Raw genomic sequence first — 129,120 nt, 5'->3', positions numbered from 1 at the left:
TGGAAAAATCTTCTTCTAATACCCCAATTCTAGCAATCTTTTGACTACTTTAGGCCCTGTGTTCTGATTCAACCCTACTCAGACATCCTTCATCTCTTCATTTTCTTTACTAGCTTAGAGTCAATCATTACAATACTTCCTTTCATATATCCTTAAGTAACTTAGGTTACTCTTAGTTTGTAGAATCTCATGGCCAAGCAACTGTTATTACAAATAAATGGTGCCCTGAGGGATTGTGGAAAAAAATAAGGCATAAAGCTGGGTGTGTTTAAATGGCATGCTGCCTAGCAAAGCTTCGAGTCTGATCTCTGGTGTGGAAAAACAAAAGCATATGCCAGGTATCTTTGTTTTCCCTTTTATAATGCAGTTTTCCTCCCACATTTTAGGACCTGGGTATCTGACCTAAAATGATTCCATCAATGCTGCTCCTGTGCCCTCTGTCATCAGAAAGTAGAGGAGACGAGTTCTGCTTATTTGTTTTACTGGTTCCACCCTTGAACTTTCATTAAGGATCATCTGTGTCCCTAACTGAAGGAGTTCTCTGACTCACTATAATAGACTCATTTCAGACATAACTTCTTCACTTACTCAGACCCTTCCTGTCTGATGTTAGCAGCTGGGAGACTGAGATTCTGGTATGTTAAGGTCCAAAATATACCAGTATACCCAACAGTCTAAGGGATATAAGTGTGTGTGTGTACATGTGCATGTGCATGTGTGTGTGTGTGTGATTATACCCCTGTAGTGTGAGTCCATTTCCTCCAGAGCTTTTATTTTTTGCCTGTTTTCAGTTTTTGATAACTTGGATAACATAGTTTTTATTTTTTGTGTCTTGATTTTTGTTCTCAATGTCATGTCTGTGAGATTTATGGTACAGTACCTCTCAATACAATGTCTTCTTTTATAGCATATATATATATATATATATATATATATATATATATATATATATATATACTGTATTAAGTGAGCATAACACAAGTCTGTTCTTCAAAGCATATCTATTCTCCATCCTTTGGTCTTTATGTGATTTCTGGTTATTAGCTTTTATATATAATATGTTATATGTAACTTTCAAATCTTTTTATGGTAAAATATTTTAGTTTTTATGGGTAATTAAATAGTAATGGAATAGGTCATAGGGAAATGTAAATTTATTATAAGAAATAGGTAGTTTTCAAGGTAGTTTAAACAATGTATGATTGATCCAAGTATTCATATTTTTGTCACTATTTAAGGCTGTTAAATTGTCAACATAATTTTAGAGATTCTCTTGAATGTGTCATGGCTTCTTGTGGTATTACTTTGCATTTCTAACACTGGGGTTCTGCTCAAGTGCTTATTAACTGTTTGCTAAATCTTTGTGTGTGTGTGTGTGTGTGTGTGTGTGTGTGTGTGTGTGTGTGTGTGTGTTGTGTGTGTTCCCGTCTCTAGTCTGTCTTCTGATAATTAAATTATAAGAATGATCTTTATATTATAATGCAAAGCTTTTGCAGATATATGCTTCAGTATTCTCTTCCATCTGTCATTTGACTTTCCATATTCTGTGGATCAGACAATAGTATGATGCCAGTGTTCATTTCCTACTTGATCATTATAGTACATTTATCTGAGAGAAGATCTCTGTATTTAGGAGATATATTCTGAAGTAGGTAGAAACAAAGAAATAGAAAAATACCGAAAGAGAGAGACAAAGAAATACCAGATACAGTAACAGATTAACTCATAGGAATGTGAATGATACACAATAAGCAGGAATTCTTTATGTTAGCAACTTTTCTGCAGTGTGAAATTGTTTCAACATTTTATACATGTGTATCTTTTCATTTTGGTTTTGATCTGTTTGTTTTGTGTTTTGAGGGCAGGTTTCACCGTGAGACCTAGAATGGCATCAAACTTGCAGTTGACATATCTCAGGCTCCCTAGTTTAACATTTTTTTTTAAAGGAGAATACATGATATCAGATTAGTCATAGGAAGAAAACATTTATTTTTATTTGTTTTTTAAAAGTTTCTTTTTTAGTATTTTGTTTATTTATTTGAGGGGGGGAGACAGACAGAGAGAATGAGCACTCCAGGGCCTCTAGCCACTGCAAATGAACTCCATATGCATGTGCCATCTTATATATCTTGTTTATGTGGGTACTGGGGTGTCAAGCCTGGGTCCTTTGGCTTTGCAGGCAAGTGCCTTAGCTGCTAAACCTTCTCTCCATCCCAAGAAAACATTTAATCAAGGAAGGTATTGTGAACTTAGTTGTTTTTCCCCCAAAATGTGTATGTTGAAGTCCTAATGCACCAGTTTGATGTTGTTAGGAGGTAGAACCTTTAATAGGTAATTAAACTTCAATGATGTCATGAAGGTGAAGCTGTCATGATAGGATTAGTCCCCTTATAAAAGGAGAGAGAGCTAGCAGAGCTTCCTTTCTCTGCCCTGTGAAGACATGACAAGGAGGCAGCTGACTATACACTATGGAAAAAGTGAATCTGGTAACTTTATCTTAGACTTGCAAGGCTCCAGAACTATGAGGAGTGCCTGTTATTTAACTCATCCAAGCAATGGCATTTTATTATAGCAGCCTAGACCAAAATGGAGGGTTCATTAGATTTTATGTATGGTATGAAGTTAAATTGAGAGGGAAATTACCTCACACTCACTCTACTGTCTTCAACAGCTGCTACATAGCTGCAATTACACAGCAGTGTGCGTTCAAGTCCAGCCCCTTCCAGATGCTGCACTCAGGTGTACTGACATCTTCCAGATTCAGCCCGGACCCAAAATACAAAGCCTGGCTTTTGGTGGGCTTTTTCCTCTTTTCTGGCTCCTGGGCTGTTTGTCTCTCAGCATCTGAGGTTTTTACCAACTATTAAGGTTTTGTCCTTCCCAACTCTGGCTGCTTAGCTGCTACCAGGTTAGGAAAGGATTTACATAGGCCCTTAGACCACGTGCATGTTTCCACTCCTCACCCTTTGGTTCTCATATTTTTCCTCTCCCCATCTGACCTCCCCTGCCATTCCCCTTTCTTTGGTCTGTGAATTGTCCCTTACCCTTTCTGACTTCTGAATAAATATAATAATTTAATAATCATCCTTCTCAGTCTGGTTTATCTATTGCTTTGGTTAAAAGTAGACATGAACTTAGGTTTGGGGGGGTTGCATTTGATCCCAATAAAATAACATCCCATCACAGATATTATATTATTCAGTTTCCTACTGGGAAGGAAATGGGTTGCCAAACACATTTTCAAGTTGTGTGTAACAAAGACACAGCAGGATAAGACTCTCTGTGGCACATAGGCCCCACAGGACTACAGACCACATCATGGGATAGACTACCATTGCCAGACTCCACAGAGACCAAGTTGCTTAACACTTTGTGGTTAGTTTGATTAATTGTTAGAGACATTTGTTAGTGAGTAAATTCAGCATTTTCTGGTTTGTTTCTGGATTCAATGAAATAGATGCTATATATACATAATTTACAAATTTATATATATGTGTGTGTATATATATGTATACATATATGTGTGTGTGTGTGTGTGTGTGTGTGTGTGTGTATGCACAAGGTGGTTCATGCATCTGGAGTTTGTTTGCAGAGGCTGGGAGGCCCTGGAGCACCCATTGTCTCTCTCTGTCTGCCTCTGTCTTTCTCTCTTATAAATAAAAAATAAATATTTAAAAGTAAAAAAGTTTTAAAAATGCTTAATTCTAAACTGTTCTGCTAAGCATGTCTTGCTATAGGTTTCCAACACTGGAATGACTAAGTCATTAATACTACGTTACAACAAGGTGTTTGCCCCCCTTTCAACTAATAGCAAGATAAATCAATTAGATATGGTTTCTGTTAATAGTCTTATAAGTGAGATGGTTAATATAAGTTTGTAGACTATGAGATGAGATAGTGGAAAGTGAATACTGGAAAGGAAATTTTGAATGCTGAATAAGTGTGAGAAAGTCTGCATGAGTTGAATGGAGGAATAGTAGGAGAGATCTAAAGGAACCAAAACTTACCCAGAGTCAGTTTCCTTTCACAGCAAACTGAGTGAGTTTTGGGCTAAACAAAGATGAGCACCATGCCTAAGGGTTCTTGTCTACTTACATGCTCTTAAAGACAGAATTTTAATGGCAAACATTTTCTTTGCTCAGTCATTTCCTCTTTTTCTTGCTTCTAATTAATTGGTAGAAAATAATATCCTATTTAAAGTCATGGCAAGCTGGACTCTGGGAAAAGGGTTGGTGTCCCATTGATCTCATACCCTAAGCAGGTTTAAGCCATATGTCCTCCAGACCTTGTATGAAGACAAAATGGCTAATTGTCTCTGACGTGGAAAATAGTGTACAACTCTGGTTTACTTTATAGTTACTCTCTTCTAAACACCTAAAGTCCCCTATGTCAGATGGAATTCCTTGCTAGACAGTAAAGGACAAATGGGTAAACTGAATACTCAATCTGGTTATCAGATGATTAAATTCTTAAAAACATCAGAGGCTTAAACCCATCCTGACACATTCACAGACCAGAGTAAACCTAAGCCCCAGGCTTCCCAAAGAGGAGAGATGGGAAGGAGTCCCGGGAAATTGTGTTCAGGGCTCTGATAGGCAGGAGATGGTAAAAGCACAGTTTCTTCTCTCCAAAATCCAGTTCTGGAGGGATGCCCCCTCCAACTAAAAGATAAGGGACAGGATGGAGCATAGCCTGTCCCTAGACTATTTTATTCTTTGTCCTCCATTTTCTTTTAGCCAAGGTCATCACTATTCTATTGAAAAGGCCTCATAAAAATGGCTCTTTGGCCAGGCGTGGTGGCACACACCTTTAATCCCAACACTTGGGAGGCAAAGGTAGGAAGATCACCGTGAGCTCAAGGCCACCCTGAGACTCCATGGTGAATTCCAAGCCAGCCTGGACTAGAATGAGACCCTACCACGAAAAACAAAAAAACAAACAAACAAACAAAAAAAGGCTCTTTGATCTAAAATTTAGCTCTAACAGGAAAAATTTGCCATCAAAAATAGGGTAAAATAAGTATAAAATTCAGATAGATCATTTTTTTTAAATATAGACATGCTGAGTATGGATACATCATGAGTTGGTACCATTATTTCCATTGTCCCTGGTCCCACTCCACTGGGGGCCCTGCTCAGTGGGTAGATATTTTAAACTGGATTTAAGATACTATGCCAAGTTAGATATGTTTCTCATGTGTCAAATTTTTAACTATTGGGAAAATTGTATCTTAAGGTAAAGTTTCACTTATTAGCACTTAATTTCCTAAGATAAAGTCCTTATACCTAAAAACATTCTGGTTATAAAGATAGCTCCTGATTTGTTTGTGCTAATTCTATCAAATGTTTCATCATTAGGGTTACATCAGATTAATTTCTATCCAAGATTAAGATAAGAACGTTGTTTGTCCAAGAGTGTTTTCTCTTTCATGACATTCAAGGGTTATATTACAGCTCAGTCATTTTAGTTCAGCTATAACCAGGTTCTGTTCTATTTGTGTTCAATTTGTATGCATTACATGACTTTTCAGGTTCTCTTGTTCATAACTCTCAAGGCATATTCCCTAGTCCAGGATACAAAGTCATGTACAAGTGATCTTCATGTAAGACAAAAATGAACTCAAGCTCCAAGATTCTGCCTTTCCTGGGTAATTGGTATGATTTCAAACCCAAGTGCCAAGACTTCACGCTGTCTTTCTGTTTCTTCCTGACAATTTTTAGGTCAAATTAATTGGTTTAGATTTGTTGATTGGAATATTGTTTTCAGAACTGATAACATGCCTGCACTTGTATCTGTTATATATAAAATATGCCTACTTTCTGTGTTCTAGATACAGCCTACACAGTTACAAGAGAAGTATACTTACTTAGATATTAGACAAAGTTACTTTAAGCTGTTGTGGCATTGTTTAACTAGATATGTTTAACTAATCAGATATTATATATATATATATATATATATATATATATATATATATATAATAGATAGATCAGCTATTATATATATTATATATAATATGTATATATAAAATCTGATTAGTTCATTTATATATATATATATATATATATATATATATATATGAATGACTCAAGGTTGGTGTAACTTCCTAAGTGTTTTAATAACCTATGTAGAAGCCAAAGCTAATTGGAGTCACCAGAGCTAAAAAGGGCAATATTTTGTCCTTTCCTCCTGAATCATAGAGCCACAAGAGATGATGGAGCACTGCTAATGTGTTTTACACTGGCCCACTAGTAATTCTCCTGTCTTCCTGATCAGGGAGGATACGAATACCCAGAGACCAAAAAAAAAAAGATATACAATCTATAACAGAAGAATCATAACTGAGAAAAAGTGGTGCTACTAGCTTCCCAAGGGAGGAAAGGCCACTTACTCAGCTTGGCCTCGACTCATCCTAATGGATAATACCAGTACTGGAGAAGCCACGATGCTCCTCCCAGATCCCTAGAGTCTTTTGGAAAGCCATATTTGACCTCCAAAAGTACATCCTTGATTAAATTTTGGCTAAAAACTTAGTCTTAAAACACTCAGAGAAAAGTATAACCAAAATCAAAAGGAGCACAGCAAAGCTTAGAACAAGACACAGATAAGTTTGCTCTCTCATTATAATGCTTTATTTTCTATTTTTGCTGTTGTTCAGTTTTTCCATTCTACCTGCCTATATCCAGGATGAACATGCATTCCTTGCATGGGCACAAGAATATGCACAGTATAGTAAACAGACTAATTTCTGGGTTTTCAGGCTTTTGCCCACTTCCAGCACCTCAGGACTCCCACTGTGGGTATCTCCTCTTCAGGGAGATGACTGGAATCAATTGTAGATATGAATTAACCAGGAAAGAGCTAGATTTCCTACATTAACCTAGGTAACTAAATGGGACATTTCTCAATGGCCTGTCAACTTTAACAGGAACAAACAGAAAAACAAACAGCTTTTTAAGAGGAGACTGACAAGGCTCTACTAAGCCCTACAAAAACAGATTCAGATCATGTAAGACACTACTGTGCCATTTGGTGACAAGTTCTGGGAATGAATTTCAAGATTTTACATGATGGAAAAAGATTATACCTATTATAATCTTCATAGTTGCTTTGTTGGTTTTTGGATCTTGTATAGTCAATTACTGTTTTAACATTATTTCTGCTCATTATAGGTAGCTTACACTCCAATGGTCATGTATCAATCCAAATCAAACTACATGGGCCCCCTTGGTCAGCTGATCACTCACCACTTCTAACCAGACTATAAACCATCACTGCCTCTCAATGCTCAGATGGCAACAGAACAGGAAATTTGACTAACATATTTCTCTCCTGAACCTATAGATAGCCACCCTCTTGGAGAAACTACTTACAATTATTCTACAACCCTGTTCAGCAGGAAGTAGTTACAAAGACTGACCAGTCATCACCCACTTTCTTAGAGTATCTTATGAGAGGGAAGAAAGTAAGAGGGAAATTACCTCACAAATTCACTCTGCTATCTGTAATAACTGCCATTGCACCCAGGTGTGAGGATTTCTTACCAATTTAGTTCTGGACCGCAAATAAAATGCCTGGCTGCTCACAAGGCTTTTGGTGGGCCTTTTCCTCTTTTCTGGCTCCTTGGCTATTCATCACTCAGCACCTGAGGTTTTCACCAACTGGCAAGGTTTTTGTCCTCTCCCCCGCCCCCAAGCAGCTTAGCTGCTACCAAGATGGGAAAGGATATACATCGGCCCTTAGACCAGGTAGATGTTTCTACTCCTCACCCTTTGATTCAGACTTATTCTTTCCTCATCTGACACCCCTCCCCCAAAATTGCCCCTTCTTTGGTCTGTACACTCTCCCTCACCCCTCCTGACTTCTAAGTAAATATGACAATTTAATACTCATCCTCAATCTGGCTCATCAAATTCTTTGGTCAAAAACATTCATGAGAGCCGGGCATAGTGGCACACGCCTTTAATCCCAGCACTTGGGAGGCAGAGGTAGGAGGATCACCATGAGTTCAAGGCTACCCTGAGACTACAGAGTTAATGCCAGGTCAGCCTGGACCAGAGTGAGACCCTACCTCAAAAAACCAAAAAAAAAAAAAACCATTCATGAGCTTGTGTTTGGGGTTTGTGTTTGAGCCCCCAAAATATAACAATACCCCATCACAAAATGAGATAAGAGCTAAAGTACATTGGGAAAGTATACAGTGGCCCAGTGGAAGCACTTTTAGATTCTAGACTACAGATAGTTGATTGTCTTCTTCTGGGCAATAGAGATACATTAACAGTTACCAAACAACTGGGGCAATATGCATGTTGTGAAATTGGAAAGGTACTGTCACCAAATGGAATCATGAATGAAGAACCAGCCCCTGGACAGATGTGGTCAAAATGAACCAATTTGAAGCTTAAATGAAATGGGATATTAGCATAATAAATTATTAGTTTAATTATTATAAGAAAAGAAACATGACCAAAATGAAAATATGATATAATAAATTCAAGGAGAATGTAATGAACTGGACAACTATGTATTAACTAGAAATGGAACCAGAAGTTTGCATAAGGACTTTTCACCATTGCATTATACAAAGTATATTTATACTTTTATTAAGTTGCAATATATTTTAGATTTTCATAGATTTTTGAGGACAGTATTAATGAATAAAAATGTGTGATACAACACAAGCTGTATCTACTCCTGTTCCCTTTTTTCATCCCCTTATAATTCTGAGCTGTGAAAATCTCCCATACATGTTTCTTAACAAGTGTCACATGTCTTGCAAAAGCTCTTCCAATTATATGCTTTATCCTTTGCAGTTTTTAACCTTATGATCCTCCACAGAACAGCATAGAGAAATGCTTTGTGTTTGGGCATGAAACTGTGGTGGTCTGAATGTGAATGTATATCCCCTATAGCCTCAGGGATTTTTGATTAAGATTGAGCTTGCAAGGTAAATTTCCAGAGGGTGGAGCCCTGCTGGGGAAAGGGTTTGTCATTGAGGGCAGATCTTTAGTCCAGCTCAACTAAGGTGTGTGGAGAGCTAATTTAAGCTCCTTGTGTTCTTGTTTGCTGATTGTTGGTGGTGTCTCTGCTGTGCATCTATGTAAGTGAGCCAGGTTCCTCTGCCTTGATGGTGTTTCCCTTGGACTCTGTAAGCCTGAAATAAACCTTTTACTCTCATAAGCTGCTTCTGGTTGGGTGTTTATCCCAGCAATGAGAAAGAAACTTCAACAGAAATATCCTAAAGTAATATCACTTCTTAAAATAGCAGTCAAAAAATCACAGTGAGTAGCTTTGCAAAAAGATAAAATTTGCCTAATCCAGAAAATAAATACATAGTTAGATCATAGGATTAAATAAGTTACATCGATTACTTGTCATGTCAAACTGATCAGGTTCATGGCTATACGGCTCCATCTACCATTTGAGGAGGATAACCGAAAAAAAAGTCACAATTTTAAATTAAAATTAATTTTTATTTTGTATACAACATCTATTATTTTATCCAATAACAAATTCATTTCTACTCAATTCTATGTGGGAACAAAGTTTTTCTAGAAATGGTACATGAAGTATTATTATAGGAGAGAAAGAGAAGAAAAGAGAAAGAGAGGGAATGCAAAGAACTCTGGAAACTAAGTTGTCTTTTCCAATAATTCCACCCTTCAAAGCTACAAAGCAGTCCGTGACCTGTTCTTTAAAACATAAAGATGCCATGGGATGATGCATCATTTCCACATTTATGTCATTAAAGAAATAACCAGGTTTAGCTAAACTTCAAGGTAGAAAAGTTTATGGCAGAGGACAGAGATATGAGAGGATCTGTGGGGTGGCAGATTTCTAATACCCAAGGACAGCAAATATCTGAAGGTTAGGAGGAAATGGCAAGTGGCAGCAGGATTTCAGAAGAGAAATAAACAATAGCTAAGGGCAGATCAGAGAGCCATGGGTGCATGCCACTAATCTACATTGCCCTATTAAAATTATACTGTTAGGGCTGGAGAGATGGCTTAGCGGTTAAGCACTTGCCTGTGAAGCCTAAGGACTCTGGTTCGAGGCTCGGTTCCCCAGGTCCCACGTTAGCCAGATGCACAAGGGGGTGCACGTGTCTGGAGTTCGTTTGCAGAGGCTGGAAGCCCTGGCGCGCCCATTCCCTCTCTCTCCCTCTATCTGTCTTTCTCTCTGTGTCTGTCACTCTCAAATAAATAAATAAATAAATAATTTTTTAAAAAGTAGTTTTTAAAATTATACTGTTATAACAAATTTTAAAGACTGGTATTATGTGTCAAAATTATAAAATATAGGGCTGGAGAAATGGCTTAGCAGTTAAGGTGCTTGCCTGTCAAGCCTAAGGACCAAGGTTCAATTCCCCAGGTCCTACATAAGCCAGATGCTTAAGATGGCACATACATCTGGAGTTTGTTTGCAATGGCTAGAGGCCCTGGCATACCCATTCTCCCTTCCTCTCTCTCTCTTTCTCTCTCTCTCCCTCTAATAAATAAAAATTTCTATAAATATATAAAATAAGTTATCATGAATTATATAGCTTGCTGGAATTCTTATGAATCTCACAAACATAAAGCCAGATATGACAATAAGTATTTTTGAAACACAAAACATGTCTTGTTTCCAAGAGAGGCCCTGGCATTGGCAAAATGCAAACCTTGTCCTTGTCCTGGGCTTGGTTTTTTCAAGGTAGAGCATAGTGGACTTTCTAGTTAATTCATTGTCTTCCTGGACAAACCTGTGCCCTGTTACAGGAATAGATTGAAGAATGGAGGGATCTCAAATCTCATCCACACTGGGGTCCACAGCTCAGCACTACACTAACTTGTTACAGGACTGTCAGCACACGTCCTCATTAGTAAAGTACATGATATCTTAGTGGATTATCTATTGCTGCATACAAGGTCACCTCATAGCTTATCGGACAAAAATGGCATTTACTATGCTTGTAGTTTTAAGGTGAGGGTCTATTAGAGATAAGTCAGTCATCTCTGCTCCACTTAAAGACTAAGGGCAGTCATTTGAAGGTTCTACTACTCCTGCCTCTTGTCTGCGATCTTCACTGGTGCCCTCCAACACATCTACACTCACTCTTTCCCTATAACTTAAGGTTATTCACATTATCTGAATTTCAAAGGAAAGCACTCCAAGAGGGAGAGAAGTGTTTCTTCCTGTGACCTAACCTCTGGAGTCACATAGCTCCACTTTAGCAGGATACCCCTCTTTCAGTAGTGCAAAGCTGTACCTCATGCCAGAAAATGGGACATATGGTGGTTTGATTCGGGTGTCCCCCATAAACTTGGGTGTTCTGAATGCTAGGTTCCAGGCTGATACAGATTTGGAAATTAACACCTCTTGGGGGCAGGCTTGTGGGCATTGTAGACAGTGTTTGGCACACTCTCCTGTTGCTATTGCCCAGCTTATGTTGGCCAGGGAATGATGTCTACCCTCTGCTCATGCCATCATTTTCCCCTGCCATCATGGAGCTTCCCCCTTAAGTCTGTAAGCCAAAATAAACCTTTTTTTTTTTTTTCCAAAAGCTGTTCTTGGTCAGGTGATTTCTGCCAGCAATGTGAATCTGACTGCAACAGGACACTCACTTCATTAATGGGGAGTAGCAAGGTTCTAAAAGATCATTTGGCACCAGAAATGCCAATTAGCACCTTTTCCATATTCAAAATATTCTTGTCCTTTTACCCTAGGTCCCTTCCCAGGCTCACCAGGCTCAGGCTTGAGGTCCAGGATCTTGTCATCTAAATTACATCTAAAAAGCATGGTCCCTTGGGTTTATCACCCTGAGTGCCAATCCTGCTGATCTGAAGATCTGTGAACTAAGCAGATGGTCCTTCTATTCCACACATGCCCCACATATAATGATGCAGTAGATGGAGAAAACGAAAAGCATCCAATGTGCTCACACTCAAAGAGGAGAGAACAGATAAAACATAGCAGTCACTGATGTGCAGTGATTGTAATACACAGCCAGGTCTACTTGGCCAGTTCCTCAACAAGGACTCAGATAGACCTACCGTCCCTCCATGGCCTTTACTCTGCCTTCAGATTCAACTCTATCCACCCATTAGCATATCCTTCCTAGGCTATAAAATGTAGGTCATCTCTGCAGTCGAGGCACTTTTGTAGTCTGCTTCTTGCTTATGGGTATTTAGGTATCAAAAAGATGTAGTGCCTCTATTCTTTTCAGGTATAAGGTGATAAAATTCCTTCAATCACTTTGTGGGCTTTTTATGAATCAATTTATAATCTATTCCATTAGACAAAAGCCATACACCCTAGTCCTAGTGATATAAGCCTCTTCTGTTTTTTTAATCTAGGCTCTCTTTAAGAACACTGCTCTTAAGATTCTCAGAAATCTTTTGTTTTACAGAAGGAATCGTGAGACACACCCTAAGATCCTTATATGATCTTTCATCTGTTCAAAATGATATATAACACACTATCTCAAAACTTTTATGATGCCTTGACAAAAGGTATTTATCTTTAGTTCCTGTTTTCCTGACAGCACCCTGGATTTGATCTCTGCTCAGAGCCACATCTTAATTTAGCCTCATTTGCCATCTGGAGAAGCTGGGAATGAGATTCAGTTTTCTTTTCCAACCCAGCAAGTCCTGGAGACTTTATATATAACAGTTCTTTCTTTAGCTCATCTCTCTTCCTTGAATTTTACTACAGGCAGCTAGAAACAGGCAGAAGGCAGAGCACTTTCAATGTGCTTTCTGCAATACTCCTAGCTAGAAAATAGGTGTATTTCCTATTTTCACCTCCCTGCAGGAGATATTGTTGTTAAACTTTCTGCCAGTACATAAGGGGAGTTCCTTTTTCTCCTTCCAACAGCACTTTACAGTCTTTCCTCCAAGTCCTCACCAGCAGTCTTTTCAAGGTCCATTAGATTTCCTCTAAGTCTCCCTGAACTCCACCAGGCTTTGGCTAACACTGCCCTAAAGACACTTCCCACCCCCACCCACCTCTGATACTAGGCCTCCTAACAGGGACATAGATTGCCTTTTGGCTGCACTTCACTCCTCAGAACCAATAGGTATCTAACTGTCTATTACTGTCTGCAAGACTACCTAAAACTAAATGGGCTAAAAGAATTGATTTTGCTCCATGATCTGTGATTTCAGAAATATTCTGTTGGGACTGCTCCTCTCCACTCAATTCAACTGAACTGAGGAAACTCAAAAGCTGAGATTGGATTTACCTTTTGGGGAGAGGGGCGGGGGAGGGGGGTTCAAAGTAGGGTTTTGCTCTAGCCCAAACTGACAAACTGACCTGGAATTCACTGTGTGGTCTCGGGGTGGCTTCAAACTCACAGAGACCCTCCTATCTCTGTGAGTGCTGCCATTGAAGGCAGAGCTGGGATGAAAGGCGTGTGCCACCACGCCCAGTTTAGAACTCACATTTTGATCTCTGCTAACAGACTTAAACCACAGATAACTTGTTGGCTGGGCCTGGAATCCTCTGAAGGCTCGTTCAGGTTCACAATTGATGGTTATAGTGGACTGTAAATGGGATCTTTACTGGGGTGTGGCTGAACAGTGTAAACAGTGCTCTACATTGTAATAGGTCTCTGTACACCTCACAGCGTGGCAGCTGGGTTACCAGGGTAAAGAGTGGCCCTAGTGAGCCAGCAAGACATAAAGCCTTGATTCTAAAAATAAATTGATTCTGGGCTGGAGAGATGGCTTACCGGTTAAACGCTTGCCTGTGAAGCCTAAGGACCCCGGTTCGAGGTTCGGTTCCCCAGGTCCCATGTTAGCCAGATGCACAAGGGGGCACACGCGTCTGGAGTTCGTTTGCAGAGGCTGGAAGCCCTGGCGCGCCCATTCTCTCTCTCTCCCTGTATCTGTCCTTCTCTCTGTGTCTGTCACTCTCAAATAAAAAAAAAAAAAAAATTAAAAAGAAAAAAAAATAAATAAATTGATTCTAAGAAGCCATACTTGTCCACTTCAGCTGCATGTTTGCCATCAAGAAAGCCACAAACGCTCCACAAATTCAAGGGGCGAGAAATGGATTCTACAGGTGGGATTGTGCACAGTCTGGGATGTGAAACCAAAACTATTGTTGACACAACTCTGGGAAAATATACACCACCTCCGAAACACACGACCTTCCTCAAGCAAGATATGTTTCTTGCTGGGCATGGTGGCTCATGTCTTTAATCCCACCAGTTGGGAGGCAGAGGTAGGAGGATCGCTGTGAGTTCAAGGCCACCCTGAGACTACATAGTGAATTCCAGGTCAGCCATAGCTTGAGTGAGACCCTACCTGGAAAACAAACATAAAAATATGTTTCTTTTGGATCTTCTTTCAAAACAGCATGGGCATATCTATGCTATATGTATTTCTTTGTAATGTTAATTTCTTTGTAGTAATTTCCTTTGTAATGTTAAGAGAACCCATTCAGGGTGGCCTCAAACTCAGGGCAATCCTTTTATCTCTGCCTTCCAGTGCTGGGATTAAACTCATGTGCCTGGCTCCATTAAGTTTTTACAATATCAATGGCCAAGGTTAGTTATTGCTATGGTCTTGATCCTTGAGAACATTTTTTAAAATATATTTTTGGGGAAATTTCCTATGTTTTTAATGTTGAAAGTCCACATTATAGATGTTTGCTTCAGAGAAATTAGCAGGAGGGGGAAATGGGTGATTAATCCAAAAAAAGTTATCTTTTAAATTTTTTATGATCTAGTAGATACCCATCACATATATAAACAAACACATGTCTCTTTCCTCCATCCTGGCCTTAAAAAACCTTTCTCAACTGAAACTAAAATCAATTTGAAACTGTTTAGTATTCCTATTTCCTAACAGTGGATACCAGAAAGGGCACATTTACGGTAGAACTGAAACCCACTGGGGCTGTGTCAACCTGCGCCTAGCGTTGTTCTTACTCAAATTTCAGCAAACAAGCTCTGGTTTCATGAGTCTAGCCATGGAGAAGACTTAATGCTAGATTTCAAATGGGTAATGATTTAGAGATGGTTAATCATGGGAAGGAGGAAGTAAGGAAGCAAAACTCTTTTCCTCTCTAAATCAGTGCTAATGATTCTTCTCCCGAAATGCTTCTTCAGTAAGAAAGATTGGGAAAGAAGTACTCGACATTGCAAAGACACAGAAGAAAGGTGGGCGTAAGAACGGGAGTACAAATGTTGCGCTAGCAGGTAGGCCAGGCGCCCGCCACTGCCACCCCCAGCCTTCCAGAGAGGGAAAAGTTATCACTGTCAGAAGTAAGATAAAAGTGCCAAAAGTATATATAATTACCTATATTCATTTATAATACTAATCAATGTTTTCGTACTAGAGTTCTGTAAAGTTGGAAATTTCATAGAGAGCTAATGCTTAAAGATACAAGTAATATAGTCACAATACAAAATATTATCTTCCAGCTATGCCTACAGTGAGGTTTAACGTTGCAAGGAAAATTTGGTGATATTTGGCCTACTTATAAGTAGTCCCTCCTCAAAAGCTCTCCATCACACCTCCCATTGTCCTCTTCACACCCTAAGTAAGAACAAATGATTTTGAAGCTCTTGTGATCTTTTTTTCTCATTTTCAACTTCGCCATTTTACTTGTCTCTAAGTTATATAAATACATTTTAATGAATAGGATATGTTTCACATTGTATTTTAGTTACTTATCATTCTGTTCATTTGACTTGATTTAGTCTCAAAAGATCTACTCCATAAAAGGGCAAAGCATTTTAATAAATAATTGAAGAAACAAACATAGTGTGCTAAGAATTTTAAATATAAAAAAGGAGTTCAATTTCTACCCATGCAGACTATCTGGTACTATAATTGCCCTCCTGCCATGAAAATCTTAAAAATCAGGGAGGAAGATTTACATATATATATATATATATATATATATATATATATATATATATATATGGGCACACACACACATACATACATACATATATACACACATTTTATATTTGTATATATACATTTTATATATGTACATATGAATTAAACATATATGCAACATATGTGTGAAAAATACCAGTGTAAAGTATATAAATATATGTGAATATATATACATATCTATGTGTGCAGGCATACATATATCTGGCATAAAACCACTTCTGGCCTTCAACGACAGGTGGCAGCACAGGACTATACTCCCTACAGAAATGGACCACAGGAAGAAATGGAGAACCATGCTGAGCTTGGCAGTCTTGCTAAATTGAAAAGACAGACACTGAGAAGATGCAGATAACATATTTAAAGAACAAAGAATGCTTCCCGGCAAACACCTTCAGAGGTCTCCATTGTGGTACCCTTGAGTCTTTTTCTAACTGTTGTGTAGTAAGTATGGGATAGGAAAATTCTGGAGACATAATGGAGTCTAGAAATTTTCCAGAATTTAATAAAAATTATAAACATACAGCTCCAAGAAGCTTAAGGAAATAAAATTCATATTTTAAAAAATCTTTAAACCTCACTAAGCCCATAATAATTTCATCACTGTAAACTCATGAAAAAGAGAAAAATCAGATTGGAAAAGAATAAAGAACCAACATGTGATATAATGAAACATGTTTAAGCACTGATCCAATCTCCCCCCGCCCCTACGCACACCACCAACAACAAAAAAAAGTGCTAACAGAATTCTATGTCAGTAATCTTCAAAAGGCAAAGTACCTTCATATAAAGATGGCCCCTAAGGAATGATACAGAAAACTCATCTGAATGGAGAAAATAATATCAGATCAAAACTCAGAACTACATGAACAAGTCAAGGAAAAATGGTCCTTATCTTACTGTTTTTAATTATTTAATATATAATTGTTTAAAATAAAAAACTATTAACATATTATAAAGTCTATATTATCATAAAATTTATAATAACTAAAAGGTATGGTAACTGTTGCAGTCAGGTTTGCATTGTTGGTAGAAATCACCCAACCAAAAGCAGCTTGTGGGAAAAACAGAGGTTTATTTTGGCTTACAGGCTTCAGGGGGAAGCTCCACGGTGGCAGGGGAAAATGACGACATGAGCAGAGGGTGTACATAAGCTCATAAGCCCACCCCCAAAAGTACACTTCCTCCAAGAGGTGTTAATTCCCAAATCTCCATCAGCTTAGAACCTAGCATTCAGGACACTTAAGTTCATGGGGAACACCTGAATCAAACCCTGACCCTGACCCCCATAAACTGATAACCATATGTGCTATAAAATGCAATGCATTCATCCAACTTCAAAATTCCCCATAGTTTTTATCAATTCCAATGATGTTCATACATTCTCATAGTCTAAGGTCTTTTAACTGAACCATAATACCAAAAAATAACCTCAAAAAGACCCCATAATGGAACAGAATAAACATTCACACTGCAAAAGATGGCACTGGGCATAGTAAAGAAATATTCAATCAATACAGGATTTAAAACAACCAGGGCAAACATCAAACTCTGAGGCTTCAAGTCCAACAACTCTAGCCAGTGACAAATCTCCAAGATTGATAATTCTAACCAGCAACAAGTCTCTGGAGTTCTAATTCTGCTCCTCCAGCTGGGCTACTCACAGTCCTGGAAAACTTCATCCAGGGCCGGCAGCTTTCCTTAGCAGCCATCTCATGGTCCTGGCAGCTCTATTGGGTCTCCACTGCAGTTCACAGCTCATCCTCATGGACCCATTAGGTCTCCATGCAGGCATCCAGCAAACCTACTTCACACTGCCCATGGTTATTTCCAAAATACAAGATTATGTTATAAACGCAATGACACTCTCTTTCCTGTACTTTTTATACTCCATAATACCGGGTAGGGTGCCAATTTGTTAATCGGGGGCAGGGGGTGAGAATAAAGCAGACTTTGAGGAATAGGACACTCCTTGAACACTCAGGGCCCTTCAAAAGAGTCTACATTCTTCCTATTGCCCCAACTCAGGTCAGCTAGCCCAATCTCAAATGTTGTTATCTCTCAATTGCAGCTGAACAGGCAGCAGTCCACCCAAAGATTTTTCTTTCTGTGCCATATCCCTCTGCTCACACCAGTTCATTTCTATGCAAAGCACCCCTGCACAACTTCTCAGGACATGGGCCTAAGAGCAAGCTTCCCACACAAACTGCTAGCCCAGTCCAGGCAAAGCTCTTTCTCACCCTCATAAGCCAAACCTCACAGTCCATAGTTCTTATTGCATTCAGGTATTTCAACTCTGACCAGAATAGTCCATCAAGCTGTACTTACTGAGCACTGCAAGGCATCTCTTAGGCCAAGGTTTCAAATCCTTCCACAATCCTCTTGAAAATCTGCTCCAAAAGGCCAAAGTCACACAGTCAAATGTCTAGCAGCAACCCCACTGTCAGTACCACTTCACTGTTGCAGTCAGGTTCACATTGCTGGTAGAAATCACCCAACCAAGCGCAGCATGGGGGGGGGGGGTTATTTTGGCTAACAGGCTCAAGGGGAAGTTCCACAATGGCAGGGAAAATGACGACATGAGCAGAGAGTGGACATGACCACCTGGCCAACATAAAGTGGACCATAGCAACAAGAGAGTGTGCCAAACACTGGCAAAGGGAAACTGGCTATAACACTCATAAGTCTGCCCCCAACAATACACTGCCTCCAGGAGGCATTAATTCCCAAATCTCCATCAGCTGGGAACCTAGCATTCAGAACACCTAAGTTTATGGGGGACACCTGAATCAAACCACCACAGTAACAAAAACAAAAAGGATCATAATAAGAAAAAATATTTTTTTTCTAAGAATCGTGTGAACTGATTTGTTTATATTTCAGGTAGATTAAGCAAAGTTAAAGATGCATATTCTCATTCTTAGAACAACCCCTAAAAACTTAACAATTCTTGTGTGACTTTTGCCAGGGAGTTGTGAGTAATCATTTATTCATCCCACATAAGAACCTATCAAGGAAATTCAAGGCCAGCTTTGCTGAGCCCATGAGTTGGTTTGGGTTACTTCCAAGAGCATGGGTGATTCAAAGGCAGCTGTCTCACAGTAAGGGCCACCTCAGCATGGATGACAACCCACGGAAGCTGTGTCCCTGATGTTCTCTGTCCAGCTGGCAGGCAACGCCTCCCCAGCAATGATTTGCTTCTCATATAACCTTGGGGAGGGGCCTTGTGAGTCTTGTCACTTTCTGACCTTTCTGAATCTGGTAAATTTTGTAAACTTCTTGAACTTACCAGTTTGGGGAGCCTTAAAGCCTTCATCCTCCCTCCAATTCATAGAAAGAAATTACACAATAAAGACATATCACTTACTAGTTTTGAGAAACTAAATTGGAATACTAAAAATATGGAACTAATCTAAAATAAATACAAAATAAAATAAAGCAGATGAGAATTTTTTATAATAAGTATTATGGTAATATGGTGGAAGAAAATCATTGAAAATTACATTAAATATAAGTGAGCTACACATTTAATTTTGAACAAGAGAGCTTGTCAGAGTGCATAAAAGTACAAAACTCAACTATCCACTGTCTACAAGCTTGATATAGAAGTTTGGCATGTAAATAAAGGTGTAGGTAAGTTGCATTCAAATATTTGTCATGGGGTGGAAAGATGGCTTAGCAGTTAGGCTGTTTGCCTACAAAGCCTAAGGACCCTAGTTCAATTCTCCAGTATCCACATATGCCAGGTGCACAACGCTACACATGCATCTGGCATTCAATTTCAGTGTCTAGAGGCCCTGGTATACTTATTTTCCCTCTCTCTCTACCTACCTCTCTCTCTCAAAATAAAATAAAAAACACTAGAGTTTTTTAAAAAAATATTAATCATAAGAAAGCTTCAAGGGCTGTGTTAATATCAAAGTAGGCTTAAATCAAGAAAAATTATCAGATACCAAAAGGGATTATCTCAATAATAAAAGGAATCACTCATCAACAATGCCTAATAACCTCACCTGGGTTGTGGAGTAAGACCTTGCCTCAAAAAATGTTTAACAATAAAACTACGTATAGAGGTAAAAAAGCTTTCAAATACCAGAAACAAAAGCTGGCAAAATGCAAAAAGAAATCTACAGATCTATGATCATAGTTAAAGATTTTAGCACTATTTTTTTCAGTCATTGTGAGAATTAGGAGACAGGGGCCAGAGCAAACAAAAACCATTTAAGCAACATTACCAAGCATTTTATTTTATTTTTAATCATAGAACACTACACACAGAACTCTAGGATACATATATTTTCTTTAATTAATTAATTTATCTATTTGAGAGAGACAGAGAGAAAGAGAGGGAGAGAATGGGTCTACCAGGGCCTCACTGCCACACTCCAGACACGTGCCACCTTGGGCATCTCACTTACATAGGTACTAGGGAATCGAACCTAGGTCCTTAGCCTTTGCGGGCAAGTGCCATAACCACTGAGCCATGTCTCCAGCACAAGAGTACATATCTTTTCTAAGTGTACATAGAATACATACTGAAATCAACCATATTCTGGGACCTAAACAAATCTCAATCATTGGAAGTGTATGGCAACCATGCAAACTATGAGTGAGTCAGGGCAAAACTCCAAGTAAGAGAAACTAATCTGCCTCCAAAGATATTCTGTTCACTAGGCCCACTATCACAGGTTATTGGCAAAGGGAAACTAGTTCTAACTTCTGCAAAGATACTTTTTTATTTTCTGGGAATTTATAAAACTACATATAAAACAAAATCCAGATATCCTAATATTCCATGTTATAAGTTTTTCATATACTGCTTACTTATTCATGGATTACTTGTCCCTGTTTAGTAAGTAGAAGTGAAAAGAATGGGATTTTACCCATACCTACACCTATTTTCATCTATGCAAGTTTTCCAAGTGGAAGAGCTTCTCCCATCTTAAATTTCAGTCTTGGATTCCATTGCAATCTACAGTAAACAACCAGTTATGAAATTCATCCCATATCATGTCCCTTTCTTCATGTAACTCATCTTCTGTGACCACAGCTACCACTGTTAGTACACATGACCAGTTGTTTACTATGCAGCCTTCAGTGTTCTCACATGGAAAGGAAGGGCTGTTGCTAATTTCACTATTTCATTCCTCATCCAAAAAAGTCTTTTTAAAATTTGTGCAGATGTGACATTATGTAATTCATATGGACTAATACTTCAAGGCATCAACTGATTCAATTTAGATTTTAGCTAAAGTAATTCTCAAATACAAATCCATTCAATTCAACCTATATTTATGAATCTCTTGATATGTCTAAATGACTATTCTTGATATTGTGCAAATGACAGGCAGTTAAAGCCTTTGAGGAACTGATCTACTAGATGCAATTATATTTCCAAATATTAGCAGTAGAAAAACTAAGAAATGAATATTGTAAAAACCTTTTTGCAATGTTATCCTAAAATATGGAACAAATAGAAATAAATTAAGTGAAATATGAAGAAGACAAACACACAGAGATGAATGTCCTAAAACATTGCTGAAAGAAGTTAAGGTAGTCACAAGAAATGGAAAAATATATAGAATTGGAAGTTGTGATATTTTTAAGGAAATATGTCTCAAAAATAGGTGGAATTGGTTTCTGAGGAAAATACCCAAGGTTGTCATATGGCCTACACATTCACACATGCCCCCCCCACGCACACACACATCAAAGCAGAACAATAAAATTGAAGGACTTATGTTGCTTCATTTTAAGACTTACTATAAGGTGTAAGTAATACAAAAAATGTTTAATTGATATGATCACAGATATACAATCTGACAAATAAATGGAAAATCTAACTTTAACAAACATAGCAATATTTGAATGTGAAAATATCCTTTTTACAACAAAAAAATACTGAGTAATGGGACCTTCATATGAGCATGGCCCTTGCCTCACACCATGAAAACAGAAACTTGAAACTGAAATAGAAACCTGGAAAATGTCTTAAAAGTTTAGAATTCTTCATTCTTTTGGAGTACAGAGATTTTTTTTTTCTGATAGAACATAAAAGCACCTCGTACACATACCCAAATTAACAAATTGGTTTTAATCAATTTCATGAAGTTTTAATCTTCTAATTTTATCAAAGCACTTCAAGTAGAAAGCAAATCACTGAAAAATATTTTCAATTCATACAATTCCATTTTGCAGTACATGTAAAATTCCACTATGCATATAATTCCATTTATACTACACAGAGTTTTGCAGATATGTCTTATACTTTATGCCTTTGCTGAGTTAATGTAGTTAGTTCAAGTAGTTTTTTAATAGGTTTGCTAAGATTTTTGAATATACATAACCATTTTACATAACCATTTATTTCTTTCTTTTCAATGAATATTTCTTCTTGTTTTCATTTCATGGGTCATCTCCAATGTGAGGCTGAATAGAAATTAGGTTCACCACACTCATGGATTATGAAAATTAATGTCATGAAAATGGCCATCTGTGATAGTTAAGATGATGTCAATTTGATCTGTTTAGTAATCCACAGAAATCCCTTTCTGGTGGGTCTCGGAGGTTGCTTGCAGAATGATTAACTGAAGGAGGAAGTCCTTCCCCCAGAGTGAGCCCTTCCCCCAGAGTAGGTGGCCCCACTCAGAGGGGGACTTCATATAAGGAAGCTCTGGGTGAAAAGAGCCAATTCCTTCTTCCCACTTGACTGCTGGAGCTGCTTGCTGCCTTCCAACGTGGAGTGAAGACCAGAGTGGACTGAAGACCAGCGTCAACTGAAGACCTATGTGAATTGAAACACAGTGGCTCCTCAGGAAGTCTCCAGAACTTCCAGCACCATCTGCAGTGCCTGATCAGGATTGCTGAGGCATCTGGCCACATGGACTGAGCAGCTACCAGGTTCCATGATTCTCCAGTCTGCAACTGCTATAAGCTGTAAGCTACTCCAATAAGTTCCCTTTTTAAAATAATTCATTCTAGCATTCTGTTCCTCTAGAGAACCCTGACTCATAGACCATCCTTCCAGAAGCAATTTACAGACTCAATAAAATTCAAATAAAAATTCCAGTTACATTCTTCACAGAAATAGAAAAAAAATCTTAAAATTCATATGAAAAAATAGAAGACCTCAGTGTCCTTGGCCAAAAGAATACTGCTGGAAGTATCACCATAACCACTTTCAAGTTATACTGCAGAGCCAAAGTAATAAAAGCAGCATGGCCCTGGCACAAAAACAGACATGTGGAGAAAAGGAGGAGAGTAGAAGACGCAGGTATGCATTCATGTAACTACAACCACCTAATTTTTGATGAGGAGACCAAAAACATGCTGGAGAAAAGGCAGCATTTTCAAGAACTAGTGCTGGGGAAACTAGATAACCACATGTGGAAGAATAAATCTAGATCCTTAATTCTCACCATGCACAAAAATCAATTCCAAATACATCAATGTAAAACCTGAAATGGCTAGAGGAAGAAAGTTGGGTTGGGAGAATACTTGAAGAGATAGGCATAGCAAAGGTGTTTCTGCACAGGACTCCAGTGACCCAGTAAGTAAAAAAACCAATAAATAGGATATCATGAAACTAAAAAGCTTCTGTGCAGCTAAGAAAATATCAGCCAAGTCAACAGACAACCTACAGAGTGGGAGAAGACCCTCAGCAGCTATAAATCTAACAGAGGACTAATATCTAGAACACAAAGAACTCAAAACCAAGCAATGAAAAATCAAATGGTCTAATCAAAAAGTGAGGCAGGGAACTGAACAGAGAGCTCTCTAAAGAAGAAATACAAAGGGGAAGAAAGACACTTTTAAAATTGTTCATCATCCTTAGCCATCAGGGAAATGCAGATTACAACAACTTTGACAGTCCATCTAATCCCAGTCAGAATGGCTATCATCAACAAATCAAATGACAAAAAATGCTGGCAGGGTAGGGAAGAAAAGGAAACCTTATTCTCTGTTGGTGGGAGTGTAAATAGGTATGGCTGCTATGGAAATCAGTATGGAGGTTTCTCAAAACCCTAAAAATAGAGCTAGCATGTGACCCAGCTATACCACTCCTGGACATAAACCCTGAGTACTCTACAGTAAATACCAACCTTTTTCTCAACCATGTTTGTGGCTGCTCTATTCATAATATCTAGGGAATGAAATCAGCCCAGATGGCCATCAACTGATGAATGGATTAATGAAGATGTGATAAATATGCACAATGGAGTCTTATTCAAATTCACAGGAAAATGCATGAATTAGGAAAAAACCACCAATGTCACATGTTCTCTCTCATCTATCTACAAATCATAACATGGAATGTTTACATCTGTATATAAACTGGAATTACAGTCAGCAGTAGAGAACAAGAAGCTAAAATAAGACCTGGTGTGAAAGAATCAGGGAGGGATTAGGGAAAGGGATGGTAGATACCAAGGAAGAGAGACAAAATAACAGAATACAATGGGTGGAAAAGCCCAAGTGGGAGTGGTGAAAAGGAAGAGAGGAATGGAGGGATGGAGGGAGAAACAAAACTAAAGGTACTATTAATTAGTCATATATAGCCTAGTTTATTAATAAGTCACATAGAACCTAGTTTGTCATTTAATTAAATATATTTAATTTAAAAGAGAGGGACTAAATAGAAGTGACCATGCTGGCGTGGAGAAAGCTTTGCCCTAATATCATAGGTTGTTGCAAGTAAACTTCAGTGACAGTGATGGGCCAATGAGTTGTTGCTAGGCAGGCCTGTGAGGCTTCCCAAACAATAAACTTTTTGTCAAAGCTCTTGGATACCCACCAGAGCTAAATGGTCAGATTCTATCACTGAAGACACCACATGCTGCAGTTGCACAACACTGATAAATCCATAGTATTAGAAAATGTCTTATGGGCTGCTGAGGGAGAAAAGACATTAAGTGGCTTAAAAAGCAGTAGACCTCATAATAAACCAGCGGATGAGATGTGCTGGTGGAGGCAATATTGGCACATAAGTTATGGGGGTTACCAACAGCTCTATGATTGGATTTGAGGCCCACTCAATGGGAGGAAACTCATGCCTGCTACTGAAAAACAGCGCAAAAGCCTAAGGATTGGAAAGACATAAGCCACAAAGGGATGTTACCATGTATTCTTTGCCTAAATCGATAGAACCCAGAAAATTGCCTCCTAAATATTTTTTTCTGCCAAATGATTAATGCTGCTCCTACTTTTGGTTAGAGAAGCTTCTTTTTACAGATGCCAGTGAATATTGGGGAGACACAGACACCTCAAATGTAAGAGAAAAGAAATCCCAGTGCTTAGCCCTGGCTGAGCCATCTATGCCACATCTAGCAGGACTCAGGGAACATTGCAGAGGAGGTGGCAGAAAGAATATTAGTACTGCTTTCACTGCCAGACAGAGAAGTTTCTTTATGGAGATAGTGGTAGACACTAAGAAGATTCAAAACTCATCAAAGCAGAAAATAAGAGGCTGTTGAGAACTCAACATTAAAGCAAACATCTCCAGCTTGCCCTCCAAGGCTCAGGGAACATTGTGGAAGAAGGGGCAGGGAGAATGTAAGACCCATAGGATGGATAGAAGGACTTTGAGACATTGTTCTCTGGTCATGAATCTATTGGTACATTCATAACCATACAGAGGTTGTCATTGCCCCAACAAGATCTGCACAATTCTGAGCCCACTGATATTTTGACATATAAAACAGAGGAGAACAGCCAGGTGTGTTGGGGCACCCCTTTAATCCCAGCACTCAGGAGGCAGAGGTAGGAGGATTGCTGTGAGTTCGAGGCCAGCCTAGGACTACATAGTGAATTCCAGGTCAGCCTGAGCTAGAGTGAGACTCTACATTGAAAAACAAAACAAAACAAATAACAGAGGAGAACTAAAAGACTGAGACATTAGTACAAACAAAGGAATACTTACAAAGAGGAGGGGGCTCGGGGGTAGGGGTGCAGGCAAGGGGGAACAAAGAGAGTAATAGGATGGGGATATAATCAAATTACAGTATCATCATGTATTAAAACCCTCAATACAGATACTTTAAGGACTGGAGAGATTGCTCAGTGGTTAAAACATTTTCCTGCAAAGCCTGCAGACCCAGGTTCAATTCCCCAGGACCCACATAAGCCAGATGCAAATGTGGAACATGCATCTGGAGTTTGTTTGTAGTGGCTAGAGGCCCTGGTGTGCCTCTCTCAAATATATAAATTGATTAAATAATTTTAATTTATTAGTTATGTACATACTTAGTATGTAATCAGCACATGCTGGTAGCATCCTTTCCCTCATTCTTGCCCCTTCCCCCCCCCCCCTTTTTGTTTTAAAAATTATAAGACTTAACATTCTTAACTTATTCCTGATCTAGGGAAAAGGCATTCAATCTTACAGTTAAGTTGCACATTGTTTTGTTGTGTTTTAAATAAAGCAATGTAAAGATTCAAACACATACAAATGGATCTTAATTTTTCATTACCCTAGGAGTTAACCATTGTAAGTCCTCCTTTCAACTAATTGCATCAGCTTTATATCTTCAAAATAGAATATCAGTATCTAACTCCTTTCTTTGACTTTCTATTCTTAAACAAAACATGCACCATCTTAACAAAGCATGTGTAGGAAAATATCCAAAAAATATCTAAATTATATTTTAACTGAGTCTTATCAGGAAAACAGATACAAATCATTTGAGTTACACAGAGAAGTTCCAGAAAGATAAAAAAAATAATTACATGAAATCTCAAAATCATAGACTACCACTAGTGTTTATATCATTTCCAATAGATATGGTCAACAAATACATTGGAGAAAAAAAGTAAGAGATAAGCCTATGGAGGGAAAAAGAAAGAAAATGAGTTGTTATGAAACTCTAATGTCTTGACATAAATGGAAAGCTTTAAGATATGATTTTCAAAAAGCAGAGTATGGTCACACTTAGACTCATAATGCTCACTATTTAGTAGATGTATAGGAGTGGGAATGGACAGACTATATTATTTTTAAAAAAGCAGTTGACACCAAGGTAAAAACTGGTACAGAACTGAAGCAAAACAGCCGCAGTGGCCTATAGAGTAATAACAAAATGATGGATTGAGGGGCAGACAGACTGCAGAGTAGCAACAATACAACATGGTCATTGAGTGGAATGAGGGGACCATGGAAAAATTTGTCATGAAAGAAAATGAGCTCATTTTTGAGAAAGAAATCATATCCACACTATAAAAAATTATACTCACAATTAATAGAAATAAAGCAAATAACTAAAAAAGTGAGCAAAATATTTTAATGAGCTGAAAACTATATGAGTCAATACTTACCAAAAAAAGAAACTAAGTATAATTAGTGATTACAAAAAGTATAATTTTAAATAGCATTGAGATAGTACTACATTCTTAGCAGGGAAGCTAGAATAAAAGTCTGGATACACAGATAGACAAATAACAATAGAAAATGATAGAAAGACTTTGAGTAATAGTTTCCCCTGTATTTATATTTAGGTGCTTGTCCAATTAACTTCCCGCTGATTTATATGCAGGCAGTTATAAATATTTACCCAAGGGCAATGAAAACGTATCTTCTCAAATTTTATACATGAATGCACAGAGCAATTTCATTCATAATAGCTCCAAACTGGAGACAATCTAATCATTTAGCCAGTGTAGCAGTTGGCTTCTTGTTGCTAGGACATAGCAACTTGCCATAAGCAGATATGGAAGGAAAGGGTTTATTTCATGCTTACAGTTTCAAGAAAATAAACCAGCTCATATCACACACCAACAGCAGACAGAGAACAGCAAGAATGAGCTGGCTCTGAACACAGAATAGGGCTGAACTCTTCAGTGCCAAGGTCAGAGAGTCCAACCACACACCTCCCAGCATGGCTCCACCTCCCAAAGACTCCACCAGCTGGGGACTAAGTGGGGAGCTTCATCACAAACACCTGAGGCTGTGGAGGTCATTTTCATTCAAACCACCATAGCCAGTAAATGGAACAATGGAATGTGGTCTGTTCAAACTGTATCTCTAATATACTGAACACACTGCTGAAACCTCCACCAACATGGTTGAACCTGAAAAACATCTGCTAAGCACAAGAAGTTCATTTTAATGAAGATCTGAGGTAATAGTGTCACATTCAAGTAGGTCTATCAGGAAGCTGCTGGAGTGTGGACTGAGTTCAGGGAGCCACACTGATGTTAAAGATTCTATGAAGTGGGTGAGCTCATTAGAACTTCATGATTATGGAAAATTTGGATGTTGTAGATCCAGAGCCAAATTATCTTGGGCTAGCTTTAGTCTCTTTACAACCATTCATTGCCCACCTCTGTGTCTCTTTTAGCATCCTTATGACTGCAATATGAAACTGCTTGGGATGTATTGTCAGACCACAAACTTCCACCAACCAAAAAGCTAAGAATGTCATCAGATAGCATCTGAAACATACAGCAGCAATTTCAACACTAGTATAATTCACCTACCTTTAAAAAGTACCATGAGGTATGCCTTTCTTTTGTCCTGTAAATATAAAAAAACCTCATGAAACCATTAAAATATGATATTTGAAGTGGCCTGATTCTGTGTTCCTTGACTATAGTCATTCATATCTTGTTCCAGAATAAAGTACCTCTTGCTTCTTTTCTAGCAAGAGCTATGCTTTGCATTGACAATTTCTTGATCTTAGGAGGGAAGTCACCAACCTTGGCAAAGTCAAATAAATAGATGAAAACACCAAGAAGGATTGGCATGAAGAGGACCAAAGCCAGCATCTGGACCCAACATTAGCATATAGAGACACAAAGAAAAATATCTGGAGAACCCAGCAAAATAGGGAGTAAGGCAGAGAGATGCCAATTAGAGAAAGGTGTGATTTCAGAAGTGAAGGAAAATATTCTGGGAAAAAACATTCTGTCATGGAGTTCTGGGGAGGGCCAAGAGACGCTGAGCACAGAGAATGAATCCTTCTCATACAAAAACTTGCTTCAGAAAGAAAGAATTCATTCTATGCATTTTCCCACCTGATTATAAATTTTTGGTACTTAGTGCTTTGGGGCAACAGGATCCTCAGTGGGCTGTTTATGATGTCACTCATGTTTTTCTGGTAAAGGAAAAGCTGACATACAGAAAAGTGCATTTTATGAACTAGTTCATGCATTTTATAAAAGCAAAGATCTAGATTGCAGTATGGAATTGAAATGTGTTTTTGCAAAGCCTTGCTTTTGCTGTGTAGAAAACCTAAGACATATCCCTCCATCCCCCATTCCCATTCACTTCCATCCTCTATGATTGTGTCACCTTGTGTTTCTCCATTTAAAAATAAAAGGCAAGCTCAGCAATTCCTTTTTCTTACATTGCTTCAGTAACCAGCAGTCGTCACATTAAAAGCTTTAGCTGGAAGACCATAAAAATAGTCTAATGCTCCCTAGCAGGTAACTACATTGAGTCAATTCTCCTTTCAAGAATGCAGCAAGGTCAAATCAAATGACTGGGGAAGGAAAGAACTGAGAGCTGACATTCAAAGGGCAAAAGTGCCCAGAATGTTTTGTGTAAATGTTAAACAGTGCCTGCATTTAACCACCTGCTTCTAGTTTAGAAGGGTTCGAATGAACAATTTCAAGCACAATTGAGTAACACTCAAAAGAAAATCAAGTGTAATTTCCTAAGTTGCTGAAGCAAGGGTTCTTCTATGGAATAGCCATTAGTACTTCTAAATCCCATTTGATTATATTTGAAATTTAATGCACACAGTTCAGTGGCACCTGAAAATGTCTTCATGCAGAGAGAGAATTACAAGGTAGACCTTTTTCAATGTGTGTGTACGTATGTGTGTGTGTTTGTGTGTGTGTTGTGTGTATGCTTTTTAAAAATTACCTGGGTCATATTTGTTGTATAGTTAAATTATTAAATATAAAATCTTTCATTTCTTTCTTCTCTTCCTTATGACAATATAATGCTTGCTTCTAAGACCCATCACATGATCTTGGAATTCAGCACTAGTTTAACATCTCAAAACATTTACTACTTGGAGGAAACTGTATGGTGGAATCTTCATGTAACTTTGATAAACCTCTTAATAAAGCAGTTCTTTTATCTGCTGTTATGAAATACTAACTCCACATGGTTACTGCTGCTTTAAATCCTGCAGTCTCCTTCAGTGACAGGATCAAGTTTCAGCACCCTATCTGATCTTTAGCCAACCCTCCTGTATGTTCTCAGTGCCATGAACACCCTCTTGACTTTGTGTGAGACATCTTTCCTATCAAGGAACTCATCCTGATATTGCACTTATACAAATGCTTGCTGTCTTTTAAGCTGCCATTTGTCCGTTTTCTTGCTTATGCCTTCTGAATGGGCATTGACACTTGGTGCCTATACCCATACTAAGAATCTTTTTTTGCTTCTGGTATATCATATATTATTACCTTCTAAATTAGATAGCTTTCTGTGAACATGCCTTGTCATGCTAGATAATAACTTATCAAATGCAAAATCTTGTTTTGTTGACCTCACTGGAAATGACTATTATGCTAGACATATGGCAATAGCGTCTGATAAAGGTTTATTAACTAATATTTACAGAAAAGAAGATTAAAATATTTATAACATGGAAATGATTGTAATTATAACTTTGTTATATGTGGAATTTGACCAACACCAAAATAATACCTGAAACTCCTCTAAAGAAAAAGGCTTCTAATTAGATCTTAAAGAAATTATGCAATAATTTTCAGCATGTGTTTTTCCTCTGGAAGTTAGGTAGCACTTCCTGAAAAGTCTCACTTTCAAAACTCCCCATGAAATAGGATTTAGGGTTCCCCAATTTCTGGAAACTTATCCTGATAGAAAAAAGTAATCATCAAATTTTAAGTTTACACTACAGGTAAACTAATACATCGTGTGGATTTACACAAATTTTTGTTTAAAATTTAGGAGCTGAAATTGCAAAATGACAGTCAAACAAAGAAAAAAGTTACTGAACTTGTGGCTGGAATGGAAGCATTCGTCTTACTTTATGCATGTTTTACACTTGATACCAACGTTGCAGGATTTGGGAGCACAGGGAAGATCCCTATACCTATGAATCCCCGCTTTCAGGTTCTTGCCCATTTTAACAAAGAATTGAGAAAATGGACTCAGAAGGGTAAATTATGAATTATTAAGTTTATTTAGGGAGAAATCATGAGGTTTATTTAGGGGAAATTAAGATCCAGGGAAGAGGCTAGGGGAAAGATTCGCGCCAGTGGAGAATTCTCCTTGCCAAGCTGGAGAAGAGTGTCTCCACCACAGAGACATCTCTGAGGGTCAAAAGACTGTAGAGGCCAGGCGTGGTGAAGCACATCTTTAATCCCAACACTTGGGAGGCAGAGATAGGAAGATCACCATAAGTTCTAGGCCACCCTGAGACTACATAGTAAATTCCAGGTCACCCTGAGCTAGAGTGAGACCCTACCTCGAAAAAAAAAAAAAAAAAAAGGCTGTGGAGGAAGCACCTAAGAACCAAGCCTCCCTTCATGTAAAAGAGCTGAGAGGACTAAGAGACTCAAGATCAAAGATCATACATGTAGCAGAGCAAGAAAGCACCCAAGCAGGGTCCAGAAGAGCCCGAGGCCAGGAGAATGAATAGCCATGAGAGCCAAGAATTATTCCACATGAGGCAGATCCAGTGTTCAGAGGAAAATCATACATGCACCAAAGCCAGAAAGCCTCAGAAAACAAAACAAGTAGAAGAAGCCAGCAGAAAAATACCCAGGCAAGTAACAAGAGACTTTCCCTCTCCCAGAGTGGGGAAACTTACACACTGGTGTTCAGGCAAAAAAAGAAAAAGAAACGTAAATAAGTAAACACCAGACAAAGGGACAAAGGGAGAGAGAGCATACACGTAGCAGGCACCCTTTTATAACCCAGGGATCCATTTAGGATGGACCTTGCCACCAGATCCAGGTGTGTAAAGGAAGGACAGGATCTATTTGTCCATTCAAGGGGCTGATTCGGGAGGGGCCAGCGAGGTGTGCCAGGCTGAGGAAGAAACAGGAAATGCTATCAGGGAGTATTGCTTGCAGCCATCTTGGGTGAGAATGGATCAGAGGGGAATTCAAGGTAGGCTAAGTGTCATCTCTTGTTCTCCTTGGGCCTTGTCTGTATCTGACTGCATAGTTAAAAAACAACTTTTCTCCTGTTTCTCCTTCACTAACATAAAATGAATACTTGCCTTTTTCTTTAAAACCAAAAGAGGAAGCTGATGTTGAAGGTTGATGAAAAACAGACTTAATGATTGTCAATCAAAGCTATATGCCTGGTGCAATGGCTCATGGAGACCACACAAATGATTGTGACCTTTAAGGGTGCTAAGAGCTATTTTAGACTGGAGAACAGGTCAAGTCAGTAGAGTTCTTTAAAAAGAAAAATAACAATTCTCCTCAAATGCGTTATCCAGGAAAAACTTAAGAATCTATTGTTCTAACTATTGTGAAAGAAATAGGTGTAAAATAAGCACGTTTCTGGCCGTGAAACTGGGATTGTGACCTTCTTGGCAAGAAGAAAGGAAGTAAATGCCCAGTGTTAGTGGAGCCCCCATTTGATTTCCAGTGGCCTTTCCATGCTCTGCACACAAATACAAAATAGAATATGATTTAAAATGATAGGATACACAGAAAGTATCATATGACATGTTTTCTTTTATTTAAAATAGAGTTCTATATGCTTCACAGGAACAAGTGCAAGGAGTGCTTAATTCATTCTCTTTGCCACTTTACAAAACAGTACATTTTCAGAAAATGTATACATAAAAATATAACATTTAGGCAGATAAATATTCACATCTGGAGGCAGCTGAAAGTTATGCAATAATATTAAAAAGCTTTAAAATAAATACTTTTATGACTTGCTGTTGGTAGTTAAACATTTTGGTATGAAGGCTATCACTGAGCTCTTACTAAATTCTAAAACACCATTATTTGTAGAATAAAATAAATGTGTGTATATATATATTACTACAAAATGCATATTCTGACAGACTAAACATTAATGAAACCTATGAATACCATTCATATATCTTTGGAATGTGGACTTTACTTTTCCTTCAATAATTAAATTATAGCTACATACTAAAATCCCTATCTGCATGTTTTTGATACAATTTATTGTCCAGTTCTCATTTTAAAACCCAATTTATTTATTCATGTTCCTTATATACATTGAGCCTGTTTGTTGGAAGCAACATCTTTTTTTACATACTTAAGAATATCAGCTAGCTTACAAAAAGTCTTTTACAACAATTATTCTTTTCACAGCAGTTCAAGAGTTCAAGGCATGTTTTTGCAATGTCAAAATGCAATGGTTTTGACACTTGTAATATGTTCTTAGGTATAAGAAGAGTCACACTACCAGAAGAAAAGTATAATTAGTACTAATACTTTGAAAGTCAATCCAAAATTCCTTTTTTTAAAGATCTGAATCTAATTTTCTGTTTTTAGGGTATTTTAAAACCTGAAACACAGATCAAGGGTGAATAATCCTACCTAGTATTAGATCAAAAGTGTTCACAAGCTTGACACAAGTAGTTGTGGAAATAAACTAGTTCAATGTTTTACTCAGATAATGTTATATAACATGAAGGGCTGGATCTTTAAAATTGTTTAGTTACAGCCAGGCATGGAGGCATATACCTTTAATCCCAGCTCTTGGGAGGCCAAGGTAAGAAGATCACCATGAGTTCAAGGACACCTTGAAACTACCGAGTGAATTCCAGGTCAGCCTGGGCTCAACCAAGACCCTATCTCAAAAAAAAAAAAAAAAAAAAAAAAAAAAGGTTAGTTACTACTCCCTAGCCAAGTAATTAATCTCATTCAATGCTTGACTTTCTTAGAGGTTGGCATGCAAGCCTGTCTTCATAGGTAAAGCCAAGGAAGAGATTCATGAATAGATGAAAACTCAATGGACATGTCAAAATTGGGCACATGTATCTTGCTGCAAATTGTCTGGGTTGGAAACATTGACCAACAGGAAAAGTTACAACCTCACTCATTCTCTCAGAAATGATAGAGTGAAAAATCAAAGTATTTATTCTTTTAAGTTCTATGTTCAATTTGTAGAGGTCAAGAACTGTTCTGAATTTAACTCCCATTTCTAGATGAACTATAAGCAAAGCCACTTGTATGGGGAGATATATGTTAGTGTTCTTATCCACAAATTATAAAATTATGTGGTTGATAAAACCAATTGTAATTCTGATTTCAGTCCCTGCCTACCACAGCTGGGTGAGCTTGTGTGGAGCAAGACATTCCTAACCGATATGACAGTGGAAAGAAGGATGACTTCCTTCTACACTCAGATTCCTAGTGGCCACATTAATGATCGGATTCATAAAGCCTGAGGCAAACATCTTGCAATTAAAATTGTTATGTCTAGAGAGAAAAATGTCTTGAAGTACAACATGGATTAGTGGCTAGACATGGTTATATCTGGCATTATTAAACTTAGAATGAGGGCTGAAGAGGATGACTTAGTGATTTAAGGTGCTTGCCTGCAAAGCCAAAGGACCCAGGTTCAATTCCCCAGGACCCATGTAAGCCAGATGCACAAGATGGCACATGTGTCTGGAACTCATTTGCAGTGGTTGGAGGCCCTGAAGTGCCCATTCTCTCTATATATGCTTCTTTCTTTCTCTCTCTCAATCTTAATTTTCTTTCAAGTAAAAAAAAATTATAAGATGGAATTCATATTATCCCAAACGTTGCATTCATTCACAGCCAAAATGCAGAAGTATTGTAGAAATTCTTAATAATGAATTCTAAGTGGGATTATTACCTAATATCCATGTGCTATTTGAAATTATATGGCATAATGGCTTAGTTTTAAAAGATGGCAAAAGCAAAACAAAACAAAGATACAAAATATCACAGAAACAATTTTAGTAGTCACATTATAGGACAGGTATTTTATATTCTCTTTCCAAGTCACCAGCTTAAGCAGAATTTAGCATTGAAACAAAAGCAGACATTCTTTACTTATTAGCTAAAAGCTATAATGTAATCTGACAGTTAGTCTTTCCAAAGTTTAAAACAAAGTCATCTCAGCCATTAACAAAACCCCTTTTATAGTGTCAAGAGAATAATTACTGCTGAAGTTATGAGGCAAATCCTCTTATACATGGGTAGGGAAATTAAAATCTTGTAAAGAATTTTAGTGTGTAACAATGTGGACAGAGCTAGAACACAACAGAAGAAGGATAGGAGTATGGAGAGATGTGAGGTTAATAAAACATGACAAGGACACTTAATGCATGGACAGAAAAGGATGCTAGGGATAAAACTAATGAAAGAAAGATCTCAGATAACGTGCCACTAAACATAGTCCCAAATTCAAGTATCCAATCCTGAATAAAGAGAACGTGTAATCTGTACAGAAAGGGGCATAGGAAGTAGAGAAGTTGCTCCATTCCCTACTTGCACTAAAAACATTTGACTTTGTCAGTGCTGAGGATTGAACCTAGAGCTTTGCACATGCCAAGCAATCACGCTACTCCTGAGCTAATCTCTAGCTGCCCCTTTGAGCATTAATGTGCCTATCACTCTTAAATTGTATGTGTTCATTTCATCAGCACTTCAGCAGTTGTTTACCTAGCTTAGTAACTATTTTACAACTCCTGCTTTGCCTATTTTAATTTTTTCTTAATGATCTCAGCCTGAGCAAATTATTTTAGTAGAAATATGGAGAAAGATAGGCTTTCACCATCAGAGTTCACATTCTGTTAGCATATATACATGGTAAGTTTAGTTACATACTAACTAACTTTTAATCAATAAAAGTTGAAGAGGGTATACCAGCCCCCCGGGTTTCCACAATAAATCATAGCCATTTAATCTCTGATTTTTGGTTTCTTCATCTATAAAATATTGGAATAAAGTCTCAGAACATCTCTAATTTACTAATTCTGGTTTTCAATTTTGGCTGTGATATTAAGGGATTCCTTTTACATTAGAAGAATAAAATTCTCTAATGGTTAAATTAAACAATAGTTATGTTTTAAAATTAACAGCTAACTGTAATTTTGGAACAGGACTTTGGTAAGAGAATATTAAGAAAGAGACTTAAAAAATCATGAAGCAAAAAAGCTGAGGGATAAAAAGAAAGTCAAGCATCTGAAATTTGCATGAAAATTATCTGAAAAACTACCTATATAGTGGAAATCCTATTCATCTATACATTTTAATGACTTATTTTGCATTCCAGCTTTTCTGTTTCAAAGGATCCTGAAGGGGGAAAAACTTCCTCAAAGAAATTGCTGTCTTCACTAACATAGTGAATTAAATCCAAGTAGTAGCATATGGAACTAGAAAAAGTATTGTCAAACAGAAGTGTTATGTTTCACAAGTAAAAAGACGTATAGAATATCTCCACAAAATACAATGACACTATTTTAAGACACTAATACTTAGCATTTCTAAGTAGCTTATAATGTACTTATGCATTTAGTTAAATGCTTACTGAAGACCTCAACTACCAACTTTGATTGATTTGCTATTGTTACTTAGTTTCTTGGTGGGGACATAAAAATTTCCACATCTTAAATACATGTATTTAATTCAATACATTTTCATATGCATCTTCAATAATCCCAAACCCTTCCCTGCCAAGTAATGTTAAGTTGTTCACTTGATCTTCATCTGTTGACAAAGCCAGCTCCCTGCTTTCAGGCCATGTGCTTAGCAGTTCCCTGTACTCTTGCCCAGACTCCAAGATAGCCCTGAGTTTCTCTGCCCCAATAAATCACATGGTGCCCAAATTCTAAGTTAATAGAATTTTCTTTGGTTTGATGATTCTGCATTACTAGAAATATTAAAAATAATGAATTATTATGAAACTTCTCATCAAATGAACATGTACATATTTTCATTTTAATATAAAAGCTGATTTTGAATTCTTCAGACATTGCAATCAGCTTACTATTTTCATACAATTATGGAAATTTAAAATGCAAAGTTAATTGAAAGTATAAAGATGAAAAGCAAGTGCTATGCCTAAAATAGCACACGACAGTCATGTTTCACTTAACTCTCAAGTCAGAACATAAATTAAGAATTCTAGATGTGACATGCCAATTTTTTTAGACATAGAATAAAGCATACAACAGCACTGGTACCAATTACACACTTAAATGCATAACTTATAAAGCATAAAATCCATGCTTAAATATTGACAACAAATAATGGCTTTCATATTGTCAGAAAGTAATGCTGCATGAAAGCCCCATCACTTCTTTGTATAGTACTGAGAATTCCTCATGGCATTTCTCAAACTTTCTATTATACTCCCAAGCTAGAAGATCTGCAAGGAGCAAAAGAACACTGACACTCTGCATCTAACCTAAGAGAAATAATTTCTGCTCATAACAAACTTTAAAAGAAACAAATATTACACAATGGGATTTCATTAAAAACAAGTACTATAAAATCTAACAGCAAAGATATTTACAGAGAATCCGACTTATGCTCTACACTTTATCCTAGTTGCAGAGAGTTAAGAAAAAACTACAACTTATCGTTTTTCTTATATTTTTGTTGTTTTATCCCTTTCTTTTAAAATGCATTGAGTGACTTAAATATAAGATTATTCACTTAAGCATTGTACTTAGCCAACAGGAGAACATGCAAAATATCTTGAAGTGTACTAATGTGTAGACTTCCCTAACATGAATGCTGAGTTAATAAAATACGAATGATATTAGAAAGGCTCAAGTAAGGTAAAAAAACATGATGAAGAGATGTCAGAACACCCTCTCTTAAAATTCAATTAGTATATTCACCCAGCATAGGTGAATAAGATAGGACATATTATCCTTGTTTATTATGGCCATATAAATAAACAATTTTACCATCTTAAATGCAGAAGCAATGTGTGAGAAATAAGGTAACAAGATTACCCTTCACATGAGCTTTTCTAAAACATCCATTCACATAGGCACTTTTGAAAGTGGGATCATATTTAGACCGCAATATCCAAATAAAGATACTTTCTAAATGTGTTAGAAATTGAGATTTTTTTCAAATCTATTCTCGAAACCCATTGTCATGCAGAACTCAAGACATCATTGTCATGCAGAACTCGAGACATCCCACTGTGTATTTTATCTGTCAATTTACTTTCTTCCCCACCCTATAATATTCACATGCTTTTTCCCAAACCAAAATTAGACTTTAGAGTCCCTAAGGGCAGAGTTATCTTTTTATTCCCTCTTGCACCCAGTGTTGTGTCAAGCAAGATATGGGGTGCTCCATGATTATTTCATAAATGGATGAATGCATGAATGAGAATGAAAGTATATGCAAACCCCACAGCTGTCAGTTTTTTGTCTTTTTATATCAACCCAGTGAAATGAAGATGAATTCTGTAACATATTTTCAGTGAAATGAAGTACAATTACTGAATTCTACTCCATGTGGAAATTACATAGGTGTCTCCTTCTGAAAGCTGTTCTCTAACTTGTACTTTGTAGAACACACAGTAAACATTTTCCTCTACCCTTAGTAAAAGGGTTCCAGTATGATAAAAAGAAAAAAGAACCAGGTCTTGACTTATACTCTGAAGGACATGAAGGATCATTCTCTAAGACACCATCAAAGAATGCTTGTTCTGGGATCATCTAGGAAGAAGAATTTTCTAAGGAACAGAGTTTGAGAAATAGTGTTCACCAAAGGAGTATGGAGTACTTGAAGGAAATATTTACTGTCTGTTAAATAGTCACAATTCTATCAACACCAATAGTAGAATAGAGGCAAAGCTGTTACAAGTTTCTCCTCCACCCACTGACTCTTGTTAAAAGAATAGAGAAATGTGTGTTTCCTGGCCTGATACTCTGCATGTGTTAGTTTTGAGATGTTGGGTGTTTTTTTAAGAGCTTTCTTACTTTTTTTTCAAAATATTTCCTTGTTTCCTCTTCCTTTTCCATCCTTTACTTTCAAGATATATTCAAAATATATAAAAGTAATTGTATCAAGATATATCTATCTATCTTTAGACAATGGATATTGATGATTGCTTAATGTCTGACAGTATCTATAAAGCAGTAATACTCATTCACAAATGGAAACAACTATAACATTTCTATGAGGAAATAGATATGATTCTGAGATTACTTGGGGGGGGCCCATTATGATTTTACATAATAACTTAATACACTTTCCATATGACTAAATTTTGTATATGTATGTATGTATGTATGTATGTATGTATGTGTATACATACAAGATAATTTCCATAGGGAGAAAAGAACTATGGGAATTGAAGGGAAAGTAGGAAAACAGTGTTCACTGTCACAAGCTTCAGACTATTGCCACCTCTGACAGTCACTCTGTGACTCTAGATCATTTCATAGTATTTCAAGAAATCAGTTTTCTCTTTCATAAATCAGAAGTAGCAACTTTAGTCACCTTCATTATCTTTGCCTTAGTGATTGTACAGTGGTTTACAAAGGTAGAGAAATGAGGTGGAGAGAACATGTAAATGGGATCCTGTCCTCACTTCTACTACTGAGCAGCCCCATCTTTTCAGATGTTACATATTAAAATTCCAAGCAATATGTATTTTAAATGGCCCAGCTAATTTATAAAGTTCTGTTTAGCTATAGTATGCTCCAGCTCACATTTTTTCATGTTTTTATACCATTCATGTGCTCTTGGTTCAAGTAAAACATTTAAATAAACTTTATTATTTTATATTTATAATATCTTTCTCATTAAATAAAAAGCTGAGTTTTGTTACCTTTCAAATAAAATTAAAAGACAACATGGAGATTGGAGAAAGTCAAGTCCTGCTCATGCTTAATTTTAGTTATCTTTCATGCTGCCTTTGTGGCACTTAAATACTGTAGTAAATTATATCTTTGAGGTAGACCAAAACAAAACAAAATATGACAAATAAAAGAAGTAAAAACATTTACATACAGAGGGGAAATGGGAAAGAAAGCACAAGGTCACTTTTTGACTCTGTTGTGATCAGGCTTTGCAGTCTTCTTTGACACACAGTTGAGAAATGGTCTTCTTCACTCGGAGCGCTGTTAGGCGAGCCGCCCCGTTGGCATACCAGCATTCGCGCATTATCCTCCCCATGAGCCGGAGTGCCTGAGAGAGAAAGAAGCGTACCAAAGGCATGAGACACACAGAGCAGAGCGACAAGACCAAACTCATAAACCCAAGAAGTGATGCTAAGCTTTGCTGGAAAAAAAAATAGTAAACTTAAAACCATATGAGTCTGTGCCAAACTTCTTTTAAGTCCTCTCAAGACACAAATATTAGTCCCATAAAAGACTAACTGAAAATCAATTCAGGATTCCTGTTAAAATGGCAGAATACAGGACTGGAGAGATGGCTTAATGGTTAAGAGCTTCCCTGTGAAGCCTAAGGACACTGGTTCAAGGTTAGATTCCCCAGGATCCACATAAGCCAGATATATAAGATGGTGCATGGGTCTGGAGTTCATTTGCAGTGGCTAGAGACCCTAGCATGCCCATTTTCTCTATCTATCTGCCTCTTTCTCTCTCTGTCTGTCTGTCCCTCTCAAATAAATAAATTTTTAAAAAAAGAAGGCAGAATAGTAGCCACACTAGAACAATCTGGGGAAAAAGGAGATACTGAGGAAATCCAAGATGCATTAATGCTAGGAGAAAAGGCAGCCAACTGCACACCATGAGATGTGCCACCTCTACATTTATGGGAGCCCAGGAGGAACTGTAGAGGAAGCAAAATGAGCACTGCTTCCATTGCTAGCCTGACAGCCAGATCCAGGGGAAAGGTAACAGCACTGGGTGAATCAAAGCATATCGGAAACAGAAATACAGAGGCTACAGAAAGCTCAACAGCGATCCAAACTGCTAACAGACCTGCCAAGGCTTGGGGATCATTGAGGAAGAGGGGGCAGGAAGATTGTAAGAGCCACTGGTGAGGAGAAACATCCTGAGGCACAACCCCCCTCTCAGAGACTGACTGAAGTCCTAATTAGCCTACAGTGAATACCAATAATTCTACTGAGGAGAGCCTTCAGGGAAATGAGAACCAGGAGAGAGGGGATATAAGACCTATGTAAAAAAATAAGTACTGTTTAAAAAAGAAAATCCAGTGATTTCTGAAATGTATAAGGGATAGAAGCATGTCAGCTGAGCCAATAAGACCAGGACTTGGGAGGTGGAGCAGGAGGATCAGGAGGTCAAGGCCAGCTTCAGCTAGAAAGTAACTTCGAACAGTCTAGCTATATGTGACCCTGCCTCAAAAACACACCAAAACAAGCAAGCAAACAAAAAGACCCACTAAAGACTGGGAGAGAGGTAGAAAGAGTTTGTAATTCTTTATTATACTTAATCAGATATGTGCATATATATGAAAAAAATAGCCGTTATATATTAAAATTTGTACTTTTACCATCTTTAATTATATCATGATATAAACAATGATTCAAGTTTAAGAGTAAAAAAATAAGATTTGAATCTCAGCACCAGTGAATTGTCCAAAAAAAGAAAAAGATAAATACTTGGAGGAGAAATCAATGTACATGCATGAAACCAGACAGATGTAGGAAGCTGGTGAAACAGGGATAGGGTAGTTCCAATGGTACTGCTAATTTCCTTGTCTAGAGTGTCAGAGGTGATGCACCACATGTAAAAGACAGGAAACCCAGCTGAAAACACACAGAAAGTGTCAAAGATGCTAACAGTCTGTGAGTTTAAACATGGGTCTGTCCCAGAAAAGAAGCTCATATGGAAAATTGCTTGCTGTGACTTATGGTGAAGAAAATAATCAAAGTCTATGCTTCCAAATTTTGCAGTAAATTTGAACTCAGGATGAAAATCTGCACCTGTGTATACACACACACACACAAACACACACACACACACACACACACAGAGAGAGAGAGAGAGAAAACCACATGCACAGAAGCAAAGAGCATAAGAAAGAGTCAACTGAGACAACAACCAGTAGAATCAGATCCAAAAAATATCAGATGTTAGGATTCTGTGAAATGAAACACATTTTTAAAAAGAATTAAAATTCAAAATGAATAAAAAGAATATTTTAAGCACCAATAAAATCTCTTGATATGGAAAAATAACAAAATACAGAATCCAATAAGTAGATTTTTTTTGCCATATTAGACATAGATGCAGGTAGAAGTAAAGAACTGGAAGATAAATCTAAGCATTAAAGTGTGAAGATGCCAATAAGAAACACAGCAGTGAGCCAAAGAAGCAAAGAGGAATGAAAGGTACAAATCATATGTATCCAGTGAACTTCCCAAGACAAGCAATGGAGACAATGAGAAGGGAAATCCTTTGAAGACATAATATCTGAGAATTTTCCAGGACTGAGGAAAATCACAAATCCTTAGAAACAAATCCCAAGAAAGGTTAACCAAGAAAGCTGGATATGGCCACACACACCAGTAATCCTAGCATTCAGGAGGGTGAGGTAAGAGGATACTTATCAATTTGAACTACACAGTAAGAGCCTGTTTCAAAAAACAACAAACAAACAAAAGTGATTGACCAAGTGACACAGAGAAACCTCAGAACATAAAGACATAGAGAAGTTTTTAATCAGAAAAATAAAAAAAGACATTAATGTAGTGAGTAAGCGTTTATTAAAACCGAAGTTGGCTTTTTTGTTTTGTTTTGCTTTTTCATGACAGGGTCTCTCTCTAGCCTGGGCTGACCTGGAATTCACTCTGTAGTTTTATGATGTCCTAAAACTCACAATGATCCTCCAAAATGCTGGGATTAAAGGCCTGGCTCCAAAGTTGCTTTTTATTTAACTTTTTTTTTTTTTTTCAAAAAACTGTAGGGCATGTCATGCTCAAGGGTGAAAAAAGAAATTTTAAGGCAGAAGGATAGCCACTACCACTTTTGGGTGACATTATACAAGAGATCCTAAAAACTACAATGAGGAAGAATGAGTATGAGGACTAGACTTGTGACCATGTACACGGACACGTAAAAGCTTTATTCCCTAAATTTTTTTTCAACACACGCACACATACACACACACAAGTATCATTTTAAAATAAAAGTAACTATAAATCATATAAGAGGAAAATTAAAGCAATAATAAGGAAATTATTAAATATTAACCACTCAAAAGGGCAAAAATATCCTCAAAGGTATTTGCTGTGTTCCACTTTTCAAAGTTGGTATCACTAGCTTTCCTTTGAATTTTATATTTGCCAGTTCATCAATCTATATTATTTCACATATATATATATATAACTGCTAAAAAAGTCAGAAGACTTTAATTTGATTTCAGTTATGATATAAAGGCTTCAAAGTCTGCTAGTCAGATAAGCATCTAAATAAAGATAACTATACGAAGCATATGAATACTAAGACATGACTTAAATTTTTTCAAGAAAAGAAAATAGATGAAGCAAAAGGTAAATAATTCAGGGGCTAGAAAGATTGCCCAGTGGTTAAGGTACATGTGTACAAAACCTAAAATGCTTATTAATTATATTTAAATATAGCAGAAAATAAACATTAATGTTTAGAATGGGAGATTAAAGACCAGAATAGATTGGAATCAGTTTAAGCAGGAATCCCACCTTCACTGCCCTTAGTTGTAAGTACTGGAAAAATCTCTCTTTGTGTAGGAATGAATACACAGTCTCTGTCTATTGTGCACGTCTGTGTTTTAGTTCCATTCCTGAGTTGCTTAGGATGGCAAGACGAATAATAGTATCCAGCATGATACCTCTGGGATGAAGAAAACTGAACTTCCACTAGTTAGTGATTAGAAATACTTTATCAGTTATGGAGTTGTGAGAATTGAAATGTAACTACCCACTGAGTTTGCCCATGCTTCCCCCAGTACAGACACTGGCAGTGAGGTGGGAGCTTGTGGCTGGTTCTAGCATGACCATGTATAGGAACAATGTGTCCTCTGTGTCAAAGCAATAGACAGCCAGTGTGTGCTCCCACACCTCCTATCTTTGCCAGACCTAGAACCCTCCGAACCATGCTGGGACGACACAATCAGGGATCCATCATCGGAATTATCAAGTCACCTCAGTGCAAAAAGATGTGCTGGACAATTGCCTAACCTGTTGTGGGAATATATATATGTAAGACATAAAGCCTTATTGTACATAGTTACGAGGACTTCAAGTTTTTTTTTTTTTTGTCATGGATGAATACTAACATTGGGAATAATATTTTTTAACTTACAAAAAGATGGATTCCTATATATGTAGAGTAAATTAGGCCTCCAACTTAAGATAAAAAAACAAGTTCTCTGAAATACTTCCCTGATACCTGAAAATATGTGGGTTTTTTTTGTTTTGTTTTTGTGTTTTTTTTTTACAACTATCATACTATAATGCTAATAAAAGAAAAATCATTACCAAACATATATATGAAATTCAAAAGAACACAGCATGGTTTTGATGTTTGATCAATGGAGGATAAGGGGGAAAAGGAGGAAGACAAGAAGGGGGGAAGGAGGAGCAGGAGGAGAACAAAGGAAGAGGAGGAAGGAGGAGCAGGAGGAGGAAAGAGGATGAAGGAGGAGGAAGGAGGAGGAGGAAAGAGGAGTCAGAAGAACAAGAAGGAGGAAAGAGGAGGAGAAGCAAAAGAAGGATGGAGGAGCAGGAGGAGGAGGAAGGAGGAGCAGGAGGAGGAAGAAGGAGGATCAAGAGGAGGAAGAAGGAGCAGGAGGAGAAAAGAGGAGCAGGAGAAGGAAGCAGGAGGGGGGGGAGGGGAGGAGGAAGAAGGAGGAGGGGGAGGAGGAAGGAGGAAGGAGGAAGAGCAAGGTAGAATAGGAGGAGGAAGAAGGAGGAGCAGGAGGAGGAGGAAGGAGAAGCAGGAGGAGGAAGGATGAGGAGGGAGGGAGAGGAGGATGGAAGAGGAAGGAGGAGGGGCAGGAGGAAGAAGAAGGAGGAGGGATGAGGAGCAGGAGGAGGAAGAGAAGCAAAAGCAGGCTTACTTCACAGCTTTGCCACTGGTTGGGGATACTTGGTCGGAACTTCTGGTCACAAACAACCTTCCTCATTTCCTCTATTGAGGGATCAGATGGCACCATATCATAATAAGGCAACTGGTACTCCTCAACAATTCCTGTAAGAAAAGAACATAATAGACTTCCCCATATAAATAGTCAAAATTCAAATTAAGTTTTTATCACTCCATTGGATAATATTTAAAGAGAGAAGTATAAACATATAATTTATATAATCAGTTATCATATATAACAGAAAATATTGAATAAATTTTTATAAATTTATAATTAGATAAAGTTTATGTATTGTTTACAATGAAGATTTAGCAAGGCTTATTACATAAAATGCCATTATGCAATTCAAAGATAATGCCTAATATTAAGATCTTTGTCATCATATTGTTATTATAAATGTATTATGAATATATTTTATATATTTATTTATAATAAATATATATTATAAAGGTATTTCTCTATCAAATAAAAATTTAAAAAATAGTTTTCTTTCTTTAAAAATCTTTAGGCAACCTTTTAACAGTTTTGTTTTTTTATAGTTAGATTTTATAATTACTATTTAGAGTGAAAGCAGCCATATTTAGCTACAGATGTTGATGTTTAGACACTCTCAACCCCAAAGACGAAGGTGACCATAATTACCAGAATATTACCTGGGTTCCAAGAAGATCCTTCTAATGTCTTTTAACTAAGCTATCATACTTCAATTAAAATACTTAACAAAAAAAAAAACCTTATGAAAGTAAATCTATACATGCAAATGGAGATAAATGCCCATACAACATTTTTACAACAAAAGTGAGAAATCTCAGTATGCCCCAAACACTGTTCTTAGCCTTTTATACTCTTAACTAATTACTCCCTAAAACCCATGCACCACAGAAAGTTCCATATCATATCTAGCCTGCAGATGAGGAAGCAAAGAGGTACAGTGCTGTGAGTTTGCACAGAACACAGCACATGGGAGACGGCTCTGCAGTTCAAGCCATGCTTCAGGATTCAGTGCTTTTGTACCATACTCCTATAATTTGATTACTTCTATGAGGACTTTCACATTCCTGAATTTCTTACTGCTCCTTTATGGAAAAAAAAAGAGTTCGTTTTCTCATTTTAATATATATATATATTTTTATTTTTTTTGTTCATTTTTCATTTATTTATTTGAGAGCGACAGACACAGAGAGAAAGACAGATAGAGGGAGAGAGAGAGAATGGGCGTGCCAGGGCTTTCCAGCCTCTGCAAGTGAACACCAGACACGTGCGCCCCCTTGTGCATCTGGCTAACGTGGGACCTGGGGAACCGAGCCTCGAACCGGGGTCCTTAGGCTTCACAGGCAAGCGCTTAACCGCTAAGCCATCTCTCCAGCCCTCATTTTAATATATTTTAATCTTATGAGCTTCATAAAGTCTTCTAGGCTTTTCAAAATGACATTAATGCCAGGTATGGTGGCATATGCCTTTAATCCCAGCATTTGGTAGGCCAAGTTAGGAGGATCAATATGAGTTCAAGGTCACCCTGAGACTACATACTAAGTTCCAGTTCAGCCTGGACTAGAGCAAGATCCTACCTTGAAAAACCAAAAAAAATGGGAGTTCCCTGCTTGGTCATTGTATGGGCAGGCACTGCAGTCTGGACTGAGTAGGCTAGACCTATTTCTTCCCCTTCCCACCACCCAGGTCTGAATTTCCTACAAGGTCAGTGTGTGGGCAGGCACTGCAGTCTGGAATGAGTAGGCCGGACCCATATCTGGGTTCCTCCCACCTTCTCCAGGGTCTGAGTTCCTTGTGTGGTCAGTCTGTGGGCAGGTGCAGCAGTCTGGACTGAGTAGGCAGGACCCATTTCTGGTACCCTCCCATTCCCTGGGTCTGAGTTTCTTGCACATCAGTGTGTGGGAGGCCATGGCCCTCTGGAGTGAGTAGAACAGACTCCTGTATCTGGGATCCTCCCACCTCCCCAGTGTAGGCTGCTTGCACTGGTCCATGTCCTGGAGGGCTCAGCATGAAGTAGGCCTGATCCCTGTTCCCTTCCTCCTAGTACCCTGGTCCTAGTAGGTCCCATTGGGCTTGCTCAAGGAGGCCAGGCCCCTGGGTGAGCTGTGGAATCAGGGCTTTTGCTCTGTTATATAGACTGGACACTAAGTATCAACATCCTGGTTCACCTAAGTCAGAGAATGAACGGGTCAAAGGACACAAACTTGCTTCCTCCTCAACAAAGAGCCTTCCTAAAATGAATAGACAACAATGCAAAAAAGCCAGCAAAAGTTGGAAAACTGAGAGATCTCCACCAAGGATACCTACTCCTACTATGGAAGCCACCAATAAAATCATAGAGAAATCATGAGAAATTCATTCCCAAAATGAAAACACAAAAACCAATGAGACCCTGACAATAAAAATGGTTGAACTTGAAGTAAACCATGAAAGAACCAACAATGGTATCAACGAAATTGAACAGAATTGTCTCCTAGAGCATTAAGCTTTTGACAGTAGGCTTAACTTGATGGAAGAAAATATTAGAACCCTCCAAAGAGATATGAATAAATTGAAGGAAGTCAAGAAATGGAAGACCTGAACAACTGGTTGATTAAGCTTAATGAAGACTTGATAAAATGCAAGAATGAGCTACAAGAAACATCAAGAAAATCAGCATTCAAGTTGAAACCATACCTCAAAAGAGAGATGAACATTATACGAAACAACACAACAGAAAATAAAAACCAAACAGAATTTATGTAAACTTCTCTAGAACTGCTCACCAACAGAGGCACTCATGTGGAAGACAGAATCTCTGACCTGTAAGATAGGACAGAAGAAATTGATCAGGAGGCCAAAACTTTGCAAAGTTCAAAAAATCTAGTAAACAGAATACAAGAGAATTGTGGGGCACTCGATAATGATCAAATACCCAGATTATGGGCATACCAGAAGGAGAGGAAATCCAGACCAGAGGCACAGAAATATACTTTAAAAAATGATTGAAGAAAATTTTCTGAATCTTGAAAAAGAAAGGCCCATCCAGATACAAGAAGCCCACAGAACACCAAACAGGTAGGACCAAAGAAGAAACTCTCTGAGACACATCATAATTAAAACCCTTAACAATGAAAAAATGAGAGTGTTAAAAGTAGCAAGAGAGGGCTGGAGAGATGGCTTAGTGGTTAAGTGCTTGCCTCTGAAGCCTAAGGACCCCAGTTCAAAGCTCAACTCCCCAGGACCGGCATTAGCCTGATGCACAAGAGGCGCACATGCCTGGAGTCTTAACTCACCCATCAAAAGACACGGGCCTTTCTACCTGCTGTCTTCAAGAAACCCATCTCATCACTAAAGATAGACACCTCCTGAGGATGAAAGGTTGGAAAATGATATTCCAAGCAAATGGAAAGAAAAAAAACAAGCAGGTGTTGCTATATTAACATCTGATAAAATAGACTTCAAACCAAAAGTAATCAAAAAGGAAAAAGAAGGCCACTTCTTACTCATCAAGGGAATAATCCAACATGAGCACATCACAAATGTCCAAAACACAGGGGCACCACAGTTTATAAAACAAAACCTACAATAAAACAGAAATAAACACCAACATCATCATAGTTGGAGACTTCAATACTCTACTATCATCAATGGAAAGATCACAAGAAAATCAACAGGGAAGTAACAGAGCTCAACAACATCATAGATCAACTAGCCCTAGTGGATATCTACAGAACTTTCCACCCCAACTCTACAGAATACACATTCTTCTCAGCAGTCCATGGAACCTTCTCCAAAAATATATTCATTGGACCATAAAACATACCTTCATAAAGTCAAGATAATTGAAGTAATTCCAGCAGTATGTCAGATCACACTGCTTTAAAGGTAGAAATTAACAAAAAGAGACACATCAGGAATGCCATCAACCCATGGAGACTAAAGAACACAATTTTAAACAATGAATGGGTCATGAAAGACATCAAAAAAGTAATTATAAAATTCTTAGATTTGAATGATAATGAAAACACACCTACCAAAACTTATGGGACTCAATGAAGGCAGTAATAAAGGAAAAATTCATAGCCCTAAATGTCTTCATTACAAATACACAGAGATCACAAATCAATAATCTGAATTTCCTACTAAAAGTGCTGGAAAAACAAGAAGTATCCAATTTAAAGAGTTCCAGATGGAAAGAAATAATCAAGAATAGAGCAGAAATTCATGAATTGGAACTTAGGAAAATATTTTTAAAAAAATCAATGAAATGAAGAGCTGATTCTTTGAAAAAAAAAAAAAGAGAGAGAGAAAAACAAGATTGACAAACTCTTGGCCATTGTGATCAAGCACAAAAAAGAGAAGTCTAAAATTAGCAAAATCAGAAATGAAAAAGGAGAGATCACTACAGACATCAATGAAATTGGAGGAATCATCAGGGAATACTTCCAAAACCTCTACTCCACAAAATTAAATAATATGGAAGAAATGGATGAATTCCTAGACACATACCATCTAACAAAATTAAATTCAGAGCACATTAATCTCCTAAATAAACCTATCACATCCATGTAGATTGAAAAGGTAATCAAAAACCTCCCCAAAAAGAAAAGTCCAGGACTGGATGGCTTCTCAGCTAAATTCTATCAAACCTTCATAGAATAACTGAAACCAATTTCTCTCAAACTATTCTGAATAATCGGAAGCCAGGGAATCCTCCCTGGCTCTTTTTATGAAGCTAGCATCACCCTTATACCAAAACCAGACCGAGATGCAACAAAGAAATAAAATTATAGGCCTATATTCCCAGTAAACATAGATGCTAATATCCTACAGAAAATCCTTGTAAACCAAATTCAACAACACATCAAAAGCATTATCCACCTTGATCAAGTAGGCTTCATCCCAGGGATGCAGGGATGGTTTAACATATAGAAATCAGTCAATGTAATGCACCACATAAATAAAGTGAATCATAAGAACCACACAATCATCTCAATTGATGCACAGAACGTCTGTGACAAAATATAACACCAGTTCGTGATCAAAACAATGGAAAGTATAGGCATGGATTGTTTACATCTCAACACAATAAAGGCTATAGATAAAGCTCATAAAGCCCAGAAAATTCTTTTTTGTTTGTTTGGTTTGGTTTTTTGTTTGTTTGTTTGTTTTTCTTTTTTCGAGGTAAGGTGTCACTCTAGCTCAGGCTGACCTGGAATTCACTATGTAGTCTCAGGGTGGCCTTGAACTCATGGTAATCCTCCTACCTCTGCCTCCTGAGTGCTGGGATTAAAGGCATGTGCCCAAATAATTCTTTTTTTTTAATTTTTTTGTTTATTTTTGTTTATATATTTGAGGGCGACAGGCAGAGAGAGAAAGAGGCAGAGAGAGAGAGAGGAGAGTAGGCACACCAGGGCTTCCAGCCACTGCAAACGAACTCCAGATCCGTGCGCCCTCTTGTGCAGCTGGCTAACATGGGTCCTGGGAATCGAGCCTTGAACCAGTGTCTTTAAGCTTCACAGGCAAGCGCTTAACCACTAAGCCATCTCTCCAGCCCCCAAATAATTCTTAATAAGGAAAAACTCAAGGAGTTCTCACTGAGATTGGGAACAAGACAGGGGTGCCCACTCTCACCATTGCTCTTCAACATAGTACTAGAAGTACTAGCCCAAGCAACAAGACAGGAAAAAGAAATAAAAGGGATTCAAATTGGAAAGGAAGAAGTTAAGTTTACTCTATTTGCAGATGACATGATCCTATATATAAGTGACCTGAAAGTCTCCATCCCAAAACTTCTAAAGGTAATAAATTCCTTCAGCAAAGTGGCAGTATACAAAATCAATGCACAAGAATCAGTAGCTTTTATATATGCAATGGACAAATATACAGAGAAATAAATCAGAGAGACTATCCCATTTTCATTAAGAACAAAAAAATTAAATACCTTAGAATAACACTAACAAAGGACATAAAAGAACTATATAATGAAAACATAAAAACACTCAAGAAAGAAATAGAGGAGGACTTAAGAAGATGGAAGGACCTTCCATGTTCCTGGATAGATAAAATTAATATTGTGAAAAATGACAATTCTCCCAAAAGCAATAGACAGATTTAATACAATACCAATAAAAATACCAACATCATTCTTCACTGAGACTGAAAAAAATGATCTCAAAATTCATATGGAATGGCAGAAGGCCTCAGATATCCAAACATATCCTCAGCAAAAGAAACACCTCTTTTGGTATCACCACACCCAATCTAAAGCTATATTACAAAACCATAGTGACAGAAACAGCATGGTACTGGAATAAAAACAGAAACATAGACCAATGGAACAGAATTGAAGACCCAGACTTTAGGTCAAGCAACTACAGCTACTGGAACTCTGACAAAGGTGCCAATAATGTAGGCTGGAGAAATGACAGCGTCTTCAACAAATGGTGTTGGGCAAATTGGATGACCATATGTAGAAAGATGAAATTAGACCCACTCATTTTGCCATACATAAAAATCAAGTCCAAATGGATAAAAGACTTCAATATAAGCCCTGAAACACTTCAACTACTGGAAGAAAAAATAGGAAGAGCACTTCACAATACAGGACTAGGAAAGGACTTCCTGAACAAAACCTCAGTAGCCAAGGAAATTAAACAAGCACTCAATCAATGGGATCTCATGAAGCTAAAAAGCTTTTGCACAGACAAACATACCATAAGCAGAGCCAGTAGATTACCTACTGAATGGGAGAAAATATTTGCCAGCTATAATACTGAGAGAAGCCTAAAATCTAGAATCTAAAAAGAACTCAAAAAAACTAAACAATAAAAAAATCAAACCCACTCCATAAGTGGGGCAGAGAACTAAATAGGGAGTTCTCAGAGGAAGAATTACAAATGGCTAACACACACTTAAGAAAATGTTCAGGGCTGGAGAGATGGCTTAGCAGTTAAGCGCTTGCCTGTGAAGCCTAAGGACCCTGGTTCGAGACTCGGTTCCCCAGGTCCCACGTTAGCCAGATGCACAAGGGGGCACATGCATCTGGAGTTCATTTGCAGAGGCTGGAAGCTCTGGCATGCCCATTCTCTCTCTCTCCCTCTATCTGTCTTTCTCTCTGTGTAGGTCGCTCTCAAATAAATAAATAAAAAATTAAAAAAAAATAGTATAGATATATACCCAAACCTATTTGCTCTAATAATGTACTGAACATTTCTAAAAAAAAAGAAAGAAAGAAAATGTTCAACATCCGTAACCATTAAGGAAATGCAAATTAAAACAACTATGAGATTCAACCTTATCCCAGTAAGGATAGCAAACATTAAAAAATTAAATGAAAACAAATGTTGGTGAGGCTGTGGTGAAATAGAAACAATAATTCACTATTTCTGGGAATGTAAGCTGGTACAACCACTGTGGAAATCAATTTGGAGACTCCTGAAAAGAATGAATATAGAGTTACAAGCAGACCCTGTTATTCTCTTACTGGACACTTACCCTAAAAGCTCACATCTCAGTTCAGAAATATCTGCTCAACCATGTTTATAGCTGCTCAATTCATAATAGCTAAAAACTGGAATCAACCCAGGTGCTCATCATTGGATGAATGGATAGCCAAAATGTGATATATCTATACTATAGAATTCTACTCAGCAGTAAGAAAAAATGACACAAGGAAATTTGTAGAAAAATGGTCAAACTTGGAACAGATAATTTTAAGTGAACTTACATAATCACAGAAACACAATCATAGCATGATCTCACTCATCTGCAGTTCCTTACCTGGATTAGCCCAAGTTGCTGACATAACTAAATAGCAACTTGAGGCTTAGACAGTAGGGAGAGGGTAGGGCTTAGGCAAAGGAAAGGGTGGAGGAGACATAAAATCTGAATCCAAACTGAACTGTTGCCATAGAATTCTATATCCTGGAAATCAGACTAAAAGGTGGAACCCTCAAGCAAACATTAGTGAGACAAAACCTAACCTCAAATTTATCATATTTCTCTTTCTTCTCTGGCTTTTTATTTTCTCTTTTCCCCTGGCTTTGGCCTATAATTCCCTGTATCAAGATGTGGTCTACATCCACAATGGGCTGTTGATCACAGAGATCTTACTAGATCTCCCAAAATAAACAAGACAGACTTCTGCCAGAGCATTAAATACCCACCAGAGGTTAATGGTAAGACCCCACTGCTGAAGACACCAATCGCTGTGGGTACAGACCATGGAGAGATCTGTGTAGAATCTGGAGGAGAGTCAGTCCTGAGATAATTAGTCCATCTAGTGCTGGAAGGCACTACATGAGCAACCAGGAGAAAGTGGCCAACAATTTGTCCAAGCAAGTCAATGTCTAAGCGACTCAGAAGACATGATGCTTACACAAGTGCAATAGTGGTATGGCACACAGCCATGGTGTGTAACCAACTGCTCTTGGATTGGATAACAGATCTGCTCAGTGGAAAGGAAACCATATCTGGAACTTGGAAACAAGTCAGAATCATATCCAAATAATGATTCTTTCCATTGTCAAGTTCCCACTAACCTTAGACTATAAAAGTGTTTCAACCCTTTTAATTCATTCTAAATGAATATGGACATCCCATTTAACTGGCACTGACTTCACTCTCTGTTGGAGAATCTGCTTTTCCTTTTCAGATGGGAAATGGACTTGAGGAGATAAACTTCCCACCCTGGCCTCAGCTGAAACCACAGAGGAACTGGGGAAATGAGCAAGAATGCTATGGTCTCAGTTAAGCTGTATCAGTACAAGGGTGGTGGAGAAAGATACTGAGGACACTCAACACCTACCAAACAAGACATACAGATGCTCCTAAGTGCCCACCACTGAAGTAGAGTTAACATGCTTCCAACACGGCTTAAGAAATTTTGTGGAAGAGGGGGTGGAAAGATTGTTAGAGCCAGAAAGTGGGACATTTTGCACAGACATTGCCTGTCTCCCATAACTGACTGCTGCCCCACATGCATGTCCCACAATTCCCGTAGGGTTGACCTGCATCCCCAAAGAGGAAGGCCTCTTCAGAAAAGAGGCAAGGAGAAGGGAAAGGATTGTACCTACATGTGATGTTTACATAAAAATATGTCCACACCTAATAATAATTTTTTAAAAAAATAGTAATACCATTAATAACAATACATATTTTCATCATGACAAAGTTAAAAAATAGCAATAGGTTGAATTAATTCATTAAATCCTCAAAATGCAAGGGATGAGTTTCATTATCATCTTCATTCCAGGAATGAAGTAAGTGAAACTAAGCAACATATCTGCATTCTGCTCCATGAAGTCTGTCCCACTTGAAAAGATTTCAACAATCATTTTTACCAGCATTTAACTTATTGCCAATGATACTACGGTTTTATCAGATTGCATGAGTCGGGCTCCATGCACTGTTTCTTTCTCTCACTACTGATATCTAAACTGCTGGGAACAGCAGTGGCATGAACCTTGTTGATGTCCATCCTGCTGGACTTTATCCCCCGACACACATATCATAGGAGAGAGAAGTCTAAGAAGCAGAATCTTTGAATCCTGTGACCTTAGCATGTCATTTACCTTCTTTAGGTTGTGAAGTGGGAATACCAGCTAGCTGCATACAAACCCAAATAAGGTAGTACTCAGTGCCTCTCAACGCATCATTAGAAGCATCAAGATCTGATATCCCCACTTAGTAGCACTCAAAATGTAAAATGTTTATTATATACAGGATGTTCCACTTTTACAACTGGAAAGATATTGCTGAAAGGAATATTTAGAAATGATATATTACTCAGGAAAGAAGATAGAAAAATCACAGCTTGTATTCAGAGTATCAAGGAAAGCATATTTCCAGAATCTTACCTCCAACTGAACACCTTCGGGCTATTTCCCAGTAAACCAGACCCAAAGAATAGATGTCAGCACGTTTGAAGGACTCAAAGATACTCATGTTCATTGTATCATCAAGCATTTCAGGGGCCATATACCTTCAAAAAGATGCACATTTCAGATTCTGCGTATGGACTTTATCATGGTTGAGTAAAATACAATCTCAATAATTACTGATAGAAAATATAAATTAACACATGTTACATCAATTTAAAAGATACACTTATGGTATCATAGCACAATAAAATTAAAACTCCAGTTATTGACACAACCATCACTTTAAAAACATTTTAAAGGCTGGAGAGATGGCTTAGTGGTTACGTGTTTGCCTGTGAAGCCTAAGGACCCTGGTTTGAGGTTCAATTCCCCAGGACCCATGTTAGTCAGATGTATAAGGGGGTGCACACATCTGTAGTTTGTTTGCAGTGGCTGGAAGCCCTGGTGAACCCATTCTTTCTCGCTCTCTCTCTCTCTCCCCCCCTCCTTCTCTCTGCCTCTTTACCTCTCTGTCTGTTGCTCTCAAATAAATAAAATAAACAAAAACATTTTAAATAAAACTAAAAGTCACATAATTTAGCATTATTGCCAGCACACTAGGAACTTGGTACTTGAAAGAATATATTGCAAGGAAATTCAATGAGCAAACAAGAGAGATGGAACTCAATATCCACAATTATTTATTACCACAAAAAGTTCCTTCACAACAAACAGAGAACTATACTTGTTATAGTGGACCCAAGTCCCCCACACAAGGCCAGGCAGCATCCCACAAATACCTTCTCTGAATAAAGTTTTACTTCATACTGTGCAAAGATTATAGCCTTGTTGGAGCAAGACTTAATGAATGAAGTCTATAGTTCCATGGAACCTGGTTGGACCCAGCTGACTACAGAGATTTGGGAGATTTCCCAGAATACCCCTGTGAAGTTGTGATAGTCTCCAAATGCTTTTGTATTTACATCCTCCAAAGAAAACCGGCATCCAAGCCCTCTCTGAAAGACCCTGATTCAAGAACAGTCAGGTGGAAAGTTAAGGCTGTCTTTTATGGGTTAAAGGAGAGAGGTCTCTTAGGCCTGCCCAGTCTGAATCCACTGCCCTGGGATGTTTCTGTGACCTCACTGATACCTGCCGGCAGACAGGGAAGAGCACACACACCATCCTGGAGCCTCAGCTGAAGCTCAGAGGCCAGCTCTTCCAGCCTACAGATTCTCTGCTCTCAAAGGTTTAACACCTCTTGGGGAATATTTTGATTGCTGCTACTTCAAGGTCAAGAAGTCTGGAATTATGACAGAGTAGCATAGAGATGGAAACTCAAGTAAAGAAATTGGAAGTTGTGATTGACAGATGGTGGTGTGTTTCGCTTATGTCTTGCTTGAAAGCAGGAATTGTACCCAAATTCATATCACCTCAATCTATATCAATGGGACCCTGAAGGATAAGCATCTTGGTAATATCTTGGTATATAATACCTTTAAATGCTAAGGGAACATGATGTCACACATGTACTTATTATATAAATGAGTCCCTAACCCATATTTGCATCTTTTGTGTAGATCCTGAGCATGTAGCATGAGCCCCGAGTTTCAGTTCACTGATGAGGTAAAGGCTTTTGAGGAGCTCTACATTTTTGAGGTGTTTTTATTAATCTGTAGGAAAATGCATCCTCAGACTGTGTCACATTAAAGCCATATGCTATTTTCTCTGTCACCAGTGTCCTTCACTGGACTCTGCATCCAAATGGCCAAAAATGTCAATGTGCCTATGTTATTTTTACTAATTATTTATTGGCAATGAGGAGAGAATGGGCATACCAGGGCCTCTTGCCACTGCAAACAAACAACAGATGTGTGTGCCACTTTGTACATCTGGATTTACATGTGTAGTAGGAAAGCAAACCCAGGCCATCAGGCTTTGCAAGCAGGTGCCTTTAACCACTGAGCAATCTCTCCAATCCAACACTCCTTCCTACTTTTGGTCACCATACCTACTGACTTCTCAGTGACTAATAAAAAGGTTTTATTGGTCCAAACCTTTTCTCATTTGAAGCTATGCACACATCACAAGCACTCCTAGTTACTGATCAGTCATATAAATATTAACACACTTCCAACGCAGGTCATCTTACCTCTTGGTTCCCACTTTTGGATTCTGAGGAATGTCTATAGTGTTCAGAACTGAGTCATGCTTCACAGCCAACCCCAAGTCTGCTATGGCACAAGTGTCACATTTCTTCACCAAGATATTCTTTGACTTTATATCTCGATGAGCAATGGCAGGTTTCCCTGCAAAGCATTAAGCCATCATGTTCATTTTTTCCATACTAACCAAGGAGTCTTCCCAAGTGGAATTACTTAAAGACTAAGCTCCAATGTCACCACTTCACATACTTCTGCCCTGATGACAGTCCTAATTCTTCTGCAAAGGTATCATTTTGAGGGTAGTGTCTTGTCCTGTTATCACACCTCCAATGTCCACAGCACAAATGGTATCTGTGACACTAATGCATAGCTTTTGAATGAGATGGAGGAATCACGACTACTATATGCACTTAGCAACATAGAAAATATTTTCTAACAAAACAAATTTTAAACATTTGCATCCCTAGACGAGTGGTTTTCAAATGTGAGTCAAACATCCACAAGGGTTTCTGAGACTGTCTTGAAACTGTCTATCTGTATGACACCACCTTTTCTTCACTTCACCCAAAACACTGTGGGAACAGACTGAATAAAAAGTTTGTATGAAAATACATACAGCAATTAAAGAGAGGTGCATATATGTAAAACAACCATTATTTTACTACATATTATTTGTGATAAAGGAAAAATGATATAATAGCTAGAAATTATTAATTGCCTAATTTCTGTTTATTTTTAAGTTCTCAATTTAAAATTTTTATCTGACAATATTAACAAATATAGCCTACATACACAAAAACTTGAGCTTCTCAATATTGTTTTTATATTTTTCTAATGTTTATTTATTTATTTGAGAGAGAGAGAGAAAGGCAGGGAGAGAGAGAGAAAGAGCAAATGAAAGAGAGAGAGAATAAGCACTCCAGAGCCTCCAGGCACTGTAAGCAAACTAGACGCATGCACCACTTTTTGCAAGCCTGGGTCCTTTGGTTTTTTAGGCAAGTGCCTTTCCAACTAAGCCACCTCTTCAGCCCTCAATAATTTTTAAGAATGGGAAGGGACATAAATCAGCTGGCCTGCTTAGACTAATGTCTTTCTAGAGTCAATTTTCTGCTGAAAGGGCAGCAGATATCATTTGCAGGCATGTGTGATACTCAAATTTTCTTTCTTCTTACTTTTGAGACAGGATCTCCCTCTACAGTCCAGGTTGGCCTAGACCTCACTGCAGAGCACAGGCTGCCCATGACCTAGCAAGGAATCTACCCACCTCAGCTTCTCAAGTGCAGGATTATAGATGTTCACAATCACACCTAGCCTTAAATATTCCTTCACAAAGAGATTATCTTCTCCAATTGTTTTCAGTTATCAAAGACAAACACCACAAATTAATTGCAGTCTCTAAACACAGAGCCTTTGCCACCAAATCAATATCACAAGGTCTATAGGCTAACAGCAAAGATGAGACCCACTTGTTATAAAATATAGGATAGATAAATATGATGGCCTGTATGTAGGAGAAGGCTGTCTGTACCATGATAAAACCTCACTTTCTTAGAGTACCTGTGTTGTTCCTTTATATGTGATCATTGTTTTCAAAGAACAAAGCACAAGAACTAAAATCAACATAGCAGTCTATGCTCCTATTCAGGGGAAAGGAGATACACTGTACCTTGTGTCCCAACAATCTCCATGTGAAGGTGAGCCAGACCACTAGCTATTGAAAGTGCCAGCTTGATCATTCCAGCCACCGTCACTATGTTTCTGTTCAGATAGTCATATAAGGAGCCCTGCTCATGATACTCAGATACAAGCCACAGTTGAGTCCAAGTGCCATTATCTAATAGCAAAAACATAAGTTGTTATTAGAAATATCTATATTGAGAAAGAAGACAAGAACTTTTAACAATGTCAGTGTTTAAAGTTAATCTACACTGTTATCAAAGCAAAGTTAATTCATTCAGTGAGAAAACTTATAGTCCAAGTTAGAAAAGTAGAAAATTGTCCATGAGTTACTGAAGATGTTGGTGCATTGGACCCTCCACTTAAGCAGGAAGTTGTAAAGCAGTGGTTTTAACAGGTGAACCGCTTTTTCCTTCACCCTGTCATTGCGACCTGCTGCTGCGAGTAACTGCATTGTGGAAGCAGCTCCCACGAGTTCCACCTAGACTCAGTTCTGTGTTGTGGGTTACTCTACACCTCTAAGAAAGATTATATCAATAAGGACCAGAAATATGACAAAGTTGCACAAACTATTACTACCATAAAAGTTCTAACATTTTAACAATGCCTATTTTGCCTTTGAAAATATGAAGTAATTTTTTCTGCAGACATTTATGTGAAGAACCAAGTACAATTACCAGATATTCTCAAATAATTTACTTTATTTAATCAAAAGCTGATCTGGTACTTCTTTAAAAAAAATATTTCAGCAGAAAGCAAATTAGCCTAATGCTCATATTCCAGGAAGTTGTTAAGCTTCTAAAGAAAGTTTATCAGTGATATGGGCTGTCCTGACCAGTTCTGACACTCAGGGGGAAAAAAAAACACAACAATCTGTAGTAAGCATTTGTTAAGAACCTCTCTTGCCAGGTACAGGAGCTGCATGTTATCCACATATTTCACTTCTGCATAACTACTTGAATACAAAAGCCAATATAATGAAATAAAGTTCACTAATGAGGTGACCATATACAAAACCTGAGGCTATCTTTGCTCCCTCCCACCAATGTCTTTGTCAGACTAATTTGCACTAAAAAGTAAAACTATTTTCAAATAAAGAATGTGTAAAGATGAAAGAGATAATAGAGACTGACAAATTAGGACAAGGTGCAACAGAAGGAAACCAATTAAACTAAAGAGGAAAGCCAGGGTGATCTCTTTTGTATATATTTGTTATCATTCAATTGGCATCAAGATTACATCAGTCTACCATGAAAAGATGAACCAGATAACTAGCTGATAGCATTGCTAATTAAAAACTCAGCTCAAGATTAGTAGGGGAAAATACATTCTTAATGTTGAAAGTAAGTGTCTCATTTCCAGAATTCTGGATATACTTTCAAAGTACATGTAGTTAAGAGTTTGGGAAGAACTTCTGTTTTGAACTGGTCTCTGCTTTACTTTTTTTTTTTTTTTTTTTTGCCCCTCCCAGAACTAACAAATCAGCAGCAAGCATAATTAAAGCCAAAATGCAGGATAAATGCTGAGCCTCTCTTTTGCCATCTAATTACTAATGAGTACTTCCATGATCAAGTGTAAAATAGGTCAAAATAACTACAGGTTTTTAACTTTCACAGGCAATGGTGGATGCCTGAAATCTACAGATCAGTTAACCTTTTTAGATAAGGTTATAAATGTGACTCTATCAGAGAGCTTCATTAGTATTGATTAACATTACAATTTAAAAACTAACTGGATTGTGTTTTGCTTATTTTTTTCTGCATTGCCCTTTGTTTAGGAGTAAAATGAGAAGTTTTATGGAAAGCAGAAAGAGAGCATAGATAATCCTCAACTTTATATCCAATTCCAATTACTCAGACATGTGTACAATATTTTAGGAATGCTGATTTTAAATACTTAGAAGATAAATACTGTATTTTACTTAAGTAAACTCAGACAGTAATTTTTCATTTGTCTATATTAAACTCAAATTATGGGTTATTTTCAAAGAAGTAATAATAAAAGTTGACCAAAGTTATCTGGCTTTCCATCCTCCTAACTCAACATAGAAATAATTGTTAATGAAGACTTGAGGCCCACAGACAAAACTTGTTTATACAGATGAAATACACAATACTGGCATCCATTGGAATGTGTATTCCTGTTATTAAAATATTGACTATTTCAAAGCTTTCTATGATACCCTACTACCCCACCTTCCAAAATGCCTCTAGATCATTCTATAACCCAACCCAGACTAAAGAAACAAAACCTGATACGGAGGTTTCCTTAAACTGGGCTCCAGTTGAGGTTTCTGTTTATACTGTTTGGCTCCTACACCACATCAGTCATCAATTTTTTTTTTAAACTTAACCTAGCTGCATGATCATAATTTCACACTTGTCTCTCTTTATGCCTTGGTTCTGACCATGTGGTGGAGATTTTAATCAAACTAAAAACTCTCTCCCCTTTCTGTGCAGAGCAATGTTTTACAAACACCTCTGATTGTAAGGTCAAAAGGATGTAAACAAACTTAGTCCTACTCTTATCATGGCCCAGTACAACTCTATCACTGTTTTGTCCTGAGTCAGTCAAACATCTTATAGGATGAAACCATGAGTAAACCAACACCCCTCTCTGCTGAGAACAGCTTATTATTTTGCTCCTGTAGGCCATTTATTGCTTCCTACCTGTACCCCCCATCATGTAGCCCATCAGTTTAAATCAGCAATAGTGTAAAGAATTTAATGATGCCAAGCTGCCTGCTGTATTGTCTATAAAACATCTGCAATATCAGAGCTCAGTACTCAGGCTTTGGAAGTGATTTTCCTGAGTCCATGTTAACCTGAATAAATCTGATTCTCCATTTCATCTCTGGTGCTGGCTCTGGGTGACTCTATTTCCCACAACAAACATTTATCTGTAGAAGAGAAAAAATAATTCTCTTTTTTCAATGAAGACATTGTAGTCTTCTATAGATTTTTATTAGAACAAAGCAATTATTTTCATCTGATAGTAGATGTGATATTTTTACTTGCTAAATTTAATTAAGTTATAGTTACCTTTATTGTCAGCAGCAATGAAACCAAGAATATTTTCATGGCGTAACATAACTGTCTGGTAAATTTCTGCCTCACGAAACCAAGATCTTTCATCTCTAGAGGAGAATATTTTCACAGCCACATCTTCCCCACACCATCTTCCATGCCACACTTCACCAAATCGACCTTTTCCTACAATTTCCTGAAGTACAATTGTCCTTGCAATTGTTCTTTGAACCAAGAGAGGTAGACCTAGTCAAAAGAAAGATAGGGTTGACTATTAAAAACAATTGTCATCAAATAACTCAAATGATGGCCACCATTTTTACATAAAAAAAACAAATACTTAAGCACTTTATACTGTTTATCAAATTAGAAGAACAAACACTATTTTAGCAAACTTTAAAGCTAAGTCATACTTAAATAAAAAACTATAAATTATTGATTGCCTATTTTTCACAAATAAAGCATTTTGAGCATAACTCTGCTGCTGTAGATATGTGATTTCCAAGAATTGTTACAAATCTCCCTGAATTGCCCATCTAATATATGTGAGTTCTTAATGACACAAAGAAAAATATATCTGTATCTGATTAACACTTAAAATGCATGGTTTCTATACAAATGAAAAAAAAAGAATTCTTAATGAATTTTTTTCAAAACAAAATTAAAATTTGAACTTAAAAAATCATGGCTGGAGAGATGGCTTAGCAGTTAAGCACTTGCCTATGAAGCCTAAGGACCCTGGTTCAAGGCTTGATTCCCCAAGACCCACTTAAGCCAGATGTACAAGGTGGCTCATGCTTCTGGAGTTCATTTGCAGTGGTTGGAGGCCCTGGTGCGCCCATTCTCTCTCTCTCTCTCTCTCTCTGCCTCTATCACTCTCTTTCTGTCGCTCTCAAATAAACAAATAAGCAAAAGCAAAAATTAAAAAAAGAAAGAAATACTCTCTCCTTTAAAAAAATCAAATTCAATGATTGAGATAACGATAGTTACATTTTATAGCATTTAAAATGTGTATGTGCCAGGCATGGTGGCACATGCCTTTAATCCCAGCACTTGGGAGACTGAAGTAGGAGGATCTCTGTGAGTTCAAGGCCATCCTGAGACTACATAGTGAATTCCAGGTTAATCTGAGCTACAGCAAGACCCTACCTTGAAAAAAAAAAAAAAAAAAGGAATAGGAAAGGAAAACAAACAAACAAAAAAATGCATATGCATAATTCCACCTCTAAGCTTCTTCTTTTGAAGCAGAGTTTTACTCTAGCCCATGACCGAGAATTTATTTGGTAATCCAGGCTGGCCTCAAAGTCATGGTAGTCTTCCTACTTCAGTCCTCATGAGTGCTGGGATTAAAAGTGTGTGCTATCACATCTGGCCAAGCCTAAAGTTCTAACCTGAATAACTCCAAAATTTAGAAAATCTCTGAAAACATTAAATATATTGTTGATATTTATAGAAAATCAAAAAGGGAAAGTGTGAGATAATAGAACTTGTAAAATATGGTGCAGACATTACATGCACAGATAAGTGAGACCCAGGTTCAAAGTTTAGCTGTACCACTTGGTAATCATGGACAATTTATTTAACTTCTCCAAGCTTTACTTTTTTTTCTCTCACTAAAATGGGGGCAGCAATATCACCTATACCTTAGGGATAATATGGGAATTAAAAGGCACGTGAAGCACCTAGCACAGGATCTATCATAGATCATACTTAAAAATGGGTATCCTTTTGATATGACATTAACCTCAGCATGAATTACACAGAACCAATACTAACAATGCTACTTATAACAAGGTAGTCTTCATGACATGGTAGGATACATTTTTTGATTTCATTTTTCCTTATTTATTTAAGAAAGAAAGAGAAAGAGGCAGATAGAGAGAAAATGGGTACACCAGGGCCTCCAGCCATTGATGGCACGCGCCATCTTGAGCATCTGGCTTATGTGGGTTACGGGGAATCAAACCTGGGTCCTTTGGCTTTGCAGACAAGCATCTTAACTGCTAAACCATCTCTTCAGCCCTTTTTATTTATTGGGGGGCAGGTAAATAGAAAGAGAATGGGCACACCAAGGCCTCTTGCCACTGTAAACTCCAAATATATGCATCACCTTGTGTATCTGGCTTACGTGGAGAGTGGAGATTTGATTCTGGGTCCTTAGGTTTCACAGGCAAATGCTTTTAACAGCTAAGCCATCTCTCCCATCTGGTAAGATACTTTTGCTGCACTGTAATGAAAACAGTGCAGTATGGTTTCTTTTCCATATTAAATGTACATATGTAGCTATTCAGCCTTTAATCCCAGCACTTTGGAGGCAAAGGTAGGAGGATCACCATGAGTTCGAGGACACCCTGAGACTACATAGTATATGCCAGGTCAGCTTAGCCTAGAGCAAGACCCTGCCTTAATATATTCATACATACATACATACATACATACATGCATGCATGCACAAAAGAAACAGAAAGGAAAAATGTGCTGGCATAGAGGCTACTTCCATTTGGTGGAATCAGGGAGAGTTATCATTTTTTTCATTTTCAGTTTCATAATGTCCACCAGGGCATAATGCCCGCAATCAGAGAGAAAATAAAGAGGCTAGAGGATGTTTATTCTAGAAAGTCAGCTTGTGACTGTCACTGTCCTCAGGTGACCCCTGGGACATGGGCCCCTCCTCCACACATGAACCACTGTTTATTCAGATGCTCTCATCTGCATGAGAGCCACCCACTACGTAAATAGGCACAGACTATAAATTCACTGGTATGCACCTCAACAATTAGTCATGAAGCCCCACAGTCCAAAAGTTCTTTTGAAACCATCTGGTTCAACGTTATCATTTCAGGACGAGAAAATTGAAGGCTGCCAGTACTCAGACTTGGCCAGGCCAGGGCTGCTGCGGAGGCTGACCCAGAACTGAAACTGCTCTCCCGCCCAAGCTGCTTCATCACCATTCTGGAGGTAGGCTTGCATTCCTCTCTGTGGGAAGACCTCCAGCAGCAAAGATCAAAGACTGTCTCTGCAGGCTACAGTCCATGTTGCTTTTTAACCACACAATCAAACTGACATGGACAATTATTAGGTCAAATCTCCATCTCAGTGTCTCCTCCCTTTGTAACATTACATGAGTGTGCGTGCGCACGTGCGCACTTGTGCACACACATACACACACACATTTACACTCACTCACAAAAAAATGACCAACAACCAGCATCACTGTCACCAACACAACAATAAAGACAGAGAAATAGGGGTTAGAGAGATGGCTTAGTGGTTAAGGCACTTGCCTGCCCAACCAAAGGACCCAGGTTCCATTCCTCAGTACCCACGTAAAGGCAGATGCACAAGGTGGTACATGAACCTGGAGTTCATTTGCAGTGGCTGGAGGCCCTGGCATGCCCATTCTCTCTCTCTCAATTAAAAAAAAAATAGAATATTTTTAAAACGTCAGAGAAATCAGTTTGTACTTTCAACCTAACTGTTCAAACCAACAATCAAAGGTGCAGACCAGGGACTGAGAAGGAAAAACAGCTCAGGAGAACCATGCAGTTCAGTTGACACAAGGCAGGTGAGAGTTGCTTTGCCCTCTGCAGTGTCTATGTTACATTATCAACTTGATCAGAGTAGGAATCCAGAGACAGTCCTCTGTAAAGTTGTTCCCAGGAAGGATTAACTGAAGAAGGAGGTCCTTCCCCCAGAGTTGGAGGCCCTTCCAGTGGTGGACTGCTTATAGAGGAGCTCCCAGAGAACACAGGCCCTTGTCGCTGGTGAGGGCTTGTTAACTGGCCGCCTTGCTATTCACTCCTATTTGTAACTCTCCACTGGGACCATCCTTCATCTCCATTAGAATCAAGTTCCTCAGTCTTCCAGCATAGACTGGAGACCAGCAGCTCTCCAGGAATCCTCCTGGCCTTCAGTGACTGAGAGGGACTACTGAAGGGTCTAGCCATGTTGACTAGGCAGCTCCCAGATTCCTCAGTGCTCACGCCTGCAGGCAGCTTTGTTGGACTGCTATAGACTAATTCAACACATCTCCTTTACAATGACCATTTCTTCTATCTGTCCTGTTCACCTTGAGAAGCCTGACTCATCCATTCTTTCAAAGCAACCACCAAAATGCATCTGAGCACTTCTTGTGTTCTGCACCTACAGCTTGCACATGAACACAGGCTTTGCCTCTCACTGCAAATCACTCTGTTTTCACCAGGGACTGTAGAAGCTGATGCCTGGCTTATGTCACCATCTGTGAGAATGGTCACACCATGAGAGAAAGAAACACATATCCTATCCTAGTCCCTTAGAAAGTAGACAGTCCAATAAAGCATCCATTGACTGTTCTCTCTCGTAGGCACATCTTTAAAATGGGTTCTTGGGCTGGAGAGATGGCTTAGCGGTTAAGCACTTGCCTGTGAAGCCTAAGGACCCCAGTTCGAGGCTCGGTTCCCCAGGTCCCACGTTAGCCAGATGCACAAGGGGGTGCATGCGTCTGGAGTTCGTTTGCAGAGGCTGGAAGCCCTGGCACGCCCATTCTCTCTCTCTCCCTCTACCTGTCTTTCTCTCTGTGTCTGTCGCTCTCAAATAAATAAATTAATTAATTAAATTAAAATGGGTTCTTGACCAAGTCAGCAATAAACTTTGTAATTTATGTCTCTCAACATCTGACAAAGATGCTCCACATTCAAGGTCACGAACCAAGTAAGAAATGCAGAGAGGAAGCAGAACAGCCCAGGCTCCTCCCACCGTGAGCTTCTGGCTTTGGACAGAGGCATTCCTGCCAGTCAGAGGCATCTGCTTTCAGCAGCGGTCACTGTCAATCATATACAGCTGCCTTTAGGGAAACAAATTTATCTTTAAATAAGTCATCTGGGATCCAGGCCCAGTGGCACAGGCCTGTAATCACAGATATGTGGGAAGCTGAGGTAGGAGGATAACAAGTTCAAAGCCAGTCTGGGCAACTTAAAGCCAGTCTGGGCAACTTAGTGAGATCCTTCCTCCAAATAAAAAAAGAAAGAAAAGGGACTGGAAGAAGAGGACTGGCGCTGTATCTCAGTGGTAGAGCAATGTCTAGCTTGAATAGGACCCTGGGCTCAACCATCAGAACTCCAAAAATAATCTGTTTTGGGTATATTTACTTCTTTCCTTCTGCAAATTGTCATAGATTTTTTTTATATATATAAAAGAAGAGTCCATAAACCAATAAATCCAGATTTTTGCTTGAAGATACACTTTTTTTTTTTTTTTTTTTGGTTTTGTGAGGTAGGGTCTCACTCTAACCCATGCTGACATGTAATTCACTATATAATCTCAGGGTGTCCTCAAATTCACGGTGATCTTCCTACCTCTGCCTCCCAAGTGCTGGGATTAAAGGCATGTGCCACCATCCGTGGCTGAAGAAACACTTTTTAAAACATTAAAAACAACATAATTCTTTTAAAAATATTTTTCATTTACTTATTTAAAACAGAGAGGAAGAGGCAGACAGAGAGAGTGAGTATGATGGCCACACCAGGTCCTCCTGCCATGTAAATGAACTCCAAACACATGTGCCACTTTGTCATCTGGCTTTACATGGGTATTGTGGAATTGAACCTAGGCCAGCTACCTTTACGAGCAAGCACCTTTAACCACGGAGCCATCCCCCCAGCCCCTTTTAATGATGCTTCTAAAGCAAGTAGTGATACCAGAGCTTCTGAAGTGGCTCACCTGGCCATACCTGTGTTTATATTTCTGGAAAACCAAGTGCTGGCAGGACTTCTCGATATTCAAAAGGGTAAGAAGATCCCCTACAGTTTCAGAGTTACTTTATTCTGGGGAGAAAATAGCTCTGTCCCCCTCAAACACTTTGTGCTATAAAAAAGACACTTTAATTCCTTAATATAATATGACCGCAGGAATTCCTTCATTAGGAGTCCAGAGTACAATACAGAGAAGACAACTGTCAAATAACCTTGAGCAAATGGAAGTCAGCCAAGAGTGCTGTATGCTTCCTCTACTGTCATTCCTGAGCTTCCAGAACATAGCACTGATTTAATTCCAGGTCAGCTCCTAATTAGTTTCCCAAGCACATCCCAGGGATGTCTACAGATCCCAAAGACCTTCACAACCACAAGCACATGTGCTCAAACAACACTTCTTTGTGTAACTAATATATCTTCCCATGGCTTGTTGCCTTAAAGCAGTTCCAAGACAGCAATATTGATTATTTCTACAACAAAGTGAGTAACAGTGGACAGAAGAGAGGCTGAAACAAATAGACAACTATTAATGAAAATTGTAAGATATATAAAAAAAAAGGGACTCAGACCACAGACAAAGGGCAATCAAGAAAATTTAGATCTTGCATTTTTTTTCTCTCCATCTAAGCAAAAAAAATTTCTTTATTAGAGTTTGTCATGTAGCAGTTTTAATGCTAGAATTCATAATATTTGAGCTCTTTTTATTTAAAAAATTTAATTTATTTTTAAGTAAGTTCTTACGTTTAAAAAAAAAGTACATACCAGAACCTGAGCCCGAGGCAGTTACATCATAAATCAGATCTTTGAGAGTTTTTCCAGCATGTACCAGGCTGCACTCTGTCAGCGGCTCCTCCACATTGTGTCTCCTGGTCTTTCTGTGCCCACACTGGCGGTCCTGACATACCCAGATAGTCAGCATGGCCGCAATGGACAGGAGGCACACAGGCACAGTGATGACAATCGTCAGCTCCATGGGCCCAAGTTTGGGGGCATTTGGTGATGCTGCAGTTAAAATAAAAAGAAGGGAGCTAGAGAAATGGTTTAGTGATTAAGGTGCTCGCCTGCAAAGCCAAAGGATCCAGGCCAGTTCCCCAGGACCCACGTAAGCCAGATGCACAAGGGGGGCACATGCATCTGGAGTTTGTTTGCAATGGCTAGAGGCCCTGGTGTGCCCATTCTTTCTTTCTCTCTCTCTCCCTGCCTATTTCTCTCTCTCTCAAATAAACAACTAAAAACAAAAAATATTTAAAATAAATAAAAAGAAGGAGCAGAACCATAAAGCAGTACACTTAAAACAGACATTTTCATTATATATATATATTTTTTTTCTCATTTTCCTGCCCAAGAAAGTATAATGTTATAGATATGAAAATATCATGATGAAACTCATTCATTACTTTGCAAACTAAAAGTAAATACTTGTGATGAAAAAAGAAACTCTAAATGCAGTCCTATGAAAATGCAAGTCCGTGGAAGGACATCTGCTTATCGGCCAAGGTGCTGACACAAGTAAAGTGGGAGGCCCAGTAGCAGCTTCGCCACACCAGTAGCAAGAGGGGAGACAGGCTTAGGGTTTTGGGAAAGCACTAGCATATAAGACTTTCAAAACCTTCAAAGATTTTAATGTTTTTTTTTTTTTTTCAAGGTAGGGTCTCACCCTAGCCCAGGCTGACTTGGAACTCACACTGTATTCCCAGACTGGCCTGGATCTCACAGTGATCCTTCTACCCCTGCCATTTCTCCCCATTTCTCAGCAGCCCATCCAGATAGCACATTTGTCTACTTATTTATGCCACAAGCAATCATCATGCTCTTGGAATATTGTGACTATTGCAAGTAGTACAGACAAGAGGGTAAGTAAGCAGCCTGAATCCCTGTGCTCTCTCTGAGTGCACATCATGCACACAGACAAGCAGAGAGCTATGGAGCACAAAGGCAAGAGTGAATTTGTGCCATAAGATGTATCACCAGGAAGGTGAGAAAAATGAGGGGAAAATGTCACATTAGACACAGTGGAAGGAAACTCTGAGAGGTGACATGAAGACAAAGAAACAAAGGGACAACTGAGCACAGGACAGGGAAGATTGGGCCCAGGGGAATCAGCCAGTGTAAGGAGCCCAGAAGTGGGAGCCTACTTGGCCAGGCCAGGAATAACACGTCCCGGAAATCAGTAAAAAGAAAGAGAGAAGGACATGAACTCAGTGCTTTCATGGGAAACATTATGAGGCATTGTGTGGGCTAAGAGAAGGTCTGTGTATTTTATTTTACACAGAAGACATAGAGATGTCTTTGAGATGGCTTTGAGATGTGACCAAACTTTCATCTTGAGTGGCCTTTGTGTCAGTAGACATTGGGGAAATAATAATGAAAACAGAGACAAAACAGAAACCTAGGGCGCCAAGACAGGTAGGAGATGGTGGTCTTGGCTAACAACACTACCAAAAAAAAAAAAAAAGTGGGAGTTGAGGAGATATCTCAATGGTTAAATGTGTTCATTTGCCCAGATTCCATTCCCCAGCCACTTTCAAAAAGTGCAGTGTGGGGCTGGAGAGATGGCTTAGCGGTTAAGCGCTTGCCTGTGAAGCCTAAGGACCCTGGTTCAAGGCTCGGTTCCCCAGGTCCCACGTTAGCCAGATGCACAAGGGAGCGCACGCGTCTGGAGTTCGTTTGCAGTGGCTGGAAGCCCTGGTGCGCCCATTCTCTCTCTCTCCCTCTATCTGTCTTTCTCCCTGTGTCTGTCACTCTCAAATAAATAATTAAAAAATGAACAAAAAAAATATTTAAAAAAAAAAGTGCAGTATGCATCCTGTATTCATTTGTAGTGGTAAGAGACCCCAGTGCACACATGCACATGCGCGTGTGCACACACCCACACACACCCCCACACACCCACACACAAATGCAAATAAACAAAACTTTTTTGTAATAGAAAAAGGGAAATAAAAAGGAACTTTCATGAACCCAGGTATGGTGATAAACCTATAATCCCAAAGACAGGGGAATCATAAGTTTGAAGCCAACCTGGGCTACAAAATGAGACCCAGTTTCAAAAAGTCAAAAGGAAGCAAAATACTCTTTTCCCATCCCCCACTTGTTTTCTAGAACTTTGCCATGCTTTATTTTAATTTCTGACTAATAACACCACATAGAAGTCATAAACTCATGCTAAAGACCATGAGTTTTGTGAGAGGAGGAAGTTTGTCTGCTACATTCCCAACCACATCCCCAGTGTTTACAACAGTTCCTGCCACACAGTGGGTGATCAGTAATGTTCTTAAATGTCAGGATCACTAAACGTTCTACTGGTTTTGATCCTAATAAACAAGAGACTTTTCCACTTAGAAAAGTAAATGTGATCATGGAAACCAAATAACAAAAAGATATAATTAAAATTGTGACCAGCTTTAAGTAACAAATGCCAACTTCTTACACAAACCTCATTTAAGAAACTTTTCTGGTGATTTACAAATACAGTGACACATGAAAAAAACCTACTATGACAAATGCTTCCTGTAGTTATCGAAGGAAGTTAGTTTGACACTTGTGCTGGTACATTGTTCATTTCCTTTTCACTTACTGAAGATTGGATCCTTGTCAGTTGTAGCCTCATGTTCTACCTCCGGGGGGCTGTTTCCTGGTTTTAGTGACCTTAAAATGTAGCAGACAGAATTGAGGCTGCAGGCTTCTCCAGCTTAAAGAATGGTGCAGGTAATGAAGAAAAAAGCCAGGCTGGGATGTAGGCTGCCTCCTTCTCATTCTGCCCCCTGCATACATAGACTATGGCCAGTTCAGCCCAGATGGGGAGAGCTTTAGACACCACACACCCAGAGCAAGACAAAACACCTGCCCCAGGGGGTCTGAGGAAATGACGTGAATTATACCCTTCCTCAGATTCCCTTTTCTTTCCCAATAAAACTAGAGAGCTTTTTGCATTAACTGTACCTTTTACTTACAATATGCTATCAAATATGTGAAAAACATTTGAAAATAATTATTTGATTCTAACATAATTTAAATTTTTCAAAACTAAGATCCTGTTTTACCATAGCTCTAAAAGTTGTTAGTCTGCTACCAGTCAGCAAGAGACAAAAGTATTAACTGAACTTTGGGAACACAGCCCAGGCTCTCTGCTTGGCACAGTAAGGTGTGACTGGTCACCAGCTCTTTCCTTGTGTGTTGAGGACTAAAAGTCACCCAGGTGCACAAGCCAGTTGGCCTTGAGCAGTCTTCATCAGAGGCTGAGAGTGTGTTCTGACACTGAGCCACAGAAATCATTAACCAGTCCTTGTGACTTTTAAATTTTGCTGTTATAAAACATTTTATTGTCCATTTTACAGCCATCATTTCACACAGGTAACTTACATGTTTCAAGAAAGCCATGGAATGCATTTAATCTCTGAAGTTTGTTTTTCAAACATATTTAAACACATTTAAACAATAAAATTCTACCACTGGATACATATACATATTTCAATATTAGTTTGACATATGTCAGGAACTACCAATATTAACATGACCCTGTGAAAGCTATTGATTGTCTTCGTTTTAGTAGCTCCAATAGGCAGAGCTCTGATCATCTCTATGGCAACTAATACTGAAGTAAAAGGTCAACAAACCTGACGTCAGAGTCATCTGCACTCATGCCACAGATGGCTCACGGGGATATTTGTTGTACAGGGGCAATGTTTCCACTTTTGTGAACAAATTTACTGATAAAAGTTAGTAAAAAAAAATTTGAAGATGACTCAGATAGACAAAAGGTAGCAACACCATCTAGAAAGATCTCCTCTAAACACGGAAAAATTGTCAAAGCAAACACTTGTAAAACTATACTTTAAAAGCAAATGTTGATTGAAATATTTCTGTTTGTCATTTTTGTTTTGAGGCAGGGTTTCACCAGAGCCCAGGCTAACCTGGCCCTCACTCTGAAGCCCAGGCTGACCTCAAACTCACAGTGATTCTCCCACCTCAGCCCAACTATTAACAAATCTGTATAGGAGGAAAATGAAGAAAGAGTATAGTCTATACCCAATAAATCCTGGTACAACAGACAATAATGTAGCTGTGAGGACATGATAATAACAAGTAGCTTTGATGTAAATACTACTTTTCTAGCAAGTTCTACATTCTTGAGCATAAGGAAGCTCTTATTACTTGACAGAATTTAAGACGCTCATCCTTTTATTAAAGGAAAAGGGTGTAAAATACCATTGTGCATGTCCAACTCATAAAGGTCTCAGTATCAAGACTTTAGCTCCCTTCTTACCCCATCCTATTCCTAAAAATGGACATTTTTTTCTCCATTGTGGACCCTGAAATGGTCTCAGGTAATAAGTCAAACAAAAGGCAAGAAATGACCATGATCAAATGAATGACTTGGTGAGGTTCTATTCATCCACCTTCCCTTATAATGGAAACCTAGGACTTCAACTAAGACCCTTTCTATAATTGACTTATTTCTAAGGAGAAAAGGTGAAAATAATTATGACAAGGTGGAACATAAGAGAGACTATTTTACTACTGAGACACAATAGCTACCTCCTTAATTAGCCCTAAAGAAATGATTTCTTTTATCACCAACAGAGAGACGTGCTAAGCAAAAATCATTCCCCAATACTTCACAACAAGGCTACCTTAGCCATCTCTTAAAAGTGTCCTTAAAGCCGGGTGTGGTGGCGCACGCCTTTAATCCCAGCACTCGGGAGGCAGAGGTAGGAGGATTGCCATGAGTTCAAGGCCACCCTGAGATAACAGAGTTAATTCCAGGTCAGCCTGGACCAGAGTGAGACCCTACCTTGAAAAAACAAAACAAAAAAAAAAAAAAAAGTGTCCTTAAATGCAGATACCACTGTTTAAAACAATTGCTTGATAGTAATGGAAATAGATTATTAATTAATTTATTTATTATTTTGAGAGAGCGAGAGAGAAGGAGGAAGAAAAAGGGAGGGAGCAAGGGAGGGAGAGAGAGAGAGGGAGAAGGAGAGAAAGGGTGTGCCAGGGCCTCCATCCACTGCAAACAAACTACAGATGCATGAGCCCCCTTGTGCATCTGGTTTACATGGGTCCTGAGAAATTGAACCAAGGTCCTTTGGCTTTGCAGGCAAATGCCTCAACTGATAAGCCATCTCTCCAGCCCATGGAAACAGATTTTAATTGGTTTCTTGTTTCTTTCAAATTGGCTCAAAGACTAGATTCAAATAGGTTGCTTTGTAGGGAATTTACCGAAAACAATGCTCAGGAGGTACGGCAGAGGAGAATGGCACAGTTCACATCTTTGTGAAACTTAAGGACTTCCCAGTAATACATGTCCATCTGGAAAAGAATTCCAAAGCAATTCACAAACAAAATTATAGAGAAAAATATTATGTAGGGGTGGGATAGAGGGGCTGGGGGATGGAGAGCCCTTGCCTAGCATGCAAGATGCTCTGGGTTCAATCATCAGCATCAAAAAGGGAAATGAACTGCATGCAGAATGGCTTCTTCCAGCTTTCTGTCAGCTGGTCTACATGAAGGAGGTTGTCAGCTCAGTTCTAGCAAGATTTCTCAGTGGCCTTGCAGCCCAAGTATATGGAGTCTTCAGCAATAGGGTCTTAGCATCTATTCCTGAAGCCATTCTGCATGCAGTTCAATGGGAGAAAGAAAAATCACCAGTGAAGACACTCACCAGTGGACACTGCAAGCCTTATAATTGGCCAGCCAGGCCAAATGAGCAACGGCTGCAATAGTGGCACATCTGTTATAGGGGAAACCAACTGCCCTCTAATTGGACTGGAGGCCCACTCCATGGGAAGGGAATACATCCCTAATACTGAAAACTTAAAACAGGGGTAGACATAAGCCCTAGGGGTGTAATGTCTGCTGTTGTCTGGCCAAATGTATATACTATGCTTATCAAACTGCCCAGTAAGCACTTCTGTTAATGTTAACACCCTTATATTAATGCTACTCTCACTTTTGGTTGAGAATCTTCTCTTTTCATATGGCAGTGACCTTGGCACGACTCAGAAGGTATCATGATGATAGAAAGAAATGACTGCTGTGCTCAGTACTGCAATATCTGTCCAAGGCTCAGGGTCTAATGCGGAAGAGGTGGCGGAAAGAATGTAAAAGCCAAAGGAAGGGCAGGACTCCATACAACATGCTCCCTCCAGACACAAAATGGCCTGGATATCCATAGCCTCACAGTGCCTGATACTACCTGCATAAGACCATCATAAGAGGAGGAAAAGATCAAGACATCAAAAGTAAAAGAGAGACTGATTGAGATGGGGAGTGGAGTTTCAGAGGGTAAGTGGGAGGGAGGGAGGGTATCACCATGGGGTACTTTTTACAATCATGGAAGTTGTTAGTAAAAAATTTTAAAAAACCAAAATAATAAAATAAAATTAAAAATATTTTATTTATAAAAAGGGAAATGAAAAAAAAAAGATTGGAGAAGAATAAGTTCATGCAATGTATTTCAGTTCATGATGAACCAATGCAGCATAAAAGAATGTGCAACTGCATTGGGGCTGCAATGGTAAGTAGAAAGGACTAAGGAGCTAGGTCACAATGCTGCTCTTCTCCATCTGATGCTGCATAGGACCTTCAATTCACTGAGTACAAGCAGATACCCAGGTCCTCACACTTCCCCTCCAGCTTGTCACAGCCCAGTACCTCTCTTCACACTGATCATATTGAGACTGTCAGGAATGCTTCATCCACAAGCTCATTTGTTGAAATCCTCCAATTTGGTCTGCTTAACTAGCAGCAACGGGGCTTCCTTCTGCCCACAGGGCTAATACTATCAAAAGCACTGTGGTCAGCAGGAACCTCAGAACCAAAGCAGGGAAGACATTTTTTTCTTTTTCTAGTCTAGAGCTTTTACAAAACTAGGACAGGGATACTTAGCATGATAAGTGTTTCTACATCCTAGCTGAATCCCATGGCTCAGCCATTCCCCTGCTTGGCGTTTTATCTACAAAGGGTTCATTTACACACACCATCTTCATTTGGCCAAGGTTCATAGCTTCATGGCAGGCAGAGGGTATAGATAAAAAGTATTTCCTGGACAGCTTTGGCTTGTACTGCCAGTTTTCTGAGAGCATCAAAAGGCTGCAAATTTTCTAGCATCTGGATTTAAAAAATAATAATTTTCTGTCATAAGGAAACAGCGACTGGGTAGAAGAATATTATCATTGACCTAAGGGGTGTGAAGAACGTTCACTAAAAGAGAAGTGAGATTAAGAAAATGTTGGAAGGAAATTTCAAGTAAGCTTCATAATGAGTTTTTCTTCATTTCAGGGCAGCAGAAATGAAAGTCTTTTTATTTTTGTCATCCAAATACATCTCAAACAATACAAGTTTATGAAGAAATTAGATAGTAGCTACTCAAACAATATTCAGGGCTTCTCCCCATTGAAATATACTTCACTGGGAAGATTGTAGGTTCTTTGGAAATGACACTCACATCTCATACAAATCTCTCCCTAGCTCGTATCAGAGAGCTATATGCAATGAAGGCACTTAAAAGTTTTATGACAAGGGAAAAGCCACATATCTTTGTCCTAAAGCCTATGCTCATCACACCTCTCCTGAGCTCACCGAGTCCACAGAGCATCTTGTTCCTAAGGGAAAGAATGCTGTGAGGTAACTGAGACTGGTGTCCTTTAGTAATCACCCAAAAATATTTGAAACAAATATAATGTTACTGACATGATGAAGAACTTACATATCTGCATAATATAGAGCGCTTAATTCAGAATTGGTTATAACTGTTACTTTCCATTCCACTTTATGTTCTTGTGAAAAGATTTTATAATATAAATCAGTGTACTTGTTTCCAGAGACAAGAAATGCTTTTTATGTTAAACTTTCAAAACATAAATTTGACTTCTTTGTATACTTAGATTTCAAAAAGCCCTAAAAACCACAGATTATAGCACCTTTCACTTTATGGGTGGGGGGTAGGACTCCTGTCTGGCACACCTGTCAGGTGTGCAAGGAATCCTTCAGAGCATGAGTTATAAATGGATTTGTTCATGTGATGGCAGAACAATTCCACAAGGGGTCCCATGAGTATTTCTCAGCATTCACATGTCACCTTATTCTGATTACAGCAATGAATTTGTGTCTCAAACAGAAAAACATAAGGAAGTCAAAAGCCACAATGGACAGTTTCTAAAGGAGTGAATACAATAGAACTTAGTCTCCCAAAAGAATCACACAATATACCCAAGTCGTCATTGTTATAAATTATAACATGCTTTTAAATTAGTGACTTTTGAAATTTGATACTTTTGGCAGTTTATCTTTCTTCAGATGAAAACCTCTCGTTTGGTTTAAATTAAAGACTAATTTAGACATTACCTAATCAATATGCATTGTGCACCTCACATAACTGATATAAATAACTAGTCTTCTTTTCTCCCTTTACACAATTAAAAACAGAACAGGAAAGTAAGCATTGTGCAAAAGTTAACAAAGCACTCACATTTTACTGTTCTGACTAAATCTTCTTTATTGAACATAGTTATTTAAATTAGTGAAAGATATAATATTATTTTTTAAATAGTTTGTTAAAATTTAGAAGGAAAAAATGAGAAATTATTACTATACTTACCCTTTCAAGAACTGTATGTTTTGGTAGAAAATAGGAACAAAGATGCCTGAAACTTGAAGGTTTTGTTGAATAGTCTATTTCCATATGAAGGGTTGTAATTAGTGTAAGCATGAACTAAACAGCAATTCCTATCAAGATTAACCCTATAAATAACCAGCTTGTTTAGCCCAAGCTTCCTAGCCTTATGCTACATGAATATTCACAGACAATTTAGTGCACTTTTGATAATATTTTATCACAGCTATTTCTCTAGATATATTTCTATTATCACAGTTACCAGAACTCATTTCTGTCTAAAACTGAAATGTAAGCTAGCCACAAAAGAAAAAAGCAACACAATACATATTACATTTTATTCACATAGGAAAAGACATACATCTCTCTGTCTCTCCATATATATAAGAAAAGGTGAGATATAACATTGTATTGAATGAAACAACTCCATTATGTCAAGAAGGATATATATTAACCTGTTTATATTGAGAGCTCTGGGAAAATAGATATAGATATATATCTATTCTATATATATTCTACATATATATAGAAATAGATATATCTCCATAACAAATCAAATAAATGAATAGCAAAAGCTTACACCCAATATGAAACAGTAAGTCAGTATTTATTCAGCATTAGCCAATAGGCAGCAAGGATAAGACCTAAGGAAGGCCAAATTTTCTGATTTTTCAAGAAAAAGCAGGAATTTGTATTTTTATCTGAGGTCTGTCTTAGTCTATTCATGTTATTGTAAAAAAGACCACAAAGTGGATAGGACATAGTCAACACAGAATTCCAAGGCTAGAAAGTCCAACACCAGGGTGTCATCAAATTCTGTGTTTGGTAAGGGCCTTCTTTCTAGCTCCTAGGATTCCTTTGTCACTCTGTCCTTACATGGAGGCAGCAGCTCCCTTAGACCTCTGTCATGAGTGCACTGATCTCTTTCATAGGCCCACCCTCATGACTTCGTCACTTCCTCAAAAAGCCCATCTCCTATGATCATCATCTTAATACATCTCAATGCATAAAATGAGTTATGGGATATTTTCCACGTGTTTATGTTTTGAAAAATTTGGGCAAGAATTACTTGTTCTTAGAAGCTTAGCAGAATCTTCTGATGGGCCTTCTTGGGCTGTAAAATATTTTCCAAGGAAATTTTGTTACTGATTATTTGAAAGTTACTTATACAATTTCTTTAATACCACAAAACTATTTGACTTTTGTAAACTATGATTTTCTGGAAATTTATCTATTTGGATTATTTCATTTTCCCTACTACAGATTTGAGGGGACATTCTTTTTTATTCTTTGAGAAGTATGGAAAAATTACCATAGGCTCATTAATAAACATATTTAGAATAATACTTAATATCTTTACCCTCTTCCTACATCAAACAAGGCCCTTAGAACATTTGGATTCCTTTTATGGCTCTCTAGATATATAATACAGTATTTTTATATCAAACAATCCTTTTATGCTATTTTAAAGACATTGTGGGGCTAGAGAGATGCAATGGTTAAAGCACTTGCCTGCAAAGCCTAAGGACCTGGGTTTGATTCTTCAGAACCCTTGTAAAGCCAGATACACAATGTGGTGCATGTGTCTGGAGTTTGTTTGCCATGGCTAGACCCTGTCATGGCCATTGTCTCTGTATCTGCCTCATTCTCTCTCTCTCTCTCTCTCTTTCTCTCTCTCTCGCTCAAATAGATGAATATTTTTTATAAAAAAGACATTGTGACTGTAATACATTGGCATCTTTAACAACTACTCATGTATGTCATTTCTTTGCTTTATGTTCTGCCATGTTTGTCAGAACATTGGTATGTACTCTCTTTCTGCTTAAGTATGTCCTTTAAAACTTCTCATATCAGAGTCTACTTGTGGCAAACTCATCCTATTTTTATTATTGTGAAATTTTCTTTTATTCTCCCTTATGTTTTATTTATTTATTTATTATTTGAGAAAGAAAGAGACAGAGAGAATAGGCATGCCAGGACCTCTAGTCACTGCAAATGAATTTCAGCACATGGGACACTACGTGCATCTGGCTTACATGGTTTCTGGGGAATGGAACCTGGGTCTTTAAGCTTTGCAGGCAAGTACCTTAACCATTAAGCCATCTCTCCAGCCCTCCCCTTATGTTTTAAAGATTTTTTTTTTTTTTTTGCAGGATATAGAATCTATGTTGCCAAGTGTTTTTTTTTCTTTTCAAGATATTGAAAATATAATTACCATTTGTCTTACTTAACTCTTGACTATTGAGTTGACAAAGTCAACTGTACTATAGCTTGTTTTATTTAGTTTACCTTTTTTCTCTGCCAACTCTAAGAATTCCCCTTCCCTTTGGAGTTAGGTAGTGATACATAACTTGCCAGGACTTGTGTTTCTTTGTACTTGTCCAGTACTAGTCACTGAATTTCTGAGATTTGAGAGCTGATGCCCTTCATCTGTATAGGTGAACCTGAAGCTGTTTTCCTCATATCTCCTTTGTACCATTATGTAAGAGGCCATGCTCAACCTTGCATTTGCATCATGTCCTCCTGTTCAAATTCTCATGACATCTTCTCTGCATGCTGCACATAAAATCATTTCTTCTGTCCTTTCACATGTATAGTTTCTCTTCAGTTGCTTGCTACACTAATTGCTAAACCTCTTCCTTCAGCTTTTAATTTCAGTTGTTGTATTTTTTAATTTTCTCAGTAAGTACCTTTAACCACTGAGCCATCTCTGCAGCATATTCTTTTAAGTATTTTTATTTATTTTGCAAGTAGGTGGGAGAGAGAATAGGTGCATCAAGGCCTTCAGCCATTGCAAACAAGCTCCGGACACATGCACCACTTTGTGCATCTGGCTTTACAAGGGAACTGGAGAATCAAGTTCAGGTCATTAGGCTTTGGAGGCAAACACCTTAAATGCTAAACCATATCTCCAGCCCCTATCTTTAAATATTAAAGTCTGCTGTTACTGTGGACAGTTATTGGACCACTTTTTTAATAGTTTTCTATCCTTTAAATATACTTCCGAGTTTGCCTTTTGTTCATTTAAACTAAGAATTAAATTTAGTCTAGCACTTGGGTCTGATGCTCCCCTCTATGCGTGTTCTTTCTCTGGCTCTCTGTCATGCCTGTGTGCTTGTCCATCACAATGTGAACTTATCACACCCTTGGAAGTAGGCTTATTTGCTATTTAAGGCCTGATACAAAAGTGTCTTCCTCCAGTTTGTACTTCTTCTGTCAGGCAACCGTAGTCACAGAAGGGTTATCTTAAATTACAGAAAGTGTTATGTTGAGAATCTCCTACTATCCATAGAAACTCAGCCCTAGTGTTGGCAGATGGCCAGCCCCTGCTCACAGGTTCTTGGGACTATAAATTACAATCTTTCCTTTGTTTATTGTTTGCTGTGCTCAGTACTAAATCTATCCATCCTGGGCTTAGAAGGTAGAGTGTATACAGCTGATTTAAACTCAAATAAGGAATGAAGCTTTTGATATCTCAGCTGAACATAGGGAGGTTCTGCTGGGTTTGAAACTTGTCAAGCCCTGTTTTTGCTTTATTGTCTCTCTTGAAACTTAAGCTCCTGAAGATGAACGTCCCAACATATGTTTCATCACCAGAGACAGAGTCACATGGTCATAAAGTCTCAGATACAAATGTCACTAAGTTAAATAAGAGTGTCCTTGGCTAGGGAGATGGTTCAGTGGACCAAACACTTGTCACACAAGTGTGAGTACCTCAGTTCAGATCCCTAGAATCCAGGTAAAGCCTGATGCAATAGTACAAGCATCTGTAATGCCAGCACACCTAGAGGGAGATGGGAGGTGGAAACAGGAGAATCTCCCAGAGCTGATAAGCCAGATAATCTGGCAAACACAGTAGAGAACAATGAGAAACCTTTCTTAGACAAGGTATACCATGAAGACCAATAGTCATATTGTCCTCTGACCTCCTGGAACATGGTGTGTGCATGTGTGTGTGCACGTACACGCATGCACATGCACACATACACATATTCCTCCAAAAAAAATTTTCCTAAGCAATACCAGTGTTTATTGTACTAGTAAATAAGAAATCTGAAAGCAGGATGGTGAAATTGTTGAGTTTATTAATAAACCATACGACTGCGTTACTCCAGAATTCTTGTCATTAGTTTTTTCATTATTGCCTAATTTTCTGGTGACTCTTACTTGAAAACATTGAATGGATGCACAAATGGTAAGTGGTTATGTTAACATAACTCCAGTTATTTGTGGGTTTGGACATCACTTCAATACTTGATCACTTTAGATTTTCTCTTCTATAAAATTTCTAGTTTTGTTCTTTGCTCATTTTTTTCCATGCTCTTCTCTCATTTGCGCCAGTTCTTCTGTATACACATGCACACTTAACTTCTAAATAACTGCTTTCGCCCAGCAATTTTGCTACAACTACTTCTACCCAATATCTAGTTTACCTTTTAGTTTTATTTATATCTTTTTTCAGTCATCTTATTTTGGTTTTCATGTGCTTAATTCCGTTTGTCTTTTCCTTTGATAGATCTGAGCTTCCTGTTTTATTTAAGAATAGTCTCCATACTAGAAAGTCATAAAAATTGTTTTTCTAAATTTTTCTCTGACATTTAAATTGTTTTAGATGTCACAATTAGATGTTTAATCAGCTATAATTTATTTTTGTATATGGTATGACACTCTGGTACAACTGTGCTTTCTTCCAGATGGATAGATAATTATGTCAGTATCATTTCTAAAATAGACCATCCTAGGATTTCCATTTTTGCTAAATTCCACTTTAGATGTCCACAAGCACCCTTCTTGGTATGGTATACATGGAAATGCTAAGTAAAATATAAATGAATTTTTTTTTCTGTTAGAAAAAATAAGCAAATTGCTCAGCAAGCAAAGCTACAGTGGAAGTCCAGATAAGCCCTTGAGCACTGGGGTCTTTGTCAGCTTATCCTGGAGGTATCTGGCAGCTCTTGATGGTCAAGTGCTTAGTTTATAAAGATAATAGATAAAACTTGTTAAGAAAATGGAAAATCATGCTGAGCGCAGTGGCCCACACTTTTAAACCCAGCACTTGGGAGGCAGAGGTATGAGGATTGCTGTGAGATTAGGCCACCCTGAGAGTACACAGTAAATTCCAGATCAGCCTGGCTAGAGAGCACCCCTACCTCAAACAGCCCCACAAAAAAAAAAAGAAAATGAAAAATCAAAGCAAATATCCCTACATAAAACTGGCAACTGTGAATGACAGTACCTTGAAAAAGGTCATGAGTATAGAGAGAGATGGTATGCACACTTCTCTGTCTCAGCCTTTGCTTTGGGTAGAGCATAAACACAGTTTCTTTGAGAGTTCCTCATCTCCAATGTGTACACTTTCAAGAGCTTAGAGTCAGAATTCACTCTCTCTGTCAGCTGGAAGGACCTAATCAGAACACACAATGTACTTGTATGGAGGGCGCCCTCAGACACCTGGCAAAAGCGAATGCAATCTTCTCTGGGGGGACAAATTTAAATATATGCTCCAAAAGTTTCTCCAGATAATGGTCCCCAAAACAATCTTATACTCAAAGCTTACAAATCAACAAGGAAGAAAGCCGTCAAGAATATAAATCATCAGTCAAAAATAGCATAATTCAACCTACAGAAGCTGTGGATACTAAAATTATTAAATATAAAACATTGCTCGAAAGACACAGAGGATAAAGACAGAAGGTCAAGTTTATACCAAACTAGTAAAGGAAATGTGAGGACTGAAGGGAATGGAAGGCATGACTCATGGGCTGGACCTTCAGTAAGGACAGGCACTCTGAAGTACACATTTTTTTTACCTTCCCTTTGTTTCCACTACATGGATTTTCCCCTCAGTGCATACGAACTTGTACAAATAAATCTTTGCATTTTGAAGTAGAAATATTCTTGAAGAGCCATGTATACATTATTTACTTCTGAAAATGATTGTTTTCTGACCAAAATATCTTCTCTTCTCATCTCAGAAGAAGCCAAGAATGGGCAGTTCTGCATATATAATGACTGAGGATCTGCAAAGCCTGAGAGACTAGGTCAAAGTGACAGACAGACCTTCAGAAAAGGGCGCAGATATGGAAGAAAACTCCTCTTCTGTAAAAATATCAGGAAGAATAAACTAGATGGAGAAACTTCATAAAACAAATACAAGTTTCTCTTGTTTACCTGATTTATACAGCCTGGATTTAATTTTAAGTATATAGTACTCCATTTGTTTTATGATGATAATAGATTTGGTATTTGTAAAGTAATCACTTTGAAGTACTAATCAAATAGCTAGTTTTTGGAAATGACTGCTGTCTTCCATATTTAACATGAGGGGAGAAAAACCCTCTATGTATCTGTGATTAGCAGTTAAACTTGGAAGACCGCTTCTCCATCATTTTAATAAGCTTCAGGAAAGAGCAAATTTTCTAATACTACCTTCCTATGAAAACATCAACTTACTTTCTATCAAATAAAATAATTAACTCCTTACAAGTAAACCCATGTGTAATGCAAAATAGGAAACTTTCAAGAGCAAAGATTAGATTTAATATGATCTAAATTAAATTTCAGTCAAACTGACCTGAATTAAATTGACTTTAATCAATTTTAGCATTTCAAGTGAATAGTACGAAGGTTTTTAAAAGACCACTTAAAAGGAGAATGTGTGAAATTAAGATAGTAACTAAAATTTTAATAGTTTCTTTTTATCAGTGAATTGAAATACGAAATGTCCTTATTCCTTGAAAAAACTGTACACTTTAAATATCTGTTAAAGTACTGATTTAAAACTATAAATAATGCTGTTAGAGGGATCTAACCTGAATTTTCCTTTAGTAAAATAACTAAGATCAAAGTATCATGTACATTTAAGGGTAAATAAATATATATATATATCTGTATATATCTGGTGTTTTCATTGTTTGTACCTGTGTGATATGGGGAAATAAGTCAAATGCATTTCCTTCTGTACATCACAGTAGAAACCTATATAAAAGACATGAACATTTTAGGAATTAGTATCAAACATTTAAGAGGACTTTGAGGAAAGCAAGAATAGGTGCCAGAAGCTCTCTAATGCCTGACTTGCATGGGCACCAGCAAGAAAGGATATGATCAGAGAGGCATACACTTCATTCCAGGTATAAATTTGATCACAAAGCAACAAACCAAGAGGCCAGTCATTACAAATGAGACCCAAGAACAGAAGAGGACCAGTAGAAACTGAGCTCTGCATCAATCAGCTATCCAAAAACAGTTGGGGGTTGTTAACTTTGCATTTCTGGCAGAAGCACGCAACCAAAAGCAGTTTATGAGACGAAAGGACTTATTTTGTCTTAAAGACTCAAGGGCAAGCTCCATTATGGCAGGGAGAAATGATGGCATGGGCAGAGGGTAAATATCACTTCCTGGCCAACATCAGATGAACAATAGCAATAGGAGAATGTGCCAAACACTGGCAAGGGAAACCTGACTATGACACCCATAAGCCCACACCCCAAAATACACTGCTTCCAGGAGGCTCCAATTCCATAATTTCTACCAGCTGAGGACCTAGTATTCAGAACACATAATTTATGGGATTAACTTAATCAAACCACCACATTCCGTCCCTGATAAGCTGATGACCATGCATGATGTAAAATGCAAAACATTCAGTCCAACTTTAAAAGTTCCCATAGTTTTTATCAATCCATAGGTTCAAATATCCACATAATCCAATGTCTTCACCCCCCCTCCCGCCCAACATATAAGATCTTTTAACAAAGCATAATGGCACAGAATAAACATTCACACTGCAAAAGATGGCACTGGGAAAGAAAAGAAATAATGAAATTTAAAACAAATAGGGAAAACATCAAACTCTGTAGCTCCAAGTCTGACTACTCTAACCAGTGACAAGTATCCCAAGTCCAATAATTCTAACCAGTGAAGAGTCTCTGGAGTTCCGATTCTGTCCCTCTAGCTAGGTTGCTCACAGTACAGGAAAACTTCATATAGTACAAGCAGCTCTCCGTGGCTGCCATCCTATAATCCTGGCATCTCCATTGGGTTCATCCTAATTGCTCTAGTAGGACTCCATGCAGGTAATCTAACAAGCCTGCTTCACACTGCTCATGGTCATTTCCAAAATACAAAACCATATTTCAAATTCAATAACCCTCTTTTCTATGCTTGTTATACTCCATAGTACTAGGTAGGCTGCCAATTTGTTAATCCAGGGGGGAAATAAATCTGATTTTGAGGAGCAAGACACTGCTTTAGCATTCAGGGCCCTTACTTCAAAAGGGTCTGCATACTTTCTGCTGTCCAAATGCAGATCAGCTGGCCCAATCTCAATGGCTGTAGTCTCTCAAGCAATTGCAGCTGAACAGGCAGCAGTTTCACCCCAAAGATTTCATATCTATCTGTGCCTTATCCATCTGTTCACACCAGTCTCCATTTCTACATAATGCAATCCTGCACAAGTTCTTAGGACAGAACAGAACAGCAATCCTCTCACAAAATCTGCTTCTAGCCAGTCCAGACAAAGCTCTTTCTTCCCCTTATTAGCCAATCCTCACAGTCCTTAGTTCGTATTACATTCAGGACTCTTACCTCTGACAAGAATAGTCCAAGAAGATTTATGTATACCACTGCAAGGTGTCTTTTATGCCAAGGTTTCAAATCCTTCCACATTCCTCCCTTGAATCAGTTCCAAAAGGCCAAAAGCACTGTTAGGTTTCTAGAAGGAATGACCCCACTTCTTGGTACCAATTTTACTGTTGTACTTAGCTTTACATTGCTGGCAGAAAGTACATAAGCAAGAACAATTTGTGGGAGGGAAGAGTTTATTTTGGCTTGCAGACTTGAGGGGAAGCTCCATGATGGCACAGGAAAATTAGGGCATGAACAGAGGGTGGATATCACCTCCTGGGCAACATCAGGTGGACAACAGCAGGAGAGTGTACCAAATACTAACTAGCAAGGGGAAGGAGGCTGTAACAGCCATGAGCCTACCCCCAACAATACCTTGCCTTCAGGAATCTCCAATTCCCAAATTGCTACCAGCTGGGGACCTAGCATTCAGAATATATAATTTTGGGGGAACCCCTGAATCAAATGAAACAGGTGATATAAGAAACAGCAGGGAGACAATGATCTTGGCTTTTGGCTGGGACCATAAACAGACATCCCTCATTCTCAACATTTTTCAGTTGGCTCTTGCCCTTTCCTTCTGCTATTGTGCCCATAAACATGGTAAGATGTGTTAGATGCTCGTGATCAAGCACTGCAGAAACATCACACTAATTTTCAGAGTGCTTTTCTATGTTGTATTTCTGTACAAACACTTGAAACTGGCAGTTCCTATTAGGCAGAGCCAAGAATGCCAATCATAACCACATGATATGTGATATGCAATGGTAAGGTTGTCACTTTCCTATGTGGATGGTCAGCATGAAGGTTTCCATTCTTTCTTCACATGGCTACTGTTCCACATATGGCTAATAAACATGTAGCCTTCTCTCACATAAAGGACAATCCACACAATGTGACCATGTGTACCACATACACTCCTTTTCAATGTACACTTACCATTAAATGACACCAAATGAAATAAATTCTTAGTTCAAGTAAGAAAGGTGGAATTCAATGAAGTGTCATATAGAATGTCTTGTAGAGAGTTAGTGGCTAGCCAACACGTATCTTTTTTGTTATGTACATTTTTTAAAACCCAATTAATGTAACCCACCATATACCAGCAGACTTCAAAAAACTCATGAGACAATCTCAATCAAGTCATGAAAAGGCTTGAAACACTGGATATCCACTAAATTTGAGAAACTAAAACTTTGAACAAATTAGAAATAAGACTCAGTTGATACTAGATATCTAGAGTCTGTAGTTGCTATCATAACTAATGGTAAGAGTTTGAAGCCAGGCATGGTTGGTGCATGTCTGTAATCTCAACACTTGCGAGACTGGGGCAAGAGGATTGTCTTGAGTTTAAGGCTAGACTGGGATAGTGAGTACTAACACACCTGGACTACCTAGCAAGATGCTATCTCCAAACAACACAAACAAACACCATAAGACAGAACAAACTTAAAAACCCTGGTTAAGAGACTGAGTGCTTTCTTCTTAAGAAAGCAAGAGTCTTCATTGTCACAAGCCCTGGTGACCATCATATTAGAAGACCAGGCCATTAAAAATACAAAAAAGGGAAAAAAAAACATGCATATCAGCATAAAGACTGAAATTGCTTATATTCACAGATAACAGAAAGTTCTGCAGAGTAAAAGAAAAACAACTAGAACAAATACATTATTTTCTCCATTTCAATGTATAATCAATGAATAAGGTGAACTTTTTCATATATTGGAAGTTGACATTAACAAATGGAGATATTCACAAGGCCATTCATGGAGCTAGGAAGATGGCTCAGTGGATAAAGTGTTTGCCACTCAAGCCTAAGTACCCAACTTTGAATCCCAAGACACGAACTAAAGCCAGAGACTGTGGTGAGATTCTGTGATCCAGCATGCTGATGGTGAGATGAAAGACAGAGATGGGAGAATTTCCTGAAAGCTTGTGGACCAGCTAGTCTGGGGAAGGCAAAGGCGAGCAATGAGACAGACTGCTTCAAATTAAGTAGAAGACTTGGTCCTACATCCAAAAGTTATCCTCTGACCTCCACATATTCATGGTGACATCACATGGTTGTAGTTATACACATGAACATGCATACACTCACAGACACACAGACCAAAAATAAAAATTCCATTCACAGTAGTACCTAGAGCTCCACAAACTTCATTGAAATATGTTTAAAACTTAGTTTATAACAACTACAAAATACCACTAAGAAAATGAAAGACCAAATAAATGGAAAAACATGCAATGTTCATGGATCAATATTGTTATCATGACTATTTTCTCCATATTAATCTATATTTTCAACTCAGTTTAATCAAAATCTCAGCATATTGTGTAGAAATAAGCTGACTCTAAAATTTAAGCGAAAATATAAATTGCTTGTACAAGTCAAGTCAGTCTTCTAAAAGAAAAGGTTAGGTGGATCAATAACCTTATTTCAATACTTACTACTAAACTGTAACATCAAGATAGTTCAACAGTAGCCTGAGACACTCAGAAAAATGGAACATCATGCCACATCCATAGGTACTACCACATATGCGTGGCTACTTAATTTTCAGTCAAAGTGCCAAAATCATTCAATAGAAAAGGAGAGGTTTTAACAACTGATGCTGTAACTTCATTCCACATGGGAAAGATGAAACTCCATCTTTACCTCATAGTTTTGTACAAATTGAAACTCAACAGAGATATAAAAAAGCTGAAACTACAGAACTTCTAAGAGTAAATATACATAATCTCTGGGATAAAACATCTTAGGATATGGAACATGTAACAATAATAGTAGCAATAAAAATCAAACTTTATCAAATGTCTAACCTTTGGCTCTACAAAAAAAAGCTATCAAGAAAACAAAATACTAATGTATAGAATTGGAAAAATAGTCATGACACATATATCTAAAAATGGATAATGGATTTATAACAAAAATATAGAGAACTTTTATAGTTCAACCATAAGAAAATAACCCAATTATATGACATACATAAATAAATATAAAGATACACAAATTGACAGTATGAACATAAAAAATTTAACATTATTAGGCATGAGGGAAACACAATTTGAAACCACACAAAAATAACCAAATTAACAGCTAAAACTAAAAGGGTTTTTTTATATGAAAATTTGTCAGGAATATAAAGTAACTAGGATTATGATCCTACCACTGTAGATATAAAATGATATCAGCAGTTTTACAACTATTCAGGGAGACTACATTTATAAAATTAGACACACACTTATCATATGATCTTGCAGTTCTATGTTAGATTATTGTCTAAGAGGAGTGAAAACATTCTCCAAATATTTGTGACATGAATATATATAGTAGCTTTGTTAATAACAGTCCTCAAATGGAAATAAACTGAGTTCCCATCATATATATATATATATATATATATATATATATATATATATATATATATATATAATCTTTAAAATTATAGCATATCCATACAATGGAATATTACTGAACAATAAAAATAAAGTAATAATACACCCAATAACAAAAACATTTTGCAGGAAGTTATCCATCTTCCTCCCCCAAACATGTATTCTGTAATTAATCTTTCAAGGAAAAATGTAGGATGGAGAAATCTAAGCTATACTGATAGAAAATAGGATAATTCAATCAGACATATAAAAAACATACCATGTATCAACTGGTGCATTGATAAACCCATTATCAGTAAAGCACTATGACATTTTTATAAACTGTCTTTTTTAACTAAAAATATTTATTTTGTATAGAAATAGCATCTCTACAAAAATTTTTAAGCCAATTAAATAGAAGACAGATATGTATGAAACAAGCATAAAAAAATTTACTGCATTTAATTTAGGCATTTTGTGATTTTCTTTCTTTAAAAGAGAGAGGTGAGCCAACACCCAGCACCAGCCACACCAGCACTCTGGAGACAGAGGCAAAGGCAGGATCACAAGAGGCCAGCCTGGTCTACTTAGTGAGTTTTAGACCAGCTATAGCTGCAAAGCCAGAGCCTGTCCCAAAATGGAGAGAGGGAGATAGAGAGTGAACTAAAAATTAAAGACATATAAGAAATAAGAGGACTGGAGAGATTGCTCAGTAGTTAAGGCATTTGCCTGCAAAGCCTAAGGACCCAGATTCAATTCCCCAGTTTCCATGTAAAGCTAGATTCACAAAATGGCACATGCATTCTGTAGTTCATTTACAGTGGCTAGGGGCCTTGGCATGCCCCCCCTCCTCTCTCTCATAATTTAAAAAACAGGTGTATAGCACATGCCTTAAAGAAAAGAAATAATATATCTTAATGCCAAAATAAACATGCAAAAAAACTTGAGAGAAAAAACATTATGTAACTCAATATTAGTATCATGTTTCTTTTTAGACTGTCTAAAATTTTCTGATTAACTTGAATTAATTGGACATGTCAATAAGGTGAAATATACATTTCAGTACACACACACACACACACACACACTGCACACTGATAAGTCCCCAAATCGTGTTTATCACCCTAAATCATCTCCAAAAAAAATTCTTAAAATCCTTTCATGTACCACCCCTGGTCTCTACTTCACTCTACAGGAAACTCTTTTCTCAGACATTATCTTACATTGTGCAACCTCAAAAGTTACATCTGCCCATTTCATGCCCTCTAGCTACCAGCCATCTCAGTTTATAGATCATGTGATTGTCTGTCTCACACACCACAGACTTCCTCTACTTGGTGGATATCTGGTGTCCTTATGGGCATTTTCTCCATTAGTTTATCTATGAACCAGAGACAACCTACAGTAAGGCTCATTATATTAATTGTTGGTCTTATCTATAACCCAAAACGAAAAAGTAAGAGGGACAAAGGAGATGGAGCAGCTGTGGTAGCCTATTTTCCTACTACTGTAGATTAGATGTCTGCTCATTCTTTTTCTTATTTGTACTGTATGTGGTGTGGGGTATGGGTATGTTTTGTTTACACATGTGTATGCACATGTACAAGCTCTGTGTACACACATGCACAGGTCATAGGACAACATCCAGTGTCCTTCTTTATCGCCTTTTGGCATTGTTTCCTTGAGACAGTGTCGCTGTATGAACCCCAAACTGCCATTTATCCCTCAGACTGGATGACCAGTGAGCCCCAGTAGTTTTCTTGTCTCTGTGTTCCCCTCACAGGACTGGGATTACAGGCATGCATAGACACATCTACCTTTTTATAGGATTGCTAAGGATCAAGCTCAGGCCCCCTTAGACCCTCAGGTCCACTGAGCCATCCCCCCAAATTTTATTTCCTTTATGTTTTTTCCACTTGGTATACAATCTCGTTTGGTATACACATCTCATTTTTTCCTAGTATTTATTTTTACTTATTTATTTTTATTAATTAGTTTCATACTCAGCAAATACAGTCAATCTGGTACCATTGTTAGGCTCTTTTAAAGTAATCCACTAAAATTTACATTTTATTTTAAGGCCATTAGTCACATCAAGAAAATACAATTCATGTGGACAAATTTCTCCCCAGTTGTTACACTATTGTCAATGATTTGACAGTGATGTGCATTTAAAATACAAAGACTCAACCTCAGCTAGACTCTAGAGAATTTTATCATTCAACAATAAAAGAGTAGTAAATCATATTTTCTTATTTCAAGAATCAGTTTTCTGCTATATTTACAGTTTCCCAAGGGTAAAATTTAATTTAAAATGAACACTGATAAACCCCTTACCTGTTGGAAGGTGCAGTGTTATATTGTTGCAAAAATCCGTGAAGCAGCATTCAGTTTTGGTGACATTGTTGGAACTATGGCAGAAAACTTGTGCATTTAACTCTGGGAGGGACACACAGGATTTGATCACTTGCTCTTTCCCATTGGTTAACATGACAGAGGCCCAACAGGCTCCTTCGGTTTGGCAGGTAAAGTTCGAAGAATCACACAAAAGGCACACACACTTCAGTCCTGAAATGAGTAAGGTGAGAAGCTTCAACATGCTAAAGGCATCATAAAAAGCTATTTTGTAGTACTTAAGAACAGAAATTCAATTTTAACAAAAACTGATTATGGGTGGCATTTAAAAAATATGTGATAAGTGGACACTCCTTGGTCTTGTGTTTCATTAAATTTGCTGCCCAATTAGTAATCTTTTTGCAGTATTTCTAATGTATTCGGTTGTTCCCTTATTTGATATGTTTTCTTCTACCACAGTCTAAATCCTTCTTGAGCTCAATCAGCTCATTCCTAAATCAATTGCTCCTATGAAATGCTAGGAAACAGTATCACAGCAACCAAAGGGAGCTGTCCAGCATCACTCACCGAACACTGAAATGTGTCTAGGGAGACTGGGTGACCAAACTACCCATTTACCCTCTTTTTTAAACTTTTAACAGAAGGCACTATAGAAATAGATTATAATTACCTTTAAGGCATTGATGCCCCCTCCTCCCCTAAGGAATACATGTTAGAATGAGAGTTGTATAGACTGGGACCTTCAGGAAATTTTTAATGTATACATCTAGCTCATAAAACAAAGCACACTAATAATCGCATTTATTATGTCAGTAACAAAAAAATATCCAAAATGCATCTCTGGTAAATCAATTTATTCACTTCCACATGGTATCCCAACAGTCCCTCTTTACTACACACACACACACACACACACACACTATAGGTTCAAGGAGGCTCAGTATTTCTGTTTTGAACTAAGATACCAGAAGTTGTAATTTATTGAGTTCTTTATTTGTATATATAATTTCTATTTTAGTATTTTTATTTATTTCTTTGAAAGAAAAAAAGGATGGGTACAACAGGGTCTCCTGCTGCTGCATACAAAAATTCAGCATGCTACTTGATGATGCATCTGATTTTACATATTTCTAAATACTATAATTCTAAATAAGAGATTTCCATTATGATTTTAATTAACTTTTTGTTCAACCATAACTGTCCTCACAATTACCTGAACATTCACACTTTGCCATATAACCATTGTTAATAAAGAGCATTTAAATTGTTAACAACTAAAATTACAGTCTACTTTATACTCATAAAATATTTCACTTATAAATGGTAACTCTTATTCAAGCTCAAATTTCAATATGGGAACAAAAAATGGTTACTATTCCTATATAACTGGATATGTATGGAAGAGCAAACCACATTAACCAACTTAATCCCTTTTATTTTTTTCTTAAGTTATAATATATCATTTCCACAAGTACTTTATTAATAAGCTCCAAGGAAAATGTAACCTAACATAAAAATTTTTTGTTCTTGGCATTGGATTAGCACAATACACAATACCTCACTGCTTCATTTATTTTCTTTTTTCTAAATCAGGGACTTTCCTTCTGACATGGAACTCTTTAGCCCCAGGCTGGTCTCAGAGTCATAGTGATCCTCCTACCTCAACCTGCCAAATGCTTGGATTATAGGCATGAGCAAGTATGTTAGACATTTCACTCCCTTCTTAACCGCAGTGTTGATTACCATAGGTAGACATCTCTTACTAATAGCTATGTGTAGTTATAGGATTATACAGTCTAGTTTGACTGGGATTCCATATTCCAGACATATAAAATCTGGTGATTTAGAAATGTGTTGAAGCATGTCCTTACATAAAGGAGAGCAAATAAAGTATCTATTAATTAGCCCAAGTGTGTTCTGACAGTGAAATCTAGCATTTCCCAATCTGATAAAGGCCTTCAAACCCTGGTTGTACAAGACTTGTGTTCTTAGGCAGTACTTGGTTCCTCTTTGCCTCCATGCCCTTATCTGAAAGTGATAAATACAATGTTAATAAACCACCTCACAGAGAATGAATTAATCAATGTACATAAATCCCTTACACCAATTTTTGGCACATAGAAAGTATGATCTAAGCATTGGTAACCACCTCTCCTACAGTAAGAAAGACAAAACTACTTACACAATCAAAAGACACCCATAATTCACACAGAGTAGCTGAATGAAGGTGCAGAGACAATTTAAAAGCCTAACAGGGCTGGAGAGATTGCTTAGCGGTTAAGGCCCTTGGCTGCAACTCCCCAGGTTGATGTAAGCCAGATGCACAAGGTAATGCAAGTGCAAGGTCACATATGCACACCAGGTGGTGAACACGTTAGAGTTTGACTGCAGTGGCTGAGGCCCCAGCTTGCCAAATCTCTCCCCCCTCATAAAAATAAAAATGTGACAAAGCCTAAAAAATAAAGATATCTCTCTCTCTGTTCAACCAAGTGTGAGGTCAAGATTTTTATTTATTCATGGCTCAGACTAAATTTTTCTTTCATCCCACTCATTTCTAACAGCTGGGAATATAATATAATTCTTGTGTAACATTAGAAAATTGGTAATTAAGTAATCATTAACTGTTGAGATTTTGATTTGTATTGCGTGATAAACTTTGAAATACAGTTGATATGTGTTAAATAAATTCTACCTCAGCAAGTGGTGGGTGATGATGGATGAGGAAAGAAGTTCCTGAATTATTTGTGTCACTCACCTCCTGACTGTTCTTGGAGAAGAATTTAACCTTGAAAAGCCTCAATACCCTTCTCTGAAAATGAGAAATAAACGAGGGAAAGGACAGTTGTCCAGAAATCTTGATGCTTAGCCAGGCATGGTGGTGCACGCCTTTAATCCCAGCACTCAGGAAGCAGAGGTGGGAGGATCACTTTGAGTTCAAGGCCACCCTGAAACTCCATAGTGAATTCCAGGTCAGCCTGGACTAGAGTGAGAACTTACCTCAGAAAAAACACACACACACATATGCACAGAAATCTTGATGCCTCATGTGGACTATCTTCTGACTTTATAAAATTATAAATTATGGAAACACAATACTACCAAGTATTCAATACATTCAATTATTAACACATTTGCCCATCTGTGATTATTCTTCACTGTTATGTATAAGGAGATAAGGCAGTTTTCAGAAGTCTCTAACACACTGCTTCAAATCCTAGGTCTCAATTCTCATCAGGGGCTCCTTATGTTTGCCATATCGAAGAGAACCTAAGTTGGGAAGATAAGGCAACCAACTAAAGGATATGGATGATTCAGATCCACTGAGTAAAGACACCCCTTGAATACCCTACAGTGAAGTATCAATGATTTTCAAATACTGAACGGTGAAGTATAGATTACCCTCAAGTATTGAACAGTGAAGTATGAGTGACATTCAAGTACTGAACAGTGAAGTATAGATAACCTTCAAGTACTAAACAGTAAAGTGTAGATGACCATCAAGTACTGAATGGTGAACATAAATGGCCTTCAAGTACTGAAGAGTGAAGTGTAGATGACTATCAAGTACTAAGCAGTAAAGTATAGATGACCCTCAAGTACTGAACAGTGAAGTATAGATGACCTTCAAGTACTTAACAGTGAAGTGTAGATGACCCTCAAGTACTCAACAGTGCCACACAAACAATTCTTAAGAACTCAACAGTGGGGCTAGAGGGATGGCTTAGTGATTAAGGCATTTGCCTGTAAAGCCAAAGAACCCAGGTTCAATTCCCCAGGACCCACATTAGCCAGATGCACAAAGGGGCACATGTGTCTGGAGTTTTTATGCAGTGGCTGGAGGCCCTGGCATGCCCATTCTCTCTCTCTCTCTCTCTTTCTCTGTCAAATAAATAAATAAATAAATAAATAAATAAATAAATAAATAAATAAAATATTAAATAAAAGAACTCTTCAGTGATGCACATTCAACAATCAAGTACCCAGCTAAAAAGCATATGTTGTTTCCTGCCCCACACCAGGGCAGGTTACTCCGAGGCCTATGTTGTAGTTGCTTGCCACTGTCTCCATCATATACATATGGAATGAGGCTCAACAAGATCAAGCACTACCTAACGGAACAGGCTCCAAACTCAAAAAACATATAGTTTCTATGACACCACAGCTGCCATGTTTTCAACAACCATCCTTGCCACCTCAGTTCTAAAAACAAAATATGATGTGGTTTTCATCCAATAGAAATAAGTTAGCAACAAAGAAGAATCAAGATTTTGGCCTGTATCTTTTTATCTTTGGAATACTGCTGATATTTTCTAAACAAATTATACCTGTCTGCTTTCTGGTAAGACAAGTGGACAAGTAAAAGTCATTTCAATGTGCCTTACACATATAGTATTTCATGCCAGTTTTCAGCTTATCTAAACTGTGTACTAAGTAAGTCTCTAGGGCATTTACCTCAACCTTCTAGGCTTTCTCTTCCAAGCACTACTGGATGCATATAAAATGAACACATAGTGTTTCTCATTGAGGAATTAATGTATATATTCAATAATTGCTTAGAAGGCTAAAAAGATTTCCTTCAGGGGCTGGATATACAGCTCAGTGGTTAAGATATTTGCCTCCAGAGCCTAATGACCCAGATTTGATTCCCCAGAACCCATGTAAGCCAGGTGCACAAAGAGGTCCGTCCTAGTGGCCATTCTCTTTCTCTCTCTCTTTCTTATCTCTATCTCTCTATCTCTTTCTCTGAGAATAATATACACCTAGGTGACAGGTGACAGAAATGATGCCACACTTTCAATGTTGCATAATGGAAAATACTGATAAGCTTGAGGATTTGTTAATGGGAATGGATTCAAACATCTGCTAAATGTTCCCGTTTATTCCAGGTCAACTGTCTGCTCTATTGCACTGACTGGGAACAAACAACAAACTAAATGACATCTACGACATGTAAGTAACATATGAGGCTTCCTAGCTCCCATTTTTGACTTCCTGCCAGTCCACTATATAGTCACACTTGTCACATAATTAGACTATATTTATACCAATTATCTTCAACATAGATCCATTACTTTGCCAGTTAAAATGTAAACTGCCTTTAACAATTAGACTCATACTTTGCTATTTTATTTTTTTTAACTCAATGCTAGTTGAATCCATGATTCTAGAATATTCCATGACAGAATAAATCTGGCTAATAGCAGATAGTAGTCCTCCCTTATGATTCTTAATTTTATGCTTTCCCTTACAATCTACTTAAGTCATGTGGAAACAGAGAGCAAATAAGGTTGAAGAAAGAAGCAATTATTCATAATAAGGAGGTCTATTAGATTTTTTTTCCCCACTAGGAAGATTGCACTTTTCTTGTGTCTCTTCCCACCCCTTTAATTACCTCCCTTTTCTCCCTCTTTGCCGATTAGTCTGTAAAACCCAAGACATCTGTTACCCACAAGACATCTGTTAGCCTCATCCATCCATGGATGTGCACACTCCCAATCAACCAGAAAGTAAATCTCCATCCACATTGCCATTAGATGACTAGCATGCCCTGGTGTACAAAAGTGTAAAGACCATCAGAAGATACAGCAAATTAAGCTGTTTGTCTTTAGGTCCGAGTCTCATTAAAAAGCCAAAATAGGTTGACTGGGACTAGAGGGTATTTCTAGTAAGTTGGTTTCACATTGCCAGTTTCTTACATTTTGAGCCCATGTGCTAAAAACTGTGTTGGCCAAGGGGTAATGTGAACACATGACTCCTTTTCCCCTTTCCAGATGATCTGTTTACTTTGTTCATTTTCTCTTTGAGAAAAAAGCTGTCAAACACTTTTTTTTTTTAATTTGGAAAGAACATCAGATTTGACCTGGGTATGTGTAATCCTTCCTTCATTCGCAGGCTTGGGATGACTCAAGCTCATCAGAGTGCTGACTATGAGCAGGAGAGAAGCCAGACAACACGCCCAATGAGTCTGAGAGGCATCACATGCTTCAGAGCATTGCCCTTTGCCTTTCTCTCTCCTTACTTCTTTTCCTTTTCCCTCTTCCTTCCCTTTCCTTCCTTCCTTCTTCCCTCAATTCTTTCTTTTTCTTTCTTTCTTTCTTTCTTTCTTTTTTTCAAGACTGGGTCTCACTTTGTTGTTATGTTGCTTGGGCTGGTCTTGAATAAAGTCCTGGAGTCAACAGACTCTCCTGTCTCAGCCTTCCAAATTCTAAAACTAAAGTTGGGTGTGGTGGTACATGCCTTTAATCCCAGCACTGGGGAGGCAGAGGTAGGAGGATGGCTGTGAGTTCAAGACCACCCTGAGACTACATAGTAAATTCCAGGCTAGCCTGAGCTAGTGTGAGACCCTACCTTGAAAAATAAAACAGAAAAGCCACTTTCAAATCTAAAACCATATACCCATGGCACCATGCCCAGTTTTGCCTTTCTTTTCAAAAACTATTTTATTCTTTTCTTATTTATTTACTTGAGAGAGATGAGAGAGAGAGGGAGAATGAGTGCACCGGGTCCTCTAGCCACTGCAAGTGAATTCCAGATGCATGTGCAACCAGGCACATCTGACTTATGTGGATACTGGGGAATCGAACCTCAGCCCTTAGGCTTCACAGGCAAGTACTTTAAATGCTATGCCATCTCCCCAGCCCAGCTTTGCCTTTCTTAATAGTAAGGGAAGACAGAATTAAAAAAAAATAATAATATTAATGAAATATGAGCAAAATAGTGCGAAAAGTTGGCCAAAAGTGATTTCAACAAAGACTCAGCATGTAGAAATGGTACATGTCATGCTGTATCTCAGAAAATTCATTACTGGAGCTGGAGAGCCGGCTCAGTGGTTAAAGCACTTGCTTATGAGGTTAGCCGGCCTGGGTTCAATTCCCCAATACCTATGTAAAGCCAGATGCACAAAGCGGCACATGTATTTAGAGTTCCTTTGCAGTAGCAAGAGACCCTGATGTGCTCATTTTCCCCCTCCTTGCAAATGAATAAAAAAAATGTTTTCCAAACAGAAAATTCAGAACTTACACATTCAGCAAAAATAAAATTGATTCTTTGTGCAAAGTAGAAGCTATGCTCCTTCCTCAAAAAGCCTCACCCTGATAGCTCAGAAGGAGAGGACTCCCTCAATGGGGGCGGGGGGAGGCATCAGAGCTGCTTGAACATATAGCCATGGGCTCAGCTATGGAGAAGTGTGACATCCTGTGACTCACAATGACTACTTGAAAGTCTCAGGCCAAAAGCAACACTCAGCAAAAGCAGAAGTTTCAACTCCTTTAGAATACAAGCTACCTAAGACCTCAGACAAGTGTCTCAATCTCTCCATATTTTAGAAGATTCAGTTTTGCTGCCTTCTGCTGCTCTGAGCTTTGCCCACAGTTCTCAGCATAAGTACTATAGGATGATATTATCTACAGAGAAAAGGGAGCTGGAGTTCTCAACTCTCACTAAAGATTAGGTTTGTACCCTCAAATTTGCATACTATTATTTCAGGTGGCGAGAGAATCCTATTAGTTTATATTCCATCAAACCTTCCCCAGCCAATAGTAAAGATTATTCACTTGGTTCAATATTTTTTTGCAACATGATGAAATTTTAGAGGGATGGAGGGGAAATGATGGAAGCCTGAAAATGTTCACAGTCGCTGTGAATGGTGTTAGACATCCACAGACTGTTGCTTAATCCTTTAGCCACAGTACACACACCAGCACAGCACAGCATGCAAGACCAAAAGTGACTCAAAAGAAGCATGCGTTAGCAGTCTGATGACTCTTCCTTCTGTCATAGAAAAGTAAAAATGTTTCCAAGTAATGTTTAAAGGGATGGCAAGGATGGAGTCTAAAACTGGCTGGAATTATGTTATTTATTTACTTATAGACTCAAAATTGTGACTAAATATGAAAAGGACATGTATGATATCATAATGTCATAAAGCTCTCAGTGCAATTTAAATATTAACAGAGAAAATTATCATTTGGACATTTTTTGCTTACCAGCTGAAAGGTTCACTTTCAAAGGTCCTTTCCACATATGCAAGCCAACCTTTCAGGCGTACCGCCCAATTAACTGGTTTGTCACCACAATATCAGTATATATTCTCTGAAAATACCACTAAGAGTAGATAAAGATGCATGAAAGTCTTTGGTGGAAAGATGACAGCTGGCTCCTTCCTACCTTTGGCAGTCAGGCATCAGTGGGCAACAGGCTTGATGGAGGAATCATGGCTTTGTTGTGGCTGCTTTGGGGCACAGTGCAGGGAAATGTAATTCCTTCTTTCCTTAGGGAGGACAGAGAGTCTCTGGAATCTCTTGACCAAATCTAGCCTTTACAGACTTATAAGGAAGGATCATGTTTGGAGTCCCATATGGAAGCATCATGCCCAAGCAAAGATGTCTCCTTTTCCTGGGACACATTTCCTCTTACATGCTTTCATCTGGTTCTTACTTTTCCTACATAGGCAACCTAACTGTTTCCTCATCAAATCGTTCCTTTGATCTTGGGGGTTTGCAAACTGTGGTCTTCTGCTCAGGAGTATAGCAATGCTCAGCAGACACCAATGACATTTAAAAGCAAGCATATGCATGGTTGGGGATTTAGCTCAGTGGAAGAACACTTGCCTAGAAAGCACAAGGCCCTGGGTTTAGTCTGCAGCACTGGGAAAGAAAAGAGAGACAGTGACACAGAGAGAGAACTAGAATAAAGCAAATCTACTTGTTAAAAGCTAAAGACTAGAGTTCACATGTTAAGCCCAGAGCACTGGTCTCCTCATAGCTCTGATACGGCAGCTCCACCCCCACCTCTGCCTTGGCACTTGCCATTTGGCTGTAGCACCCCCATCTTCTATCTAATCCCTCAGGTCTCAGCAAAAATGTCTCTACCTGAAAGATCTTCACACAGACTCCCCTTGATCAAGGCTCTGCTATTCATCTTTCTGGGTACTTACTATAATTAGGTCCTTTGTTGTATAAATCCCAGTGTAATGAAAACATCATAAAGGAGCTACTTCTGTTTCATCCCACCATATCCCAACACCCAGAACAGGAGCTCACAGTGCTATAAAAAATTCAATAAAGATGGATTGGGATAAAAATTGTAAAGAACTGCAAAGCACTGAAGAACTTAACACTAAAAGATGCACAACTTTATGTCAATTTTCACTGTGTTTTGTTTCAGTCTTTAAAAAAATTATTTGTGTCTATGTACTTAAATGTGTGGGGGGGGACTGGTGTGAAGGTTGGAGGACAATGTCCAGGTATTGATCCTATCCTTCCAAATTCCTTGTAACAGGGTCTCTCTTGCTGTCTACTGCTGAGAAGGGAAGGCCAGTTTAGCTGGCCCGCAAGTGTCAGGGTTATAAGCTTCTCCTCCCATTGCTATAGGAGTGTTGAAATTACAGGCACATATGACATGTTATATGTCCAGCTTTACATGAGAGCTGGAGATTGAACTTGACTTGGAAGGAAGGCTTGCAGAGCAGGCACCTTTAACTGCTAAGCCACCTCCCCAGCAAACTTCCATTTTTAATGGCAGCCCATCAAATAAATGGATGGCATATGTGTTTCTTTACTTTTGGGTATTTTGATCATTCTCAATTTTTACAAGTAAAAAAAACTAAATTTCATTTCCTAGGCAGGAATTCCAGAAGCAAAATTACAACATCAGATACTCCCAATGTTGTCAAATATCTTTTCCAGAGTTCTTGCAAGAAAGTGCACTCCCACAGTACACTGCCCCATTAGATGTTCTCACTGCATGCTTATATGGCAGATAAAGGATGTATCTTCTGCCAATCTTCATTTCCTTACTAAAGGAGTTAATTTTTTCAAATACTTCATCTGGATTTCTTCTTAGGTGAAATTTCTGTCCATAGTATTTATCTCTGAGGTGAATCTTAACATTTCTTCTTTGTTATGGAAATAAGGATGGAATCCTTTATCATTTCCATATTTAATATTTTCTCTTAGCACACTATCTTTATTTTATTGTTTGTTGTTTACTTAATTTGCTTCTTGCTGTGCTGGGGGCAAAGTCCACATCCTAACATATGCTAGACAAGTGATCTTTTTTAAAAAAAAGTACATTTCTCCATCCCAAAAAGAATTCAAGTGATACACATAAAATTAAATAAAAATATTACCCCTAATCTCATATCCCAAAATCAACTACTGTTACTGGATTTCCAAATATTTCTCAGTAGAGTTAACAGAGGGGTACACTTAATTTGTTCTCATTGAAATCCTAGCAATATTACAAGTGGAAAGTGAATGTTTTACTCCAAATTTCTTCCTTAGCCGTAGGCTTAGAACAGCTCCCACCCAGGTATTTTCTAGATTTTCACTGTTTTCTTATGTATGCACGTGTAGTGTGTGCACGAATGTTCATATGTGTAATGACACAGGCACGTGGATGTGCATGTGGGACTTTCCCCTCCCACTCTCCGTCTTATTTTTTGAGCTGACCTGGCGCTTACATACTCAGCTAGTCCTGTCTCAGCCTCCCCAACGCTGAAATTACAGGACAGCACTAAGGCGCCAGGCTTTCACGTGGGAGCTGGCGATCCGAATTCGGGTTTGTATGCTTGCCCACAACAAGCACGTTACTGACTGAACCACCACCCAGCCACAAAAGTTTTCACAATTTTCTTCCACGTAATTATTAGTTTGGGGGCACTTAATCCTTATATTTAGTGGGAATGGATTATTCATATTATAGATAGCACACCAATCTGTTTAACATGTTATAAGTGTGTTACTTTAAGTAAGTTCTTAAATGTTAAAAAGTTGTATATTTTAATCATTAACGAGTATGTTCCTGCACGTCAAGCCCTGGGTTAAGGAGGGGAGGGAGAGAGCGAAGGGGAAGGAGGGAGGCAGGGAGCGGGGAGAGATGGCACGCCCTAAAGGACCTTTGCCCAGTAGGTTGAAGGGCATTAGGATAGTGTGGTAAGCCCGAGCGTGCTTGAGTGAGCCCAGGACCAGCAGGGGGTGGGGAGCTGGGACAAAGGCTTCTTTGAGAGGAGGCCTCGGGAACACCCCAGGCCCTGGCCCCAGCTCAGCAGTCCTCAGAGACCTCAGCCAGCCCGCGGCAGCCCAGGGAACCCGCGGCAGCCCTCGCCCACCGGGCAGCGTGCAGCGTCTCCTGCCTGGAGCCTGGGACGCCTGGGCATCCACCTGCTCCCACTCTGTCAGCGGCTCTGTCACACCCACTCTCCAGCTGGAGCTCGAGTCCCAGCCCGCCTCCACCCCCTCCCCCACCCCGCCAGCAGCTCCCTAGCCTGCGGGGGGGGGGGGGGGAGGGCTGGACTGTGCCTGGGGACTGTACAGTCCCCTTCCCCTGGTTTGCCGCTTGGGGCTGGGATCCTCCCCTCCCCACACCAAAGCCAGATCTACGCTTCGGCCATCTCGCTGCAGCCGCGGTGGGGCCCCTGGACGCCAGGCTTTCTGCTGACGTTGGGGCACTTCCCACCTGGCAGCTCCTCCGGGCTGCGCGGTGCCACTGGGAGGGTATCAAGAGCCCCTCGGTACCATCTAGTGGCCGGAGAGACAGAACACAGGTTGCTGGGCGAACACCATGACCTCCGCTGAAACTTGTACTTTCCAAGTTTATTTTTGTTTGTTCGTTTGTTTTCTTTTGCGTTACTAGGGATGAACCCAGGGTCTCATACAGGCTGAGCAAGGGCTCCCGTCACTGCTGTTCTCTCTCCGGCTCTCACGTATCTTTTTAAAACCTTGTTTTCCTAAAATAATATTGAAATTTCACACCCTCAACTTTCCCTTGGCTGAAATTGCAAAAACAAAATGCTTTGTCTAAAAAACTACTGGTACAATAATGACTGGTATGCACTTTTTCACTTGGAAAATCCTCCCTCCACCGTCCCTCCCCACACCCTCTACTGACTTTACCACTATCAAGGATATCTTTTCAAATTTTTAAATGTTGAAAATAACTGTATTGTAGGATTTACATTTTTTCTAATTGCCTTTTTGTAATATAAATTGTTAATCTGGGGGTTGACTGCATCCAAGAGTGGAGCCTGAGTGTCCAATCTGGTCTTGATCTCACCTGTTTTATTCACAATCAACAGTCACTTTCCATACAGAAGTGCCATCTCAAATAGAAGTGATCATTTTCCATGGCACTAGCTTTGCTCAAATTGAAATATTCTGGAAAACTACAAAAGGCTGAGTAATAACAACCACCCTCTCAAAGCTACAAAGAAAGTTAACAGTGGCAGACCAAGTGTCTGGCTAATGAGAGACTTCATGCTCATGAGTAGGATGTTGGGTCTTCCTGGCTCAATAAGCTTACAGAACAAATGTTCACTTGCACACCTGGCAATGCCTTCATGGGAAACAGGGCATGAATCTTAACAGAGTGTGAAACAGGGCATCTTAACAGAGAATTAACTGTGGTTGATTGATTTCCCAGGACTTGAAGGATAGTGTACATTTTATAAATTATGATAGATATATTGATATTCTCCTTATCATATCTGCTTTAACTGATGAAAACTCAATCAGGACTATAGGATACAATTTTAACATTAATTTCATGGACTACAGTTGCCAATTAAAACCAACTTCTTCAGGATACAATTTCCAGCAATAACTTCCTGCTACTGCAGGGAGAAGTGAACCTGTGAGAGTTCTGATTCAGGAGATTTAGGGTTCTTGCTCTAATTCTAATCACGTAGTCTAAGGATTGTGTCCTGAACTAATGTCTCCAATAAAAATTCAACTAGATGGTTTCCAATGTCCTCCTCAGTTCTGAGATATTTTGACCCTATGAGGTGAGTCCATCCGTGGCCACTGCACACACCCAGAAGACGAAGGAGCAGCAGCCCTAGAGTCACAGCTCAGACAGGAACGTGTTCCAGAGATGTACTCTGACAAAGGCTGAAGCCAAGCCTCAGAGGCCATAATGTGGAGGTCTGCCATGTCACTGGAGTCCACTGAGGTAGAGAAGATAGAAACCAAGGGGGAGAGGGTCCAAGAGTTTGGTGGTGAATGCAAAACAAGTTATGTGGCACATTCAATCAACTAGAGAAACTGCCATCAAATACTAAGTCAGTGAAAATGCAGTAAGAAGTTCTAACTTACCTAAAAGAAGTGAATAAAAGTAATGAAGAGAAAGTAGGTGAAAGTAGGTGATAGACAATAATTAAACTCTGGGGTTAAAAAAACACACAGAAAAATAACTGTTCAAGCTTAAAATGAATGAAGCAAATACAGGTTAAAGGTATGTCCTTAGGCATTCTCAGGTACTCACTTGTCAAACAGGATTCACTGTAATCCCATATATACCTCTGTATAATCAGATACAGAAGAGACAAGTCCTGAATAAAAGGAGGTTAACCAAAGGAAGAAGCTGCTTTAATTAAAATTATTTGCAAGGGAGGAGTTGGAAGGGGAAAAGGAGGACAAGTTATTGGGAAAGAAAGGGTGTGTGTGTGTGTGCGTGTGTGTGCGCGCGTGTGTGTGTAAAACTGATCCTAACTGCTTCTTTCCTACATTGACCACAAGGCTCACAGACCTAGCCTGAATAATATGAAGAATTTATACTGTGTCAAAAAAAAAAAAAAAAAAAAAAAAGGCTGTATCACCTGCCCCTCTCTCCAAAGAAGACAAGTGGGAGTGTGGGAGTGGGAGGTGAACTTCTTAAATCCATAATTTTTTAAAAAATACTTTTAAAAGTGTAACTTTCAGACTTCGAGGGATTATCACAGCCACTTTAGAAGAGGGGTTACATGGATTCTCCTGCTTCCTCAATCACAGCATTATTCTGAAGAATAACTCCTTGCTTGCAGCTGCACAAATGTATGTCAAGACATGATAGTGAGAAATACAGGACAGAAATGAGAAGTATGTGAAGTCTCAGACTTTTCCATTTGACAGAGCACCAGGAAAGGCAAAGGCAATTGTCCACTTCACTACTTCTCTGTAAGTCAACAGAAAACACAAAGAAATGCAAAACTATAACAAAGAAACAAAGGAAGCCCCATCTTGGTTGTTGAGTTCATCTGAGTTCTCAATGAGGGGGAGGGAAAAAAAAAAAAACACCTTGTGCTTTAGAAAAGAGCGGTGTCCATGGCTGAAATCCTGAGCCACTCCTACCTGCACCAGCTGTGTGGCATGATAGGGAGCTATACCCCTCCGTCTTCACCCTGGTGACAAAGGGGTGATAATTTACCTAACAAGTTGATTATGAACATAAGAGTAAACACATTTGATATATCAAAGATGTCTAAAGAGCTAAAACTTTAGCCCTGTTGTTACAAGCTATGAGCTACTATTTCTCTCAGCTCTTCCTGGTTTTGATTAACTTTTGCTTTTAGTGCCACACCAACATACAGTCAGCAAGTCTACAGCAAGGTACACATCAGAGGGGAAAATGCTACCTGGGTAGAATCAAAGGGTAGAATTACCTGGAACCTGACGACTATCCTCAGAATTTCCCCTTCTCAATTAATTGTTTCTTAGGTTTGACAAACATTTCAATAGAGAAATGAACAAAATAGATGAAAAAAGAAAGAAAACTTGCCAATAAGTACAAAAAGGTTTAATCACATTAATATTAAAATATAAAGACATAATTTAAAGTTGCCAGATTGAAAATGACTTTATAAATTATACTAACTAATAATAAGTGGTGGGAGTCAGGGTAATCAATGAAATTTCACTTTCATATACAGTTGAGTACCAATTAGTACAAACTTTTAGAAGAACAACCTGAAATATTTGTCTCAAGTCCTAAATATATCTATTATCTTTGTGAACTTATGTATAGCGTTGTTGTCTACAGGAAATGATCACAAAATAAAAGCTTATTTAAAACTTCTGTTGAACTTACTCTTTACAAAAGTAAAAAAAAAAGAAATAGATGAAATACTCAAATATTCATAAACCAAAAAAATTAAAGGAATTTTGACAATGTATATATTTCATAATACCCTACATTTTTAGTGGTACCTTATTAGAGTGAAACTTTCTCACTTTATATAAATGTGAAACACAAAGTAGAATCGTAAAACGCGAGATATGATCTCAATTTGTAAATATGTATTGAAATAGAAACTAGAAAAAGTACATGAAAATGTTAATAGTGTTATCTCTGAAATATGGAAGTGAAGATGAGTTTCACATCTTTCAATACTTCCCTATAGTTTCCTGTATTGAGCACAAATCAATCAGAATAAATTATTTGCAGGTAACCAACTATTGTCTGATTGGACATGAGACCTGCTCAGTGGGAAAGAGCTCATACCTTGTACTGGAAACTAAGTCAGAGTTCCATAGTCAGGAAACTCATACTTCAGAGAGAAGCTTCTACTGCTCTCTGGAGAAGAAGGGTGGGTTTGTAAAAAATCTCTCAAATAACTTTACATATCCCCTTTAACTCAAGCTGCTATCACTCTTAGTTAGAAAATCTGTTGTTATTTTACAGATGGCAGAGAAAATGGAGAAGAGTCAAGATCCACCAAACAGACAAGAGGGGCTGGAGAGATGGCTTCCTGGTTAAGGTGCTTGCCTCTAAACCTAAGGACTCATGTTCAACTCTCCGGATCCCACATCAGCCAGACATACAAAGGTGAGGCAAGCATAAGGTCACATATGCCCAGGAGGTGGCACAATCATCTGGAGTTCAACAGCAATGGCTGAAGCCCTGGCATGACAATTTCTCACTCTTGCTCGCTCACTGTCACCTGTTCTTGCTCCAAAATAACAAATAAAAAGACAAGAAGAAGGGAGAGCAGCTGGGCAGAGTATGTGACTCATCTGCTCCAGTACTGCCCGTTTCACTGTCCTTCCAGTGTCACCTCCACACAGCCATGTCAGAGGAGAAGGCCACAGAGGGAAAGGAAACAGAACAACCACATCAACCTGAAGATGGCCAGACAGGATGGCTCTATGGTAGAGTTCACAATCCAGAGGCACACCACACTGAGCAAACCTAATGAAGGCCTACTGCAAGACAGGGCTTGTCAATAAGGCTGATTAGATTCAGGTTTGATGGGCAGCCACTCAATGAGACAGACACTCTAGGCCAGCTGGGGATGCAGGATGAGGACAGCATGGATGTATTCCAGCAGCAGACAGGGAGAACAGCTCTCCAGGGACTGGCCCCACATTCTACCATCATCCATGCATTTGCTATTGAATGGCTCACATGCAGTCATGTTAATCATTGGAAGAGTCAGCAGACACTCACTAAAGCAATTCTCCTTTTCTCATGCACTTCCCAGGCAACTCCAAACGTTATTTGCAGGGATGAGATCACAACTTGGCCAACCAGAGTGTTTGGTTTAGGTGAAATGAATCGTGAGATTTTTTGGATTTGTTTTTGTTTTCATTTTTGTTCCCTCCAACCCCCAAAATGTTCTTTTCCCAAATGGGATTGGATGTGAGCTCTCAGTCTGTGGCCAGACGTAACCTCCAAAACTAAGATTGCTCCTGGTGCCACTTGTCCTGATTTCACAGAGTGCTTACGGTCACCCACGGGGTGTGCCTTAGGGACAAGTGTGTGGGAGTAGAATTCCACTTTTTATTTGACATGGAATATGAAAATGTGAAATAACGAAAACTTAAGCTTTGTCAAGCATATGACAAAGTTGAGAGGAAATTCCAAATTTGTGAAAATGTACAAAAAATAGGTCCCCCCAGTAAAATGGCCCAAGTGCTCCTGCTTCCAAGTTTGTCCCTCAGGGACAAGGCCTAAGGTGTCACCTTTACTTACTCAGTACCTGGTAGTAAGCACATGGGTGAAGGTTAGCCCAGAAAAACCCACTCTTTCCCCATTTTCTAATGACGACAGTAATTACCATATTTCTGATTTGGAAATTGTGTTTTGGTCTCAGACTTACAGTATTTGATTCTGATGAATAACTATGGTTTCTTATCTATAAACACAAGATTAAGAATCCAATTAGTGACATGTAAAACAGCTGTTTCAAAGTGTGGCTGCAAAGGAAACCCATGGAAAGGCAACTGCATTCTCATGGATTAGGACTCTGCCACTTTCCAGATTGTATACTGAAATTATGCCTTAGGAGTCACTTCAGTTCTGCATTTTGGGGTCTATGCCAGCTAAAATGCTCATAGTTCTGCCTACTGTCCTTCTAGAAAGGATTCATTGCTGCTTGATGGCCATTCTCTGCCTTTCATTGTCACCTGACAATGACCCAGCATTTGTTGCTTGCTCAAAATCCTGCAGAAAATGTTCTTGTTTGCTGTTTTGTTGTATGGGCTCATGTGGGATGTCTGTTGGCTTTGTTGAATTCAGTCACCAATTTGTATATTATTTGTTGTTATTTACTGCTATAAATAACAAATATAGTTTGGGAACCAAAAAAAAAAAAAAGACAAGAAGGTGACTGACCACCATGAGATGTGCTGCCTCTTCCACAGGGCCCAGGAGAACTTGCAGTGGAAGCAGTGCTCTTACTGCGTCCAAGGTGGTGCTGGCAGACATGGTGGTTAAGCACAACCTATGGAAGCAGAAGACCAGAGGCAACAAAGAACTCAGCTCTAAATCAGACTGCCAGCAGGTCTCCCTGGCTCAGGGAACATTGTGGAAGAGGGGCCAGAAAGATTATAAGAGTCACCGAGTAGGTAGGAATATCCTGAGGCACAGTGTCCCCACTACCCTACAGGGACTGACTGAGGTCTTTGTGACCCCACAGTGGATCCCATAACCCCACTGAGGATGACCCCAGGAAAACAGGAACAGGAGAGAGGGAACAAAAGGGTATAATCTGTTAAAAAATAAATTTTCAAAAAGAAATGAATTATTTATTATAGTCATTCCTTGACCTGCCAAGAACTTAGCTCATGAATAGTGGCTGAAGATGATGGGGAATGTCTTCAGTCAAAGGTTTTGCAAAGACCTTTAAAATACCACTGATGACAAGCTGGGGACACACCCACAGAGACTATCATGCTTCCCTATAGTGATTGCAACTCAGTTTTCACGTCCAAAAACTCTGAAAATACACTAGAATATTGAAATGCAGAACTGTCCATTAAACATTCAGATATAAGGTCCTCACAAACTGCTCTTTTTATACAGAAACTTGCCTGATATGTTGGAAAAAAATCAACAGCTATCCTTGCGTGATCATGTTCTGTCATCTTTTAAAAAACAGATTTAGGAACTTTCCTGACTGTAGAAGATAATCAAGAAAATGCTGACTGCCCACTGTGTTCATGGTGCGCCACTGAACAGGGGTACCTGTAGCCTGACTCAGCAAAATGAAGCTCATTAAATGCATTAATGAGACTGTGGATGTAAGCAAAAAAATAAATCTCTGTAAGCTAGCTTAATGCTATTGTAAACTGAGCAGGGAACCCAAGAGCTTGTAAGTGTTCCCTGGTAGGTGAAAAATGACATTTCAAATTGATTCAAATGCTTTCATCTTGAAAGGAGCAGGAGAGCCATGTTTCCTTTACAGTGGGTCTTATCTACCTATAGGTAATGTGATAATGTCCCCAGTAGATAATGTGGCAATTTCCTTTCCTAAGAGAAAACACTAACAAATTAAACATAACATAGCATAGCCAAATTTGATTTCCTTCTTACCTACTTCATGTCATTTTGTAGAATGAAGATGATACAGGCAATAAAAATAACTAACATGTATAGAACTGACTTACAAGGAAGTTATAAGACAGAATTAAATTACTTGTAATTTTTGAAATATTTTATTTGTTTAATCAATATTACAAATACACCTGGCCAAAAAAAAAAAACACTTCGAGAAGAACTAAAATGAGAAGGGCCTCTCTAGTGACACATGGCCGTGCAGGGTCCCTTTCCAACAGCACCTTCTTTGAACCATTTTGTCATTATTCTTTAGACATTATCAGGACATTAGCACCAAGCTACACTGCTGGTTTCAACTAACTGATTTAAAACATTACCTGTGCCTACCCAATTTCTACAGACTCTAAGTTTACATCAGCCTTTTTATTGAGATGTAATGCACATTCGGAGCACTCATCCCTTTTAGTCTAAATTTGGATGAGGTTTGATGATTATAGTTTGACCATCCCTCTCCCCAGATCTCCCTCCTTCTGTTTATACACCTCCTCTTCTGATCCCTTTCCTGGGAAGCAACTATCTTTTCTGGTCTGCTACTTTTCCCTTCTCCAGAATGCCATGTCAATGTACCCTTGTCTGTCCAGCTGCTTTCATTTTGCTTAAGGCACTTGACACTTCATGGCTTGTGAGTGTTGTTGCAGTCGCTTTGTGAGTGGATGTACAAGTTTGTCCATTCACTCACTAATTAAAAGGACATTTGTTTTTCATCCTCCACTTTGTATAGATTTAGAAGCATTAATATACAGATATTTACAGGAAATACTTTCTTTTCTCTTTGCCAAGCATCTAAGAAAGTCAAGTTACTATGCCATAGAAACCCTATATTTAACTTCATATAAATTGCTTGAGTGCTTAAATTCTTCCAGCAAAACCTTCATTCTCTTAACAGCATTGTTGAAAAAACAAAAGTTTTTGGTTTGGATGAAAATTAAGTTATTTACTTTTGGAACTCTCATCTGAGAAATTATTCCCTATCTAATATCAAAAATTGTCTTTTTTCTTTTAGAGAATTTTTCTTGTAGATTAAGATTTTATATTTAGGTCCGTCATCCACTTGGCCACTTTCAGGCATGAAAATATGTTTTGAGGGCTTGCTTATGTTTTTTTTCACTTAATAATGTTGAATTATTCCAGCACCATTTGTTGAAAAAACCCTATCATTTTTCCATTAAATTATTTTTATACCCTTATCAAAAGTACCTGACACATCTGTGTAGGTCTATGCCCTCTATGTCAGTTACACCTGTCTAAATTAGTGTGGATTTGTTGTGACTGCTGTTGGCTTTTGCAGTGCTAGGGATCAAACTCTGAGCATTCTACAGGCTTGGCAAATGCTTTACCACTGAGTCAGATTGCCAGTCATTACTCTTGATTTATAACTCTTGAAATCAGGTACTAAGAGGATGCTAACTTTGTTCCTCTTTCTTCAAAATTTATTTAGATACCCTAGCTTCTTTACCTTTCTGTAATATTTTTTATAATCAGGAGCTAGAGAGATGGCTCAGTGGATAAAGCACTTGTTGCTTAAGTCTAAATTTCTGAGGTCGATCCTCAGACCTTACATAAAAAGCCAGAGCTGAGCTAGGCTTCTGTAATCCCAGCATGTTGGTGAAGCCTCCACTGGAGAGTTTCCCATAAACTCTTAGGGACTCAGCAAAAAGAACAGCAGCAGCAGAGTAAGACACAAATTACAAAAAAAAAAAAAAAAAAATAGAACCTGTTTGACAAATTCTGTGAAAATTTCTGCCAGTATTTTAATTGGGACTTTGATTTGGGCTGATTCTAAAATCCAATTTTGAGAAATCATCAAGTCTAGAATGTTGACATTCTAAAAAGTAAGGCTCATACTGGTCATCTCAGTGCTTGAAGACTGAGGGCAGCCTGTGCAACATGAAACACTATCTCATTAAAACAAAACAATTTAAAACTGAGCCCTCATTCTGTGATTCCGTGTAAGTCCGTTGAGTCAGATTTTTGAATTATTTAAACTGTGTTCAGTAGTTTAGTATTATCATATAGTATTTATTGACCTCATGATACAGTTTTTCTTCTTTAATCTGCTGAAATGGTGAATTGCATTTTTACATTTTTGGAATGCTGTAACAACCTTGCACGCCTAGGATAACCTTCACCTGATTATTACTTATTACCATGGTATTATATTGTTGCTTACTTTCATAATATTTTGTTGGGGATTTTGTGGTTTATAAAAGTTGTTGCTCTGTGAAGAAGAAATGGGGCCTGGACATACATTATAAGGTATTGCCCTCAAAAGGAGTAAGGGTAAGGGGGTAGCACCTGAAAAGAAGGGCCCTGGAGAGGGTGGGGTGAAGCCTAAACCTCAAAGAAAATTATTTTTTGTCTTTGGCCTGTAACATTCAGTACCAGAAATTGGTTGCTACCCACACTGAGCTATTGATACGCGAGACCAATGAAGTCCCCAAATCAAGGCAGCTTTTTGTCAAAGCATTTGATTACCTGCCTGAGGCAAAAGGTAAGACCTTATTGCTGAAGATACTATATGCTGCTGACAAAGCATGGAGAGATCTGGCTGAAATTTGTAATAAAGCCAGTTCCCAGATAGTTAGCTTGTCCAGTGTTGGAATGCACAACATGAGCTACTGGGGAAAGTGGCCAACAGCAGTCTGCACAACCAGAATTCTAAGCTACTCAGAAGCAAACACCCTGACAGGGTGTACACACCGTGCAATAGTGGCACACAGCCTTGGTGGGTAACTAATAACTTTCTGATTGGCTAAGAGATCTTCTCAGAGTTAAGAAACCCATAACTGGAATTGGGAACTAGATCAGAATCCTATGGAGACAAAGATTATGCTCTCCACTGTCAAGCTCCCACTAGCCTTTTGCTAAAAGAGGGGTTACATATATGAAATTCTCCCTAAATTAATAATGCTTAGCCCACTTAAACTATACTGACTCCACTCTTTATTGGAAAAACCTGTTCTTCTTTCTCAGAAGATAGCAAGAACCAGAGGAGATAAACTATTCCTTGCACTTCAGCCAAGCCACAGCTGAAACCACAAAGGAATTGAAATATGAGTGCTTCTTCCATGCTGAACCTGATAATCAGCACCAGGGTGTAGGAGACAGACTCTGAGGACACTCAACACCTACCAAAGCAGAGATCCAGAGGCTCCTAAGTGCTCATCACAGAAGCAGACTTAAAACTCACCCACAACGGTGGAAGAGGGGGTGGAAGATTGTAAGAGCCACAGGTTGATACATCATGCCCAGAGGCATTCCCTCCCCCCAAAAAAGAATACCTGACTGCTGTTCCTACAATGTATATCCCACATTCCCAAAGGGAATACCTCAACCCCACTAAGAAGAGTCCCCAATGGAATGGGAGCAGAGACAAGGGAAAAGGCCCCAATACGTGTTGTATCAACATGAAATATGTTGTTTATAATTATAATAATAATAAAGATTTTAAAAATTTCAAGGTCCATCCCCAGTGACTCATTTTCTCCAGCAAGATTCCACCTTCTAAATGTTCCACAATTTCCTCAAACAGTGCCACAAGCTGGAGACCAAGTATTCAAACATATGAGCCTACAGTATATTTTTATATTGAAACCAAAATGGATTTATGTATTTCTACTGTCAGTTATTCTATCAATTTTTGCTTCATACATGTTAAGTTATATAACTAGGTTAACTACTTAAGGTCATTATATCTTCTTGATGAAGCTGTCCCTTCATTGTTATCTAATTTAGTCCTTATAATATCCCAATTTCTGAAGTGTGTATGGTTTGCTACTAATATAAAAAATAGCAGAAAGATTTATACTGGCTCATCCTTTCAGAGGTTTCAGCCTTCTTCATCTGGCTTCACTGTTTATAAATCTGTGGCAAGGTAGAAACAGAGCAGAAGAAATGGCTAAGGAAATTGGCAAAACACACACACACATAGAGAAAGAGAGACCAGAAACAATACAGTAATCCATTTTGCCAAATCAAACCCTACCTTCCATAATTTCCACTTCTCAATGGTCCATTTGTTACAAGCCCATCAATGCAATCCATTGATTAGGTGTGGTCTGTGAAATTAAATGTTCCTCAGAGCCTCATGTGTTTGTGATTAAGCCTCATACTTAATCTGTAGCTGATGGAGCCTTTAGAAGGTGGAGCCTTGCTGGAACAGGTGTCACCAGGTACAGACCTTAGAATTTGATAATCCAGCCCTACATGCCAGGACTAGCCAGTTTACTCTTTTTGTTTCCTCCCTGGTGATGTTAAAAAAAAAAAAAAAAGTGATACCTTACTGTCTGTTCCTGCTATGCTTTTCCCTGGCACAATGAAACCTCCCCTCAGGGCATGGTTGCACATACCTTTAATCCCAGTGCTCAGGAGGCATAGGTAGGAGGATCACTGTAAATTTGAGTCTATCCCTGGGATTACAGAATAAGATCAAATTAGCATGAGCTATAGTGAGACTCTATCTCAAGGAAAAAAAAAAAAAACTGTAAGTCAAAATAGACCCTTTTCTTTCATAAACTGCTTTTGGTTGGGTGTTCTGTCCCAGCAACAAAAAGGTAACTGCAACATTAGGCCAGCACCTTCATGATGCAATCACCTTCCGAAAGCATCACCAGCTGGACACCAAACTTTAAACACATGAAACTTTGGGGAACATTTCTTATTTCAACTATAAGAAGTTGACAGGTATTTTTACCGGCTATATTTTATATGACACTTGCTTTCTGTTTTCCATAGTTTTTGATTATAGTATACTATAATCCTTTAAATCATTCCTCTGTATGTAGTGGGTCTATTTTATTCAGGCTGCCCTTAAATTTTTCTTAATCTCTAAATCTCACCAAGTTGAGTATAGCATATCAAATGGGATTTTGTATGAGAAATATTAATCCGTTTGGTTGCCTGAGCTTCTGTGATTGGCAATTTGAAAACTTTCATTGCATTTGTAAAATTATTAACTAATCTTTTTTATCCCAGTCATTCCAATATTGGATTTTATTTATGCACATATTATAAGCTGGTATTTCACAGTGAAGAAATCACTTGCCATTCAAGTCTGATTGTAAGAGTTCAGACACATAGACCCTATGTTAAAGCTAGAAGCCTTTTAATCTCAGCACACTGATGATGAGATGGGAGGTGGAGACAGGAAAATTTCTCAGAAGCTCATGAACCAGCTAGCACAGCAATGAACAATGAGAAAGAGACATCTTGACTCAAACAAAGTTGAAGTCAAGGACCAATAGCCAGAAGTTGTCCTCTGACCTCTACACATATGCTGAGGCATGTACACATGTCCCTACACACACACACACACACACACACACACACACACACACACACCATGTACACCCACCCAAACTGTCTTAAAATGCACATACATTAATATGTCACTTGGTATTGTCCCACACCTTGAATGGTCTGCTTTACTACTTCATACTTTTTCTGTTCTATCTCCTGACACCTCTTCATTTTGGTATAATGAGTTTTAAATATAATAATCACATGATTATTGGGTAATTTCTATTGATCTGTTTCAAAGTCCATAATTCTTTCTTTAGTAGTGTCTAATTTACTGATGAACACATCAAAGGGTACTCTTTATTTCTTAATTTTTCTAGCTATTATGTCTATTTTTTGCTGAAATATCACATTTATTTGTACATATTTTATAGCATAGACCTCAATAAGCTACTTATTTTAAATATCTGTATGATATTTCTAATAGTGACTGTATATCTAAGTCAGTTTGTAATGAGTGTCTGGTCTCTTATAAATAGAGTTTTTCTGGATTATTTCTGTTTCAATTTTTAGTTAATGTAAATATACTGTTTGTAAATTTAATCATGCTATCATAAGGTCTTTACATTTAAAAAAAGAATATGTCAGGGTAAAGAGGAATGTGTGAAGTAGGAAGATGAAAGTGCTGGGTGTGAAGAGTAAAGTATAAAATAGCACAGTATTGACTCAAAAGGAACATTAAGAAAGAATGCAGTTAGGCTGAGAGCAATCATCAAAAATAACTGAAAGGTAGAATTTAAAAATCAGTAAAAGAGATCAAATGGAACATTAAGAATATAACCACCCCCTCAAAAAGATGGGATAAAAAGAGGAACATGCAGACAAATAGTAAGACATTATGCTTTAAAAATATATCAATTATTATAGTAAAAGTGAATGGGCTAAACAGTCTATCTAATTCAAGTCAAATAGCACTATTTGTTAAAAGATGAAAATCAAGAGACAGTTGGATGTGAAAGGATGTGGTTTCAACATAAAGACACAGATAGGTTGAAGTAAAAAGATGGGGAAAATAATATGCCAACATTAAGCATCATAAAGTTAACATGATTACATATAACTTCAAGACAGAGTATACTCCTGACAGAAAAGAAGATACCTCATAATAATAAAAGTCATTGGCAATGGATACATGAAATGGTAAATATATGCCTAATTAAAATAATTTCAAGGGCTGGGAGGATGGCTTAGCAGTTAAAGTGTTTGCCTGCAAAGCCAGAGAACCTAGGTTCGATTCCCCAGAACCCACATTAGCCAAAGGCACAAGGAAGCACACGTGTCTGGAGTTGGTTTGCAGTGGCTGGAGGCCCTGATGCACCCATTCTCTCTCTCTCCCTCCCTCTTTCTCTGTCAAATAAATAAATAAATAGTAATAAAATATCTTTAAAAGAATTTCAAATACATGAAATAAAAACTGACAGACCTAAAGAAAGAAATAGAAAAATCTAGGGCTGGAGAGATGGCTTAGCAGTTAAGCGCTTGCCTGTGAAGCCTAAGGACCCTGGTTCGAGGCTCAGTTCCCCAGGACCCACGTTAGCCAGATGCACAAGGGGGCGCACGCGTCTGGAGTTCGTTTGCAGAGGCTGGAAGCCCTGGCACGCCCATTCTCTCTCTCTCCCTCTATCTGTCTTTCTCTCTGTCTGTCACTCTCAAATAAATAAATAAATAAAAATTAAAAAAAAAGAAATAGAAAAATCTAAAAACATAGCTGTGGGTCTTAACACAACTCTCTCACTAAAAAGTATACAAAATTTAAATAGCACTATCAACAAACTTTACCAAACTGGCATTTACAAAACAGAACACTTCATCAACCAAAACTTATCAATGAAAAACATACAATAACAGATGTGGGACTGGGGAGAGGGCTTAGTGATTAATGTGCTTGCTTGCAAAGCCTAGGAACCAAGATTCTATTCCCCAGTACCCCAGAAAGCAATGGCTGGAGGCCCTAGCCCTCCTGTTCTCATTCTGTCTGTCTCTCTCTCCCTCTCTCTCTCTCTTTCTTTCTCTCCTTGCAAATAAATAAATAAAAATATTTTTAAAACAGCCGATGTAGTTAGGAGTATGGCATTGAGAAATATCCTGTCAAGGACATAAAGCAGCTCACTGTATACACGTTAATCATTAATATCTTGAAAAAGATTAGGTGAATGCATTTCTGGAAATTCCATGAATGAACACACAAGACTTCTGAATGTCACATGCAAATATTTGATCAAAAGGGAGAAAATGAACAAATATTGAATTCTTTATAATAATATGTATGATGAAGTATTTAGAAGAAAGTATATTGCTGGCAGCAGTTTATTTTAAAATACATGCAAATAATATACATTAATGGACAGAAGGATAGATTAATAAGCAAGCATGTGGCAAATATAATAAAATTATACTGCCATAATGATGCTAGTGAGTATATAGTATTAGTTGTAAAACTCAACTGTGATATATGGTTAAAAAATTAAGTAATAAATTAAGGGAGGAAATAAAAGAAAGGTAAAAAATAAACAAGTATGCATCTCTATTAGAACAGAACTACAAAAAGAAAATCAGGAATAAAATTCTTCAGAATGAAAGAAAAAAATGAACCTGGTATAAATGAATCTGTAGAAGATAAAGGAAACAGGTAAGGATAAATAGGTGATTTTATAAAATATTCATACGTAAAATGGGTGATATTAACAGCACAAGGACAAGGAAATACAGGTATGTGGTAAAGTTCTTAAATTATGATAATTTAAAGATGGATATTATAAAGTGGGGAACCAGCAAAAATAAAATAAAGCAATTTAACTTCTAAATTAGTAGTGAAACAATATGCACACATAAAATTATTAATACAATATTATATAATATAATCAATATAGAATGCATACTTGTCCCTTTTAACCACGTGAAGGCTAAGACAGACAAGGAATTGAGCAAGAGTAAGTAGAACAAGATTGAAGACTGAAACCCATCTGTGTTGATAAATATGTTAAATGTATTCCCTCTAAATACTCCAGTTCAAAGACAGGAGGGCTGGGAAATTAGCTTTGTGGTTAAGAGTGCTTGCCCCTTAAGCACGGGAGCTTCTTGGGCCAGAGACAGCCAAGTTGAACTCCCCATAACTGGGTGTGCCCATGCAGGTCTGTAACCCCAGTTCATGAGGAAGAAGGAGATGTAGAACAGAGAAGCACTGAAGCTCTCTGACTGATAGGCAGCAGCTCTAGTTTGAAAGAGAGACCCTATCTCAAGAAAATAATGAAGATAAACTAGAAATAAGTGAAAACCAGAAATTAAAATTCAGCTATATATCTGAAAGTTGATACATCAATAAACCTGATAAACTTACACTTAGACTGGTTCAGGTAAAAAGAGCAAGTTCAAATTATCAATGTCAGAATTATAAAAGGAGACAGTCTAACAAATCCTGACCAATCACAAGGAAAAGTTAGGAAAACCCCCATGGTGGTGGTACTATCCAAGACAGGTTTACCGTGATCTGGCACAACTCACAACTCTTTCAAAGGGAAACATTGTTTTAATGAAATCAGCTTTTGTCACTCTGAAGAAAGCAATACCTTTTAATACAACAAAGCTAGAGAAGAGTAGTAGTGTGAAAAAGAATTTTTTAAAACTATTTTATTTATTTATTTATTTATTTATTTATTTATTTATTTATGAGGGACAGGGAGAGAGGCAGGCAGAGAAAGAGAATGGGCACACCAGGGCCACTAGCCACTCCAAACAAATTCCAGATGCATGTGCCACCTTGTATATCTGGCTTTACATGGGTACTGGGGATTTGAGCCAGGGTTCTTAGGATTTACAAGCAAGCTCCTTAACTGCTGAGTAGCCATCTCTCCAGCCCAAAAGAATTTTTTTAACAAGGGATTTTACTTATCATCCTGTAAGGAATCTTGTAATTTTACAACTATTCTTTCTGCCTTTCAGGTTTAGTGTATTGTCTGTTTCCTGGAAATACACACTTAAAATTGTAAGTGGAATTTAACTGAGAACACGATCTCACGATGACTATCAAAGCAGGCAAATGTTCAGAGTAGAATTTTTACTCTTGACGAGTGATAATGGGGATGGTAGAGAAGAAAAAAATATACACATCCAAGGGAGCAGGCCAGAAAAATGTCATCAGATAAAATTGTGAGATGTGATGAGTTAATTCTTTTTAATATATTCTGGCTCTGTTTTTAAAACAATCTGGTATTTAAAAAATGTATTCTAATCTGGATTACACTGTCTCCATTAGCATCTCTTGGATAAGCATATATTTATGCAACTAAACATTTTGCAATAAAATTATAATTGCCTGGGTCCTGATGGATTAGATTTTGTCTCATCCTAATTTTGACCACAGTCTTTATTGCAATCAGTCAGGAAGTGGCACAAAAATTACAAAGTACTTAATATGCACCGATCACTGTCCTTGTACCACCATGAGGTTGGGATGACTGACCAGACTGGGGAGAAAATGTGTATTTCACTTCGAAAATCTAAGCATCCTAATAATCTTTTGGATGTGAAAAGTTTAATGAAAAAGTAGATTGATCTAATTTGGGTTGTATAAGTCATTGCAAATTTAAATTGTTTTAAAAAATAATAAGCAAGCTCTTGAGTCATCCTGAATGATTCACTCATGAATTCTTGAGAGGATTAATTTAAAACAGTTCCAAAGAGACAATATCTTGGCATGACTACTCTCCAAAAGACAGAAGAGACTAACAAAAAAGGTAAAATTATTCTGAAAGAATTAAAATGAAGAATCAGGACAGAGCAAAACCTCAGGGGCCTGCTAGCCAATGAGAGCAGGTGAACTCAAGAGGTGCATGATGGGAAGTAGCAGGGCACCGCCTTAAGTGGAAATAATTTTCCTTGTCTGTTTCACACTCCCACCCTCGCTCCCTCCCTTTTTACTGGATCCCTATGTGATAGGAGTAGTGATTTGTGTTGTTCAAGTTCTAGCAACCCAATAGCCCAGTGATTTAGAGATCTTACTTTCAGAGAACCAGAAAGGCACAGAGTTGGTGCCTTTCCGGTCTTCTACCTGTTTCTAGAACAAGAGTGGGGAAGGTCAGCCCTGCATCCTCATAGAAGAGACCCAGCCACCTTTCTGATAGATCCATGCCCTTTCCTCCCTTAGCCATGGCCTCTAAAATTAATCCTGGAACCCTGCTAGTTTTTCCATGGGATCTGGATTAACGTAGCCTGGCCTACCTCCTCCCTGACACCAGTTTGCCAGGCACTGAATGGCTTTTCAATGGTGTAGTGACAGTTTCTAGGATTCCAGTTCACCAGCTTTATTTCTCCTTAGGTAATCTAGTAATTGAGAGTTTAGAAGAGTAGAGTATCGAGTTCTGTCATGTGATTAGGGGTCAATGCACTAAAACAAAAATGACTTGGTTTTGCTTCCTTCCCCCATCCCTACTTCTTTCTAGGTATCCCATCATGATTGAGGGGAGGCACATGAACCAACAGAATATTTACATATTCCTAGTGAGTATCTCTTACTTACATAAGTATACATCACTTATGACCATATCCCAGCTTCTTAAATAACAAAGAGAAATGTTAAAGGTGTTTGTTTTTTTTTTCCCAAGGCGGGGTCTCATTCTAGCCCAGGCTAGCCTGGAACTTATGGTGATCATCTCACTTCAGCCTCTCAAGTGTTGGGATTATAGGCAATAATCACTATGTCCAGTTTGCAAAACTTTAAAGCTTTTTAATTTAATTTAATTTAATTTAATTTATTTATTTGTGAGAGTGGGTGAGTATAGATATGCCAGGGCCTCCTGCCACTGCAAAAGAACTCTTACACACATACATCACTTTGTACACCTGACTTTCTGTGGGTACTGGTAATCCAACCCCAGCTATCAGGCTTTAGAAGCAAGTGTCTTTAACCACTAAGCTATCTCTGGAACCCCAGCCTTAAAGTGCTGACTCCAGACTATAGCAAGCAAAAAAAAAAAAAAAAAAAAAGGAAAACCCGTAATACACTGGAAAAAGATAAACAATAAAATATGACTATTATGGGCTGGAGAAATGGCATAGCAATTATGGTGCTTGTCTATAAAGCCTAAAAACTCAGGTTCAATTCCCTAGTACCCATGTAAGCCAGATACACAAGGTGGTGCATGCGTCTGGAGTTTCTTTGCAGTTACTAGAGGGCTTGGTATGCCCATTCATTCTCATTCTCATTCTCTGTCCTTATCCCTCTGCTTACAAATAAATAAATATATTTTTTAAATATTACATATCACATACTGTTTGTGTTTTAAATTTTGGCCCAGCTTTTGTTTATTATCTATACTGACATATTAATTCTTCATTTTATTATGTGTTAAAGGAAAGTACTTTCTACAAATACGAACATGTCTACTAGAGCTTCTTAAGAACCTATGAGGGGCTTTTCCACAACAGAGTTGTAACGGCAGACAGACCATGGCCATACATGCGCAAAGCACCTGCAGGTGGAGAGTGAGCTAGAGTGGGAGCTGACTGGCCTCCGTCTTATATTTTCTTGCACGCTGGCTACTTTCCCGAAGGACCTGCGATCTCTTAAAACTATGCAGCAAAACCACAAAGTAGTATATGAGCAGGTCTTGTTGGGTTCAACGGCCTTCCTAAGCTTTATCCAGTTCCTTCCCTACCTCATCTGCTGACTTGCCATAAACAACTCAAGTACTATTGAGAAAAACTAAGCCTATTGGGTCCTTACTGCATGGAAGCATTTCCCCTACAGAAGAAACATATGAACACTTACTCAAAATGAAAATATTATAAAAATGCACCACAAGTAACAATCAGCTTGAAAAGACTACAAATTTGAGGAAGATCCACTGTTTTGATACAAAAATCATTTCCAGGGAGCCCAGAGAATTTTTCTTGTCTCCTTCTCACATACTTTTATGTTGAGCTCCTCAAGTCACATTGGAAAAGGCTAAGGACCCCACCAGGACACAAAAAAGGGGGAGCAGAACTAGAACGGATGACCTAAGAGACAAGGCATGGAAACAGATCTTCACTTTCCGCTTTGCAAGAGAGCCATATGGACCACAGTTCATCTCACTGCAATCTTTTTTTCACATTCCATCATTGGGTAAGATGAAGAGCACCCGGTGAACTTAGATTTAAATTCATTTTAATGCCCATGTGTCCCATGTCATATTTGTGACACGAGTATACCAAGACATTACTCCCTGCTTACCTTGATTCAATTTAACTGGGAGCTTTGTGCTTTATTTTCTAGATCTGAGAGCCCATTTGACATATCATTGAATATTATCTGCAAATGTCCTTGGCTCAGTTTTTTTTCCTTCAGCCCAGACATGCCCCCTAAACTCAAGACCCATAAAATCAATCACATACTTAAGATCTCCACTTTAGTGTCTAATAGGCATTTTAAACTCAACTGAGCTAACCAAAAATTGAATCCAAAGCTGGGCTCCTGCTATCTGTCACCAGCCCCTTCCTCTCACTAGATTAGCTTCTAATCTCCCCTACACCCTCTGAAAAGGCCATTGCTTAGGTAAGAGTTAATGTTCTCATGAGGTCCTCACTTTCTGCCCACCTCAATTCCTTTATATTTTCCCTACTACCTTAGTGACTCAGAGGAACTCATTATTCCCTATGTCTGAAGCTAGACAGTGGCCTCAGGACATAAAGTCAATGAAGAAATAAGCCCACAAGGGTGTCAGCATAGTCCCTCCCAGGCCAGAGATGTCTCTCCCTTGGAATTAGGGAAGCTCTTGCCACATTTGTACCCATCAACCAACATATGGCAGTGCCTAAAGAAGGGCATAGGTGGCGAAATCTTTGGTATTTCTTTATAACCAAGGCCCAGGCTTTCACTTTCACTTCTAGAAGCATGGCTGAAAACTTACAAGCTGACTGTCGCTTGAGGGAAAAAAAACATTCTCACTGCCTACAACATTCATTCTGCTCAGTTATTACAAGAGACACTTCTGTTTGCATTTCTAGAGTGACACCATGTAGCTTTCTGGAGCCTCAAGAACTCTTTTCTAATAGAAGGAGTGATATGACGTCAGAAGAGGATGCACGATGTGTAAACTTTCATAATATCGAAATCACAGTTCTGGAGGAAAGCCCTGCAGGACATTTTTTGCCGGTTCACTGGGGCGAACGGTAACTGTCGTGGGGTTGTGCTTATCAAGCAACACTGATTTAAACAACAAGCAGCTCAGAGCCAGTCTGAGCAGTAAGTAGTTTTTCTAAGTTTCCACTGCTTTCCTCTCTGGGGTTCTGTTCTGCTCATGCATGATACCCCCAAGGTGACCACAGTTCTGGAGAGGACCAGCCAAATGTAGGGGTTCATCAATTGATCACACTTTTAGATATTTAAAGTCCTAGGCCTGGCACTTAGCACAGGCAGCTTGGCCAGTGGTGCTTCCTGTCACACAGTTTCACAAGAGCAACCTCCCATACAACATTCCAACAACAGCAAGCACATGCTCATTTGTGACCAATAATGTCAGCCTTATAATTTATAAAGGTGGCCAGATCAAAAAGTGTCTAGGTAACTATGTGAGAAAGACAATTTAAAAGGTGGGGAGAAAAGTCTATGAGACTCTGTTATCAAAAAACTAAAGAACTTGCCAGGTGTGGTGGTACACACCTTTAATCCTAGCATTTGGGAGGCAGAGGTAGGAGGATTGCCATGAGTTCAAGGTCACTCTGAGACTACATAGTCAATTCATGGTCACCCTGGGCTAGAGAGAAACCCTTCCTCAAAAGACAAAAACTAAATAAATAACCAAAGCACTGTTTAAAATTTATTAAAAAGCAATAGACATAATATAGGACACAAAGAGACTACAAGTTTCCTTTTAAAAAAGTGAGGGGGCTGGAGAGATGGCTTAGTGATTAATGTGATTGCCTGCGAAACTTAAACATGCAGGTTCAATTCCCCAGTACCCATGTAAGCTGGCACACGCATCTGGATTTTGTTTGCAATGGCTAGAGGGCCTGGCACACCCATTCTCTCCCTCCCTCTCTTTCTCTCCCTATCTCCATATATGTATGTGTGTGTATATATACATATATACACACACATACATACATACATGTGTAGTCAAGACCAATTGCAGTATCCCAAGTTGGGTGAGTTTTCACCATTTCTTACAGACTTCCCTGTGGTCTGCTTTCTTCCCTTTGATGAATTCTTTAAGAACACAGCTGTCACTTTCTCCCATCATCTTCCTGACTGTCCTAGGATAACGGCTTTCCTTAAAAACAAAAATAGCTGGAATGTCTTCATATATATATATATATATTTTTTTAATTGAGGAACTGGGGCTGGAGAGATGGCTTACTGGTTAAGTGCTTGCCTGTGAAGTCAAAGGACCCAGTTCAAGGCTCAATTCCCCAGTACTCACGTAAGCCAGATGTACAAGGTGGCATATGCATCTGGAGTTCCTTTGCAGTGGCTAGAAACCATGGTGTGCCCATTCTCTCCCTCCCTCCCCCCTCTCTCCCTCTTTCTCTCATTTTCTGTCACTCTCAAATAAATAAAAATAAAACAAATTTTAAAAACTAGGGGAACTTGAGAGATAGCTCAACAGTTGAGCGTGCTTGCTTGCAAAGCCTGCCAGTTTGGGGTTCAATTCCCCAGCATCCACATAAAGCCAGATGAAAAGTGGCTAATGAATCCATTGTTCATTTGCAATGGCAAGAAATACTACCACATACGCATGCATACTCAAGTACACACACATATGCACATGCCCACGTGCATGTGTGAAAAATAATTACATTAGAAAAGTTTGTTAAAACTTTGATAACTAGTTCTCTGATATTTTGATACATTGGCTCCATGTAAAGTTTAAGTGGGCGATCTATATATTTATTCATTTTTGTACATTTGAGTGTCACAGGTTTTCACACCTTGTCAAGATCATAAAAGGGCATGTTATATTATGATGACATATCCTTGCTCTCTGAAGCTTTCTAAAGATTCTGTCATATAACAAAATATAGGTACAAATAATAATTCATACTGTTTTTAAATCTACTGCACAGTTATTAGTTCCCAAATAAAAAAGGGTTACACTCAGCCTAGAGAGGCGATTTCATAGGTACCCAATCAAAGCTGATGCTTCTGTGGTTTGAGGTGACAAATTATTTTAAATTGTCAAGACCAATTTCAGTATCCCAAGTTGAGTGAGTTTTCACAGACTTCTTACAGACTTCCCTGTGGTCTGCTTTCTTCCGTTTGACGGATTCTTTAAGACTGTCCTAGGACAACTGCTTTTCTTAAAAGCAGAAATAGATATTATTACTTCTTCATAGTTACCACTTTTAACTGGAAATTGTATTTGATGACTCTCTCTGGCCATCTGGAACACAGATCTGGACATGACAGCACCCATACTATTAAAACCTTCTGAACATGAACGTAATCATGAGGAAAACTGCCCACCCTTAGTATAGCTATGAATGTCAAACAGATTGTCATCAGCAAAAACAAAAATGTATCAATATCAGCTTTGGACAAAGTGCATCTCTATGAAAAAAAAAATACACCAGGTTTTCATGTGCAAATGTCCTCAATGCCTAATTGAAATGTCTAAAAACATGGGTTATCAAAGAATCTACTTCTGGTCTATGAAATCCAGAACAATGTAACCAATATAGTTTTGGAGCTAAAAGGTTTTGAGTCATAGCAGACTATGACTTTAACAAAGGTTAAATTACCCCAATTTCTAGTAAATACTGTAAAGAATCCCTTGGATTCTAGCTTGGGTAGAGGCTATTTAGCCTATCACAGCACAGACCTGTCATAAACGCTGGGGCTACTTGCCAGCATTTTTACCCCCCCCCCCCCCGGAAACTGAGTAAAAAAAAAAAATCATACCTCGAAAGCAGTGTGCGTTGCAAGCCACGCAGATTTAAACTCCCACCCTGCCTCCCCAGCTTGGCCCCAGAAGCTGTTAGGGGTAGCTTTTTCCTCCTAAAACTCGGAGTACGTTGCCACCACCACCACCAACAACATGGCACCATCCTTGGGCATCTCTGGGGGTTCAGCAAAGTGTGGCGCCGAAGCGCACCTGCCTGTTCTCCAAGTAGCTGCATGGTAAACTCAGAGTGTCACCCAGCTCCCAGCCCAGCCCGCGCCTACAAATGTTCCCCCACTGCCACTGCTGCAAACTGCCCCCCCAATTACTCACCCACTTCACTCCTACCCGTACCCCACGTCTCCCCCTCCCCCTCACACTCTCTCTCTCCCCTTCGGGTGGTTTCGTCCCCAAGACACCTGTTTACCCTTACGACTACCAGACGCCAGGTGCCCACGCGGTGCCCTATCCCGCGCCCCCCTCAACCCGACTGGCGCAGTCCCTCTCTCTTGCGAACGGTCGATTTGGTCTGGGCAACCCCTGGCACCCGGTGCCAGCACGCCCCCAAGGTTTCCCGGCTCGTGAGCGCAGGGAGAAACCCCTTTCCCCCCGCCCCCACGGTACCTGCCGAGAGCTGGGCGGCCAGGGCAGCGAGCAGCAGAGCCAGGCGCAGCGCGCCGCCGAGCGCCGGGGTCATGGCCGGCACCCGGGCTGCGAGGCCGGCCCCCGGGGCAGCGGGCGAGCCGGCGGGCGGGCGGGCGAGGAGCGCGGCGCGGCGCCCGGGCACGCGGGCCGCTTTGAAGTTCCCGGGCGCGGGAGGGGAGCGCAGCCGCGGCGCCCCTTGCAAGTGCGCAGTCGGCTCTAGCGGCAGCGGGCGCTCCCCTCCTCGGCCTCCCCCATCCCACGTCCCCCGTGGCTGGCGGCGCGTGGCGCTCCTGCCACTGGCCCCAGCCGCCGCCGGCGAGGGGGCGGGGGACAGAGCCCGCCCCTGCCGCGCCTCCGCCGCCTCCCACCCCCCGCACCGGCCGCCGCCGCCCGGCCTGGGCCGGAGCCCGGGAGAGTGTCCAGAACCCGGGACAGCGAACCCCCAAGATCAAACAGTCCGCGCCCCGTGGGGATAGACGGGAGGGCTTGAGGGAAACTTCAACCTGCAGCAGTTGCTTTCCCTATGCCCCCCCACACCCCCCGCCGCCCCTCACACCCACACCGAAGGTTTCTAGGTCTCTCAACATTCGTTTATTCGCCCTGTGTCCCTAAACGTAACAGGACTGTGCCCGGAGAACCCTCTTGGGAGATCCTAAAGGCTCGTCCCACCACCGCGTCCTAAGCCCTCAGGCGTCCGTGGCAGTGCGCCCTCTGTGTCCATCCCGAAAATGGCCGGTTGTCTCTCTGCCCACTGGACCGAGAGCGGTGCTGGAACTTCTCACCTTATTCCGATGCCTTCCCATAGCCCGGCGCTCTGAAGACTGACTGCACGCCAGAGCTGAGCCACCTGCGCCAGGTGAAGCGGCCATCTCCAATGTATAAAGAGTTAAGCCTGGGGGCCTGTCTCCACGGGGACAGCTTTAGCGCTTGGGGTGGAGGCAGGGGTCACATAGCCACCGATTAAGGGGAGAGGAAGAATTGCTCCAGGCATCCAAACTCAGAATACTGTTTCAATCCCAGGACTTAATGCTGCACTTCCTATCTAGACTAAGAGCGCCTTCAGTCATGCACAGAAATGGACCCAAAAATGTGTCCACGAGGCCTGAACATGAATGTGAATGGGATTATTTTCACCTGATAACACATAAAAACCAAAGAGGCAATACAACGTTGGTATTACTGCTGATAGAAGGTTCCCTGGAAAGTGGGTGAGTCACATAAATTAATTGCTTAAGAGTAAGAGATACTTCACCTAGCTCAGCGAAAATAACCAACGTTCTTTCGAAAGCCTTGAGAAAACCCTATGGAAAGATGAGTTCACCAAAGGCCAGAGTCCAACAGGCGGGAGGAGCTCTTCCACCTATCACTGTCGATGAATGAAACATTCCTGGGGTAAAAAGACTGTCCTCATTTTATTCTGGATCCAAAGAAACAACACAGTGGAAAGATAGGACACATCTAAGCCCTTCCAGGAAAAGACAAAACATGCTTTTACAAATAGGCAAGAAAAACATTTTTTAAAAAATAAAATAGGCAAGAAAATGCTACCTCCCATCACAGTTTATCTAGCTGGGCTTGCTCACGGTTGGGTAACAGTACCTGGATTGGGAGCTAAATTGTGACTCAGAGCATGAGAAGAACTGAGTGCATGCTCTGGTCTGCTTTCTCAAGTAGTTGGAACGTATTCCTTCCCGTTGCTCAGAGCTCTGACCAGATCACTATAGGCAGTGTGTGAGCGTGCACTGGGAAAACAGAAGTGTGAAACTAATGTCAGGAACTTACTCCCCACATACTGATTTTGTTTGGAATATAGAAAGAATGTCCTCTAAAAGTTGAAAAGTTCTGATTGTCTTTTAAAATTGCAAACTTTATCATATGAACATATTGTCTAGTGATCATATCTCCAGTGGGTTTTCCTCTCTCCTGTTCCCCACCTCCCCTAAGGGCCCTTTTCAGTGAGGTTATCAGTATGTACCATGGAGTTATAAATGTACCAGTCTCTGTGGGGTGGACAACACCTCAGAGCATACCTTTCCACTCTTGGCTTTTACATTTTTTCTGCCCCCTCCTCTGCAATGTTTTCCTACGCCTTGGAGGGTGTGTTATAAGTGTCCCTTATTGTGAAACACTCGGCAGCCTTTGATTTTCTGCTTTGATGCATTTTGAGTCTTCTCAGTGTCTACCGCCATCTCCCTGGAGGAAGGCCTCACACTAGCAGTGACAGCTGCATTCATATTTAATCCAAAACATCCTCTATGATGTTTCCTGGGCTCTAGCAAGTTAAATAGAGGTGAGTCACCTAGCACAGGGCAGTCCATCTTTTCTTGTCCTTCTGATGGGTCTAGGATCTCCCTAGTAGTTGCTGCCATCTATGAAAAGCAGTTTCTCTAGCCAAGAGTGAGAGTATCATGTGTCAATGAGGATAAGCATAAACATCTAGAAAACTACTTGATGAA

The 129,120-nt window shown here is 38.7% G+C and overlaps 1 protein-coding gene across 1 annotated transcript; it reads right to left on the bottom strand.

Annotated features, from left to right (window-relative positions):
• Positions 1 to 39,693: 39,693 nt before the first annotated feature.
• On the bottom strand, positions 39,694 to 126,659 carry Acvr1c (activin A receptor type 1C). The gene is made up of 9 exons (XM_004651857.3): positions 126,644 to 126,659; positions 91,257 to 91,487; positions 68,063 to 68,302; positions 61,584 to 61,814; positions 58,532 to 58,699; positions 56,853 to 57,009; positions 54,701 to 54,825; positions 44,841 to 44,971; positions 39,694 to 39,998 (listed from the first exon to the last, which is right to left on the bottom strand). Exons 2-9 carry the CDS (start codon positions 91,408 to 91,410, stop codon positions 39,873 to 39,875), a joined length of 1,332 nt encoding a protein of 443 aa, XP_004651914.3. The 5' UTR covers positions 91,411 to 91,487; positions 126,644 to 126,659; the 3' UTR covers positions 39,694 to 39,872.
• Between the last annotated feature and the right edge of the window lie 2,461 nt (positions 126,660 to 129,120).

This window comes from Jaculus jaculus, chromosome 4 (genome assembly GCF_020740685.1).
Source record: "Jaculus jaculus isolate mJacJac1 chromosome 4, mJacJac1.mat.Y.cur, whole genome shotgun sequence".
NCBI classification, from domain to species: Eukaryota; Metazoa; Chordata; class Mammalia; order Rodentia; family Dipodidae; genus Jaculus; species Jaculus jaculus.
The sequence above is the reverse complement of the archived record's forward strand: the minus strand, read 5'-3'. Positions and strand labels throughout refer to the sequence as shown.

What these genes read in the sequence shown, in the direction of transcription:
- Acvr1c (XM_004651857.3), bottom strand. Translation starts at nt 91,410, where the DNA reads ATGTTAACCAATGGGAAAGAGCAAGTGATCAAATCCTGTGTGTCCCTC. An exon ending in CATTGCTGCTGACAATAAAG is followed by an intron (nt 58,700 to 61,583) that starts GTAACTATAACT and finishes TTTTGCTATTAG; the next exon opens with ATAATGGCACTTGGACTCAA. An exon ending in ACCAGTGGCAAAGCTGTGAA is followed by an intron (nt 39,999 to 44,840) that starts GTAAGCCTGCTT and finishes TTTCTCTCTCAG; the next exon opens with GCACTCCGGCTCATGGGGAG.